The sequence below is a fragment of the Anopheles gambiae genome, chromosome 3 (genome assembly GCF_943734735.2).
Source record: "Anopheles gambiae chromosome 3, idAnoGambNW_F1_1, whole genome shotgun sequence".
NCBI classification, from domain to species: Eukaryota; Metazoa; Arthropoda; class Insecta; order Diptera; family Culicidae; genus Anopheles; species Anopheles gambiae.
In genome coordinates this window covers 12,843,344-12,987,522 of record NC_064602.1, presented here as the reverse complement: position 1 = coordinate 12,987,522, position 144,179 = coordinate 12,843,344, and the positions used below count along the sequence as shown (strand labels likewise).

At 42.0% G+C, this 144,179-nt stretch overlaps 5 protein-coding genes across 16 annotated transcripts; 1 reads left to right on the top strand and 4 right to left on the bottom strand.

Moving 5' to 3' along the window:
• Positions 1 to 40,088: 40,088 nt before the first annotated feature.
• LOC1275437 (ubiquitin-conjugating enzyme E2Q-like protein 1) lies at positions 40,089 to 79,154 on the bottom strand. 5 transcript variants are annotated; one of them, XM_061657623.1, is made up of 6 exons: positions 77,470 to 78,854; positions 45,371 to 45,411; positions 43,543 to 44,530; positions 41,892 to 42,033; positions 41,456 to 41,805; positions 40,089 to 41,297 (listed from the first exon to the last, which is right to left on the bottom strand). In XM_061657623.1, exons 3-6 carry the CDS (start codon positions 43,917 to 43,919, stop codon positions 41,213 to 41,215), a joined length of 954 nt encoding a protein of 317 aa, XP_061513607.1. In that variant the 5' UTR covers positions 43,920 to 44,530; positions 45,371 to 45,411; positions 77,470 to 78,854; the 3' UTR covers positions 40,089 to 41,212. The 5 variants fall into 5 exon arrangements, with proteins under 5 accessions (XP_061513607.1, XP_314680.4, XP_061513605.1 ...); XM_314680.5 differs by lacking the exons at positions 45,371 to 45,411; positions 77,470 to 78,854 and adding an exon at positions 78,876 to 79,154; XM_061657621.1 differs by lacking the exons at positions 45,371 to 45,411; positions 77,470 to 78,854 and adding an exon at positions 78,885 to 79,154.
• A 1,639-nt stretch (positions 79,155 to 80,793) lies between these two features.
• LOC1275436 (solute carrier family 66 member 2) lies at positions 80,794 to 113,937 on the bottom strand. Of its 8 annotated transcripts, none has more exons than XM_061653685.1 (7): positions 113,835 to 113,937; positions 111,801 to 112,774; positions 96,468 to 96,604; positions 94,660 to 94,929; positions 86,016 to 86,180; positions 85,778 to 85,932; positions 80,794 to 85,684 (listed from the first exon to the last, which is right to left on the bottom strand). In XM_061653685.1, the coding sequence occupies exons 2-7, from the start codon at positions 112,001 to 112,003 to the stop codon at positions 85,601 to 85,603; spliced, it is 1,014 nt and encodes a 337-aa protein (XP_061509669.1). In that variant the 5' UTR covers positions 112,004 to 112,774; positions 113,835 to 113,937; the 3' UTR covers positions 80,794 to 85,600. The 8 variants fall into 8 exon arrangements, with proteins under 8 accessions (XP_061509669.1, XP_061509668.1, XP_061509670.1 ...); XM_061653684.1 differs by having other exon boundaries at positions 113,565 to 113,934; XM_061653686.1 differs by having other exon boundaries at positions 113,838 to 113,906.
• A 3,095-nt stretch (positions 113,938 to 117,032) lies between these two features.
• LOC1275435 (mitochondrial import inner membrane translocase subunit Tim21) lies at positions 117,033 to 118,086 on the top strand. Its single transcript, XM_314678.5, has 2 exons — positions 117,033 to 117,216; positions 117,346 to 118,086. Exon 2 carries the CDS (start codon positions 117,347 to 117,349, stop codon positions 118,022 to 118,024), a length of 678 nt encoding a protein of 225 aa, XP_314678.2. The 5' UTR covers positions 117,033 to 117,216; position 117,346; the 3' UTR covers positions 118,025 to 118,086.
• Positions 118,073 to 119,260, bottom strand: LOC1275434 (transmembrane protein 231). Its single transcript, XM_314677.4, has 2 exons — positions 118,693 to 119,260; positions 118,073 to 118,620 (listed from the first exon to the last, which is right to left on the bottom strand). Exons 1-2 carry the CDS (start codon positions 119,155 to 119,157, stop codon positions 118,087 to 118,089), a joined length of 999 nt encoding a protein of 332 aa, XP_314677.3. The 5' UTR covers positions 119,158 to 119,260; the 3' UTR covers positions 118,073 to 118,086.
• A 68-nt stretch (positions 119,261 to 119,328) lies between these two features.
• LOC1275433 (inactive hydroxysteroid dehydrogenase-like protein 1) lies at positions 119,329 to 125,607 on the bottom strand. The gene is made up of 5 exons (XM_061657014.1): positions 124,979 to 125,607; positions 124,630 to 124,863; positions 124,162 to 124,382; positions 123,959 to 124,054; positions 119,329 to 119,919 (listed from the first exon to the last, which is right to left on the bottom strand). Exons 1-5 carry the CDS (start codon positions 125,154 to 125,156, stop codon positions 119,671 to 119,673), a joined length of 978 nt encoding a protein of 325 aa, XP_061512998.1. The 5' UTR covers positions 125,157 to 125,607; the 3' UTR covers positions 119,329 to 119,670.
• Between the last annotated feature and the right edge of the window lie 18,572 nt (positions 125,608 to 144,179).

The window sequence follows — 144,179 nt, the reverse complement described above, 5'->3', positions numbered from 1 at the left end:
TGGCTGCGGTGCGAAAGAATAATGTCAAACTATCGTAAACTTCAATAATTTGAAGGTTGGAAACAAGGAGAGCAGAAAATACATTTGCCCCGTTGCCATGTGCAGAAACCTCGTCTGTTTTTGTTGCTGTTTTTAGTTTTCATTTCAAGCATTTTTTTCTTGTCTATAGGTGAAAATTATGGATTTCAATTTATTTTTCAATTCCTTTATGCTATCGTAGTTATCGTTGGTCGTAAGCAGAAAATATTGAACCCCCAATTTGGAGCACAAATTTAATGATTTGTTTGAATAGTAAAGTTTTGACTCAAGTTTAATGCCCAAAGAAGAAACAAAATCGATTTAAAACACCACCGAAGGCATTCCTACAATCATCCCCGAGTTATACTGGCAAATCATACCAATAATGTGCTGTTTGGTCCCTTCCGTTTCAAATTAGTTTTCCCTCACCATGATCGATGACTGATTGTGTGTTCCTTCTGCGGGACCGCTGACTACGGTTTGCTGACTCACTCGCCAGCAATTGCGACTGACTGGTGGTATGTGTTTTTTCCTTCGTGTTTTCCACCAATTTCGATTTGCGGTCAGGGCAGAAAGTTGAGAAAGCAAAATCATTGCAAAGCACCCGATGATCACCGGACACGGAGGGATATGAAGAGATAAAATGATGTTTGGGCGAAACTGTAGAATGGTCGAGGAGAAAGAAAGAGAGAAAAAACAACGGTACCATTTATCAGCCTTTATCGCATCGGTCATCAATCCGGTGACTTTCGGAAACGGACTGAAAAGGGAAAAAAGGAATGAGATGTGTTTTTTTTTATCCACGCAAAACTAGGACCAGGAAAGGAAGCTTGGGAGAGAAAGATCCGATCGAGAATGCTCATAATTTGAGGAGCTTATGTTTTCTCAATTCATGTGTATGAAAACCATGAATGGAGAAGACACGAATGGTTATTTCCGCACAGCAGTGGTAGATTGTAGCAAACACTCATTTTGCGATATCATGCATTGATGATCGAACGATGTTTTGTTGATGATTTATGCAACCAGTTTGAAAATGTTCTATTTGCGATAATTATTATGGATTATAAAAGTAGATGTATAATTTTGACTCAAAAACATGTTTATGCTTTGTTATTATGATTTGTTATTTATTTTACGTTATTTACGTTATTGTTATTTATTTCTTTTGTATTTAGATTTTTGCACCATCTTTTGCTTTGATTGAAAAATAATATTTGCAAAAGTAGTGAAAAAAATCAATACGACATCTTTATTATAAGCTGAGTAATTGAAACATTCGGAATTTAGAAAAAAATGAACGACTTCTTGTAGTTCAAATCTCATTCAGAGAGTTCTCCTGTAGTAAAAAACGATTATCTTTTTGCAAAGCTACATTTAAGCTTAGTTTGTCATCACACACATGGATAATTTAAACTAAAACAAAGGTAAAAGATTCAATAAAGGTTTATAATATCGTTATCCTTCCTTGGTTTAGGCAACATACTCCTTACGGTCATCAAACACCATGCGTCTCCATTTGCGAAACAAACAACCAGGCGCCTCCATTAAACGAAAGGACATCAGCTGGTGTTAATGATCGACTCGCTAATGTACCCCATGCAACAGTGCCGCACAAGTAAACAGCCTGTTGAAACCATTTACCAAAAAAAAAACCTTCCCAGAAGGTAAAGGTGGTATAGTAAAAACCTTCCCTCTTAACGACTTGAGCGTCGTTTGGCTTGAGCGGTGGAAGTAAAATTCAAAAAGTCACCCAAATATTGCCGCTGATGGTATTAAAGAAGGTGAGCTTAGTGTCGTAACCAGGGCGCATCGTCTGTATGATTGTTCCGCAGTAAAGTCAAAGGTCCGTAGACTCAAAAATGATGCGAGCAAATGTTTATCGCCACGTTTCGTTAGGTTGTGGGACGATGAAGGTCCACTTTACAGTGTGTCGCGTTGAGAGTTCAAACTAGAGGTGACAACCGTAAAATGCGAATGGTTGCATAAAAATACGCTCACATTTATATGGCTTTTGTTCAGGCCATAATGTTCCATCAATGAAAAGGATTTATTTTTATATTAAGTCACCAACCAGGTATACCACAAATCTCGTAAAGATCACTTGCAATAATAGTAGTTTTATTTTATGATTATTCATAATAATGATACGGATCCTGGTTCAATTCATCAACCACAAACGTGGGGTTTTTTCTGGAATGATTTTAAATTATTGTCGTCCGTCAAACGGAAACATGATTATTGCAATCGATAAAACTCATTTATATTGCATATCGGTGGATCGATTATTGAACGGTGGTGGCGTGATAATAGTGTGCTATCAACATGGCAAAAAATCCACCCCGCGATGAAGCCAATTGTGACGAAACGAAAAAACGACACAACGGGCAAACGGTGAGATTGAAAATGAATTCCAAACCCATCCACCATACGCGCATCACGATGCACATCTATTATAAATGTTTCGTTGACGGCTCCGGTACAGTAGTGTGGGGAGTTTAAAACTATGGACGCAAAAAAACAGCAACCTTAATCGAAACTGACCACCAGAGGAGATTAAAATTTATATCAAATGACCCTTGTCTTCGCATGATGAAGTGTCAAAGTAATCACGCGGGACTAATGAAGAGCCCCGGTCCGAAGCCTTGTCGGTCAATGGCTTTGAAGTGTTTCGGTGTTGCATGTGGAAGGGCACAAAACATGATTGATAGCTGTTGACCTGAGCTGCCAGTCAGATTGAATTGGATTGGTGTACGGTATTTATCATCGTTTTATTTTCCGAGCGGCTGGTGTGTACGGGTCGGGCAGTGTGCTTCGGAGAGCGTGCACATTCTCACCCCCCCAGAGCGCTGTTTTATCGTGCATTATAATGTATGCAAATTTAAATCCCCAACGCAGCAAACGATGTAATTGGACGTGTAGTACGAAATTGCTACTGATTGATAGTTGAAAGGCTTATTTGCGTTTTGAATACCTAATTAAGACGAGGCAAGGAATGGTTGCATGTTGAGCAGCAGAAGCAAAAGATAAAAAAAAATAAATGCACTAAAACATTATTGTTAATGTTCTCGTGTGGATTAAAAGCAAGTGCGTGATATGCTGATTTGCATATTGCGTGCTGAGCGGCAAAATGCGTTGAATGTATTATTAGCTAAATAATGTTGAAATGGGTTTGTTTAATTGCAATTGTGTGTGGGATTTAAATAAATGTAGCAAGTATAGAGTGCCTTTGAGATATTTTCTTTATGTTTTTACAACCATAATGTAACATTTGTTAAGTTAATAAGCGTTTTATTTAAATTTGTATTTAAAATTAAAAAAAAAACACACACACACATCTTTTGATTATGATGTCAGCTTCATACGACACTAGCAAGAACTTGATCGGGTAATCCATTCTAGCTGCGGAAAGTATGCTGCAGAGTATTTTATTTAACTATATTCTCTCTAACTCGTCCCTCTGTCGTGTTAAGCCCATCCGTGACCTTGGTGTTATACTTGACAGTCGTCTTAACTTTAAACTGCAGCTTGATGAGGTTCTACTAAAAGCTAATCGAACCCTTGGGTTTATTTTACGTTTTACCTCTATTTTTAGAGATCAAAGCTTCCTAAGAAACCTCTATTGTACTCTGGTAAGGCCTATTCTTGAATATGCTAGTATTATCTGGAATCCTCCCACTATTGATGGCTGTTCGAGAATTGATAGCATTCAGCGCCTCTTTTCCAGGATTGCTTTTCGTCGTTTGTTCGGTACTGCCTCACTACCTCCCTATGAAACGCGATTGCAGTTAGTCAATCTTCACTCTCTAAGCTTCCGCCGCCAAGTGTTTCAGGCATGTTTTATTGGTGGCTTATTACTTTCTGCTAATGATGCTCCTGATTTACTCTCGTCCATCTCGCTGTATGTTCCCTCTCGTTCTCTTCGTCCACGTGATTCTCTGTCAATTGAATCACGTCATACTCTTTATACTTTCAATGATCCTCTTCTATCCTGTTTCAGGTTGTTTACTATCTTTTTTACTATCTCTTTGATTTCGGCTACTCTCTTTCCTCTTTCCGTAACCGTATTTTTTATTCTAATTCTCTTTAATAATTCTTCATAGTTATCATTTACTCTCTTTTTTCATTAAGTTCATGATAGTGTATACGCTCTATCTGTGTTTTTTTCTTTTATTTTTTGCTAAGTCAAGACTAGCTTAGTTAGGCTTAGTTTTTTATGAAGGCGAAAATTGTGTTATTGAACTGGACAGAGTAGCTTACACCATATGACGTGTGAGCAAGTGGTAGACAGCGGTGTCTATTCAAAACGACTATTGTTATAAACAAGTGGACAGTTGTTTATTATGCTGGTAAACCCTGTAATTTAACAGTTTTGTTATCAAGCATACAATTGGATACAGTCTTACAGTATTTAAGTATTTCAATTAAAGTTCCGAGCGTTTGATATTTACCGAATATATTTTTTTGGTAGCGTAACATTAAAAGAGAGTTTTTTTTCGATATTCGCTCATATTTATAGACTTCCCAAATGAGCCTAATACTTCTAACTTAACGAAAAATGTTTGTATTTCATTTCAGTGAATATCATACATATTTTTAGCCTTAAATTGTAAATCATTAAAATGAAAGCTGAGCCCAACATAACCAAAATAATATGCAGTATTGCAGAAATAGAACTGAACAAGCGGGTTAATGAGTGATACTCTTTTTTTGTTGCTCTTAGAATGCTTACCATTATTCAGAATTCAAATATATTATCTCTAAGCATATCCAATCTTTTTTGTTTGCTACTTCAACCCTTGTTAAGTATCACGAATGTGGTAGGGATAGTACCTTTCTGTGCGTGAATGTTTGCGCGCAGCAGTGACAAGGCTTATTTGCTCAGCTGGGATAATAATGTTGCGTTCGGTAAATTTTATGTCACCCAGGAGTTCCAAGTGGCCCCGAAATCGATCTTCTCACTTGTACCACCACATTCACCACCATCACCACCACCACCAGCAAGCAATCATGCGCTGCGGTTGATGTGGCCTGTGGTACTGCTAAAGCGCACGGGACACGCACAATGCCGATTGCTTACCACGAAATGCAATCGTGTCGTGCCAAAAACCGCCATGGCGTATGCTCGTTTGATCGTACACGGGCTTTTGTGTAAATGTTGCGGCTTACAAAATGGGACCATGCGGGCTTCCGGCATTTTAGCTGGCACTACCGGTAGAACGGTTGTTAACAAGGAGTAAACAGTAACAAATCAACCGGTTTTCAATAATCACAAGTGGATTTGAGCGCATGCTGGGAAAGGGGAGAAAAAGCACACAAACACACACCACACACAAAGAACCAAAAGCATTGGTGTTTGATTGTTTGCAGCCCTTTTAACTCAGCTGGTCACATTGGATCACGCAACATTTATCATACTTGGGGACGTAAATTTAGAAGCGTGTTAAAATATGCCCAGCTGCCGAACAATGCTTGGCTTCGGTCAATGTATCATACTGCGCTGTTACAACAACCTTTCAATCATTTCAGATTGGCAGATGTTTGATGGTGAAATATTACGGCTTAGTACTCAAATATTTACTACCATAAAATGGGATCGTTTATGAATTATACGTAGAGTCCTTTATTTTAACTAAACGTTTTGCGGCAATAATGATTACTTTTCTTCTACTGCCCAGCATAAGAGCTAATTTTGCGCAACAGAAAAAATCCATTCCGCGGAACATTATTAGCTCAACACAATTGTCTGTGGGGAAGCATTGAGCACAAAAGGCCATAACGCATTACCTTAACATTGTAACAAACTATCAAAACGCGCCTTGCATACACGATATTCGCAGCGTATCGTACCTACTTCAAAGCATCCCTTTTGTCCCGTCACAACTTGGTGGCCCGAGTTCACTTGCTTGGCGCACCGAGGCAAAGAGGCCAACTCGTAAAGGAAGGCCCCATAAAAGTTTATGACTTTTTAAATATTCGCTTTTACAGCCACTCGTCCCGCTTTGCCGGTGCAACCCACGGTTCGAAACGGGTCCAAGGACACCACGGTCCAAGGGAGCGGTGTGGTTGAGAGGTAAGAGGTATGGGTTTTTTTCCTCGCACGTGGAATTTTATTTAAATCACCATCTGTGTGTATGCCGCTTACGCCATTGGCACTGAGGCTTGACTTTTGCGTGCCAATCATCCACGATGCCAAAAGGCGCACCCGAAAGGAGCGAGAGTGGCAGCTTGGCACATTGTTTCGATTGCTCGTTTTGGTTCGAAAGGCAGCTTGTTGAAAAGAAACAAAATGAGAGAGAGAGAGAGAGACAGAGAGAGAAAGATACTAAGAGGGAGTGGAAGAGAACATTGAAGGAAAAGCTGCTGAATGTCTACAAAAGGCCAAAAACCGAAAAACCAATATTAACATTCACGATGGAGCGTTTCACTCGTGAGCTGCACTCGCGGCCACGCGTCTTACCCGACAACCCATTATTGTGCCGGGAGTGTGTGGGGGGAAATGAAGTGTGATGGAGGCCAGACGCACACGTGTGAATGTTCGTCCTGTCGGAGTTGTCAAGTGGTATCGCAAACGGTGGCATCAAATGGAAAAACGAAATATTGCCCGCGAGTTCACGCTTATGGCTGTAGCCTGGGTGCTAACAACAATAAACCAATGGTACGTGAAGATGCTCGTGGGGTGGTTGTATGCGAGAGTTGTATGCTTTGCTGGGGGTTTTGTATTTTTTTTTTATTTATTTTGTTGCTTGTGTTGTTTCTTTGCCAACAGTCCAATGTGTCATTAAACATATGGCGCCGGTGGGTGCGGTTGGTGTTGAAGATGGTTGGTTTGAGTGTGTTTGTATGTGGGAGACGGTGTTAGTGATTGTTTTATTACCATGAATCTAGCGGTGTAGAGATTCGGTACCTAGCGGCAATCTTCATGTAAAGGGCGTGTAAATGTTTGCATTGGCTAACTTGTTTTTATTATTTTCCATTGCATTCGTTGCGTTGTTAACAACATTATCTATGAAACAAATCAATTAAACCAATCTCAAAGTGTCATGTTCTGGCACAAAGAGCAATTGTAGAGGAACCTGGGGCAAAATCGTTAGTTGGGGCGAAATGGACTCCTGTATTGTTGCCAAATCAACACGTTTTTAATGACTGCTAATGGTTGAAAATCAAATATAATGTTTAAAGCCCACCATGAACGCTTCGAAAATAAGCTTTTGTGAGAATTTAACATAGAATTAGAGAAAAAAAGTGCATTCAGGTACATGATATTTATCTATGATTTACGTGAAACATGTAACCGTTTTAAGTTAATATTAAAACTTTAAAGTTAAAGTTTGTTAAATGTTTCGCTTGGGGCAAAATGGTCGTTCCAGCTTGGAGTAAAATGGTGGCTATGATTTGACAGGAGTATCACGGCTGTGGTATAAGCTAAGGTCACTACAAAATATTTGTTTCTCAAAAATAAAACTGTGCTGTTTGTATACTCTATCAACAAGAAAATTTGCTGACAACACGTGAATTATTCAAATATTTCAGCATATTTTCTAAATTAATCAACAAAACATTTAACCAAAAAAATACAGACCAAAATCCTTAACCGGTCCATTTTGCCCCAATTTCATCCATAAAATTATGTGATGGACTCGTTAGGTGTCATAAAAATTATCATAAATATTTTCATAACATTTAGTAGTCTGATTCCTTTACGACACTTGTTTTCATTATTAAACGTTAAGCTTGAGCATTTCAAACACACATTTGATTGATATTTTTGTCATGTTGTTTGTTTTGTTCAGATTTTTGAATATTATACGACATTGTTTGAACAATATAACAATTTAAAATGTCAAATCCTTCTATTAATTATTATTAACAAATCATAGATTTGTGTACAACATACGTATTTAAAAAATACAAATTCAGTTTCTATTTAAATGGTTTGATCGTATGTATGGTGCCTTAAAAAAAAGAGAGTAAACAGCATGAAATGATGTTTTCACTTTTTTTGTAATACATCAAGCAATTTTCTTTTTAAAAAATTTTGCATTAAATGTGAAAAAGCTATTAGATAGCTTGAGCATAAAGCTAATTTTTCTCTTATTTTCTCCGTATTGCTTGAACCGCAAATTTATTTTGTTTTGGCCCTAATTTATGCTGTTTTTAATTATTAATTGGATTGTTATTGTTCATTGAATGTGTATGGATGTAGATTGTAGTTATTTTCAACCGTTCTAATTGTTCCAATCCATCGTCAATAATAGCCTTTAAACCGTTCTTTGCGCAATATAAATCATATCTCAATGATAACTAAAATAAATACGCTAGTTGCCCTCACCAGCGATCCCTTTAAACCAATTGAACATGAAGTGAAAATGCACCTTTGTTGCCATAATTGCTAAGTATTGCAATGTAACGTTAATAAAATGCTGATAAACCGATGTTGAAGGGATCATCCTCAAAACAGATGTATAAAATTTAAGGCTAACGTTGCTTCATTAATTGCTAGACGGATTGGCCTGGGAAACACTACCGACATTCATTCTGATTGCACACATGATAGATTATACCTTTGGGAACACAGCTATAACATGATCATACGCAAGCATCTAAACAACGAATGTGTGGAGAGAAAAAGAAAGCCGAAAGAGACCAAAACCGTCCGAAATCGTCGAACAATCTGCTCGTAGCCGTACAGTTAATTATCCCATTCCAACTAATGGACGGTTCGATTTCAACATTATCAGTGCTGCCTAGCTCTCACGGGCTCCCCGATGCTTTCCTCCGTCCACTGGCCTGCTGTTCCTATCCTAAACCGAGTGGTATTGTTTGCACCGGCCAGAGAGATAATGAAGGACGGAATCCCTTTGGGAAGGGAAAGATATTCGAAAACAGACTCCGAACAGAAGCTTAATTTCGAAGGAATTGTGCTTTCGAGTTCGGCAATCGGCAATGTGCCGGCCAATGAGCTGCTGATTGATTTGCCGGATTGCTTTCTAAGCCATGGGCATCGGCATCGACAAATGTATTGTAATGTTCCCTGCTTCGGCCGGGTTTTTCTCCGGCACGACTGAGCTGTGCAGAAAAGTGGGAGCATTTATCTGAAGCACATCTTTAGCGACGGTAGACAGAATTCGACTGGGTGATTCATCGAGCAGCAATTCCCATCAGAAATCAGCACATCAGGGGGGCTGCAAGAAAATTGGACAGCAAATTGTGAGCTTCTGCTTCTGTCCTATGATTGAATGCTTTCGATCTGGCTTCTTTGCGTCGAATGCACATCATTTGCTGCATAATCAAATGCAGTACACGCACATTACCTGGGTGCTGCTGGCACGAACCATCAGCTCGAAGATCGAACGGTCATAGCTGTACCATCAGTGCCACGTATCCCACGGGCATGTTGGGTCCGCATTTCCCGCATATAAATAGAAGCAAATATTTTTCACCTTCTCAATTGACCTCTCGAGCTCGGAGGAAAGGTGCAAGGGTTAAAATCAATTCATTTGAAAAGTGCTGAAACACCTCCGGCTACCTTTGAACCGTACGGGGACATTGGGTTGAAAAATATTGCTTCCCTACCGTCACTGCACAACAACATCAATCGGTTTGCTGTTTTCCTGTAGCAGGTTGCGTGACCTGGATTGGCTTGAAATGATCAAGCAAGACAACGCTGCTCGTGTTTTTTTGTTGCTTCTACTCACACACCAACACTCACCTGCAGCCTTACTTACACAAAAAAAAAGAAGAACCGGGGGCAGTAAGAGTTGAGTAAGCGTTTCATGCAACACAACTGTAGTGGCAAGTTGCAACTATGCTGTATGATGTTGGAAAACAGCAGATGAACAGTGTGCATTTTTTTGACGTTGTTTTGGTTCTGGTTCGCTACGCCTAGAGCTATATTTGAGTTGGTCAAAGTGGCAAAGAGACGAGAAGGTATGCGACAGGAAGTGGGTAGAAAAGAAAGGTAGAAAGGAAGAGTTGAAATTGATTTCGATGAGCTGATTGACCGGATGATGTGAAAATAGATCGTTTCGATAGCTGGAAATAGGATTGGACGCTTTTGATGCTTTGCTGACGTTAGTGTTTGCTCCGCTGGTCGATGCTGGCAGGGATCGATATTGTTTTGCCGTTGAAGCTTGTAAGCTTATCAGGAATTTTGGGTGCAAAAATAATTTGCTTGGTGCTGTAGGTGTTGATATCTTGTTTTAGTTAATTTATATGAAGTCATGTGATTATAACATTGTATTTAAAGCAAGTAATATGTTGGGGAACTAATTTAACTATTTTATTAATAGTATAACTTAGCACTCCGTCTAGCCTAGTTATTGGTTTGACATTTTATCATTTTTCCCACACTTTACTTTCATCACTTTGGGCGTTACATTTTCGTTGAATTTCTTCCTTTAATTTAATTCATCAAACCTTCACAAAACACTTGTTCTTGTGGAAGTTTAAAAGCAAGGCTCTATGAAAGCTATGTTTTAAGATGCAATAGCCTCCGATCGAAGCCTCTAAGTAAGGTTAAATGTATGCAAATATCACGGTCTTCCCCCGGTGGAATTATAAATCATCTCAAGACACTCTCCACCCCAAGGGCATAACCGAGCGATGAGATGTGACAGGTAATTAATTCAATTCCCTCTGTTATTATGCAAAAACATATTTTCGCGTTACGATTTACATGCTTGTGTAGTATAAATATTTATTGATGTTCAATGATTGTGTTTGCTTTAAACTTTACCACATACACACGCTTGCGCCTGGGTAATTCCCAACTAAGGCCCTTAGGGGATGTATTTTTTTGCTCTTCCATATGCTTTAATGTGTGTGGGAACCAATTACGTCCTGGTGTGCATAAGAAATTGCTACAAGAAATGATAATATCCTACAACGCACACTACACACGGCTTTAAGTTCGAGGTGAAAGCATTTTAGGCGGCTAATAAATTCATCCCACCGGCCCATCGCAATCGCTTTAAATTCCTGCCACCGTCGCGCAACGCTCGGAGAGATGGAAAATCGAGCCATAACCTCGTGGCTGGAATGTTTGTTGATAAAAATAGTCTGACCGTACGGGATGCGAAGAATGCGGCAGAAAAGCTATCTTCCGCCACGTTCCGGGACAATCTCCGGTTTCGTTTTACGCGTGGCTTGGCTTGGGGAAACATGTCTGGCTATCGTGATGTTTTTTTTTCATTCCCATGTTCTGGAAACGACAAATATACACTCACACACATAGCACCTACACCCACAAAAATCTCGACGGCAGGCCACACCTTGGCACCGGATGGATGACCCATCATTAAGAGGTTCGTTTTAGCTACAAATTGCTAGCCATTCATCATTTTCCTCCAGCTAGTGGCCGAAAGTTCCTGCTTCTGGGTGGAGTGTGTGTGTGTGAGTGTGTGTGTGTGTGTGTGAGAAGGTTTCAAAATGTGGCGCGCCAAACATGACACACAATTCTATGTCACTGTCCCGATGTTGCTGTAAAGTTGTTCATCGAATTTCTTGGCCCAATCTTTAACCACGACAATCGGAAGTTTGTTGGTGTTTGTTTGTGGGCCAGCAAAGGGCAACGACGGCAAACGGAGTGAAGGTGTGTTGTGGTCTGTTTTGATAACACGTGTCTGCTGCGGACAGGTTTGCGGGGCTCCAAAAGGATGAGCGAGGGATTCAAAACTTTCCGAATCATTTGTCAAGGGAGTCCTTTGTGGTGAAAGGGCTTAATTGGATTGGGGACACAGAGGTTAATAGTTTGAAAGTGTGGTTGTGTGTAGAGATGTTTGGTGTTTGGACGTTGAGCTGGAATGTTAGAGGGTTAGAGAATGGAGATATCATTTCAGTAGTTTTGTAAGTTTGTAAGAAACAAACTGAGTGTACGAATAAATTCCTTTAATCAAGAAAATAAGATTAAAGGAATTTATTCGTACACTCTCATGGTTTTATAATGTTTTGATTGTCACAACCTTTAATGCTACTTCCAATGAAGATAAATGCCAACGAAAATGAAACCGCATAATCGGTCTATAAACACAGTACATATTTAGGTAAGACCAAAGGCTCTAAAAAACATGGGATTTCCCATTTCCCTCGTATCATGGGAAACATCATATTTCGCAATAGAAAACAGCTACGCAATTCGTTAATTAAGCATCTAGACAACGCACACAATCCACATAGAGAAGCACAGAGATAGTTGTTACCTTAGGGTGCTACGGCACCAAAAAACTATACCGGTTATGCCAGTCCCGCCTCTCATATGCACGGTTAGGTGGGTGTATTACCTCGATAAACCATGATTACGAAGTTTGTTAAGCCTGGTTGAAGCAAGAACAGGTAGCACGTGTACGTTTATGTTTATGTTTAGAGATGTTTTTGCTCATTCTTAGAGCGAATGAAATGTAAAAGACAAACTTTGGCAAAGACTTTTTTTGTTGGTGAAATGCTCAATTGAGAAGATTATCATTCAATTAGTGTAAACGAAAACTTTCACCTTAGGGAAAGGCACAAAGCTTGTAGACGTAAAATACTTGTGAAGCTTATTGTAAGGGTTTATTTTTTATGTTTACAGTGTGGAATTGAAATTGATTTACATCATGTTTTCTATGTAAAATGTAAGGGCATACAGTGGAGTGCCTATTATTCGGGTTCTCGGGACTAGACCTCGCACGGATAGTCGAATAACACGGATAATAAGTGTTTATTTTATCACAAATTCCTATTTTTTTTGTTGAAATTTATATAATGTTTTGGTGAAACCTAGCCAGTTTTCATAAACTTCAAGTTTTGTTCCGATGAGAATATTTGAAATGTGCCATGAATTATAGCGTTTTTTGTTATGAAAATGTGCTCTGATAACCGTTTTTTCAAATATCCTCTTCAGACCGCAATGTCATCTTTGTATTGAACTGTCATTTTTCAACAGCACGGATAAACGAACAACCGGATAAAAGGTACCCGGATGAACGGCGCTTCACTGTACTTTAGATGTACTGCACATATGAAATAATGCTAATAATTAAATAATACTAATCAATCTCAGCTCATTGCAAGAATATGTAAATTAGTCTTAGCTTTAAAGAGATTTAAATTAATTTGAAATTGTTAAATTGTAGCTACCATATCGTATTGCTTTTTTGATCACTTCAAAACATAAGAACGCAGAGTCTTCAGAAGCTAAATCTGACTGAAACAGACAGTAAATAAGAGAATGTTTTTGAAACAAATGAAAAACAAATGAAACAAATAAACAAAATCAAATAAGAAAATGGGTAAAAAAACAGATTAAGGGCAGCTATCATTTTAATATTTTAACGTATCTTTTTAAGGGTTTACTGTTTACAATTTTATCCGATCTCAATCATTTAAGTGTAAAATAGATTTGTTGATGGTATCATTATGATATTTAAAAGACGAATAAACAATGTGATTCATTAATGTCCTAGAACATGTGTTGATTCGCTATTTAATTCCCATTTTCTTGAATTAATGTTTGCGTTATTTTTTATAACCATAGATAAGATGAAGTTGTAAATTTTATTTACATATAATTACCCTTAATATCAAATAAACATGTGAGCATTTCCGTAGCACCTTTTTGTACCATCGCTCCTTAGGTTGCGAAACATTTGTTGCACATTTGCAATTTGCCTGAAAGCAATTCCCAACATCTGATGCTGATGGGGAAAAATACCCCTCAAACGGCGCTGTTGAAAGCTTCTCCCAGTGCTTTCAATACCATTGTATACTTCCTCGCCGTACTGGAGCAACATTAAACCCATTCGCCTTGCTTACATTAGAAATTGCGTCGTGAAATGTAGGTCACTTGTGCGGCACTCAGCGCAGGAATGGTGAGGCAGAAGAAATGGCAATAAAGATGTCGTTCCGCCGTCGCGACTGCATTGCATCATGATGGCAGCCGTTCCGCTGCCGCCCCACCCCTGGGGCCTGCTTATGCATGAGGTCGAGTCGTCAAGATGCACTGTGACGCTGAATAATGGATACAGTCCACGCCCTGCCAATGACGTAGGTCGTTTCGCATTCCGCGAAGAGTTGCATTCATAATCAGAGCAGGCCAGACGGTTCCTTAGACGGTTTTGCTGCGGCGCAAGGGTGGCGCGTAACAAATGACTGCGTCGCAGATGTATGGAAATTAAGCTCGAAACGATCCGGGGTTTCTCTTGATTATCGCTAACTAACGCTATAATAATTGCAACACATAACATGCTAATTAATGAGTTGCGTTTCACAACGTGTGACAGTTTTCATTGGATGTTATGGGACTGATTTAGAGCCGAAGGACGGCAGGCTTGGCACCTTGCCAATGGCGCATATTGTTTGGGTTTCAATCAGGTTAGCTAAGATTTGTAGCACTAAAGTAAATTTCCCTTATCTATGATTTTGTGCTATGGTGGATCTTTTTTCTTCCGGGAAATGTGTTAATCAAAAGACACACTAGTAGAAAATAAAGTGGTATATGAATATATTCAAAACAATGCGACCCTTTTCAATTCGAACCCTCGAGTAGTGGACGGTACCTTTACGCCCGTGTACCGTTTATATATTCCTGCCAATCCATCAGCACCACACAAGATCTTCACACTGCTTGTGCTGTTACTGGTGACAATTTGATGGAGAAGTGAGCTATCCCTGTAGTGTCGTTCCATTCTCCAGCCAGTGTATTTGTATCATTTTTTATCGCATTCAATGTCTCCCACTGTCCCACGCTTTTGGAAGTTCTATCCCTGCGAGTTAAGACCGTGTGCTACGTGATTTATTTGGGGAACGTGTCTTGAATTTATTTGCTTTGTGGCAGTGAGTGTGACTGTTTGTGTGTGTGTGTGTGTGTTTTCACTGTGTCTTGAAGTCTTGAAGTTTAGGGTTCTGTTGGTAAAATAAAGGTTACGCTGGAGTAGAAAACCCCCACTGCACAATCAGAGTGAAGTTGTCAGCCATCAACATCATCCACGACTCCTGGGGAAAGACTTTGTCCACCTTTGTTTTGGGCCAGCTCGAGTGGAGACAATGGAACGTGCCGTTTCGTGCGTACATTATCTTTCAATATAACCTTTGTGTGTAGTGTTTTCATCTTAAGAGCGGTGCTAAGTGAGATGGTTGAGATAGTTGAGAAACAGATGATTTTCTTACCGAATGTTTGCATACTTGGGGTGTGCCGGGATGAAAAATGCCTATTCAGCATTGATCTTTGATGGAGTTCATTTAAAATTCGACTTTAAGAGGCTATGAAGGACAACCATTCGTAAAGTGTTTTGTTACGGGTAATGTATGGTTTAAGTTGAGATTACAAGATTTATTATGTGATAGATGGGATATAGTATAAACTACAATTATCTATTATAAGAATATGTATATAAACCAATCTAAATGTATGGTTTGATTTTCATAAAAAATGTATCTGTACAACTTAAGAGAAGAAAGTAACTCAAAAACGTAGCTAATATTTTAATTAATTAATATGTCACTTCTGGTCACGCCCAACAAGACGAGCAACACTTTTTAAAGTAAATTGTGTTGATTTGTTATGTTTAACTTTACAATTTATCAGTTAAAGAATAAATGTTTAATAAAAACGTCATGATTTTTTTTATTTTGCAGTTGCATCTCGAAATGAATTGTTTAAAGGGTTTTCCAAGAGATTTAAAGGATTTATAAAAAAAATTAAATCGTATAACATAGGTGGAAGATTGGTTCAGATGGTAGGATTGGTAAAGATGATATCAACTTTTCCACCCAAGTATTATTCAATAGTTCGTCTATGTAAATACTAAAATGGGGAGCGAATTTTATTTTGTAAGTCACAGATCGATCTAATATTTGAAGCAGCTAGCAAATAAATTCAATCGAGAATTCACAGCATCCATATTGATCTAGAGACTGGAGAGCATTATTTCCGACCACCAGTCATCGACTGAGTGGACTAAAAAATGGCTCTGCCCCTCAACTTAGAATAACTGTTTTTTTTACTAAAAATTGAAGCAAAATAAGTAAATATAGAACTATAGAGAAAAAAACTATAAATTACAGTGAAATCTCTCTAAGGCGAACCTTCAAGGGACCATCAGCTTAGATATATATTCATGTTGAAGAAAACTCATGAAGGTGTAACTATGAAGTATCCAAGAAACCGCGGGGCCTCCTTTGATCAATTTTTTTTAAATCTAACATCCAAAAAATCATCTGAGAGATTTTCGGCTGCCAAATCGCATATGCAGCTTACAGAATATTCGCTTAAAGGAAATATTTATCTTGCAGAAACTGAAAATGTATGAAATATGAAGGGACCGTCAAAATGTTCATCTTAAAAAAAACAATTCATCTAGATGAGACTTCGTCTTAGAAAGGATTACACTATTTTAATAAATAATTATTGTTTAACGGAGCGTGGCCACGGAGGAGACAAAATTATGAAAATATTTTTAACTTTGTTAAAATTTCTTGTCAACTGGAAAAGTGAGATTTTTTCGTGGCCACACCAAAAATATACACAAGAACGACAAAAAGCTCAATCATATGAATCTGAACTTTATTTCCTGGCTGCTCCTGGTTACGAAATATTGAAAAAAAACCAGAAAAAGTGACAAAAGCTCACGTTTTTAAAAAAAAAATATCGGCATTTTGTCACTCCCGTGGCCTTGCACCTTAAGAATGGAAGTATTTGTTGTAGCTTTGTGTTGGAAAATAAGTTCAATTATTATTTCCATTTTTTTAAATCATTAGATAGACGGCACACGGCAACATCATAACACGAACAAGAAAACAGATAAAAAAGTCTGATTTAGCCTCTATGTAAAACTAAGCTGATTGTGTTAATTAAAAGTTGTTGCATTACGCTTTGAAAGATAAAGAAGCCTGCATTACTAATATTACTGCTGTATTAGTGCAAAGGCAAAATATACAGAAAATCATTCATAATCGAAATATGCACCAGTTTATTTTTAGCTCTTTTCGAAAGGTTTTGTACAAAAACTATTCTTCCTCCATTCAAAAACATAAACCATAAATACACTACAAACCAGCCTGTGCTGGCTTTTCCACAGAAACAAACAGTTGTTCGAGCATGCATGTGGCAAGATAAACATATGTGCTCAACAAACGTATCGTGCTCAGAAAAAGAAAATACACACTACCACCGCCCGTGCTCCGTTTGTTTACTGACGAGTAATAAAGGAATAAAAAAAACAATAGTAGCAAAGAAAAACAGCCCTGGCCTGGCTTTTGCACTGATGGCGATCTGGAAAAAAACGAGCTTCTCCACGGCACCCTCTATGCTCGTGGGAATTGGACCCAAAAATGGAACAGAACAACAGCAGCAAGCCACCAGACACGGTGGCAAAATGTTACGATTGTTGACCGCTGTTGACTAGCGAATGTGAAACGGGCCGGCCATATACGGCCGTCACACACACACACACTGCAGATACGCGTTCACATGGAGGCGCCTGGTCCGGCACAACGCAGTACGTTTCGTCCACCAGGTCCGGCGTGGTTGCCGACAGTTCAAATAAAACTGGCGACACACCACATCGCAGCCCGATCTTCAAGAAAGCACCAACACTGCACGGTGCCAACCCCTGCAAATGACCCTGGCGCGGGTACGAATGACGAAGCTAATAAAACATACCGGGGGCACGTAGTAGCGCATCGGCGACCCTTGCGTGGAGCGAAACGCTCCAGTGCACTGCATCCCATATGGTGGTAAGACGCATCGCTAACGGGCCGGTGCCGGTCGGTCACAAACCTTCATTAGGTCCGGTCCGATCCGGTATCCCAGGGCAGGGTGTATTTACTTTCTTGGCCAGCAAGCTTTTCGTTCTCTTTTCGCTGCTCGCTAAGGGACGCACTTCTGGGACAGTTGGTAGAGTTTTGTTTTGCAGAGAAAAGAAATATCGTTTCTTCGTTTTTCTTACACTCTTCCAACAGCAAGCACTTTTGTTTCACAACATGCCGCAACAGGCAAGGCTATATTTCGTGAAAACAAGCACCGAAAAGCGTTCGTTTCAAGCAGAAACGCTTCCAGCCATATCATTGGACGACAACAACAGAAGAAATAAAAAAACTGCGAATATATCAAACGGGTTTCTACTCCACCAACGAATCAGGATTGCTAATGATCGCTTATATTTGTGCGACGTCAACAGTGTGCCTTCTGGGAACTGGGAATCGCGCTCCGGTTGATGCTGAAATTGAATAACTTGCTCGCTTACGGGGCTTTTCGATCGAGGTGCTTGGATAGATTTCATTGGAAAAATTAATGTGCCGCTGGCTTCTGCCGAATCACTCACGACATTGACGTCTTTAAAGCTTCTCCTGACAGCCTGTAAAAGAAACCGTTGACACTGATCGTTGCTGCGTCGCAGTAGAAAGTTTTCCAAGAAAATCAAGCCATTTTACCTCTTCGTAGTGCGTGCGCTGGGAGGGTTTCACGATGCGTGCACGGGCATACATATTGGCTGCTAGGATAAGGATCTGAAAATGGGGAGAAAGATGAAATCGAAGCAAAATATGTGCACATATTTGCCAAGAGAAAAGAAAAGAGAACGAAATAGCGAAAGAAAGAGAAAATCAAGGGGATATAGGGGTTTTGTTTTTCATCGAAACGCCTCAGGTGAAGTCGTGCGAGCGTACGAGTGATGCGAATTAAGGATCAGACAGGACACGTATCACACCATTGACGTCAGCCAGTGCCAGTCGGGTGGAAGTTTGTTAATATACAAACACGACAATCAGTGTTCGTTGTGGCAGGAAACATCCCACACACCGTCACACAACGCGATGTCGTTTGCTCGGATCTAGGCGACTCTGCTGTGAGTGGTGTTTATCGAGAAACGGAAGGTTGCTGTTTGACACTTGCCTTTGGAACACGTGCGAGGCGAAAGGAAATTGGAAAATAATGTTAAAGAAAGTGGTTTGAAATGTAAAACGCGTGGAGAGTCTTTTGACAGCTTAGAAAATTATGGAGTTTTTGCTATTCATTGTAAATGATGGCTGTTTCGTTGGTTCAGATTATATTTTTTAGCTTTTACGATTTTTGTGTAGATATGTATGGAAAGTCTTCCAAGATTATTCAAGTATGTGAACGTAAAATAACATCTTAATTTATGTTTGAATTATTGTTCAAAGTCTTCTTTTTATTATTTTGTACATTAACCGTTGGTCTAGGTTAGCCCCAGTATCTCTTTTCGACCCGATGGAGAACTGAATCCATACTGAAGATCCGTGTTTTCATTTAGTTTAAGGAATTGAATCATTTAAACCATCTTAGCAATGTCTCCTGGTATCGCCATTTCCTCTAGCAATGAAATTTTGTACAACTTTTCTTAGAATTACTAAAGTGATAAAGTAACATATAATTACCATTCGTTATATTATTTTGCATTATTATTGAGAACAATCGGACAGCAACTTGTTGTAATGAATGCCAATACAGCTGCGGATGTTTTGAAGTAAATCACAAAATACGACAGTTTTATGGCACCAACTTAACCTGTAAAGCATATTTGTCGTAACAATGTAAAGCATATTCTGTCATAAAATAATATATTCATTAGGCTATTCTAAAAACTGGAATTAGCTTTAATAGCTACGATAATCTCTAGTTTAAGTCATCATCCTCGTCTTCTTTGAGCAAAGCTTTGAAGGAAGGATCGAAGTTATCTTCTTGGGCTTTTCCGTGATACAGTCGTCAACTCGCACGACTCAAGAACATTCCCGTCATGGGTTCAAACATAGAATGGACCGTCTCCCTGTAGCAAGGATTGACTATCCGGCTGTGTTGTGGGGTAATGAATTAAGTCTCAAAAGCCTGTATAGCCCGACATGTCCGCGTAGGACGTTATGCCAAATAGAAGAATAACTAATCAGTTGAAGCAATATCCTCGCGGGTGATCTGACAGGTAGTTCCTTGTATACTGGGGAGATTTCACTGGTTTAATTTGCACACACTTTAAGCTTTATTGCCGACTGTAGTGGTAATGAAGGTTTCTCCCTCGGTTAAAGCGTGAAGGTATATTCTTATTACGTTACCGAGGTATGTAACAAACAAATTTTAAACCTGCATATTTTTGTGGTTGATTGGATATCCCGTAGCAGGATAATCCATGTCAACCATGTACAATTGACATGAAAGTATACATACATAAAAGAGAATATATTACATACATAAAAACATACAAAATTGAGGGCTGTATCAAGAGACCAAACATCAGAAGTAAAGAGTGAAGATATTTTAGAAAATTACTCTTCTTCTTCTTCTTCTTTGGCACAACAACCGCTGTCGGTCAAGGCCTGCCTTATGCCCACTAGTGAAGTGAGCTTGGCTTTCAGTGACTTATTGTTTCCATATCAGGATAGTCAGTCCTATGTATGGGGACACGGTCTATTCGGGACTTTAACCCATGACGGGCATGTTGTTACGTCGTACGAGTTGACGACTGTACCACCAGACCGGCCAATTAGAAAATTACTCAGCTGCACAATTAAAATGAGATATTTATGAGATTCAAACTTGACAACGACAGTTTTATACTTTACAACATCAGAATAGAGTTGACTGCGTCCAGTTGAGGGTTTACGATGTTAAAGTCACACTTGACGAAAACCGATAACTAGTTTACAATATCGAAATGGCTATGAAAACCCTAAAACATGGTGCTTCAAATCTTTTCTTACCAGATTCTGAGACAATGATTCCGTAATAAGAAATAATTGTTCTTTTGATGTATCTATCCGTAGCGTTATAAATTCAAACATATAAAAGCTTAAGTTTTATTCCAACCGAGGCGAAGAGTATTGAAGTACGTGGTAATGCACGGCAAGGTACACACGCAAAATAAACCCATTGCGGAACCTCTCGTTAGGGTGTTACAGGTAAAGTAATTTTCAATTCAATTTCATCCCTATTTGTCACCTGCGCTTGCATAAGCTTACCAGCGAAGAGGAAAGTTAATTACGGTGGGTTTTCACAGCCCGAAACCCTTAATTGGTTTATTTACCTTTTGACGGAGTGGAGCCGGTAGAGCGGAGCGAGTCTTAATCTTGATCTTCGCTCATTTACACTCAATCCAGCGTACGTGCTGGGTGTTGCTAATACGAACTTTGATTGATATTCCAGCTAATCTCTCCCTCACTTCACGCACATAGATTTCACACGCGCACACACACTCACACAACTAACTTCACAGGGGTACAGGGGAAGGCTCTTGGAAATGTTGTTCTACGGTTTGTCGGGTAAATCCCGGCTAAGGCAGAAAGTAAGAGCACCTTCGTTAGCATTCAAATGAAGTGCTATCAATTAAATTTTGAGATTCTTCCGGACATGCCGGTCCCATGGTACACATTTTAATGGGTTTCCTATGAATTCTGTTATCCGAGGACGGAACTAGATGAAATGACGATTAGCAAAACGTTTGAAGAAGATTATTTGAGGCTCATGTTGGGTAAGAGCTGATTCGAAGAATTGAAAGAGTTTCAGCTTTGATGACTGCTAAAATGTTTCGTGGAATCTTGTGCGGTCCACGCGGGTGTGATAGTGTAGGGGGGGGGGGGGGGGGGGGGGAATTGTTTTGTTTTGTTTGTATTTGCTACTATAAACTTATTTTATTGTAAACATAGATTATAAACATTGCAAACACTGATTATGCATCCCTAAAAATAATCATAACAACACATTGCATATCTTTAGGCGTTCTACAAAGAGAAGAAAGATATATTTTTGCTGAACCAGAACTTCTTTGCTTCTTTAATTACTTGAAAATAAATTATATGGTTTATAGTATAAAGTGAGATACATATTTGTCACATAAAGTTCACTTCCCGGAAGAAAGAATTAAGAAAGTGTAAATGTTTAATATGACAACCCTTCTGAAAAACCGTATATGTTACCCTATTTGAATGTTTTAATAAAAGAAAATCAAAACCTTGCTCGAGTAGTGGACACCTCAACATTTGGTGATAGAATTTTGCATTTGCAGTTTGGCATTTGAGGTGTGAAAGAATAAAGCATTTTACTCACCTCACAATTGACTGCCAGTTTCACCACAAACCTAACCTAACGACACCCTTTTTCTCAAATATTCACCCAAATAATACCTGATGAATAATGTAACTTCCTTTGCAATCATCGCCAGCGCCAGCGATTGTAAAGCACGGCTTCACCACGAAAGCCACAAGCTCTGCCCAAGCCAAAGCGTAAGACCAAAAAGAAAAAAAAAGAAAAACATTTAACTTTGCCACTCCGTGGCAAATGCCAATAGCAAAGCCACACCAACACAACACGCCTTGCCACCAACTTCCAACACACGACATCAGCAGCAGCTGCCGCCCCCTACCCCGTTCCGCCGACCCGCTGCACCCGGTGCGGAATCGTGCGGAATCACGTTTGATCTGGTGGGCAAATATTATTCCTTCTCGAAGCTTACATTTTCCCTTCATTTCGCCTCTTTTAGCGAAAACCCCTTTTGCGTACCCTCACGAGCGCGTAAGAGGGGTTTAGGAAACGAGCCAAGCTTACCCGTCACTCGTTTCATGTCCCTTCTGAGCGCGCCCGGCTGTACGCGTACGGCTGCTGTGTTTGTGGTGCTACGGTAATGACGGAGAAAATGGTTCGCTGCCCTTTTTCCGTCGCCGTGCTGCTGCTGTTGCGACAAAGGTGGAAAACGCGAATGGCAAATCAAACAAATGTCGCTGCGTGCTGAAGCTGTGTTTGTATCGGATTTTGTGTTTTTGAAGTGCGATCAAACGAACCGTAAGTGGGTTGTTTTCGGGGAAATTCACTTTTGGAGTGAAGGCTGTGCTGAATTGTCTGCGCAGTACAGTGCAAGAAAATAGAATAACTTTAGCTTAATGATTTTATTACATTTTTTATGTACAATTTATGCTGCGTCATTATTCAAAACTGTACGATGACTCAGCACACACTTATTCTAATTCACCTCCGAGATCCAACACTCACTTCATTCGCTGCCCGTTCATTCAAATGAGGCTTACGACAATCATTTTCCAGGTTCAACAGCATTTAAGAGCAATTATCTGCTCCGTTCGTCTAATCTTATCGGACCTCACCCATCTCAATTTAGATGAGCTTGTTGTGTGCTATTCCCAGCCACACTGTATTAGCTCAAGCTGGACACCTTTGCCCGTCTGTCTAGGGGTTGCTGGAAAGGACGAAACAGCGCCGATGATTCCCGAACCGCAGCAACCGCACCCAGCTAACGAACGTGCAATTATTGCTGAGTTAATGTTTCTGCTCAAGCCACGGCATTCAGCCACATCTCGCTTCCTGGGGGTGGATTATATCGCCCGGCTTTTCTACCACAACCGACCCTAAAGCTCGAGCGCTCTCGTTTTACCGCAATATCGACAAAGTCAGACGACAACCGCTCTTGCCTAGGAACAGTCGTCGCCTAGAACATACTGGTAGCTAGCTGTCTCTGGGAAGGTTTCAGTGTGAGCTCACACTAATTGAGATCAAACAATATTCCTTGCGTATGGTTGCGATGTACGGGATGGGTTGTTGAAACTGCAGGGTTCATTTAATTGTGCATAGGAAAGGAGGAAACATCGCGGGTTTGTGTGGCAGCCGGTTAGATCATATTTACTGTGGGTCGTTCGCTAGACACCATTAGGAATGTGCAGAGTCAATTTGAGTAAGCAGATAGTAAACGCTTAATCGTGTTTCTTGTGGATGAAACGCAGTAAAGTAATTGCAGCACCTCGGGTGTCATTATTTATATGAATACATTGTTATTTAAAAACATTCATATACAGTTACCATACATTATATTGAAATATAGAATTGTGTAGTAAGCGAAAGAGTTACTTCAGCTACTGCGCTCACCTGAATGAGCGTGCAGAGAACGCTCTGCGGGCACAATCAAAAGGCTTCATACTCAACGCTGAGCGAAATAGCGATGTGACAAATCTGCTTAATTGAGCAGGATGAGCGGTGCGCAAGTTTCGTTTAGTGTGTGTGATTTTCGCTCAAATGAGCAGGATTGTATTGCGACGGTAGTGTGCGATGAGTACAACAGAGTGGCCTACGTTATACACTGTAGTATGGATATGAGCTCCATGAAAGTATTTGGAAGTTCACAAATAATTATGTGATAATTTTTTTAAGAAATTATAATGAAAAATATATATCGTATCATTATGTTGCTTCACTTGTGGTGTATACTAGCTGAAATGCTCTGGATTTCATTTTATTGTAGATCTCTCACTGCTGTGGATCAAGGAGTGCACATTGACGCCAAGGCCACGTTTTTATCGTAAATTTACCGTTTACCAGCAGAAAAATCCATAAACAATGTTTCAATTACTCTATCCACAAAAAATCTACCAAAAAATACAAATCAAAGTCATATAACAAAAAAATAGAAAGAATTAAAAGAAGAGAATAATAAAATTTTTGAGAAATTCAAAAGCCAAAAGCCAAAATTCAATAGTAGAACGCTTTTGAGTTCAAAATCTAGTTCTGTATGCAACGGTAAAGCTGTCAATGTACTCCATGATTGTGTTATGTAAAGTTTCAATAGCCTTGATTCCACGGAACGATTGCTGCTTGAAAATTCTTGTAAAAATCACCGTTTTCCATGACAAATCCGGAAAATCGGTTAGAGTTTGGCGAATTTTTTTCGAGCAATTTTGCCATCTGATGTAGGCTAGATGGCACGAATCTTTGGTTGCAATCTTATGACAGGTATCAATGTGCATGAGATTACATTACAAAACCAAGTGTTAATGTGTATACGTTAATCAAAATGCCATTAAATCCACAAAAAAAATCGTTTCATGAACAAGCAAACGTAAACCAACTCAAACACATAACCTTGCTGAACGATGTTGACTTGGTCCACATCTGTCCAGACATATCCGCGCTTTTTCTGCTCATATCCGCGCTACATTCATGACGTGACCTCGGTACTGGCCGACTCCAACTGCCTATTATACGCAGATGATGCAAAATTTACCTTGTGATCGGGAATCCCGAAGACCATCAGCGACTTCAAGCATCCTTAATTGAATTTGACTCCGCAAGCGATATGCTTGAACTGTCAGCATTGAAAAGTGTGCTGCTATCACCTTTAGTAGAACGCGTACGCCTGTACATTTCACCTATATGCTAAACGGACAAAGTCTTGAAAGAGTGTCTTGTGCCAAGAACGTAGGCTTGTGCTCACTTAAATAATTTGAAATATCAGTCAAGTATACTTATGCAAGACACACATTTTAAGTTAAACAAACGTAATATTATTGCTGCGCCGTAACACAACCGCAACAAAAACATGAACACAACGGCTGCCGGTCAAGAAGGCCAACTTCATACACTAACTAATCAAGATGAAGAGTTATAATGACGGCAAACGAATCAGTGAGAGTGCTCGTTTTTTTCTTCCTCTGCAACCAGCTTAACCTTCCCACTCATACACTCCCGTTTCGCAGTTTCAACCGACTTTCCTGAAGTGCCTTCAAAAACTGAAGCAAACAAGCAGCGGCAGCAGCAAAGAGCAAACTTTCCTCAAGGGTTCATTAATTAACATTCGTGGTTGTGGTGTGCCTACGAAGCTTTTTCGCCAGTTGTTGGCCGCGTCCGAACCCAGCCCGAAGCGCCGAAACCGGATGTACTGGCGTGTTTTGTGATGACTCGCTCATTGTGCTGTGCGGACACTCGAGTGAAATGAGGGGGTGGGGAGAGAGGGAGCAACGCAAGTACACAATCAGCCTGCAGGGGGGCGATGAAGAGACCAGCCGGATACGGCATGAACCGTGTGATTAAAGTGCTGCTCCAAAGTTTTCCCATCTCAAGGAGGTCACTGGGCGCCATCGTTCAGAGAGATGCTGCTGATGGGGCGGGGAAACACAATCACGCCTCTCCTTGGGCGGAAGGGAAAAAGCAATACCGATGACGACTGAAGCGGTTTTCCTTCGTCACTTGCGGTAATTTGTCTCGCAGTAATTATTATCGATCGGCTCAAGTCCGGGAGCGTAGGCTCGGGCGGAGCATACCAAACAACACGGCAAGGAGATACTCTTTCGCCACACAAGCGCCACAGCAATGCAGCATCGTCATCATGATCGCATGGCAGCATGTTTCTCCTTTGCTGCACAAAATGTGCTTTATTTTTAATGATGGTAATTTACGAGCCCGATCTACCGAAAGCACGGAGACGAGCGTTCGAATCTCGATGTGCTGTACGGTACTGTGTGTGTGCCTTTGTTTGGACAAGGGGAGACACATTTTCACCAGCTTTTTCCTGGGAGAATCTGCTGTATCGTTGCCACAGTGACGCCATCTTTCGTGCGATTAAGGCGACTGAGGGATGAGCCGGGACCGAGGCGGATGCCGATCGTTTGTCGCAAGAGATGGAAAGTAATCAAATATTGGTTTTTCCACAGACTTCCTCGTGGGGAGGGGGATGGGTAAAGCCACCCGTCCACCGAGGTCGGTAAGTGAAACAGAAGCGAAAATTAATTGAACTTGTATTTATGTGCCTCCGTGGGTGGATGTGTATCGTCGCCATCGTTGTCGTCATCGTCGTATTCGTTGCGGTCGCTGTCGGGTGAAAGTGTACTCTTTTTGTGCTTCCCGCGTTGGTGTGTGTGTGTGTGTGTGTGTTGCCTATGTTTGTGAGTGTATATTTATGTGTCCATTTGTTTCAATCACCGTCCGTACGTATTATGGCGGATGATAAACGGGTACAAATCGAGCGGAAAATTAAACAAATGGTGTTTCCGAAAGAAAGCGAGCGAGTGAGAATGGCAGCAGGGAAAGCTAGAAAAGCGATAATGTCCACCATCAGCCGTGTGATTGGGTGGGAGCGGGTTGGGAGAGTGAAACGATACAGCGGTATGGTACCGAAAGACCCTGGTTGATGTTGATGTGTTTCTAATGCCATTGCTCTGTGCGCGCCATGTCCCTCGGGTGGTTGAAGTTTACCACAAAGCCGCATCGAATGGACCGCTTTTGGCGTTCGGTAGTCGCCAAAACGGTGCAAAAGGTGGCCTGGTGCCGTTGAAGGTGACCTTTGGTCTCAATTTATAGGCGGGGATTTTGATTTCGTCCGACTGCACGTTTGGGCTGCAGTTGAAGTTTGTAATTTGTAAATGTCGATTAATTTTCTGCCGCTGATGGCTCGCTTCTCACGGGTGGTGGGGGAATGGGTATATTAATCAATTTTGCGCTGTGTACGGTGCACACTTTTATGGTGAATTATTAATGATTTATTTGTGGTGAAAGGACGCCCGTCAGCAGCTGATATGGAGATTTGCATCGCATTGATGAATCGATTTCAATGAACAATTGGTAGAAGAAAAAAAAATCCAATTACAGTGTCAGATGAAGTGCATGTGAAAAGAATTCCAGAACGGTTGTGTGTCTTTATTGAAAGGTATTTGTTTTTACAGACTAATGATTTTGAGCGAAATTGATTTTACACACTGTGGTATGAAATCAACAAGCGGAAAAATGTTAAAAATTGCTTCGAGCAAGGGATACTATGAAAATTTGTGTTGTGCTTTAACTTATTCTTATTTTGAATTTTTAATATAAAGCTTCACAAAAATATAAATTGAAACGTAGTATTTAAGTGCATATATTTGAGTATATGTTATCTAATTATAGATTTAAATATATTTTGATTTAAAGATACAGACACGCGAAGAACTGTGATGAAATGCAATTAAACTAACTTATGGGAAGTCTCAACTCAACAATTTGCAGGTTTATGTACTATTCAAATAGTGTTTAAAAAACTAACATTACTTAATATTAGTAATATTAATAAATTGAACCATCCTTATATATGTAGTTTCATAGTGATTTCAATAGTCAGGTTGCTTAATTTTTTGCCGTTTCTGTCGTTTTAAAAAATATCGTCGATACTTTATACAAAATAAAATCTTACTTTACTGTGTAATTTCAAGAAGCCTTGTAGTTGTCAAGATATAAACATTTTTGTTACATTTATGGTTATATTTCTTCAACTTCTTCTTTTTAGGCACAACAATCGCTGTCGGTCAAGGCCAGCCTGTACCCACTAGTGAAGAGAGCTGGGCTTCCGGTGACTTATTGATAAACTTTATTGATAGTCAGTCCTACGTATGGCGGCACGGTCCGTTTGGGGATTGAATCCATGACGGGCATGTTGTTAAGTCGTACGAGTTGACGACTGTACTACGAGACCTGGCGTACTAGGGCGTTCTTTATTTCGACTGGTAGGACGTTATTAAAAGCCTACAAGTGGTACAGGCAGGCCTTGACCGACAACGGTTGTTGGGCAAAAGAAGAAGAAGAAGAAGAAGTACGCCAGATCGTACATCTCATCCTATACAAATATGAACGTAAACCGTATGACCAGGACACTCACGAAAAGAACGACATATCCGTCGAAATAAGAAACGTCCTACAAAGCCAGGTCGTTCATCTCATCTAATACAAATATGAACGTGTACCGTATGACCATATCGTTCATAAAAAGAACGTCCTTCCCGTCGAATTGAAGATGGTCCTGGTCTGTCTAATAATTGTAATTAAAGATGAAATAAAGTGATTCTTTTTGCGAAATGTAACCGTTTACCATGTGTTCGAAATCGAACGAATGAATCGCGATTCACATTAAGTTCATGTAAATGAACCGAATTGCCCAAGTTTAAAGAGGACACGGTCTATTCGGGGCTTGAACCCATGACGGGTATGTTGTTAAGTCGTACAAGTTGACGACTGTACCACTAGACCGGCTCCAAAAAGTTAATGAATTCTTTACAGGGTTTCCCACGATTTATTGGTCAGTTCCCATGATTTTTTGGTGTGTTCCCACGATTTTTTGGTCGTATCCCATAAATTTTTGGTTCGTTCCCATAATTTATTGGTATTTTCCGATTGGATATCAATACAATTGGACCAAAAAATTCTGGGAAACGACCAAAAAATCGTGGGAACGCACCAAAAAAATATGGGAACCCACCAAAAATTGATGAGAACCAACCAATAAATCGTGGGAAACCCTGTATCTCCAAAATTACCATATTCTAACTACTGTTGTAGATGCTGGATTTAAGATACGTGGGGCTCCTCATCGACGGGCTCCTCGCAATTGCTAACTTTGCTTACCGTTCAAATCGCCACCGCGTAAACGTTCCTTCATCACTATAATGTTTTAGTAAAATGTAAAATAGTTATATATTTTTTTGTTTTATTTCCTTAGTTCAGTTCCAGATCAGCTGCTCATGAGGGATGCTAGAAATACAAACAAAACCTAGAATTAATTTTCCGAGTTCCCTGTGCTGCAAAGCACTGTGATTAAGATAAAATAAATGTTATTAAAATGGTTGTCTTCTGTTATTAACCACCAATCATAATCTTTAAAACATTTAAATATTTCACTTTTCGACGAAAGATCGTTTAAAAAAAATTGCCCACTCAAAGTTGCCACAACCCGAGCATCTTCCTTAGCCATGCTTCACTGCTCTAATATATGCTAATGTGCGTTGGCACCGATTTCATTCCTGAGTTTATACACTGCCATAAACACACACACACACACCCAACGCACACACCATATGGGTTAACCGGCGAAGGGAATCAAAGCTGACAAGTTTGCCGAAGAACTTATTGCTTCTCATTTTCTCCCCCCTCTACTCTACTGGTGTGCTGGTGTGATAGATAGTCAAAGAAAGTAATAAAGGCGTACGGTTCCTCTTGTATCCGAGTCACGTTTTCATCGCTTTCATGCATTAAAATTTCATCGCAATTTTATTGCAGTGGGCTGATTTTGAAGGGACGTTTTGCTGTGAACATGTGTCTGTGTATTGGAATTTTAGGCATGCTGTTAATCGCTGTCTGATGAGCGAGTGTTTGTAGATGAATAATTTCCCTAAAACGGAGCTGAATGCTTACATTTAGCTGGTAAAGGAAGGAAAAATGCTAAATGCTTAATGAAACAGTGTGAAAAAGGGTTGAAAATGTAAAGGGGTTTATTATTTTTTTTGGAGAAAGTTGATTTTAACTGTTTTGTATTTTTGTGAAGAGAACTAAGTAAATGGAAACAACACATTTTAAAAAGGGTACCTTTGTAAAGCACATGTTTAACAAATTGAGCCTCCACTAAAGCACATATATTATGGTAAAATTTAAAAGACATTTAAAACTCGCTGAAAACGCGCGTTTCATATTCTTTTCAGCCTTCATAATTATAATTCTCTTATATTTTTGTGCTCCCACTATAAAGTAAAACAAAAGGGCACCCGCCCAACCGGTACGCCCCACTGGGACGGAAATGTGATCCGACAGAAATTGGAAAGGATTTTGCGATAATCATGCCCGAAAGTCATTCAGGAAAATGAATCCATTTATCAAGCGCAACTTGACGGATCATAAATCCAGCCCAAATAGGGGGGGGAAAAATTGGGAATGAAAGAGTGCTATTGAGAGGATATCTGTTTCCGTTATTTTCGATGCTGGGAAGGAATATGATATTTTTCGCGCACAAATATATTGTGTGGCATGGCCATTTTTAACATAAAAAAAGCTTTCCCTTGTAGTTGAGAACAGTGGTGAGCACAGTGTGGTTTATTGTGGTAAATGATTTTTAGGCTATAAATATATTTTTTTAATTTACGTTCATTTGATTTCTGTTGTGGAAAGATAAAAAGATAATTATCAGAAATTTATTTAAAAAATGTGATAACAAATAAAAAAAAAAATGATATATTTTGCTGCAAAGAGCAACATTCTGCAACGGGCAAAAACAGACGCTACAACACGCCATGATTATAATTCTTTGCAACTGCATTCCGATTGCTGATAGGCTCCCGCCGCACTGGCCGTGTCGATTTTCGTTTCGTTACCCACGTTTCATGCACCCGGGTTTGGGTGGATTCTTTTGTGGCCATTGATAAATCTGTCCAGCGCTTCGTTGCTGTTGGCCTCATAACATCAAAGTATCAATGCCGTCCGATCAAAGTGACAGCTCATTGATGCCGGCGGTACCAGTTCGTTGGTGCGCTGTTTAAATGCACCCCAAATGGCCGAACCCCGCTCAGCACAGCACGTGTACTGCCGGGGTGAGGTTGCTGTTGCAGGGAACGGGAAACAGGCGAACAATTCGCTGAATAATTTGCAAATAAAAACGTCCATAAATGTCGCCATCAGTGGTCGGTGTGGGCGTCTGGTAGCAGCAAATGATGTGTGTGAAAATGGTGAATGGTGGATGGACGTGAGCGATTTCAAAAACCCCCCAAAAAAAGGTATCTTATTTTCGATACATGCAGTGGAATGGTAAAAATGAAATGCTACTGAAAAAGCACATATACGCCAGAACCTCGTGGGAAATGATACACCATTAGCTGTTTCGCAACGTGGAGCAGAATTGATTGAAGTTTGTGAACGGGTTGAATTGGCATTTCACTGCCACCAGGCATATCGATTAGCGGGACGCTATTTCCGTCAGAATGATATGTCTTCCGTAGTAGTACAGGAAAAATGTACGATATAGCAGTTGGGTTGATAAGAACTGATAGTTGATAAGAAAATATTGCTAAAATTAATGTTGCTATTTACTTTTTAATCCATTTGGTGTTTCATTGACGCTTTTCAATACTAGTTTTATCTAGAATGCATTGACTGCTTGGAATTACGGACAATTAAGGCATTTTTGGCATGTAATAATTTCTCACCAATTCATATTTCATTCTTCATACCCCAGCGTAACTCACTGTACTACAGCAAACCTTCTTCAATTGAGAAAAAAAAGATTTCCAATAATTTTACTCAAAACACTGCAAAAATTTATGAAACTGCAACGATATTTTGATTCATATTCCAGACAGTTTTGAGCTCATGTTTCAAATTAAAAACGTTTTGATTCATATTCCGGACAGGCTCAAAATTTTATTTATAATCTTCATATTAACACACACACCCACTACACCTTTTTTGTTTTTTATCTTCCGAACATCTCAACGCCCAACGTTCCCGAACAGTTCAATATCTAGCTGAAAGAGTCAATTATATGCTCAAACGAATCAACAATTCAAAACACGTCAATAATATCATCGAAAACCCTGTAAGGCATTGGGCATGTCTATCTTCAAATATTGTTGTTTTCACCTGAATCTTTGTACTTGTTATTATCACTGTAAAAAACGCATTTTTATGCAATTAATAACCATTACTTTGCCTGTACGGAATTAAAAGCAAGATAAGCAATATTGCTCAAAATTCCGGACAGTATTAAATACGTGTTTAAATGAAAGTCAGAGCACAATATGATAAAACACTTAAATAAACGCTGACAGCAACTTCCACAATGGATTCGAACGTGCACGTAGACGCGATTAATAGGAATTATCGAAGAAATAACACTGGTGTGGGTTTGAAGTAAAACTGCTAAATAAGAACCTCTGGTGGTGAACTGACCGACAGAAAATATTCATTAGTCATCAGGGCCTACTAAGGGGTCAGAAAAAAAATATTCTAGTACATCATGGCATACATCTAAAATATAAAAAACAGCCAGGGTCCAGGATGTAAATATAAAAAAATTAAATAAAAGCATAATGAATGTCCGAAATTAGATACATAGCGGTATTTAATAAATCAGTAGAAATTCATCGGGGAGCGTCAACTCAAACGACTCATTAACATGCCCGTTATGGGTTGAAGCCTAGAATGGACCGTCAACCCGTAGCAAGGATTTGACTATCCGGCTGCGTGGTAATGAATTGAGTCTCGAAAGCTTGTATAGGCCAGCCTGTCCGTGAAGGACGTAACGCCAAATTGAAGAATAAATTCATGAACCGGATTTCTTTTTTAAAATCCGCCAAGAGTAAATAGCAGAGACTCGGATTTCTGTCAAATGGCAGTATAACACCCAGTTTGCCTTTTATTTATTTATATCTATTTGCTGCTATCAAAGATCCCGGAAAATGAGTTTAGTTATAGTCTCATGGTAGGCAGGACGACAAGTATCGATCACACGAAGATGTAGTCAACGATTAGAACCCAAGTCTTAAGAACATTTTAAACGACCTCAGGATACTGCCAAAATCAAGCAAGAGATTCACTTCAATAAAGTCTATTTTACGAACAAACCAAATCCTGTCACTTTCATCGTGACGACCATATCAAAAATCAAACTTACTACATGGCCACCGTAACTATCTTCGAACATACTACAATATAATATTTAACAAATGCTGGGTCCTTGAATTCATGTAGAATACAGAAGCAGTCGATTAAACCCGGCAATCAACTCATTTGTTTTCCACTCAAAATTAAACTTGGTATCGAGTATGAGTCCGAGAATGACTTTAGATGAAGAATAGAAGAGGAGCATAACATCCAAGCCATTTCAGCAGACGTTATATGCGATGCTACGATGACCCCACAAATATCAAAGTCTACAAGTAACTTAGGCCGACCTAAGGAGAGAAAAAAGACAACAGGCTTAATTACAACTCAGCAACAGAACAAAAATCTGATAATTTGCCTTGTTTTCATCAGAAAAACGTACAAAAGATTACATTTGAGATATGTATAAAATCTCACCCAGGTCTCTGTTTATCATCATAATCTTTGAGTGCTAGTGACAGATGACTCATCAAGATTTGAGGATGCTAGCTTATTGCCACGACGACAGTAGTTTTTACTCAAAACGCAATGAAACCTTACACAGAACAAACATAACTTTCAAAAGCAAAACGCAAATACGGTTTATTTTATTCTTAAATAAATCTCACAGTGGCACAGTATCTTTCATGGTGATGCTTGATGTACAAGAAAGCGACAACGGTGATAATAATTTTCCAAAACCCAAGCTTTCATTAGTGCTTACATCGTTTAGCTCATCCAGCAGTATTTAGTGGGAGGAGCGGCACAACCATCACACGTCGTCAATTATCATACCGGTGCAGCACGGGGCTAGAAAATGCTTACCTTGCCTGCTTACCCTACCATGTCGCTAATTAAAGCACCGCAACGCTAATGACTATTCCCTTTGCGTACCAACAACAACAAAATAAAAATGACTAAAAATCTTGCCTGAAAAAGCTGGCCAGCTTTTTACAGCTAAACGACAGCAAGCATTTAGCGCTGCGATGCGCTGCGATCCGCTTCTTGGCAGTTAAAGGACGGTGGATCGTCCCATTTAGCACGGGTAGGTGCAAAACGGTGCCACAGCATATCCTTACCGGGATGATGTAGTAAAGAGAGCATAAAAAAAAGTTTAAAAAAGGTAAAATTTAGAGAAAGGAATCTCCGGTCGGTTGTAAAAAATGTACCTTCAAGGTACCGAAATCCCTCCCCATTCCCTCCCAGCGCTCCCAGCCGAAGAAAAAGTAATTAATCTTTCAGTCAGTTAATGCAAGATGGTGGCTGAGGGTGCGAAATAAAAATAGAAAATGAAAATTCTTTCCATTGTGCCGAATTTATAAGAATAAAAGCTCACAACAACCAAACAAAAAAAAGGAAAGGGAAAGCATCGTAAATTGGTCAGCAGAGAATGAGGCAAACGGTAGGAAAAAAGGCTGTCATCCAATTTCATTATTTATGGGAAAGGTAATGTAGCAAACCACGGAAGGATGTGCGCCATAAGCCGAAACCGTGTCAGGGTCTGCGAAAAGGGATGTCATTATTACTTTTTTAAATATTTTTTTGTTTTAACTTTTTACCGATTTTAATTTGATCGTGTTTTTTTTTTTTGGGCTGCCAAAGAAAAAGTGAGTTTGCTTAAAATGACCCAGAAGAAGATATGTTTTAAATAATAAATGAGCTTTCGGTGCGGATGAGTTTTTAAGTTTACAAACCTCCATTTATCACTCACCTGCAAGAGGTGATTATCATAATGCATAATCGGAAGCAAAGCATGACTATTAATTAAAGGATAAAGACACAATAAACATGGTAAAATATTTCTCAGCTCTAAATCTCATTTTTGAATTGTAAAAAATCAGTGTTTAGCATGCATTTTAATGATAGGTCAAATGGTCATAAAAGACATTTATTTATTTACGTACATTTTCTATTTCAAACTAACGCCGAAACTGCTCCCCTTTCTGAGCAACACATTCAAACAAATCCATACACACACACACACAAACTTACACCAACATGGCTGCTACCATGGCTTGATGCAATTAAGTGCACTACAAAGTGAACATAACACAACACAGCAGCGCGCTGTGCATGAAATAACAAATTTCCCAACAATTAACCAATTCATTACCATCAAGCACCGCTTAAGCCGCTTCACCTGTGTGTTGTTGTGCAAGCTGCATACCGGAGCCCGTTGGTTCCGGTTGCTTTTGTAAACCGGGTGCGCCTTTGCACACTTTCGGGAAACTTTCAGCATAAGCTTTTACTCCTCCCCGCCATCATAGCAACAGGTTACAGGTGCTCGCTTACAAAAATTTCCTTTGCCCAAAAGTAGGCTAGGCTAGCTGGCCCGGAAGGAGAGGGAAGCGACTCATTACGGGTAAGCTTTTTCTTCGAAAAACCTTCCGACCTTTGGCATTGTGATTTGTTTGCTGGAATGAACCCTACGGACAAAAAAATAATCCTCTTGCGTGCCGCTACCATGAGACTGATTACATCTAATTGCATGTTTTTGGTATGGAGGTTTTTTTTTTACTCATGTTTTATTTTGCAAACGAGCAACCTCACACGAGTGCAGCCCTTCGGAAAGGGAAACACGCGGATGATTTATTCAAGCGACCGTGCACACGGAGCTTTTACCGTTGGTGGTGTTGATGCAGCGCTGCTGCACGCGAGAATGCAAGTGTGGGGAAAGAATCCGGTACTATTAGTTGGTTGGGTAGGCTTATAAAATATTACTGGTTGAAGTGTGCAGTTCTTCGTAAGGCTGAATCCATTGGAAGCGTTCCACGTTCGATGGGTGCAGTGTAGGTGTGATAATAGGAAGTAAGTAATAATAATTTAAGAGCTAACCATTGTATGAACGGGCTGCAGCGTGATTAAGGGCACATTAGGGAGTGTCTGAATCGTACGCTTTGCATTCGAATGCAAAGTACAACTGAAATGGACGATAAAATCGCACCTTGGGTTTGACCTTGGTGGTTTCATCATTGAATTATCATTAAAAACTTATATACGGTTATACAATGCATTGATGAGTACATGTGCCTAGGATTGTGCCTAAGATGTTCTAATAGTGAAATAACTTAAAGGGTTCGAAACGTTTATCGGTCCTGTTTTGACAGGATTTGACGGTAAACTAAAGCAAGAAACCCAAATGATAAGCGATGAAATGTTTCAAATGCTTGATGTTAGAATTTGTAAAGGTTTGCATCGCATAATGTTTACATTCTGATGTTGTCCAATTATCATCAATACTATTTGATCTCATTTTAATGAGTTTTGGGGAACTCTTATCGACCAAAATAAATTTTATTCTTAAATTATATGTATAAATGAGCATTATAAAAGCCAAAAAACGAGTCTGGAAAAGGTTTCACGTTATCATAGGTGCATCATTGTTTCCGCTACAATATCTTTATATTACAACTATTTGTGTAATTTGTCAATTTCTTATTTGTGTTGTTGCAAATGTTTAACCTGGTTTGATTGCAATGCTTTTACTGTTGTTACCATACCATTTAATTACAATTCATTTTAATTCCAATTTAATCAGATCATGTTGCTACCAGGTCTTGTGACGTAGGAATGGATGTTACTACACCACTGATGTTTTACCATTTTCCGCACAATTGTTCCGCAGACTTGTCCCGGGAGTGGTTTAACTGGTTTACGCGCAAAATACGTAGAATCGATTCATAAATGTTTTCTCAAATAACATAGGAAAGCCCAGCAGGCAGAATATGTGATGTGTTATTGATAAACCAGAAACATACCATTACACACAGAGACATACTGTGTTACATGCATTTCTCTCACACAATTTGAAACAACACAATGTAGCATATCTAATAATCATAACGTTGAAGAACACTTGTAACCCAAAACATTATTAGTTTATGCATTGTGACCCAGAGCAGAAACAAAGTGCCAGCAGTATGGTGGAATTTTATAAAAGGTGGAGTTTTATTTGCCACATAATCTTCCCACTAGTGATGTGCGCTCTGGAGCGCACCCACGACTCCGATCCGACTCCTACTATTGTTAGTCCGATTCCAACTCCGGCAAAATGGAACCACTAGATCCGCCCAGAGTCGGAGTCGCCCGGAGGCGTCCGGAGCCTTCCGGAGTCGTTCGGAGTCGTTCGGAGTCGGAGTTGGTTGGAGTCAACAGGAGCCTTTGTGCCTTTCGTTGTGTTTTTTGTCTTTCACTTTGCGCGTGCACTTTTTATACAACCCTTTGTTTCGAAGGCTGACCTCGGCCGATTCCAGACGACTCTTGATGACTCCGTCGGTAGACGATTTCGGATGAATTCAGCCGACTCCAGACGATTCCGAACGACTTCGAAACATTCCGAACGACTCCGACCAACTCCGGACGACTCCGACTCCGAACGACTCCAATCGACTCCGGGGGACTCCGAACGACTCGGAACGACTCCGAACGACTCCGGAAGGCTCCGACTCCGGACGACTCCGAACGACTCCGGATGACTCCGAACGATTCGGAACGACTCCGAACGACTCCGGACGGCTCCGACTCCGAACGACTCCGAACGACTCCGAACGACTTGGACTCCGAACGACTCCGGACGGCTCCGGACGACTCCGGGGGATTCCAGGCGATTCCGAACGACTCCGGATGATGAAGGGCGGACCTACCTTCCGGAGTCGACTCCGGATTTATGCCAACTTTACCCATCACTACTTTCCACCCAGCCTACCCAACACCGCTCAATTGCAGACCGCGAGAATATTTTCAACTGTAATCCGGTCCGCGACCCTAAACGAGTTTGACATCACTGGTCTAGTTGATAATTAGAAAAAAGATAATTGTATTGGATTAGAGCTGCAGTATCCAAGTTCAACTGGGACCTGGGAAAAAGACAATTTTCTTTTGTGGGTTAACTATTTGTATTTGTACCTTTATTATTACCTTGTTCTCATTTACATTATCATAACAAAACATTATCAAGTTCGTTTTCTTTGAGGATTAAGTGGTAAAAGGGTTGTTAAGCCTACCTTACAAGTTCCATGATTGGATGCATACCAACAGTGTAACCTAGGATTTAAACCCACTTTTCAGGACACAGTAATATCAAGTCGTTTAAGGAAAGATGTTATTTATTTATAATATAGGATAGTTAAAGAATAGTTGTCAAAATGTGTTTGTCAAAAGACGGAACGCCCTTTTTAGTTTTATTCCAGCATGCACACATGTTTAATGTTCAGTACACTAGTTGATGGTTGAACGTATGAAACAAAGGATCGTTGCTTAAATATAATTATCTATGAAACGAAAGAGCAATTCAAACATTTATATACAACATCATGGAACGTGAACATTTCTCTCAACAGTTAAGCGTAGTTAAGCACATTGCAAGGAAGCATACTTTGCATTGAAAATGTTACCATGCACATTGTGTCCGATTTACGCTCGTTATACAAAAAAACGCTCCAAAGAAAAAAAGACAGCAAAGTAAAATTACCTTTTTCCATTCCATTCACCGGAAGTGCTCAGGTAATTCGACAAAATTAGGCATTCATTAAAGGATGCTCCTGGTACAACGGGGACGTGTGTATGCACACATACATCCCTTGCGGCCCATATTTTCCACCGAACAGCGCACAAAACGCCACTTCCCAACGGTAGATAGTGCTGCCGACACATTATGTGCCAACGGCAGCCGTGCCGGGAGAATTATGCCAAGGGTGGGCGTTAAAACCTCTCCCGTTCCAGGGAATACATATACGCGCACCTGGCCCTGTGAAACAGCCCGCCCCGGGAACGCCCCGGTATTGAGTGCTAGTTTTCCCCTGTGCAACCTGAGCGGCAATTGAACGTTGGTTGGGGGTGGTTCAGGCAGCAAGCGATTCGTTGCCAGCTGGTTGAAAAACATAAAAAAGCCCTAAGAAAAGAAAAAGCAGCTTGCACTGTGCAAAAGGATTTACCGACAAGCTTGTCGGATTGTGGACTTTCCCTTTTTTTTGGTTCGTTTTCTGCTGACGCTACGTATCTAAATAGGTAAATTGGACAAATCTTGTGAGTTACAGCGTCTAAAGGGGAGCGAATTGAGGGGAAGAAAAAAAACCCGGCAGAAGTAGCAAGAAAATTCATCCTGAATTGCTACTTACGTGGGGCAGGATGTATGTGGCAAGATTGTTGGAGACAAATTTATGCTCGTAACATATGACGCTGTCTTGTGGGGGGGGCGCAGTGGGTGAGCTGTATAAAAGAAGTCCACCCCAACCCGGTTAGTACCACAGAAATGGGGTAAAAAAAAGGGAAGGTTTCCGGTAAAAATCTATTGCACTTGGTACCGTTTGGTCGCTTAGTTCCTTTACTCGATGCTCTCCATGTGCACCGTGAAAAGGGGATTATTTTCGCAATCGACGGAACAGTACGACGCGGGACGGTTAAGGGCACTGAACACAGCAGTGAACGGGGGCTTTTCTTTCTTCCGACCGAACGAGTAATCCTTTCTTCACAACTTATTACGTTCGACAAGCGTTATTGCAAGTGGTTGGTGCAAGTTGGGCTGCACAAAGTGTGCACCATTTTGTGATGTTTTGCAGTATGTGCATGGTGCTGTGCTTGCCGAATCGAATTATGCACGAACAAATGCCACGATGCAGGGTTTTGCAGGAGTGGCTCATAGCTGTGGTACACTTTTTTGACTCTTTCTTCCTTGAAATGAACTTAATGCAATGGGAATCGGACTCTATAGCAACCGTATTGGACAAATCCAATAGGAATTTCCAAGGAAGGGTGCCATGGAATCCTTCTTCCATCATATGAAATTCACTTCCCATAAGATAGAGTCAAGGAAGTGTTCCACAACTATAAGAACCCCCTGGAAAACCCTGTAATGTGGGAAAATACCATTAAAAAGCGCCTCCCAAGTAAGGTGTAGCTACACATTTCTTTCCGTTCTAAATTAAAACCACTCAAACACAACCAAACTCGCTTCGATTTGTTGGAATACATCTCTTATACCATTAAAATATGCGGGCTGCTTTTTTTATTTACAAAAATCTTTTATCCTTATACACGGCGATGAACAATTTCATAAACAAAGCCACATTGCCTTTCTCTCTCTCTCTGTGTCTCTCTGTTTTATCCTTGCTTTTGTCTGTCCACCCCCCTTTTCGGCCAGCCGTAACACGCAATACTAATAACTCGCACCACAATCACAAGCGAAGCGAGGAGCTCGTCCTGCCCACCAAAACAAACAAATCATCAGCATATGTATAATACTTTTTGAGCACACGGTTAGTTGGTTTTGGTTTGGTTTGGGTTGGTTCACAATGTTCCTTTCCTTTCCGGCTCGACTCACCAACCTGAATCAGTTTACGTTTGCGTATTTAATCACACCCAATGTTTGTGTGCTTGACCTGCTCTACGGTTCTGCTTGCTTTGTAGTTATATCTAGATCTCGGTACGCATCAATCGATGCAGCTAAATACATTTCATTTTTTCTTCCTATCTGATTTTCGCTCTATTTATGCGTTTCTTTTTGTCGTTTTTTGTTTTGCGCATTATCCTGGTGCTTTTGTACATTGCTTAGGGAGAGGGTCCTTGCTAGTGGTGGTTTGTATGGGTGGATTGCTTCACCTGCCTGTCCTGTGTTATCAAAGCTCTCGAAACTTAACGATTTTACATACGATTCCTTCAAATTTACGAACCACCTACGAGGAGTTTATAATCGCAAAAATATCACGCGGGTTTTTCGGTTATTCAGGGACAGATCGGTTCGTTTGCTTACTGTATTTTTTTCTATTAGTTGTGGTTCCGGCAGACAACGGTGGCGAATTTTACGGGCAAGTTTTGCCCGCACTGCTTCAAAGGTGAGATCTTCTCAAATAGGACATTTTGATAGAGTGGTGTAAAATTCCGAATGAAGCGTTGAGTTCAAGTTTGAGTTAAACGTATATGATATATATTTTACTAGCTAGAGAAGGTGTGTAGCTTTTGTGGGACGAAAAATGAAACGAAATACTCACAACACCTATCCTGCGCATCGCTTCTCAATGCTTTTACGAGCTTAAGGTGCATTGCACTAGTGTGTACAAAAATGAACAATCTAACCTTCTAACCATCGTTCAGGGCGGGCGTCACCCAGCCATACTTTTCGTGCGTTTTCACCAGCGATCGGAAGGCTTCCTCGGCGGAGCGTCTGTGTGGTGGGAAGAAAATTGCCAAAAATTCAACAACAACAATTATAGGAGGTGTGTTTATAAATATGTCTCATTTCATGTTAAGATTATTGCACAAATTGGCACACAAAAGAGGAAAAATACTACACAACGAACAAAAAGATCTCCCCTTACTTACCGGCTAAAGTCCTTCGCCGACTTTGGCTTGCGCGACACACGGCCCTGCCCCTTCACCAGGCTCGCGGCAAACTGCATCAGTATCGCCTCGACCGTGTAGGCACTGGCCCAGCCGCGAGGCGTCAGCAACTCCATGCAGATAGCTCCACCCTCCATCACGAACCCCTTCTCAATCCGCGGCTCAACGACACGCATAAACGGTGGTGCAAACGGGAAGTTCTCCGGGAACACTAGGTGCAGCAGGATGAAGGGTATGTTCAGCTCGACCAAATCTTCGGCCAGCGGTGAATCGGGATCGATCCGGAACAGCCGTGCGTGCCACTCGTACAGATTATCGTTAATCAGCTCCACCTGCACGGGGAAAGGACGATGGAAACGCGCGTTGAGTTCGCGCACGGGTACATGGTAGATGGTAGGCGTTTGAGTTCGCGACTTACCGTAAAGCATGGATCCGTCCGGGAGTGCTGTAACCGCTCGATTTCCTTCAGCTCCTTCATTAGCCGCCTCGACCGAATGGTGGTGTCGAGCGGTTTCGAGACAGGAACGTGCACCATAGTGGTGGTGGTGGGTGCCACAACGCTGGACAAAGGTAAAAGAATAATAAGGGAAACATAGATCAAATTCATATAACATTCCAAATAATATTGAATGTTTTATAATGAGAAATCGTAAATCGTAAAATGTGCGGTAACAAAAGACGTTTAAGGTTTAGTTGCATCTTCAGACAATAATAGTTCTTTTATCTAGTAAATTGGATCCTTTTACAACCATAAGATGTCGTAGACTAAATATGCCAATACAATACTAATATGAATGTATGCTAAGAGAACATCACCAACAGGTTCGATCATTTTTGTTCGTTGAGAAATAAATTTGCCAGCTTAAAATACATTTTTTCTCTCTCAATCATCTTATTTTTCATCTGATCTAATCAATAATAATTTAACAACAAAAACGAGATTTTTACAAAGGATTTTTTCCTTAGGTCGTGAAAGGTTTCAACATAATATGAAGACGCGTATAAACCCAAACCGCAATGAAAATAACCAAACAATATTACAGGGTTTTCTAGGAGTTCTCATAGCTGTGGGACACTTTATAAACACTTTCTTACGCGAAATGAACTTAATGTAATGGGAATTGGACTCTCTAGCACTCTTGTTGGACAAATCCAATAGGAATTTCCAAGGAGCCTATCCAAAAAGGGTGCCATAGAGTTCAATTTCCAACGTATGAAGTTCCAATAGGAAGTGCCCCACAACTATGAGAACCCCTGGAAAACCCTCTAAAGCTTTGCGCCTGAATGTATGCAATCCATGGTTCATTGAAATACTGTATACTAGGCACTTACGACTGTGTTTAAACAAAATAAACTAAAAAATAAGGTAAATAAAAACACAAAATAATAAGCATATAAAATAATAAACAGCAAACAATAATAAATATAATGAACAAACAACGACGCAACGATCCACCTGAGTGTATGCAATCCATATTTCATTCAAAGATTAATTTGGTTGTCTAGTATGCTAGTGAAATAAATATTTAAAATCGTCGTACCTTTTGAATAAAAATTGTATCTCAACGAAGTGATCAAAAACAAAACTAACACTGAATACTTTTCACATAAAAACATCAAAACAAATATTTCAAAATGGTTAAGGGATTCTAGTGTCACATTTAAAGAATTAATTGATTAAGAAAACACAAAAAAAAAACGAAACTAAAATAAAGATGACTTAATAAATCAGTTAAACACTTCAGAAAAAAAGCTAAAATTCTTCAATTTCAGCACCAAGTGAAAAACTAAATCAAGAGAGCATTTAAAATAAGCTGCAACATACATTTGTAAGACATTGAACAATGATTCAAAGATTTCAAAGTTTTCAAAGAACAACCAAACTTAATTAAAAAAAAAAAAACGTTACATGATTGCAAGGATGCTACTTCAAATTAAACCGAAATGTGTTGATGTTCAGCGTTCTTTTTCTCTGCTCAAGTAACTAGAGCAAAAAAAAACACGTGCACACGGCCATGAAACACTGCAACATGATATACACGAGCATCCTTAAGCCAACACAAACTCACCATCGTAATCGCCGCATGGGGCTGTCGGTGGTGGCTTTGCTGTTGCTGCTACTGCTATTACTGTTGCCACCGGTGCCATTCGACACTGGGGCACCGCCGTTCGCCATCCCACTGCCGGCGACTGCTGCCGTCGGTCCGCCCGACCCACTACCGCCCATCCCGCTCGCACCCGGCCCGGCCGGATGGGCTACGGACGCCGCGGACGGATGGTGATGGTGGGCGGGAAGATGCAGGTGGCTCGAATCGGCGCCCTCGGTCGGGGCGGCCGTGTGGGTGCCGTTGCCGTCCTTGTCTTTACTTTCCTTGCTCTTGCTTTCCGAGCTTTTGAAGAACTTCCTAATGGCGGCCGTTACTTTCTCCTTTGATCTGGACGACATTTTGTGCGGGAGCGTTCGGTACGGTGGAACCGGTAGTTCTTTTCCCAGGACCGGCTGTCGGTTGTAATGCTATACCGCGCCAACCGTTCGACGCTTGGGCGTGATGTTTGGACAGGGTGTGCTTTTTGGGGAGGAGAGGGACGAACCGAAAATCCGTCTGTCCGGGACGGTTTGGGCTCTCGGCAGGCGGCGCTAGATGTGGGCAAAAGTCACCTCAAGACAAGCTTTACAGCTTTTTCCTGCCAGTGTTTCGTCGGCGTTTCTTTTTCTGTGCCTCCTCTCGTTCAAACAAACCGACCCCAAGCCAGCACAGTTAAACGGTCGCTCGTGTAATGTGTGTTTGCGTTCGGTGCAGGCAAAATATTAGTGTAAACTTTCGCGCTTGCCTTTCGTCCGGGTGAAACGTTTCTGTACGCGCCAACTGCACCGCACAACGGTTGACGGATCGAACTGAAGAAAGTTCACTGCTGCTGCTGCTGCTATTGCTTCCTTCCTTCGACTTTCGAACTGTTTGTGATTTGGTTATCTTTATTTCAACATTTCCAACTCGGTTCCGTTGCGAGGTTTTACGTCACGGGGCCTGCAGCCGCTTTGCTCGGTTGCCGGTTGCCCTGGAGAGTAAGAAAAACAAAAAAGAAAGGCAAGGAAGATACCATAAAGTTCTACTGTCATGGATATTGATTTCGCTTCACTCCCAGGCCCTGGTACATTTGCTTCTGCATAACAACGGAAAAGGTTCCATTTGGAACGTGGTTTGGGGAAAAAATGGAAAACATTCACCGTAACGTTGCAAGATAAACAGAAACACGCTTGAGTCGATGTTTTCCCCTTAACATGTGTGTATGTTTTTCCGTTTTCCTTGTGCGTCAGACATGAGGTGGTTTTTCGTTTGGTTTGTATTTTAAAGCTTACCGGTATTTTCACAATAAAAAGCAACGTTTTTAAAATGAACTGTTTTGGGATAAATGCCTATTATCGTACTTCATTGCTGTTCGTATTCTTTTATCCAAATAGCTCTTTGTTTAAAATATATTATTTTGAATAGCAATCCACAACCGATTTTGACTTGAGAGCAAATTTAAGATGGTAGGATAAATTAGCAACAAACATTTTTAATAAATATTGCTCAATTACGAAAAGAAGATTATTTCTAACAAAACTAAAATAAATGTAATAGATAGTTTGAAACAATTGTTTTTAATTACATCAAACCATGTTAAAAATATTACCAAATTGCTTTGAAAATCTTAACAACAAATGCTCTTAATGAAATAAAATCACACTTGAAAGTTTCAAAGAAGAAACAATCTTTTAGTAAGTAATCTTTGCTGATAATCAGTAAATGTTCAGTTTGGCTTGTGTATAAAAACTCTTTCATTATAACACATGACATAACGAGATCAACACTAATTCACATTCAGACTATAAAAGCGCTTGAAACGAGACCGAACCATCGCCATTCCTTCCATCGAATCCAGCTCTGGGAACATTCCTGTAACGAAACAAAACGAGAGAGAGAGAGAGAGAGAGAGAAGGAGAAACAAAACGTTATTACATGTTTATTAAAAATAGTTGCAAACTAACATAAATTAATCTACCAAGACAACACAATAAGAGCTGCCCATTCATTCGGGTACAACTCTATCCATCCAGCTAGCTTTCGAGGCTCGAGCATTCTTCCCATTAAATCATTCATAATCACATCGTCCTGCGCCAGCTCTGTGCCAGCGCGCATAACGAGCACTGCAACCTGCAGCGGCAGATGGACAGTTTACCAGTATTTGCCGTTGCACAGAGGGCACCGACACGTTCCGTTCGGTCGTAAATTACGATTCCAATTAAGGCTTAATTCAATACATCCACCGGTAGTAAATGTTGCAATCATAAGAGCAACGACGAGCAAATCGGGTGCAGTTGGCCAGCCAAGAATGTATTATTCAAAAGGACGACTGACCTAGTTTGGGCCGATGTGCCAGAGTGAAGGAGCAGGACACGGGGCCGGTACCAGAGAGATAGCTTAAACAGCAATTTAATCGCTTTTTGATTTAAATGAATAGTTGTACAGATATCGTGGCGGATTAGGCTCGAGGCGCATAAGCACGGTTTAATGGAGAGAATGATGATGAGATTGTGATAGGCTTAGCGTGCGTATATTTATTGCCGATAGGGTGTCGTTCAGTGTGGGATTGTTTTACATTCATTTGGACGAGCAGACAGTGACTGTAGCATGCACCGTTTTTGCTCCAATAGCAATGACAGAAAAGGTCGTGTTGCGAAGTTGAGAGTTTTATAACATCAGTCACCGAAATTGCAATGATTTATTTGTCAACGCGCAAACTAGTTTAAAATGGCTCAACCTACAACTCAACCTTCAGGCAAGTAAAACATTTTCTAACTCTCATTTGCAGTGACAATGTTAAACTTTTTGTTCCCCTTTTTCTGCTGTCTGCAAAGTATCATGATCTCACATTCATCACTCATCAGATTGACGTAGACAAATACTGGCAAACTTTATCCTGCACTGGCATGGCATGGCGGGATCGGCAAACGCAAACCTAGTTGCAATGTTTCACCGTTTACCCTTCAAACAAGCGAAAGGGAGTAGCGAAAGCGAAAGAAAAACAGCCCGCAAGCATCGGGACAGCTCGACAGGAGAGCAAAACCAACCCAGCGATCCTAGCAACCAACCAGCAGGACAGTTGACGATGAATGTCATGTGACGTTGACTGCTGCTGCTGCTGCTGCCATTGCAGCTGGTAAGCTGTGGGATGCAGCTAGAATAAAGCTATTTATGCAAAAACTAATAAACTACAGGTGAGGCTTGAGATGCACCGAGAGCCCAACGACGAAGCGGAGGGGGAAAATGCGGAAAAGCGTTCAACACACATAAACTTAACCGGGCAGAGGGCATAAGGAGCATACACAACGGATAACGGGCGGCGAGGGATGGTTGTCGTTCCTGTTTCATATCAAATTAGTGAACCACCAGGCAAAGGACGAGGTTAACGAATGCGGTCAACCTTCCCGGTCGCCTAAAGTGTAGACATTTTGTGGATCGTTCTATTTGCACTGTGTGTGGAGAGCAAAAACAGTGCGGGAGGGGTGAAAAAAAAACGAATCTAAAGTTATTCCATTGCCAAATGTGCTTTAGCGTGGGAGGATTGGTTTTGGGTTGGCCCAGCGCCTGATGTTATGCAAAGTGGTTTTATGTTTATTTATTTTCCTATTTCAAATGCAAAATGTTGCTAAAACAGTCAACAACCAACGCTGCGAATGCTGTTTCTGTAACACTAGCAGTTGCAAAACATTGCATACTTTTAGGCGTTTTAATCTTCATGCTTAGTGGGAAATCTAGTTATCGATCTCTTTTTCCTATTGGAAACTGCCATTAAAGCTTTCGTTGTTCTGTGAAACAGACTAGATTTGAGATTTTGAGATTATGTCCGTTTAAAAAAATGCCGCTTTTTTAATGACCCAACCACATCGCTTCGAAGGACACGACCTTTACCATCACGTACATAAAATAAATAAAACGATTATGCTTTCCTCACTCCCTCCCCAGCACCCAACGAACGGGTCGTCCCCAAAACAAACAAAATGTCAGCTCATTATGCTTTTAATGGGACTGGTTCTAAAAATCCAATTCGCAAAGCAGATGCTCGATGGCCCGGAATGATAATGTAAAAACTATTTTCTAACCATCAAGCACGCACCACGAACCACGAGGCAGAGGGTAGGTAACCGGTGACATGATGTTTATCTTCTGTTCACCGGCACAACAGCAGACGCACCCGTCAGTTGGTTTAGCAGCCGAAGTGTGCTGTAAGAGGGAGCCCGGGAGCCAAGCGAACAAAGATCCAAGATCGGTATCAGTAGTGAAACGGGGATCGCTTTACGGGTTTGAAAATTGCCATTTTTATTGCTCAATTTAGTGTTCGGCCATCGAGCATAGCGTTGGACGAAGGTTGTCTCCTTCCCGGTATGGCCCGGCAGCAGGAGAACGTTACCAGCCTCATGAAAATAAATAGTCCCCGTCGGCCCGGTTCGTTGCGCATGGGGATGGTTGGGGGCTTTTGTTTGTTTGTTTCCGGCATCAGTCATATGCCGCCTGACGGGGAGCGTATCGTTGAAGCGTTTTTAAAGTTTAGTTTTTGATTTTTGTGAGCTTTACAAGAAATGGAATTTTAAGGAAGAAAAAAGTGTAAATGAATTAGATTTGAAAGACTTTTCAAAGAATTTTTTGAGTTATAAGGTAAGCTTAACAAAAACATAAAAAATAAATAAACTCATAACGGATATATAACTTCCAAGAATATATAACATCTGTAAAACTTTATTGCAGTATTATCGAAACCGATAAAGCCTATAAGCAGCTTTGTGCAGCTTTGTAAATGTACACCATGAAACTGTCCAATAAGATAGAAAAGTAACATTGTGTAAGGATTAATCTCCATTCTTTTTTTTTTTTTAAATCAAACTTATTTCTCAACTTCCTCTCACACATAAAACCATACATCCCAATTCCCCTCCTGAATGATGGGCAGCAGTGTAAGGTTCAATCCTGTGACATTTGCAGCTGCTTGGTGCGTTGTTTTATGCAGCAAGAGAGAAAGAGAGCGAGAGATAGTACTCGTAAATTGCACATGCACTCACGAGTTTTTTTTCCATTATGGCAAAAGAGTGCTTGTTACTAGTCAGTTTTTGCATTACGCCGTCGATTGCTTTCCCCAGTACACCAGTTTGGTTTTATGGGCTTGATTTCCGTTTCACCTAGTTTGCAAAAAAATGGGATTGCGCAAAAAAAAGTTCAGGTAGAACAAAAAAAAAAAACAATAGGCAAAATTGACAGTGCAAACGGGGGCAACAGAAAAAAGGACACTCGAGAAACTAGACACTCGACAGCTAATGGAAACCATCCATCATGGAATGCATACCCCGTTGCGCATCGACGAGTAGACTTATGCGGGCAACAGGAACAGGACGCGCACACGCAACGCAAACAGCGCGCATACACGTGCGGCGGAAAGGAAGCGAACGCAGCATGGCGAAAGGTCACCGCGCTAGTCTAATATCGCACTGGCTGATGTATGTATGTGTGTGAGTGTGTGCACAGTTTTTTGAACAAACAAAGCATGATTGCAGTAGAAAGCAAATGGGGGGAAAAAAGGTAAAAAATGAAGGAAAAACTCCAAGTTGATCCTTTCCCCGAGCGCGAGTGCAACATTGGTGCACATGGTGAGCGGTGATTCTTTTCCTCGTTTTTATCGCTGTTCGAGATCTGGCTCAATTGAATGTGTGTATGTAGGTAGTGTGTATGGGCTGTACGCTCGAAAAGGGAACGAACACGCTGAAACCATTCAGTGTCCGATCGATGACGAGAAGAATAATGGGAGTGTTTCAACGACGACGACACCGACGACGGGTTTTATTGTGTGTATCGTGTGCCAAGCAAGGGGAAGGAATTGCCTAGTTCCACCCAGAAGGAAATGGGCTCGGATGGGTTTGAAAAGCTTTGTCAACGACCTCTCTCTGCCTCTGCTTCATTCATACGAGAATGTCAATTTTGATGTAATAAATATTTAGATTAATGATTGGCATTCAAAGTTGTAGCAAAGGCTGTTACGCATGAAGCAGCATATCGCCGTAAAAATTGTGTGCCTGTGCTTTGGTGCTGCGTGATGACATAAATCATCGTGTCATGCGGTACACACTTGCAACTGTCACTTATAGAAACACGCCTATTGTTGTACTGCTGGTTTTACAGAAACATATTTTTTCGGCTGAATGTACTTAGCAAATGCTATTAGTGTGATAAAAAAACAAGCATATCGAGCTGTATCAGTACTAAACCATAGCAGAGCTGGAACCAATTAATTATTCTTTGCTCGATTGTGGTGTAGGCTGTGGTTTTCTCTTGCATTTTTTATGTCGACAAATTGATAACCCTGGTAGTGGTTGTTATTGTGGTCTTGCGTTCATTTGATCGAATAGACAATGTTTTTTTCTGTGATTTACCAGCTGATCAAACATGTTTTTTATTGAAATGTTCTGTGTAGACGAGCAGAAAATTCTCTTTTGCTGTACACATTAATATATTCTCAAAATACAATATTTTAAATCATTTTCAGTGTTCATTTCTATCATCAAATTGTTAATTGATTGTTTTTCAATTGAAATATTTTATTTATATTACTTTTTTACTAGGTACAAAGTTTCGCATCGTCTCAGCTTTTATTTATTGGACAAGGTTATAAGCTCATTTTTTAAATTTTACGATACATCCTATATTTATACATTATTAATAATATTATTTTCGCTCAATAAACAAGATAAATTAAAAGAATTAATCCAGTGTTTAGAATGTTTTTACCTGTATAAACAAAACGGTTTAGAAGCCCATGTAAAATGCATTTTTATGTTTTATGCTTATTGTATAGTGCTTATTGTATTGTCTTATTGTGAACAAAATGTAATTCAAAATGCTTCGAACACCACGCAAATGTAAATCAAACGATTCCAACTAAAATTGATAAATATAGCAAAAATGTGTACAAAACCACTCCATTAAACAAAAAGAATTATTTTTTACAAGCAATTACATCTTCCTTCATAATACAAATTGGACTCAAAAGTTACTTTACTTAACGTTATTTTACAAATAAAGATATTTAATAAATTTCATTGAGAGTAAAAGGAAAAAACAACTCAATCAGATAGTACAATTTACCTTCTAAAACATGATGAATATCTAAATTATCTAAAATATCATGAATATCTATATTTTAAATTAGATGAACATGAATTTAGGAATCAAATTCGATGGAGACGCCAGGTTGCTTTTAACATGTTGTTATTTTCAACAATCCTGGTAAGCCTCTGAATATGAAAACGGCACGGTGGGTCTATTCATAGGAGGATATATCCCAAAGATCGTATACGTAGAAGAAGAAGAATCTATTTTCCACAAATCAGAATGTACGTAAATATTATAACCAGATTTGAACCATATTTCAGTTATTTGTGAACCAGTTCTCATTAATTGATAAAGCTACTGGCTGAAAATCCTACTCGGAATTAGTTTGAATCATAACCTGCTACCTCTAAGCAATACGGCAAAGCCGTCCCTACTGAATAAAAAAAAACCTGCTACCTCAAAATTTTAATATTCTAATCCGCAAAATGTTAATACCTACTGTATTGCAATTGTTTGATCATCTACCATATGTACCCAATAAGTGTCCTTCTGCTGAATTTGCGATGTCAATTGTGTTCAAATGACTGTCACGAAACTGCCACAAATATTTCGAAACGTACCCTAAAGGGTGTCCTTAACTTTATCCATACAAAACATCTGCTAAACTCTACAAGAAAGCGACAGAACGCATAAAGTCATTTTACAACCCTTTCCTACGCTTACGCACACGTTTCCGGCACACACTTAATCATTGTCATCGTGTCTATCTACGACAGGCGTCTATCAAAGAAAATCTATCATTCCACCCCACCGGGTGTGCTTCCTTCCTTATCATCCGCCCCGGATCGATGGGGTTGAACGATTTCGGAGCGTATTTTACGCCCAGTTTCGCGTCGTGCGCCCGTTCCCGCCACGGCAGCAGGCCGCTGACCCATTTATCGTACGCATCGAAGGGTGCCCTTTTTTCGCAGCCAGCCGGTGTTGTCCCGCATCTACTTATGATCTGTCAAGGCCGTGTAACGTGATTTATTTCTGGAAACATTTCATGAATTCATGTATAAAGCCAACGCACGCGCTATCAGCCGCCACGTACGCTCATCACCCACACACGCCTGTCCTTTTGCTTTGGATTTCGGTAAACTAAATGCGCCTACGAATTCCACGCTTTTCTGCCACGATTGCTTCTTCTTTTAGCGTTCCACTCACACACACACACAGCGTGTGCAGGGAGCGTCATGGTTGGAGTTGGACCGCTGAAAGCAATGGTAGCAATGTTTGTTTTCTGTTCTTTTCTTTTTGCTTCTTTTTATAGTCACACTGCCATGGGTGTACCATTTAGATGGGACGCTTTTTCCCTCCCCAAAAACGCCTCCTCCTTCCGAACGATCCATCAACGATCAATGAATTCAGAACGCACACCACCACACACTGCAATGCTAGAGCGTGTGTGAGTATGCTTGTGTGTGTGTGGGTTGGATATTTCGGGATGAGCTCGTTTTACAAGGACGGCCGAAAAGAATCGTCCGGAGCGAAAAACTAGAGCGAAAGAAACACGATCGATTCCTAACCTCTCACCTGCTGCGAGGTGGAAGTTTTCACCCCACACCCCCCCAAGGTAGCTATCCAAACCCTCGGGTAATGGGATGGGAAGCCGGCGTGAGACAGGGAGAAGCTCGTCGATGGATTACGACAAGCCTATATTGATTGGATTTTCAAATCGAAATGAAATTCTTTTGAAAACACCACTCACTCGGTGGTGGAGGCGTTTTTTTTCCTCTCCACCCAGCTCAACGGTTAGCCCTCGTCAGGATGTTTGTTTGTTTGCTCGAGTGAATCCAATAAAACTGACGACCGCACACCAATGCGCACAAACACACACACACACACACATACACAGACGAAAACGTTTCCTTCTCCCTTTGGAATGCCATTTCCTGCCGATGCTTCGCTTTTAAGCTCGTAGGTTTGATTACACCGAACCCCAGCGAAGAAACACAGAACATGGGCTTTACGGCCACAATAAAGCACGGCTCGAAGGTACGTGCTTCGGCGGTACAAATCGAGTGGAACGCTTAAGCCCTAGCTTTGCATTTTATTTAAATCGCTCTCCCACAACCGTAAGCTACGTAGTAGTAGTAGTGGTCATCGAGACTGGTTGTAATTGAGGCTGGGGCGGTGCGGCCGCCGAGACGAGCTGGCTAAGGGAACGAGAACATCGATGCCCAATTTATGCACCATTTAAATCCTCGTACCGAATCGATCGATCTTCGATAGAGGGTAGCGTGTGTGTGAGTGCATTTTTTTTTGTTTTTAATTTGTGAAAGAACAAAAACATGGTAGGAAAGCACAGTGTTCCACCCTCCGTATGGTTGTAAACCTTCGGCTTGGTGCAGCTTACCACTTAAACAATTCATTTTTCACTTCTTACACAGCAGAGCCGCTTGTCCGCCGTTCCGTAGGTTGAGCCTGTCGAAAGTTTAATGCCTCGCTTCAATCGGTGCATGATTTATGGTAAAAGTTTCCTCTAAATCTACCTTCCTGCTGTATGCCTGTGAGCTGCATACAGATGTGGTGGTGGTGGTCGGCTTCAAAAGAGCGCAAACGAGATGAATAGGGATGAGAATGTGAAAAATGTTATCGAGAAACTCGAGAATCACGAAAAAAAGCAGCACGGACCGAAATTTGCATTACCAAAGTGCATGTGCCCATGTCGGAGCTAGCACAGGCGAACTTTGCGCTGTAACAAGCATGCATAAGAGATTCGGCACGTTGCGCTTGTCGAGGCGTTGAGGGTTTTTTTTTTAAGTTTTACTTTTCGGAATGGGGTGTTCGGTAGAAGATTTAGGATGGTGTTACAAGCTCGAAATCGAAAATGTTTCTAGGATTAGCTTTTATGGTGGAAGGTGGAAGAGCAAAAAAAAGTACAGGTTTACGTAAGCTTACATCACATTTGCATGTAGATGAGCGATTTTTTATAAAGTGGGGGGATTTTTGTTTCTGGTTAAGTATGCGATTTTGGATTGCTGTAATTTGCAGTAAAATCAAAGTTTCAAAGAATGTTAATTTAATAAGGATTGGACGACTTGAATTTGCGATGTAATCGTGAAAATACATCAGTTTAAAAAAACCACAAAAAAGGGTTTTTTTCAGTATTGCGAAGACACATGAGCATTGCGAGTAAAATAATCTCTCGATTTCAATATTTAGACAAATGGTCTTGATGTTAACAGTTCTTCAAACAAATTCATGCTTTTTTCAAGGATGAAAAACCACATCTGGCTGGTCTATCATGATAAATGATAATAATATTTGTTTAAATTATTTCTACATTTGAAACAAAGCACAGACATTGCACGTGATGCCACCGATCTATTAAATCGCAGTTTATTTCATTTTATTTCAAAAGTTCAGTGAGCAAACAGCCGACATTTTGCATATGACCCTACAAATGTAGTAATAATTGATGTTGTATTGTTGTTTTATTTTGTTGTTTTACTCTGTTTTATTAAACAGGTCGCCAATGATAGCCTAATTAGAAGTATAACCAGTGCTGCAAAATGTCATGAGTATAACGGGATTTTCACCAACGCAAACAATGAACATATTTGTGGTAGCTTATTGCTCATTGCTGATAGTCAATAAAAGTGCGTCATGACATGCTGAACACGACATGTGAATTCTTGACTCATCAACACTCATGACTGAACAAAGCTCAAATCAGGTCACGTACACAACTGAGATGATCAGTGACGATACTCAAACTGTTGAAGAATCAATCACATGATTGGTGACATTTTGATTAGCACCCAACTCTTGGTTTCTCACTTGATCACGACATTTTTGTCACGATATATACTTGGCGCGTGGGCTCTAACAACAAAATGAGCATGCTTTCTCGCTCTATCGGTTTTGATTATCTGTCGGGTCAAAGAGAGCGAGAAAACATGCTCATTTCATTTCTTGGAAACATTCGCACGCACCGCATATCTCCCATGACCTTCGCGATGATCACCGACTGAAAATGTCGCGACCAAGTGACTGATGTTCAGCATGTGATGGTCGCACCAACTGTTTGAGGTTCGCCTCTGATCATCACAGTAGAGCTCGTGACGCTGACATGATTTTGTTTCAGCCGTAGTTTGTCAGTGACATTTTGCAAAACTGATCACAGCAAAAAAAAAAAGGCGTGGCATAGTGACTGACCAAGCGATGGTCGCAAACATGTCTTGAGCATGTATTGGTCACACCAATCGTTTTGAGTATCACCTCTGATTATCACAATTGAGTACGTGACGCTGATATGGATTGTGTTTCAGTCAGATTGTTTTGTAACATTGACAGTGACATTTTGCAGCACTGAGTATAACACGAATATTATAGATACATTGTACAGTATTGCAGCTAAGAATCTTTGCGGTGTTTTTCAGCTAATTTTATGTTTGTCTAAAAATAAAAAATAGTGAGTTTTAGAAGTTTTATTAAACTTTAAATTGCAAATATATGCTTAAAGAGACAACAGAACCATACCAGGAAAGTAATGAGTATTGTTCAACAAGAACATAATTATTATCTAAAATCGAAAGTGAGTGAGAAAAAGCAAGTTAGCAATGATTAGGCGTCATTTTAGATCATCACATAGTGCCGATTCCATTTTTAGGAGTTTAAATTGACCACTCAAATAATTATTTGCAAATTTTCATCAATAGATGGTTTTAGCAATTCAATACTTCCACTTCACACACGCAAAAGGATCGGTTCGACACATTTGGTTCGGTCTCAAGTCGATCCCAAAGTTACACCCTTGCAAACCAAAATTAAAACTTGTTTTATGCCAATTACGCATTACACTAATGGAAAGAAGCTCTTTTGGGAGTTTTAGTTTAAAGTGCTCACGGGAAGCACGATAAGTTAAAGGTATAGCAGCATCAAAAACTACTCAAATAATTTATGGAACAAGAATAGTGAACCATCGTTAGTGTTTGAATAAGAAATGAAATGATTTACATTAACATTTCATAACTAGTGGAGTAAAATGTTAAATTAAAACCATAACTTAAAACAATGTTCGATACAAGGTTCGCTTGCTGATCTATTATGTAAAACAATATTATAAATGCACCCTACAATCACAATCTTTGCTATTGCTGGCGCTTTAACAAATGCTATTTTTTTCTTGCTATAATTTATAATACAAGGCTATATTCCCCACCAAAACAATGCCTTCTCGAATGAGCTTGTACATAGCTGGTACGATAAAGCTATCGCACAGTTGCTTCGTAGCATCGTCCAGTCTTCCCTAGACCCTCAAGTCTGCTAGCAAGGAGGGCAATATTTGTTCACCACGAACCATAGCGTTTGAGCGTCCACAGTGCAGCATACCGTCTGGTGCAGCTGGATCGTCCGGGCGTGCAGATGAAAACTATAAATTTGAAAAACCCGGGAAGCAGCGTTTTCGCCATCGGGAGGGTTGAAATATTTTAAATTCTTTCTCGTTTGTGTTTATCGACATCAGGCGATGGATTGTTCAAGTGGAATTTTCTGACTTTATTCCTTTATGCTCTTTAAACATCTTTCTTTTAAAATGAATTTCGAAAGGTAATTCAACCAACGGTGCTGTTATTTCTGTACGTAAAGGATGTTTTTAAATATTGTCAGGAAGGGCTTGTTTTATTGGGTATAAAATAACAACAGTAAACAGGAAGAATTCCTTTAAACGAATATTACGACCCACTTTGAAGATACTCCTTGGTATGGCATATTTTGCTTGAAGCTTTACACTTTCAATCGCTTTATCAACAACATTCCATGCCCGTTACGTGCTCCCATTTTTTATTGTCGGATAATGTTGCCCTCTTTTCAATTGCACGTTCACAGCTAAATCAGCTGCACTTTTCGCTCCTTCCCAGCACGGTACGGGCTACTCCTTAAAGATACACAGTACGGTGCTACTTTTCGAACGCTCCCACAATTGCTCTGCCGTAGCACACTCAGCGAAAGTGGACGAACGGTTTTGGAAGACGCTTTTCAGTAGCAAAAGCAAAACTTTTCCTATTCCGTTTTCCCCATTGTGCCGTTGTGCATTCCGCGCTACGGCAGGGAAGTTGTGCAAGCAGCAGCGTGCACTTATTTTCAATAGTGATGCATCTCAAAGAAACGCGTTACGACTGGTGCTTTGGCGAAGGGATAAAGCTTTTCTTGCTCTGACAGGGTTATGTCTGTATGTGTGTGTGTGAGTTGAAAGAGGAAGAACCAGGCGGGGATGTTTATTTGGAATTGCATCCCCGTTTAGATAAGACGTTTGGGCAGCGCGGGCAACAAGCAATAGAGGAGCGAATGCAGCACTCTTTGCTCCATCCTCCATTGAATGTAGGGTGTGTGTGTGTGTGTGTGTGTATAGGAAAAGAAATGGAAAGACATGCTCGGCATGATGATGATGATGTGTTAGGAGCAGATAATTTCAGTCAATTATTGGCCCTATCTGTTTACTCGGAGCGGTGTGCGGTGTGGGTCAAGTTTTGGGCAAGAGGAAGTTTGTTTTTCCACCACCACCAGCACGGAACGCTATGTCAAGCGGTCAATAGCAAAGCAATAAAACGGACAGTATATCCGGTTTAAAGCGGATCGCAGGGCGTGTTATTATGCCAGAGAGTAGTATTTTAATCTTAAAAGAATGTAAATTGCAGGGTCTTGAGAAGTGTGCAATTATATTCTCAATTCTGCAATAATCATACACCAAGGAGGTTCCATTTCAAAGATGTTGAGTTAATTAGTGTTGTTATTTAAAACGTATTGCAAAAGTTTTTAGCAGGTAATGCGGTCTTCTCAAAGTTTTTCACATGAATCAATTCTTTGTTAATGAATACATTTTTTTTACATAAAAACACTTGGACCTGCTAGTTTAATGAAAAAAGATGCAAATCGCGTGAAATGATTGTATAAATATTTGTACAGGAGCTATCGAAATCAAATATGGTGTAGGGCCACTGCCAATAAATTACTATATTAATGATACAACATGCTACCAAACATTTGTTAAATTTTTGACAGGTAGGATTGGACAGGTTGGACTGCAACAACTACAGGGATATTACGGTGTTGAATACCGCCTATAAAATCCTCGAAAGAGATAGTCGGAAGCTATCAAAGAGGATTCCGAAACGGAAAATCAACCACTGATCAGATCTTCACCATGCGGCAGATCTTGGAGAAGATGGCTGAATACAGAAACGACACATACCATCTCTTCATTGACTTCTAAGCTGCATATGGTAGCAAAGCCAGGGTAAAACTATACGACGCTATGAGCTCTTTTGTAATTCCGGCCAAACTGATAAGGTTAGTAAGAATAACTATGACCCACGTCACTTGCCAGGTGAAGGTAGATGGAAAATCCTCAGTGCATTTTGCTACCACCATATGTCTACGGCTGGGGGGCGAGCTTGCCTGTCCCCTATTCAACTTGGTACTAGAGAGGGCCACCAGGGAGTCGAATGTGGAGACTTCGGGAACCATCTTCTATAAGTCAACCCTGATCCTGACATACGCTGATGATATAGACATCGTTGGTCTGCGGCGCTCCTATCAGAAGCCTATCAAGAGGTTGAGTAGGCGGCAGAGAACCTCAGATTGCAGATAAACGAGGCAAAGACCAAACTGATGGTGGCAACATCGATCCGCTGATGTACCAATAAATAATACCAAACCTACGTAGGCGTGACGTACAGATAGGTGAACGCACTTTTGAAGTCGTCCCAGAATTCACCTATCTTGGGTCAAAGGTCAGCAACGACAATAGCATGGTAGCCAAAAAAATCAGTCCCTTTCAAGGAACCTGTCGCGACGGACGAAGCTGGGACTATATAGCTGCTATATAGTACCGGTACTCACATACGCCTCTGAGACATGGACACTGTCCAAATCTTACAAAACCCTCTTAGCCACGTTCGAGAGAAAGATGCTCAGAAGGATACTTGGTCCAGTATGTGTGGAAGGACAATGGAGGAGCCGCTAAAACGACGAGCTATACGAGATGTACGGCGATCTCACTGTCGTACAGCGTATAAAGCTCGCCAGGCTCCGATGTGCTGGCCATGTTGTACGCATGGAAACGGTCGACCCAGCCCGTAAAGTCTTTTCAGGCCGTCCACAAGGACAGAGGAGGCGTGGTAGGCCCAGATTGAGGTGGCAAGATGGCTTGAAGGCATCCGGCATTAAGGCCGGGATAACGGATTGGCAGACGAAGGCGCGAGATAATAGAGATTTAAGGCTAAACATATGAAGTAAGCTGAATATAATGATTTTTTAGTCAAAATATAATTGATAAATGGTTTTTTGAAATTACATCTAGTACTTTTATGCGTTTTATTACTTATTCAACAAGATTCGTTTATAAAATTCGAATACTTATGTACTTTTTAGCAATTTAAAATCTATAGAAAATTGAAATTTGTTGGAGAAAATTGTACCGATTTGTTATAACACGAATCAATTATTGATCTACAAAATCAAATTCTATACGTGCTACATCTTTTGCCAAATGCGGGTATATGATTATTGAAGTTTTGATTTAAAATAATTTCTGTTATTCCAACAATATATTTTTAAAGTATGTCCCTCTCCTTTGTAACTGAACCTAATCCTTAATCTTTTATTTAAAAACACACACACATACACAAACACTTCTCATTTGCCCTGACGGAAAATAAACCACACAATGCTATTTTTACTTATGCATGAAAACATAACAACAAATGCATCCCCACCACATCTACAATCTACAAGCTGAACAGGTGTGGTAGATAATCCACACGCTCGAATCACTCGAATCGGGCCATTCCTGTTCAAGCCGTTGTTCGCCATCAAATATGCAAAAGACCGGGAAGCACAACTTCTACGGAATCTCACAATTATCATACTTATTGTGAAGCGCCCGGCAGCCCTAAATGGCTCACAATAATCGACTGCCCAACGGAACGGCACTTCCGTAATCCAATTTACGGCCAAACCTCGACCAGCAGACCAAACACTGAACCTTTGGCCGTTTTCCTTTCGCCCGTAAGACACAGCACAGCACAGGGCAGTATGGGCAGCAGAACCCATTGTCATTTACTGCTCCCGTACCAAGAAGGATCCTCGGGGGAGTTGGGCTGGGTTACGTTTGGTGGTGGTGGTGGTACTATTTCGTCTTTCTCGTTGGTTCAATATTGCATACTTACTTCATAAATTATGCAACACATGAAACATATCCTTTTTGGCCCGTGTTTTTGCGCCGTCGGAATGGATGGATCGCCTTGGAGCCGCCGAAAAGCTTGCACCGAAAGCTACGAAATGCTACGAGTCCGGCAGCAGTTTGGCACAGGTAGGTACAGGTAGCTATCTGGGTAATGGCATTGTCTGAAGTGCTTTTTTGCGTTCGCTTCTTACCTTGGTTTGCCGGGTGCCGGGTGATAAAGGATCGGTTTGCAATGAACTGCTCCAGCAAACATCGGTCCACCTTGGCTTGTTTGTACAAGGCTCGGAGTACTTTAATTTATCCCAACGATGTCAGTTTGTTTTACACCCAAGCCTCGTGTGCCGTGTTATTAAAGGGACCGATTCCCGGGAGAAATCGAAGCGAAAGCAAACCTTGACACGGCACAACGCTAACCTTGAACGTGCCCCCCAGTGGTTGCAATATACTTGTGGCAAAGCCGTGCTGCTCAAATTATCTCTCCAGAGGGCGCAAGATCAAATGGTACCACACGCGGGAAGTACGCGTTAATAATAGTCCTGAAATGTCCTGTTGCTCCAGCACTTGTATGTAAATTAAGCTCGTACGCTCTGCTTCGCGCATGCAACTGTGGTGTTTTGTTCTTACGCTCCCTATGACGTCAGCGGAATGAATGTTTTACCACACTCTCCGACGTCAGAGCACGTACGCAGGGTACACGGTTTACCCTTTTGTACAATCATTGTTGTTGGCAGGGTATTATTACATTAAATAAAACAGCAGCAGTTAGAGCAGCAACAGCAGTAAAAAATGGCACTAATTTGCATTGATACGGATCGTGCTGGTACACGCGATTGTTTTATTTGACGTTAGGAGACGTAGCAAAAAAAAAAAGAATTCTATTTTATGTAATCGTGAAATTCTATTCTTATACTTCCCACATAAGAAAGCTTGCTTCTTTTACGCAGGACGGCCTGGTTCGATGAACCGGAGTTAAAATTAATTTCAGCTTTTATCGACCCACCCGCGTCGAAATAATTTCACGTACCTACTACCTACGATAATGTATTTCACAGGAAGGAATTCATCATCAACCTGAGACCTGCCAGCAACGGTCCTGTACGCTTCACTCACTGCGATTGGGTGTTGACTGGGTGGCAAGTTAAACACTGTGACGGAGCCAAAAAAAAACAAGAAACAAACTGGCTACCAGAGCAAACGAAATTACCCTCTATATATAGCTGCTTTATTGATCAGTTAAGTTTCTTGGAGTTCTACCTATGACTATCGTTGCTCCAACGCAAAGGTTCTAAAAACAAAACGGAAAACAAAACACGAACCATCTAGCCGTGGTATTATTTACCGCTTTCGAATTACTTTCAAACGCATGGTGAAGGTGAAATGGGCGTGCAGGGTGAGCGTATCGACGAACAGGAGGTAATGTGTTTAAATACGCTGAATTAGTAAATTGGTATTGATCGTTTTTATTCTGTTCAGTTCTGAAGACTGTGGAAACCTAATCAAATAAAGGTGAGCTTTGTAAATATACAGGATATATGTTTAATTGCATGTGTGGTGAAAAGGTCATGAGAGCTTTTACATGTAGCATGTTGGTATTGTATTCAGAACTAACCTATCCAAAGAACAAATTTTAGCTAACAAATGAAACTAATTTTAGAATAACATAAATAATGATCACGAAAAAAAATGTTTTGTAATAATTTGTTAAATTCTTACAGGATTTCTCAAGAAAGCTCAACATCATAACACTATTTTTCGAACACGTTAAACGATTGTCAACATCGTAGATACAATTTGAATCCGTTGAAACTCTTTTCAATGTGGTAACACTAGGTTTTAGACTAGTAAAATCCCAACTCGAAACTGTATATTGGCTGTCATGTCACCCATTATACATTTTCCAGATTCTAGTTGGGATTTTATGCAATTCTGTCTATATTCCAATATAAATATAAATAAATATTCCATGATTAATAGAAATGCCAAAAATATACATAAATAAAATCCTTTTTTAACACAAACCATTAATGTAAGCATCATTTTTTAATATCCAATTGGAAAAGGTTCTAGGTTCGTTCCGTTCCTTTATGGAAAGTAACTAGTTCTGTTAGGTTAGGATTGACATAGAGTTTCACTATCACTACTCTTTTGATAAACGGGTAAAGATATAAAAATAGAGCATTAAAATCAGCTTCTGGCTCCATTTTATTAAATAAATAAAAACATCGTCATCTAAAAAAATAACTTATAGCTACAGATTGTTGGTAAAATAAATCCTAACGAAAACAACACCCTAAGATAGCACAAACCTTTGCAGAAAGTGTCCCGCTACTCCCTCGACAGCACAAACGAAGCGTAAAGTAAATTTATCTACACTCGAAAAACAAAACCCCGGCATCCGGGTAAATGAGTTAGATCCTGCAATCGCTCGGTTATTCCCATCGGGAATCATAAATTATACTTTATCCTTCTCAATTTGATTATCTCGGGCCGAGAGAGCCGAGACGGCCGAGATTTGTTTCATTGCTGTAGGGAATTGTAGCGAAAGTAAAGACACACCGAGCAATCGGGTTAAAAAAAAAGTGTGGGTGATTGTTGGTGTGCCGGTGTGTGTGTGTCCATAGAAAACGACAACGAAAAAGCGCACCGGCTGCGGGCGGTATGGCGAAATTGAATCGGCTTTTCTTCTTCTTCGAGTGATAAGTTTCCGAGAAAATTGTGAAACCGGATTCTAACTAACAGCACCGGGAAAGCGTACCGGTAAAACGGACAACAATTCAAAAGATAGCAAAGAATAGTGCGGAAAGTCGGAAATGCCATCTCTTTTGCCACCCCTCACCCGTTCGTAGGCGACTGCCACCGTTTGGTCAGGGTTTTGAAGGACACCGAAGGATGCGAAATGGGGTCTCTCCGCCCGAGAAGGGGAAAGTGAAATGGGGCCACACAACCGTCCACACACCGATAAGACACCGTGACACTGGAAAGATATGTTTGCTCTTCACTTTTGCTTACTGGCAACATAAAAAAAAAAACCCGGAACAACAACGAACCCGGTGTGCGGCAGCACATCGCGTATGCAGAGACCTTGCCACCCTTGCAAGGACATCTCGACCGAGCTAGCGCACGAGCGAGTCGAAGGGGGGCCGACGATTGCTTCGCTGGTCTACTTATGCCGGGCACGGTACGGTGAAGCACCCGTTGTGTCCCGGTTGTAGCATTAATTCTAATGCTCAACCACCGTAATGCAAGCGCTTCACATTCTATATACCTTGTTCAGAAACCTCACCCCTCACTGGTGTGTGTGCTTGCGGAGCAGTGGTGATGCTTGCGTATTGATGCGAGAAACCGTGCCAGAAGTGGTTAGGACTTGGGCTTTTCATACTCAACTCACATAATCCTTTCCACTTTAAGTGCGAACTTTTGTTTTAATTTTGCATGTATGAGGAGAAGCGAAGATACATTCCAAGGTAAAAGTGTGTGTGTGTGTATGTGTCGAACTAGGAAAATGCAATGAAAAGAACTTTTTTCTTTACTGTGTACCACAGAAAAACAGTTTGCACTTTTTATACGAGCATATGTTATGAAATTAACAAAGAATTGAGGTTGTAAGAAATGATGAATTAGGTATTAAGTATGTGAGTAATGTTTTTTGACAACTTGAAAACTCCTTCAAATAGGAAACGAAAAAATCTGGATAAAGAATACAAAGTAAACAAAAAATTAACACTAAATGAATAAACAATTAAATAAAGTTATTAACAATAATTTGAAAAAAAAAACACAACTGAAATGGATAGCAACTTTTGCAAATATTAAACGAGACATCAAACAGAACAAACAGAAGAATGTCAAAACTAAACAAGTACATGCATGAATAAATCGATCCAACATAAATTGAATACATAAAAAATGAAGTTTTTGCACATAACAAAGTATAAGTGAATATATGTATAAATGATTAACAACATAAATAAATGTTAAAATATGAAACAAAGAGGACAATAAAGTTGATGAAATATAAAATACAAAGAAAAATTACAATTGTAAACCGTTCCACTTGTTAAAAGATAGTTTAAACGTAACGATCAAATAGCATGTTATAATGGCGATGTTTTAGGTAGCAAAATTACTACAACAAATACTTCCTAATCACCATTTCCTCAACTCTTACACAACAACGTACAAGTTTTATTGCATCCTTCTATCCAGTAAGTGCTCATAAATCTTCTTCGCACAAGACAAATTTATGTAGCTCTTCCCAAGCACAAGAACAGCTCATAGCACATGCTTCACAGATGAGTATCAGTCTGCCGGGACGATGGTATGCGCTCATCACACATCACACCGACACCAACACAACCCGTGCAGCCCCGAACCCATGGCGCCGTGTGCAACAATGAAACCAGCCTCTTATCGTTCAACTTTAAACCGATAACGAGGCCACTAGCGACGCATTCAGGGCACACTATCTCTCTCGTCCATGCTCCACAATGCACAATGCACCGCACTCGATGCGTTAGGTGCCGCCTGTCGGTTGCAGCGATCAACAGTGCCACTCATGGAATGCGCACGGTTTTCGCCTGGATTTCGAAAGGATGGGATCCGCGAGCCACCACACGCACACACACCCACACGGTGGGTTGGAAAATGTACTATATCTCCTCGGGCAACGCGCTTCGCTATGTGTAATTAAATCCATCAACGTAACCGCGTACGGGAGCTCCCAATTCGTTCCGGGCGGAGAGAAGATCCTGCTGCTTGGTGCCTTCGAGCAGTTTGGTCCCTCACAGTTCCTGCCCCACTGCCTCCTGTTTTGTGAAGGAAATACACACACATGCACGATTTCATCTCGTGTTACAGTAATCGAAACCGTACGACTACTACGACCACTACCACCATTGCCACATTGTATCCGATGCGCTAATGAAAAGCTAACTTTAATTAGGATCATATTCATTACCCACTTATTACCGCACACTCGTCATCGGGCGTGGGTTTGTCAAAGCGGGATGAGCTGGTGACGGGATCGGGAGCAAGAATGGCCCACCCGATTGTGCGGGTCCCAGCGGGAGCAATAAAGTGCTTAATTATTATGGCGGCAGGAAGAGTAAATCATTCCCAGGTGTCCCAGGCGGGTGTGAAATCTGTATCGGCTTGAATGTGCCCGAAGATGCAAACGATTGTACGTGGGCGCGTGTTGCGAGATGATTATCTCTATTTTAGGATCAAATTAATGTGTTGCATACATTAAGATGCTTTATTGCGCTATTTCAGCTGTAATTAGTATTAGCAATGAGTGCTTTTATTAGTTTGCCTTAATTTAGTAGTAAAGACGATTTGTGGTATCAAAAGGATGAAATGTTCGTTTGTATGAAAGATTAAAGCCATAGTTATGCAAAGCTGATCAAATAAATATTACGCAACATACTATGGATAAATTCATCAATTCTTTTGGCTTAAAGCTGTATCATAAGTGGTTGTCTAAGCGCTTTTCTTTATATTAAACATGGATGAAATATAAAATTGTTAAAAAGATAGATACAATTCATATTGGGATACTATTCTCCAAGAATATAATTATCCATTTCTTGATTTTTAAGAAAGGAAGGAGCTTAAGTCTTTGGATTGTCAGTAAGAATAGTTCTAATAATGGCGCTCTTTCTGTTTTAAGTTGGTGGGTTGAAATTTCAGTCTGTCAGCTGTTTGCATTGTCTAGCAGTTTTCGAGTAGCTGTCGAAGTGGGTATAATATGAAGGTGGGCTTATCCCAAGGTGTATGAATTCAGAAGACTGATTTTTATCGCTTCTTTTTCTGAATGAATATTTTAAGAGTGTTTTGAGTATTCGTCAAGCCTCCAAAAAGCTTTTTTGAACAAAAGTTTTCACCCATCCTGTCAAAAAGTTACGTTCGAATTTGGTTATGAAAAACATGCTATGAGACCACCTAGACTACATACACTTTGATTCTGGATTTCATCACCAGATGTCTTTAATGCACCTGGGGATAAATGTAAACACCATCTTGTTTTGCCATGTTTTCGAGCAGGTACTCGAATCTTATTCTAGCTTTGAGGCTAGAATAATCTAGACTGAAAATCACTGGCTAGTTTTGTGTGTGGTTTTGTATGGAGTGTTAACATGACTTCAGCCTCCAAACGTTAAACTCCATATAAAAAGGCTGACTAGAATCGTGAAGGGCCCCAATATTTCATTTAGTCGAGTTTGTTGCTTAGGTTCCATTATCATGATTCCGCATTTATCTCTTGAGCCTTTTGATTTTTTGTGGCTTTTTTCCTATACTAACATTTACGACTAAAGCGAAAACTTACGAGGAAGCAACAACTATGAGAACTCAAACATGTTTTGCTGCAGACAACAAATCTCCGGAATTATGGAAAAGGAAAAGGTCTGACTCACAACAGAGTATATGAAGCTTTTGAACATGAATCTGCTTTTGAATTGTTATCCATGGCGCAAGGAACATGAGTAATCTAAACCAGTGCTTTAAAAACTAATTACAAGGTTTGCTTAAACTTGTGTTATCTCTGTAAAAATACATATCTGCCGATGTATATTGGATAGTATATGCATGAAAGATCGTTTCAGCTCAAGCATCATCAATGCCTTTTGACAGTTCAAAATATGCGGATGTGAACTCCAAATGTCAACATTTTATAACCCATTTCGCTCCTTATAACTGTTTCTTGGGCTTCAACAAATACTAGCCATATTCAAGTCTTATTGTCGTAGGTCTGTGATTGTTCCACCTTCCGTGTTAATCGTTACAAAGCACAAGTTAAATATTCGCCTATTAAAACTTCCTCCTTTCACGCGTGATCAAAACAACTAAAGACCTTTGAAAAGGCCATCTGACAATGACCCCATCTACCCATGACTCATCTAATAATTAATGGTAGCGTTAGAAGCATTAAAAATAACACACAAAACAATTAAGTCAATCACATTTTTAAGAAGCATCAACTAAAGATATTACAAATTCAATAACAGAAAAACCATTTTAGATTCATGTCTTTAACCCCCGTAGTTAGCCATGAACTTAGTGTGGTACAGTTATTTTTTTCCATAAATTGCATCCAAAATCCACCCACTTTATTAGCCATCTGTTCAATCGTGAGCGTAATCGATGCACAAAAGAGTACAAAAATAGCAACGAACAAAGATCGATTGAAGGTAAAATGAAACGGTGCAAACCTCACAGGGCGACACCATCGGGTGCACGGGCGGAACACAAAAATGAAAGTCTTAACAGGCAGCAACAAAAGCCGCGTCCATACGCGCCCAGCGCCACAACGTCCAGCACGAGACGCGAGCAATTAATGCAATCACGCGCGCGCGCGCCATACGTTACGCTTCGCGCGTCCAGTCGAGCGGTTCAGCAGTGTCGTAAATGGTTTTATTCCCCACAACCCCAGCTACCCGGACCAGTGCCGCCAGCTACCATTACGCAGCGTGGTGCGTAAGTTTTTTTTTATTTTTTACTACCGTGCGATTTAACAGCAAAACGCACCACACAGCAACGCGTTGGAAGCTCTTTTGACGTGCGGTCACTTACGCGTTACGTTCACCATTTGGCGGCCAGGCCTGTGCCGGGCGGGTGTCGGGCAACCATTCCAGACGCGTTCTAGACACACGCTGCGCGCATAGTAACCAATCGATCGTCTATCCCGGAACGGATTATCCGATTAGCCGTTTATCGACTTCGCGTTGTAGCGCGTCCCTTGTTGTTGATTGTTCCTCGTGGTTTGGCCGAACAAAAGCCAACGAACAGACTGTGAAGCGCATGAGAATAGCGCAACGCAGTGTGAAGTAAAGCGTCTGCGGTGGAATAGAGTAGAGGCAAAAAGGCGAAACGACGATGACGACGACGGCGTGCTGAAGGTACAACACATAAAAAAGCTCACTCACCGCAAGATGAATGCTGCTGCGGGTTCGGAAATGGTAGCGCGTTGAACGCGACCGGCGACCGCAAATGGCATTCGCCGTGCTCAAGGACGCGCCGATGGCAAAGAACTTGAAAACGGTTTAGGCGCTGCCGTGCCCGGAACTTGTGCGATTTCTTGCGCAGCTAACCCTTCGCTGCATGGGTAGGAATCATTCTTGGTGGAGGAGTTTGACTTCGATTGCTGCTCGATACATTGAGCTAAATTTGTCGAATGTTGTGTACGGAATGGGCTGGCTGATTAGGTTATGTGCGACGATAGTTTTGTTCGATTGTTTCCTCTGCTAACGCTTGCTAGCTGCCTAACTAGTGCCGCTGGTAAATGGATTTCATGCCTAGTTTTGATATTTATCCCATTTTATTGTGATTGTAGTAGAATGAGGAAATGAATGCGCCAACAGAACAGCTTTCAAATTTCATTCAACTATCTGGTCGCAAAAAAGCACAATTATTTTCACGCTTAATCCTGATCAATTATAAATAATAATCTTACTTATTAATCATTTGATGTTGTAATGTCCAGTGTTTCTCTCTATCTGAACTATATCAATTTTGCTGCAGGAAAATAATGAAAAATATGAATTGTATTTGAAACATTTTGCTTATTTAGTTTAATTGTCTAGTTTTTTTTTGTAGTTTCAATTAACATTACAGAAAAGTTAATAAAAAACAATTGTAATTATAAATGAAATCGAAACAAAATAAATTAATATTTTGTTCACAAGTACTAATGCTGCAGTTTTTATGAACTTATAGTTTAACAGAAATAGCAACAACAAAGGAACAGAGTGTTATAATCAGGAATGTAAACGACTTTTTGTAGCAATTCAGCCGATGTAATCAATCTGTCACACAATACAAGCAGGCAGTTGAACATTCATGTAATTCACGGACGCGGTTGATTATTCTTGCAATTTCTAGCTACATTTCTAACCAGTAAAACAATAACATTCATTACGCAATTCGCAACAGGGTTGTAGGCTGTTATCTACACTCATTTTCAAATTAGTCAAACATGATATTTTAGTAATTGTTAATCAAGAATTAAGATAAGTGTGCTTTGTTGAACAAACATATCGTTTCGGTTGTACTGCTAGATTAAAGGTTTAATGGATGAACTTATGTAATCTGTACTGGTAAACTAATGTGAATAATAAAGTTAAATAACGAATGAATCAATAAAACTTACTTATACGGCGCTACGACGGCTTTGCTGTCTTGGAATCAATTAAACAGGATATATTTTTACTCTTTAAGAATATAATATACTAATAAATGAGTAATAGCAATTCATATACATTTTCGTTTAATAGCAAATATATATTAAATATATTATATCAAATAATATAATCTATCATATCAGGTACAAATCGTATCTTAACGATCCAGCTCTTGTATTTGAATGGATTAAAGCCGAATCCAACATGAAACAAAATACAGTCGTTGCCACCTAATTTTGCCTCGAAGGCATACATTTTTGACGGTGTTCATAAATGTTTGCCTTTAAGGCATCAATTTTTTACAGTGGGCATCAATTTTTGAATGTTTCAATGTATGTCTGTTAGTCATCAATTTTTGACACGTGTAGCAATCATAGTAATTTTACAAGATACAGTCGTTGCCACCTAATTTTGGCTCTAAGACATCAATTTTAGACTCTTGTAAGAACCATGATAATTTTACAAGGTCTTTGAGCATATTTTTAACAATTATAATTTTAAATCACATAATTTTTTGAGAAAAATAATGTAATTTAATAATTTTTATAGCCGTAGTATATACTTACAAATACATGTCAAAATATTTTACCTTCATTAAAACTTCTAAAGAACGTATTAAAGAAATTACGTAAAATTTTGTAAATAAAGCGATTGACTCACAGTTAAAAATTGATGCTCTACAGACAAAAATTGATACGCACTGTCAAAAATTGGTGCTATCGAGACAAAAATAGGTGAGTAAGAGTCAAAATTTTGCGAAAAGGACTCTATTTGAGCAGACAATTGTAATTTTAAATTACAAACAAACAAAAAATACAAAACCGTGTAATTTGATTGTTTTTTTTTTTAGAAAACCTTTTCAAGAAGTTGTATGAATTCTGAATCCTCTGTTTACACCTACAAATACATGCCACTTTTACTCAATTAAAATTTCCGAAATTGGCAGAACAGCTGTTATATTTTGAATTCTATCAATCAAATTAGTAGCTACTTAACTTAATTTCAATAATTTTGGAACAAACAGTTTGGAATTTTGTAAACATTTGAAATGTACCACAGTCAAAAATGTTTGCCTTAGAGACAAAAATTGAGGCGCACTGTCAAAGCCGGATGCCTTCGAGGCAAAAATTACGTCACGCAGTCCAAAATTGGTGCCTTAGAGACAAAAAGAGGTGAGTTACAGTCAAAATTAGAGCGGCAACCACTGTAAAATGAAACAGCATAAAATGAAAATGTATGATAAAAAATAACAATTGATGAAAATTAAATAAAATTAACGATAATGTAAGCTACTTTTTACACAACTTCCTAGAAACTCCTCACAATTACTGACCAAACCAACAAACGAATGAAATACACGACAAAAACTGTACGAAATACAAATCGCCAACTGTAAAACCTTTTAATTAAAACCACATTTATTGAGCGAAAGTAAAATAAAGAGGCCATTCCTTTCGCCCGATGTAAAAGAGAGGTTTTCAAAAGCAGTCATGATTGTTCGTCGAGCACTCATTAACCAACTTGAACATTTCATTACTTTGCTCAGCGAAACAGGAACTGCTTGCATTAGCATTTCAGCTCATCTTTGTGCCCCTTTCCGCTTAGCAGCCCGCATCAACACCGCACCGAGTTGCTACAAGAGGATTCGCTCGCTCTTACACCACCAGCCCAGCGTGTCCCAGGCTTTTTATTGAAAGTACGAGTGCATCCTTCGGGAGAAGACACTTGCTCGTTTCATTACTCATTTAAAACGACTTGCCTGCTTCTCCCGCGGTCTGACTGCGCTTGCATTCCTTCGACCTCTTCGCCGAACCACTAAAGCTCGTTAAAAAGGATCCCCCCCTCCCCCTTTAGCACACACTGTTCGAACCAGGGGACTATTCGCATTGCTCCCGAGCACACAACAGCCCGTCAATCCGGTGTGTCTCTCGTTACCTCCTGATGCTGCCTTCGTGTGCGCGTAGTTCATTTACCGATCGGTGCAACCCTGACGTACAGCGACGGAGTGCGTATATATCCTCCAGTGCACAATTTCTCGTGGTTCAAGGTTCTAGCTTATACGCAGCGCCAAACTCGCCTCCGCCTCCGTGCGAGACCCTGCCTTACAAAGCGGTGACTAACGCTCCTGTCCCCTCCTCAAGTCGGCTCAAGTTCTTGTCTCTCTCTCTCTCTCCCGGAGGATTTTTTGTTGTAACCCTTCCCGTGGATATTGGTTTTAAAACGCGGAACCAAACCCCATTCAACCGTCGTGCTCGATGCAGAATTACGATGTACCGTGTGCGAGGGCGTCTAAGTGTGTGTGTGTCTGTGTGCGTCAGATGTGGTGCATGAAAAACCAGTTTCACAAAACCAGCAAGGACAGGTTGGGCGTGCAAATGCGAGTGCATTCTCTCTCTCTCACTGGCCCTCCGACCGGTCGCTGTCTTGTCGCTGAACGGACAAAGAAAACAGACGATGGGTGCAGTTGCAACTCCCCTTTCCAACGCGTTTGAAGCGGCAGGGCCGCCGTATTTCACTGCGAGTTCTTTGACTTGCGTCCGTTGCGTTGCGCGAGGTTTTTGGGGACGGAGGAGTTTGGTGCAGTGCCTGTGCCCGTCCCGTTCAGCTGTTTTGATGAAGGTGATGAAGCGAACGAATCCATTCGCTCGCAGCATTTGCATGCGAACCATGGGTGCTTTATGGGTGACACCGAAAACAACACAGCAGCTGGGCTGCGCGTTGTGTGACAGACGGCAACGACCGAAAACCCGATAAAGCCGTACCAAGGCGACGACTCCGGGATGCCTCACGGAGGGCGTATGCATTGATAAGTTCACGGAACTAGCCAGGAAAGCGGTCCGGTTGCCCCGGAAAGCGATAAACGCCACCATCAGCCGCACCAGGGGCAAGCGTAATGTGTGGCGTTGATAGTGTGTTAAGAATTCATTTCCTCTAAACAAGTGCCATTATCGGTGAAAAGGATAATATTATGACTAACAGCATAAAAAATAACTACCCACCCTTCGCCAAAATCAATCACCCTCCCTCGGGTGAGTTTCTTATCCACCGATCCGATCGAATGGGCAAATAAAACGTAATAAAAACACTCGCGATAATGAGATGGCACGCGAGCGCCATCTGGACACGCCGTCGTGCAGGCGCCTGCACGGCCGGCAATCTGTGTGTCATCATCAGCAGCCTCCCTCCGACCGTCATTATCATAAACCAATACAATCATCTTGCTAAAAACGGCTGCCGCTGTTTACTGATGCTGTGATGAAAAATCGAACCAAGTGGATGTAAATCCGGTGGAGTTCTGCATGGGTTTTTTTCTGCTCGCTTTTCCACCTCGTCGGACCGCAAAACCATTCGGGTGGCACCACTCAACCAGAACAGAAGGCAAACTCGAACGGAAGAAAAACGCCCACCGTTCGCACCGTTGCTGCTTAAGTAATCTAATCTTTTCTTTCTGCCTGCTGCTTTCCACTGGAACCACTTCCGGGGCGTGGGACCGTGGAACCGTCCGAAAAGGGAGGGGAGGTCTTTGTTGGAAAGGCTTTTTCGGGTTTGGAAAGTTTCAGTGCGTAACAGTGCGAGATTTCCTTGCGCACTTTTGTTGGAAAGGCTTTTTCGGGTTTGGAAAGTTTCAGTGCGTAACAGTGCGAGATTTCCTTGCGCACTTTTGTGTTAGTGTGAAGTGGAATCCTTTTTTGGGTTTTTTTGCTCTTTCCTTGGGCTGCTTAGCAACGTTGCAAAGTCGTTTTAGGAAGCTCTGTCGCATCAACGGCACTATTGCGAATCTCGTCCCCTAAACACCTAAATCCCACACACACTCACACACACTAACCCAACCTACGGTGAGGAAACTTAGACACCAGTCCATGCCGGGAAAAGACACGGAAGCAGGAAATGGGAAACTTTTAATGAAGGAAGAGAGAGAGAGAACAAGGCAAAACTAAAGCTGAACAAAAAAGGCACGAAACACTATTAAACGCTTCTGTCCAACCATCGGCCTGAAGGACAAGCAAAGCGCACCGGGAGATATACATTCTCACACACACACAGCCAGTAGGCAGAACATCTCTCTCTCTCCGTGTGAGTGCGAGCATGGTGGTGGTGACGTTGTCATCTTGTTCTGCTATTCCCTTTACGCCATTTCCCTTTTTTCCGGCCAAAGGTTTTCTTGGCGGTGGATGCTTCTTCAGTAATCCAGTGATAATGACCGGATGGTGGTGATAATGTTGGGGTTTGGTTTAAGCGCACCAGTCCCTGCTTTCCTCACACCAATCTCGGTGGCCCGCCAAGGATGGCAAGTTTTTACGCTCTGCTAAGCATTGAGATTTTTTCTTTTGGAATAACGACGAAGTATACAGAAGGCCCAGTGGTAGTAAAGTACGTAAGAAGTGGTGTTTGCTGGGTGCTATAAATTTATTATTTAATTAATATCTTATAACATTATTGCGGCCAACAGTTCGTTTAATCAATTCAGCTAACTGGAGTTGGAGTTGGGACGCTGTTGCGCTTGGTTATGTCAATTTGGCATCATTGTTGCAGGCTTGTATAATATAGAGATTGCGTACAGTAAATTGTGTTTTTTAGTTCGATATGAAGATTATGTCTCACTTGTTCGTTTTAGTGAGTAAACAATGAGGTTTCACTGTTCAAAGACCGCTTCAGAGTCCCTGGTTAGTTTCAGCAGTATCTTGTATCCGTCATGATACTGGGTGGCAATCTCCAACACTTAAAAGATAAATCTGAATCCAGGTAGATTGATTTGCGTATGCATACTACCTAATAGGCACCATGTTCTGAACCGTCTGGAGACTTCGTGTCAGTTATATCGTGCTCCAAACACCAATCGAACAAGACTCAATCAGACTCAAACAATCAGTCAAACAATCAATCAGACTCAAACAAACGTATGTAGTTATATGGAGCTGCACCGTCAGACATCTCGAACAAATAAGGCAAGCATCTTCTCGATCCTGTCAAATTCTATACATTTTCCATGTTAAAAGTCTTGTTCGACAACAACCAGAACGCGGTATTACTTGTGACCTCACAGGAGCTCCAGGAGAAATTGTATCCTAGAAGACACAATTGGCGATATTTATCATACAATTAATTGTCCTCTACTTATTGAGTAAAATTTAAGTGCCTAAGGGCTAAAACGAAGAATTATAGACGATGGTTTTCTAATTCTGAAAAAAAGATAAACTAATGTTTTCATTTCAAAGTCTTTTTAGGCCGTCCACTAGGACAGAGGACCGCGTGATAGGCCCAAATTGAGGTGGCAAAATGGCTTGAAGGCATCCGTCATTAAGGCCGGGATAACGGATTAGCAGACGAAGGCGCGAGACCGTGAGCGATTTCGGACACTCATGAGGCAGGCCAAGACCGCAAAGCGGCAGTAGCGATGGATAATTAAGTAAATAAGTAATGTTTGCATTTAGAACATGGAGGGTTTTCCAAAACCCAAAGAAACATTATCAGCATTGTTCTATAACAGGGTTTTCCAACTCACTTTCGAATGAGCACATAATTATTCACCGCCTCCAACATGTTTTTCAACAGCAGTCATATAGTAAATTTGCTGCAAAATGAAATTTCAGTTTTTCAACACATCACAAACAAACTGTCATACTCAATGCAGCTTGAGACGTGTTGAAAATCATGCTGAAGAAGTTAAAAAATATTATGATGGAAATGAAATATCAGAGTGATGTGGAATAACATTTTACACGCGTTGAAAAACAATGTTTACATTTGCAAGTGACTTAGAAAACTCTGTAAGATCAGGACGGTATCGACTGGTAAGGACTGAAGTGTACATAAATATAAATTCTAGGACTAACGTCACTTTGGAGTTCATTTGGACATCAGGATGGTACAAGTATTTATGTCGTCAGGTGAACTCAAGGGACGAACAAGTCCAATAAAAGCTAAAGTCTCTAGGAACACAAAAAAGATAGTTGAAGTATAGTCTATTCTCTGGGACGGGCTATTCAGGTAAGAAAGTTTACCACTAATACTCCTCTTTGCACATTACATTGCTGTTCAACTAATAAGGTTATTAATACTGGATAGTACTGGTACCTTGTCTAAGTATTAGATGAAGAGAAAAGGATCTTCAATTTCTTGCAGTAAGTTCGTACTACGTCCAGCGCCTCTCTTTTCTAGCTATCTGTGACCAAGACTCCCTCAAGCATACGCCTTAGTAATTGGACACTATCTAAAAAGTGTCCTTAAACGATGTATTTGTCAGAACTTTTCTGACTTCAAATTTGAGAATATAACGGGAGCTACGTATGACATAATTAGTCCCACATGTTTCATTATTGCATCTTTCAACCAATTCTCGCTAGCTAGAATGGAAAATCGATTTCAAATCTTTTTCAAGCACGCCAACAATTAGCATTGTTTTGAACCACCTTTCCTCACCATTGCATGAGTACGTTTAATTCAGTTTAAAAAAGTTAACGCTCACACTTATACATCGTCGTCTAAACGGTGGCGGCCAATTTCACGGTACGTGTGATGCAACACGATTTTCTTATTTGCGCGCGTTCAATATCAAAGCAAGTAAATCGAAACCAATTGCTGGCCGATTGATTGTCGGCTCTCCCACCGGGGGGGGGCCGTACCGTGCTGAGCAGCAAACCATCGTCCAATAAATGTGCGTGCGCCGCTCACCGGGTGCGATGTGATGGTCATTAACGCTTCGAGGGTCACCATATGTACCACGGTTCGGTGGTCCAAAGTGGTCGCGCGCCCGCGCTCACGACTCCCACTTTGTGTTCAGTGAACTCGAACACGCAACACCCGGCCACTTGTCCGGTAGCAGCAGCAGCAGTTGGTATCTCCCACCCTCGCATCACTTATCAACTTGTGCCCCAGTGACAGCCCGTCTCGCTTGCGCGCCCGTTTGAGGGTGGCCACCCATAGTTTGCTGCACAGTGCTGCGGCGCTGGTCGTTCCAAAATATGCAACATAAGGGGCCGAGGCGCGTTAAAGTTCAAACGAGCTTCGGCCGCAAGCTGACAGGCAACTTCATCTTCACGACCTTGTTGCGAGCGGTGTGTTGCTGACCTGTGGCGTGCTCGCGCAAAGGAAATGGCTACGAAAGGTGGCGCTCTCGCTGGTCGTTCCACCGGCTCAAGATTTCCATACACACAGACACAGCTAAAACAAGTGATCAACAACAACAACTGTAGCAAAAAGTATGGGTAGCATCACCCACCACCCGGTCCGTGCTGTATTGCGTTGCTTTATAAATGCCGGAAATTAATGCTTTGTGTTGCGAAGGCTCCGGTCTCCGGCAGTTAGCAGAGCGCGGTGGCCGTTCAGCAGCCAATTGGCAGCCGCAGCGAGAGCTGTGGTAGATCATTCTGTTTACAAAAACCGAACCGAAAAATATTGTTTTGCCGCTCTACAACGGCTGATGCGCTTTTATGTCTTTTTTTTCTCGCTCTCTCTTTCGCTCTCTCTCGCTGTTTATCTCTTTCAACGTTACAACCGGAAGAAAGACGATGGTTGATGTTTAATTTATTAAAGCTAATATTAATCCACCCGGCCAAATGAGAGACGAGCTGGAGGCGAACCAAACGAAGTTAGCGGAAATATAAATCGCACCGGGTGAGCTTAATGGGTTGAGCGATTTTTTGTGTTATTCAGGAGGAACAGTCCGAAAAGACCGTATTGCTATATAGCTTGAGCGATTTATTCACCAAAAAAAGGTCGGATTGATTAATTTTTAATTTCAGTTTTAAAGCGACAAACAACCATTTAATTGCAACGCCATCCATCACGCTCTGTGATTTGGTTTGATAACATCTCGGAAGGGGGGGGGGGGGGTTCTTTTAAAGAAAAAAGCTTTATCTTATCTCTGTTTATTTGGTTTGCTTTTCTTATAAATATTTACAAACGTCTTTCATCCTTATTTTTACCAATTTCAACATCAATTGTCCGTCAATGATAACGTTAAAAAAATCAGGCAAACACGATTCACCCCAGGCCTTGCAGTGGGAATGTTATGGGGGATAACACCGCGACATCGCTGACCTTTTTTGAATGATCCACTTCTGCCTGTAGCAGCACCACCACCACCATCTTCATAAATCAATTGCATTCCCTCCTCTCTAGTCCAGCCAATTGACCAGCGCTCAATCAATACGGATGACCCTGGGTTGCACCAGTGGCCCCATCATCGTCAGCAGACCCGATAGGTCATAAAATGAGTCCACAATCACACACATACACACGCGCCCATAATAAAGGGTCTCTTATTGATCAGTTTTATTAATCACTTGACTGCACTTGCACTGGAAGGAAAACTTTCATCACCATCATCATCATCATCATCATTATAAGGAGGTCAGCTGCATCATGGCAAACATTCTAACGGTAGATTTCTGCCCTCCCCTTTTTCACCAATACCATCACCACCAGATAAACGTATGCAAATCTTACCTTTTCCTGCCTCACTGCCGCCCACTGCCGCTGGTCGGATGGAAGAAAACGGTCCGCGGACCGGTCTCGATGCAAACTGATCCTCCCGACAACAACAACAACAACCACAACAACAAACACCGTTGGATGCAAGAGGAAGGCTTGAGAATTATTGCAGCTGCTTATTATCCGGTCCAGTCGCCGGCGGGTGCTGCTTAACCGGGTTCAACTTCCGGCACCAATTCCGCACCCGGCGTCTCTGATAAGCAGCAATGCACCGAAGGCGCGCACTCACACACACACACATAGCCACACAGTGCCGTTGGTCTGGCTTTCCAACGTTTAGTGGGATTTTGTATTTTATTCTATTTGCATTCGGCTCAGAGATGCACTCTTGGCTCAGGCTGGCTGCTGCATCTTCCAGCCAGCGAGAATGGCCGGCCGGATTTAGTACTGTTTACACTACTTTGGGGGGGGGGGGGGGGGAAGTACCAGATCCAGTGGGGGTGTTTTTTTTCGGCAACACAACACCGAGCTTGCCTGCACACACACACACACACACACGCCCGACGGAAGAGACGGAAACCATTTTAGGTCACTGAACGATACATTGTAGCGCTGTACAAAGAAGAACTTTTGTGCATAACATCGCGGGCGCGCGATTGCTTCAGCGTGTGACCTTGTGCACTTTTTCGCTCCGATTTCACTCTGACAGCATAAATTAGCACACACTTAAACACACGCGCGCGCGGGCACAGTCACTCACTCACAGCTTCTTGTGCACGGGGTGGCAAAAAAAAGAAGGAAAAAAAAACACACACACACGCACACGAACTAATCCTTCACCTTGCGCCATCCGGGCAGGGTGCCCTCAACGCGAAAACAGCTGTCCGATAACTTTCGCGACAAATAAAAACAAAAAACCCCCCGAAAACACTACAACGGTGACCTTCTGTCGTGCTGGTTTTGGCAGACTTTAAGCTTGTCCCAGACGCACCCGTCAAAGTCGCATCAAAGGCGGCGATAATTGTGAATTGAAGCGTCCGCGCGTTGTCGTGGCGACCGTGGCGAAATCAATAAAGCCTAAAAACGGACGCCCTAAAATTCGCATAAAGCTAACCTCCCTGAAAAATAGGGTTCATTATTGATGAAGCTTGTGCGTGTGCTTCCGTTTTTTAGTGTTGGAATTTTCCAACAATAATTCGCTTCATTTTCATTGATATATTTGTCTACAAATAAACACGTTCAAAATCAAACTGCTTTCCACGACACAAAACCAAAAAGCAAATCGTTTTGCACCGAACGCTGCACATAAACTCCACTCCAGTGGCTTCGAAAACAAAAACCGGTACACAATTTCGCATTACAACCTGATTCTTCCCTACCCACACACAAACATACACACATACACACCCATACACACTCACCCAACTCACTTTGCTGTTATTGTACGCCGTATTCTTGCTTCTCCGGTTCTTGGGTTCGCCCTTCACTTATGCGCCAGAAGCCAGCGTACGAAGCCACGCGTTCAATAACGTTTTGCTAGCTCTGCTCTGGTAGCCTCTGCGTGTGATCTGATCCGCGGCAGCACGCGACGATCCATACACGACCACAGTTCGACACAAACTTGTGCGTGCGACGGAGTTTCGCGCTGGCCGTACCCGCGGCGCGTGCTTCGAGCATGGGTGCACAACCCGAAACCCGAGCGGCCGCATGGTCCGACCCGAGCGGGGGCCGATAGTTTATCGATCCGCTTTGTTTACGGCTCGGGGCACAGCGGGCACGATGAAGTGGCGCTGTGGCAAACATATATTTATTTCTGTCTGAAAAATTAAACAAAATTCTTTAATTAAAATGTAATATTGGTCGCTAGCTTAAAATAGATAAATTGGAAAATGATATTAAAAAAAATTTAAGATATTAGGATAAAATTAAAAAAAGGTTTTATCGTGTAAGATTTGTTTCTAATTCTTATTGAATTGTTGTTGCATTGAATGTTTGAAAACTAGCATAAAAACATTTATTTATATGTTTTACCAAATTTGTATAAGAAATTTGGGTTTCTTATTATTTGGCCCTACAAACGTATCATAAACACAAACGTACCGTACCACTAAAAGGGCTCGGGATCGTTATACCCATAGCAGGAGAGTGATGTTCACTTATAACTTAGTATATTCCCACGATTTTTTGATCGTATACCATAGATTTTTGGTGCGTTCCCATAATTTATTGGTATTTTCCGATTGGATATCAATACAATTGGACCAAAAAATTCTGGGAAACGTCCAGAATATCGTAGGAACGCACCAAAAAAATATGGGAACCCACCAAAACTTGATGGGAACCAACCAATAAATCGTGCGAAATCCTGTATTGACTCTTTCATATGTGAAATGAAGGTAATGTAATGGAAATTGGACTCTATAGCACCCTTGTTGGACTATCCAATAGGAATTTGCAAGGAGCCTGTCCGTAAAGCGTGCTTTAGAGTCCCATTTTCCAACATATGAAGTTCACTTCCAATACGAAAGAGTCAAGAAAGTGTCCGACAACTATGAGAACCCCTGAAAAACCCTGTAACGATAATTTCATAACAATGATAAAACATATACAGGGTTGCCCACGATTTATTGGTTGGTTCCCATATTTTTTTATGCGTTCCCACGATTTTTTGGTCGCTTCCCAGAATTTTTTGGTTGAATTGTATTGATATCCAATCGCAAAATACCAATAAATTATGGGAACGAACCAAAAATTTATGAGATACAACCAAAAAATCGTGGGAACGCACCAAAAAATTATGGGAACTGACCAATAAATCGTGGGAAACCCTGTAAAGCTCAATGAATTACAAGTATCTCTCTGTACCTACTCTCAGTACATATAACTACGCTGTAGCAAGAAACATCTGAAAGCTATAGCCATAACGCCGGGAAAGCTTTTGTTTATAGCACAGAATAGCATACGGGAGCTTTCAAGCTCCGTTCGACCAACAACACCAGGCGACTCCATCGGGACTAAAGCTTTTATCAATATCAAGAAGCAGTTAGAAGCTGTAAGTATCTGAATGTAATAAACATTCAACAATAAAATGAGCATAATTGACAAATTGGGTCAACAGAAGCCCTAATTTTAAATTTAAATGTAAATGGTAGGGCGGTAGACAAACAATTGGAATATTCATACTTCTATACATTTTGAGGGTTTTTGGTAATAACCTTCAAAACATCATGCAAATTAAGGAGTGTTCCCAAAAAATCCTTCGGGATCTTGAAGTATTTAACGAATTAAAAAATAATATTAGCGATAGTTTCTTTCAATCGTTTCAAATGTTTTACCTTATTTCTCGATTATATTAATCCATTTTCTGTTTATTTACCATGTTTGTTTCCAACCGTATTTCGGCTTCATCTTTATGCTCCTCGGTTTCATTCCTTCCTCTCTAGTATCTTCTTCTACTATCACTATGCTTTCTTGGGTATGTGCATTCATGAGGTTACGAGGGAGAAACAATAAACAGATTGAACGTCCGATAGACGCCAAACCAATTCACGCGATGTTATCCTTTGGCTTTAAATTTATTTTTACAGCCAAACAAAAGTGGGAAAACTTGGAAAAAGAAAGAAATCAAAAGTCAAATATTTTACAAAAATACACACTTACAGATACAGGGAAGAACAACCGTCGTTCGAAAACGTATTGCAAATCATACCGTAACAAAATTAAAGTAGATCCAAAATGCATTTCAACCGGACGCAACACATCCGACGCATTGTGTACACGGTGTTTCCCATTTCTTTTTAGGATATATGTTTACTCTTCCCTCACACAGAGCGATAGGATTGATTGGTAGTGATTACTCATAGTTTGTAGATAGGTTAGTTGGTTTTCTTGTGTTTGTTTCTAAATTGCATCACACTCAAGTCTCTTCTAGTATCGTTTCGTTTTAAAAGGCAATAGAATGTAATTCAGTTACATTGCAGTGATTTTAAGTGTATTGGTTTCCTTCCATTAGCTTGCACTTCTCGTGCCCATCCGATCGTACTACATGTTTTCCCCCTCTGATATACGTTTTGCTAAGCTCAGCTTTAGTTACGCTGGAACTTGCACCCAACATTTGGACCACAGTGTTCTGAAAACATATATTCCGCGCACACGTAAGGTAGTGTGACATGATTTGGGCAAATTTAAATTGATGGCACTTGGCTGGTTTATACTTGCTTTTGCTACTCTCTCCTATCGATTATGTTGATAGTACAGTTGTGTTTTGCTGTTTTTTCCCGTTTCTTCTCTCTCTCTCTCTCTCTCTCTCTCTCTCTCTCTCTCTCGCTGTCTCTCGCGTTTGATTGATGATATTACAATTAAATGACAGTGCTTCGTCCCTAAAAAAAATGATTGCTTATTACGAATACGTCCAGTACTGCGATTGCAGTTGATTGAATGATACACATTGCTTCCATTAAATACAGCGTGTTGGTGTGGAGTTAGCATACTATTCTGCTTCCGCTTCAGCTCCTTCTCTTGCGTGACGTACCACCCTTTGCGCCGGTAGAGTTTAAGAATTTAATTTAAAAAACATAATTGTGTGGAAATTTCCGTACGTTGGTATCTGTTACGTTTCGTACAGTAAGGGAAGATTATAGATTACATGTCCCATTTCGCGTCCGTTTGCTAACACTACCAACACACTCTCTTCATTTCGATGCCATCGCGTACCCGTGTGCAGTATATGTATGTTGAAAGTGCTTTGTATTATTTCGACTTTTAAACTACAAATGTCTTCTTTTATTGCCCATCGTATGGAAGTAGCGCGTTAAGTATACCGCATAGAACTGATTAACAGTGCAACTGTGAGGGTGGGGGCGCGTCATCGCGCAGCATGGTCTTTTGCTTGATTTAGTCATCTCTCTCTACCTGGCTGCTAGTGGTTTTGTAGGTTCTTTCTTTGCTTAACAAAATAAATACATTCAAAAAAGAAAGTACAGATACACACACTCAAACACAAACACAAATGGGTTACACAATGAAACACATGAAAACTCCTAGACCTCGTCAATATTAACTGGCTTTAGAAAAGAAAATTCGAAAAAATGCAGGACAACTAAAACAAAACGGAAATATAAAAGAACACAAACAGGATGTAAATTCATTGCAACAAGAATTCCATTTCTAAACCACACACTTATGTACGGATTTTAATTTTAAATAACTAAAGCGAGAAATGCTTCTCATTTGCTAGCTCACGCCACCTGATTGCAGCGAATGTTTGCGCTGCGATTGCGTCCGAGTTGGTGGTGCTTTTGAAGTTACTTCCTATAGTAATTTGTAGATCGATGTTTTACATCCTTATACCGCCCTTTACGGTAAACACCGGAAACAGTACTCCACTGTCACCTGAACCACCCTCTCTCTCTCTCTCTCTATCTCTCCTTTGTGATGCCACCATGGAAAGAACACGTTTTGTTTTGTCATATGCGGGGAAGCAATGAGGATTCTTTGCTGATTGTTGGAGTTAATGGTGTTGGTGTTGGTAAGGAAACAGGGTAAAACTCATCATTTTACACCACGCTCGCTCGCGCTTTATCCCCCCCCTGTGCCCAAGAGACACGCCCGACGCAAACGTTAAACCTAATGACTTACAATTTTGCCGACGCAAAACCAAACAGCTATCGCTACAAAAATAAAGTCTCTGTCTTTGCTACCGCGTATGTTACACTCGATCTCGTAGTCGTCAGCGTTGCCCTACCCCACTATTACTATACAATTTTCGATAAATAAAGGCCTGCCGCACACCACCACAGCCGAGTTTCAGCTGCATCCCTCGTGAAAGGATGGAATGAACTCAGCCTGGTGCAGGCCTGGCTGGCTTTAGCGGGTTTTAGTGTTCTGCTGTGTTTTTTTTCTTCTTAAAAACCCCCCAAAAATATTATTCTATTCAAGTGCAATGTGTTTGTTACGATGTTTTGGTTGTTTCACACACACACACACACACACACACACACCCACACATACATATCGTCCTCGTTCCTGTGTGTGTGTTTTTTTCGTACTTTTTCGCAAGAAAGCATCCATTATTACCGTTTTGCTTTTTTCTCTCTCTCTGTCGCTCTGATTTCTTTGGTCTCGCTCCTCATAAGGCCATCGAAGTTAAACGAGGAAGGATCAGTGCCGACCACTGCTATAAAATCACTTCCGGACTTTCCTGGATGAAATAGGCGTCCAGGGAGTCGAGGCGCGTGGCCAGCCCTTTCATACCCGCCGGTGGTGGTACCGTCGTTCCCGCCTCACCATCGCGCTGCTTCAGCTGCTCGTTCGCACTGGCCGCGGCAGCGAACGCGTCATCCACCGCGACAGTCGCCTCGTGCTCGCAAAGGTTGCGATTGCTGTCGCTGATGCTGGCGCACCCGCCCGAGGACGAGCGGAGCAGCACCGGGACGGTGATGTTGGCGCGCTGACTGCCTCCTTCGCTGCTGCCGCTCGCCGAACAGGACCGTTCGTTCAGTATTTCCAGCTTGTTGAAGTTGAACATGTTGTTGGCTGCCACCAGCCGGACGCGGCGCGACCGTTCCACCGCTTCCTCGTCGTCCTGCTCTTCATCGTCCTCCTCGTGATCGCTGTTTAGCTCCACTGCCGTTGCGTTCAGCTCGGGCTCACAACGCATCGGTACGGATTCCTGCGATCGCGCATCGCCATTCATCGTCACACCTCGACCATCGATCTGAAAGACTTCTTCCTCACCGTGCTGCGAGCAGCTTTCCACCTCGCCAGCAGCAGCAGCAGCACGGCCCTTCCTCCCGAGCATGAACGGTTTGTCTTCCTCCTCGTCGTCGTGTCCCAGCTCAGGCACCAGGGCGGACACGCTGGCCGCATCGTCTCCGCTGCAGCAGCACGGACTAACCCCTTCGAGCCGATCGGTTTGCGTTTCAACCGAACGCATCGGGCGAGATTCACGCTCGGTGGCGGGTATGGTCGATACCGCCGCTGCTCCTGGCGATGGCTGCCACCGGCTGTGATGCTGCTCGAGCCGTCGAATCTGTTCTACACTCATCACTGGCCAGAAGGCCAGTGATGCGTGCCGTCATAAGATGTCCTCGAGCGATTTCGCGTTAGTCGGGTAGTGGTGTGTTTTCGGCTGCACGGTTGCGATCTTCTCCTCGTCGGCTTCGGTGGTTTCGTTCCGGCCGGCATCGCGCTCCGCGTTTGGCTGTCCCTTGCGATCGCCACCGAGCTCCACCATGGCCAGCGCATCGTCGCCGGTGTCGTCCTTGCGAGGCCTCTCGACCACACAACCACCACCGGCCAGCAGCGCATCGTAGTGCTTCAGATTGCTACGATAGTGGCCACAGCCGAGTATGTACTGCTCTTTGTAGCTGTTGCTGTTCAGCGTGCAGCTTGAGTCGAGCGTCTGCAGCGGACCACCACCGCCCAGCCCGGACGTAGCCGTATCGAACGAACAGTTTTCACCGGCTTGGAACGTTTCCTCCGCTGGCAGATTGGTACGCGATGACGGCCGCTCCTCATTACCGTTCTCCTCCACGCCGGTAGCGTTGTTGGACGTATCGGGCACGTTTAAACTCAGCTGCCGCCGCTTCGGCAGTGGTAGCGAGGCCGTCTTTTGCCGGTCGCTAAATTTCTCCGACCCGCCCCGCACACCTATGACGAGCGAGTTGCGCACGGGCGTGGTTTCGCGCGGCGACGACGCAATCGAGTGCGATTTGGAGTGCTGAAAGCGGGTCGCCAGGCGGGTGGTGGTCGCCTGGCTGCTCCGGCCGGGCGTTAGCGAGCTGCGGTCGCGCGAACGCAGCGAGACGGAACACTCCGCCCCCAGCATGCTGCTGTAGAAGGAAGACGCGGCCGACGAGGAGCAGGCCGTTGCGAGCGGTGCCAGCCCGAGCAGCCGGTTGCAGCCGACGCCCACGTCCCGCCGGCCGGGAAGCATCGGCGCCGTGTCGTGCGCATCGGGCGAGGCGGCGAGCAGCGCACTGCAGCCGTTCCCGGGGGCCGGCGGCGACTGGGCCGACGGATCGATCGTCGCCCTACCGCAGGCGCTACGAATTGACGAATGATTACGGTGCGAATGGATTCTGTTCTTGCTGCTGTTGTTGTTGTTCACGTTGCCTTGAATAGTTATACTTTGGGGGGCAAACTGCTAATCGCCACGGTGCGCATTGCGTGGCGCGGGATTCTTACGATAAAGGTAGACCTGCAGCAGGATGGCGAGATCCAGGCTGACCTGGAGAAATGAAGGGAAAAAGGCAACACACGTGTTAACTGCTGTGCTCTGTATCCGAAGCCGGATCCGGACAAAATTGCACACAATGCTTACCTGCAGCGTGCCGCAGATCCAGAACTGGGTCGGCGCGTGTCTTAAAACAAAGTAACCAGTCTTAAACATATCACCAGCGGTCCACATGATCACCATGCAGATGCTCATCCCGTGGGTGGACTTATTTTTATAGTTCCTTACAAACTGTGGAAGGCCTGCCGGTGGATAGCAGAGTAAAGAAGTGGATGAAATCATTGGTAAAATGTCTAGACTGCACCGGGCGCTCTCGTACACTTACCCAACATTGCCTCGGTGAAGACGGCCAGGAAGCCAATCGTTTCCATGAACCAGGTAACGGAAAGCATCAGATAGGTAATGGCAGCGCCGATGGCCCACACGAGGAGCATAAAGTCGACGTACGACTGGAAGTCCGTCCACTGCCAGAAGTAGCGCGAATCGAAATCTGTTCCATTGGATGATTATCCGAAGAAGAAAAAGATAAACATATAAATTAAAAGTGTTAATACAGTCTATAAAGCAAATGTACAGTTCTAGTATCTAGTCTAGCTCGCACAAATGGTATCTGGTGGTTCATGAAGGGGGACGAACAGGACACAGATGAGGGTTTTATTGCTGTTTCGCAACGCAACAGGGAATGGAAGCGAAGTAGAATGTACAGAGTTAGAACATGATCCTTGCCAAACGTATAAAGCTAAGTCGTTAAGGTAATCATAAACTTTACTTAAAATGATTGAAGACGCACACACACACACACACTGGCCATAAAAGTTCCCTATCGAACAGTTTTTGTTAGCATAATGAAGCCAAACATGCAAATTGTTAAAAATAAAATCCATTTCCCAAGGATGGGCACGCGCCGGTCAATCTTTTTCTTTTTTTACAACCGACACCAAGAGGGTGTAGGCTAATGTTTAATCACAGCAAAAGCACGTCGTCAACGAACGGAATGTGGTCGATTTTTTCTTCTCCTTTTCCATTTACTGAAACGCAAGGGAAAGGCACTGTGTTGCACCCTGGGAGGGGGGATGGAAGGAACTGCCTGGGTGTAAATGAGATTATTTTTCCTATGACAAGTGCTTTTTGCCCCGTTTGGCGAACGAAAACCATCGGTCATAATTTTACTGCCATCGTGTAGGATCGTACGCTTGTGGCAACTTGCAGGTGTGGCCGTTACTGCGTTACCTTTACGGGCAACAAAAGGATATCCTGAAACGACGACCACTCCCTGGGCTGCCGGTTTCGTGCTCTATTTTACGGCGAGTTTGCTGAGTGAGTTTGCCGGCGTCATGTGGTGGTACGAATGGCTGGAAGCTCTGAAGTATTTGAAGTGAAGCAAAATATAGAACCTCAGGGACTATTTTCTTCTCTGACATTGAAAGCGTTCAATTTAAACTCGTGCCACGTGCCGTTTTCTGTTTCTGATACACAGTAATGCTTTCTTTTTTTCTGCTGTCCAAGAAAACTGACAACACGTGGGACAAACCGAACGATGCAACGGACACTCCATCGTTCTCAACAGGCGAAACTAATTCCACTCCAATGGATTGGAGGAGAAAGATTCACAATCTATAAATAACGCTCCCACAGCAAAGCGACACAAACGAGCATAAAGCTTGGAATTTCAATCTACCATCGCTAATCGGACCTGATCGCTAAGAAGATCATAAAATTGCAATCCAAGTGAGAAGGTGACACGGCTCTGTCCCTGCTGCACCCCACAGTCCGACACAGTCTGGCCTTGGCTGATAACCTCCTAGGGAACGCTCCTCGCAAAACCCACACTGTCCTTTTCCTTGCTGTCCAATAAAGCTTGGCAAATGGGATTGACTTTTGTAGCAGTTTTCCCTGGTTTGGGCCAATCCCAAATCCAACGCCACTATTAATTTTATCAACCTGTCAATATGTTTTATGCCGGCGAATAGGAAAGTGGAACGCATTAAGGCCTTACGGCGACGACGACCATTTTGTCCGCTGAGGGGGGGTTTGGTTCTCGTTTCAATCCCCATTCTTGGCTCATCATTTGGATAGAGACTTTCCCCTGCTTGCTAGCAACAGGACACCATGGTCGGTGCTGCTGGTGACATCATTAAACGAACGCTTGATTGATGACGGTAAGTACCAGGCGCACACACACACCCACCAGTTCGTTTATCTGTTCTGCTGGTGGTGGCAGTTTTTGGTTGTAAACGAAATCCTTCACCACTCCGGGCCGAGCCCGACACACTAAAACCACATCAATTCAATAAAACCTACACGCAACGGATTTCGGTTTTATGGGGCAGCAGTCAGTGCCTGTTGTAGCGCGAAAAGCTCCACTTCCTGTGTGTTTTTTTTGCTTCTACTATGTCAAACGATCCGAACCGCTGATTGACGTGGTCGGTGAATAATCCCTCAGCTAAAAAGCTTTGCTCCACCAACGGGGTTGAGGCGGGCGGTGAGACAAAAGCAGGGAAATGCACAACCACCCAACAACAGGCGGACATCGTTAAAGCGTGCTGCTGTTGTTCGGCAACAACCTGTCGAGCTGTAAAGGGATGACTTTGATTGAAGCACTGAGCGACGCAAGCAAACGCGCAGCACAAACGCTTATCCCATCGCGCTCTATAGAAAGGCACCGTGGCGTGACCGATGCCACGCGGCAAAAGCTTCAAACTTCTGTAGGCGCGGATTAGCAAAACAAATTCAAATAATGATTTACTTTGCCGCGCCCAGACGGAAATGCGCACAATGCGCGAAGAGAGATCCTTTTTGCTCAGTGTACCAACGCAGCAACGACTTGCTACGATATTTACGACATTAGAGCTTGACTTTATTGAAAATCGATTTACGGCAAGTTTTGTTGTATCAGCGGATGGATTGAAATTTCCGGCTGCACCGTATACTACCGGCAAAACATTGTAACATAAACAAAAAAACATACACACACAAACACATTTTCAACGAAGAGTTCGGAAAGCTTTTCTGCGACCTTTTACGTGGTTCCGATTTGTACCGGAGAGTTGTTGCGGGCTACTGCCAAAGTTGATGGGAGTTTTTTTTTGTTTCTTTTTTCGAAGGTTACCACATCCGTTTCATTGTTCGGGACACATTGTTCCGGTCCATTTGACGACTTCTTCGCCCTCTCCCCCACTGAAAAAGGATGTATGGTTTTCGATTACTTTAGCTCGTCCTTCATTGGACGATTGGTGCCTTGAAGCCTTGGAAAGGGAGTGTTGCGGGTGCAGTAGCTACATATCGATCCTCATTATATAGAAAAACAGTGACCTTTTATTGCTAATGCAATGGAGTGGAGTAAGGGAAACTGCAACCAGTTCATGTTTGGGGTTCCTCAATAAAGAACAAGTTTATCTAATACTTTCTCGAGCATACTGGGCACACATGTCCATGGCAACTATTTATTTTGGATATGAGTTTTGAGCGTCCTTTGGGTTGAAGTTTTCCCTATGAACTATCCCTATTCTAGGATAGTTGATCAAAATGATACTCAACCTTGAGTAAAAATCCTTTAAGGACTAATGGAGTTTAATAACCATTGTTCTATATGTGGAATTGTGCAATTAAATGTGGCATATTTTTTGTTGCCCCAATTACAAGATCATTTCCAAAACAATTAGACCATTGTTAGAGATATGTTTAACAAATATTTCTTCTTCTTCTTTGGCTCAACAACTGTTGTTGATTAAGGCCTACCAGTACCACTAGTGGGCTTTAGCATTCAGTGACTTATTGATTACACATAGGAGGATAGTCAGTCCGTAGGACGTGGGGGCACGGTCGATTCGGAGCTTGAAGTCATGACAGGCATGATGTTAAGTCGTACGAGTTAACGACTGTAACACCAGACCGGCCAAATGTTTAGAAGATATATAAAGATATATACATCCATGTAGAACGGCTTTGTTTACTTTGTCCATAGGCATAAGGATCTTAACATAAAAAAGGTATAAAAAACCCCGTTACATGGAAACCAGCATGATCCGAAATCGTCCGAAGTCATCCGGAATCGAAGTCCTTCGGAGTCGCAGTGGGAGTCATCCGAGGTTGGAATCGACCGGAGTTAACTATACTCGGAGTTGGCCGGGATCAAGAAGTGTTGAGGCCTGAGACAGCAGGCGACTCCGACTTCAGTATGATTATGACTTTAGGCGACTCTGGACGGCTCCTGCCAACTCCAAAATTGGACGTTTCCGACTTCGGACGACTACAACTCCGAACCCGGGCGGAATTAGTGATTCCGATTTTGCCGAAGTGGGAATCGCACTAACAATAACCGGATCGGAGTCGTGCGTACGCTCCACAGCGTATTTCACTAGATACTGAACTTGCGTCATGGGAAGTATTTTTCGAATATTGTGAACTTGTTGAAAACTCGTCGAAAACATTTGAAGAGCCAGTGTTGTAACAAGGCAAGATACTCCTAAATTACTATTTTTATAATAAAACAAACTAAACCATAGATCCAAAGATCCGTCTCGCCTGTGTTGAGCTTTTACGGGAAAGAGTGGATACAAGTTTTTCCCTTCACCACGTACGAGATTATTTCCGGTCATTCTGGTTGGCTACTTGCCAGACTACATCACATCTGTGACACTCTCAAAAAAAGCCAATCAGTTAGTATTGAATAAAAAATCAGTCCAATTTAGGGTGAAAAACACAACTGTTACAACTTTGCAGCTTTCTCCCTTTGTGTCTTTTAAAATTGCGCAATACTCGAACCACGCCATTCATATATACTTGCTCCTTCAACAACAACACAATAAACCGACTGGGTATAGTGGTAACCATTGTGCTTCCGCTTATCTCGAACCCTCCGCCCCCATCTACAAATCCCAATGCCACTACATTGCTGTTAGGTCGTGACTTTGTTGCGAAGCAACTAAGAGAACAAACAGCCAAACACAGCGGCACGGGGAAAAGCTGTTTTCTAAATTCTATGGTGAATTTATGTATGGTAGCGTCTGTCTCTCTGTGTGTCCTCTTTATATTGCACAAAGCCTTAGAAAACGTTTGAAACAACAAAAAAAAAAACGCTTCTATTTATTCGCTCACCGGCTCACCCATACAGAAATACGTTGTTGCACAGCCCGCACAGCCTTCCAGTGGATGACCATATCAACGCAGTGAAAGCATGCAAAGGTTCTACACCCTTCAGCCAGCAGTGCGATGAAGACTCGCTTTCATGGAGAAAAGGTTGCGCCTTACACCGGCAAGAAGCGGGCGCCGTTGGCCACACAAACCAGCACACTACACTATTCAAACTGTTGATATTCACTTAGTGCATGAAAAGGGGTTGCTGTTGTTTCTTTGCTGCATAGTGAATCGCTTCCCCGTGGGGATCTAGTAGCTGCTGTTGATTGTTCAAGAAGTCGCCTGCAAGAAATTGGCGCGCACACGCTGGCTTATGGGCACTGGTGTACGTCTTACGACACAGCGATGTTCTTGTGGGGGTAGCGGAAGGTTGTGTAATAGTGATGGGAAATATGAAGAATTTCGTTGGAATCGATTCCGGCTAGCTCCGCAGTTTTTTGGGATCGATTCCGAATAGTAGGTCCGGAATCAGTTTGCGGAATCGATTCCGGAATCGGCTCCGGAATTAGTTCCGAAATCGGCTCCAGAATCGGAATTGACTCCGGAATCGGCTCCGGATTCGGATTTGGCTCCGGAATCGGAATCGGTTCCGGAATTGGCTTTGGAATCAAAATCGGCTCCGACATCGGAATAGACTACGAAATCAGAATTGGTTTCGAAACGGAGTCGGTTTCGGCATCTTCATAGGAATAGGCGTTTGGGTCCAATGATGCTACGTGTTTAAAGTGGAAAAGAATCAAAATTTACTTGTAAATGATCTATTCACATGGGGATTCCCGGACTTATTTCGCTTCCCACACTTCTTATTTCAATTCAAACCATTCCAATTCTGGAAGCCTCAAGCCTGATTCCGTTACCGGAGCAAATTGCGATTCCTAGGTCGATTCCGATTTCGGAGACGATTCTATTTCCAGAACCGAATCCGATTCTGGAATCGATTCCGGAGCCGATCCTGGAATCGACTCCAGAATCGGCCCCGGGATCAACTCCGGAATCGGCTCCGGAACCAGCTCCAGAATCGGCTCCGGATTCAACTCCGGATTTGGCTCTGGAACCAACTCCGGAATCGACTCCGGAATCGGAATCGATTTCAGCATCGGAATCGGCTCCGGAATTGATTCCAGTCACGGAATCGGAATCGGGTGGGTCCGATTCCGAGATCCCATCACTATTGTGTACCTTGCTGGATAATAAATTTACGCCAATCTGCCCACAGTACTTTGGCTTTCGTTGGACCATTCGAATATGTTTTAGTCTCGAAACTGTTTGTGGTTCGAAAAGTTCTGAGCCAAAGGGAGTAAAACACACACACACAAACACACACTGTATGCTAATAATACCAGTTGGTAATTATTTCGTTGGAGGAGAGCGTTCCTACGCGACATTTTCCATACCGACCGAAATTATGTCCGTGGCACAGGAATGGCGAAAAATAGAAACGCTTTAGCAGCATTACCACCCGCCCATCAGGGGGGGGGGGGGGGGGGGCAATGCAAAACAAAACCAGGTACATAACTCTTTGATATTTATGTGCCAGCTGCTCCCGGCCGGCAGGACACAAACGTAGCGGGGCAAAGCAAAATAAAAGCCCTGAAATAGCGACCGAGGACACGGATGACTTCTTCGGTTCCGAAATGTCAGCAAATATCATTCACACGGACGGGCGAATGTCAACCTGATTATGGTGCGATTTCAGGTCGTCCCATGGCTACGCAAATATTAAAACGAGCTATTTCTTTCGGCAAGCTTTGAGCTGCGTTCGACCGTGATGAGACCAGGGAAAGTTTTAAGCTCTTTTACAAGCAACGTATTCAAACTACCCACGCAGCAGAAGCAGCAGGTCCTAGCCAGTGGGTTTGTAAAGCTCGCACAGCCCTGCAGCCTTGGACGGTTGCCAGCAGCGATGGAAAAGGATGATGCGGCCACAGCTTTAATAGCCACAGGGTGCACGCGTTTTAAAGGTTGCACACTTCACACCTTTAAAGGTAAGCGGATGCATGCGCACGTGTGTGTGAAGCAATAAATATCATCCCCGAGCAAACCGGAGCAGCACGTACCCGTGAAAAGTTCATCATGACCTTCAACCTGTACATCCATCTACCCCTGGAAGCTTTTGGGATGGCGGGAGTACCCCCACGCCCGTGAGCGGTAGGGATGGAAGTTAACAGAACGCAGAACAGTGTGAATAAAGCGTAATTAAATAATCTCTCGTCTGGAAACTGCATCGTACCGAAGGGGCGGTGTACGTGAGCCTTGTTGCCAGGGAGCGCTAACAACAGCCATCCAAATGCCGCCGCTAACCGGGCAGCTAGGAAACTAGAAACGATAATTAATCAACATGTTAGACGAAGGGAATGCATTGAATTGGCTTCCGGAGCTCGGGGGGAGAACAATTTTGGTGAGTGTTGTTGGTACGATAACCACTCTTCCCCGCTCAACTCGCTCCCGTATATTTTTAGCACAAAAGCACGTACTTGCGTTTGTTGACGTCAATTTATATTTGTTGATTATAGTTTCTTTTTTTTCGCTTTTGCAAGAATTCGACCAAAAGCTTCTTCGACCCACACACACACGCACACACGGGACTCGGGTTAGTGTGCACACGCTCCACAAGTCTGAAATATGCCCGACGGTATGGTGGTCGGTCCGCCGAGAATTAATATTCCCATTGTACACGCAACGCAACAATGCGTCAAACAGTGCTCTACACAGCAACCCTCGTGGGGAAACCGATGCTTGCTTGTGTGTGAGTGCGATGTAAAAGGACCCATCGTTACGTGTGGAAGGTCACCCGGTGTAAGAATAGTAAGCTTCCGAAAAGGCAGGATATCTCGTGCTAACTGACTATTCCACGTCCTTGAGAGCCGCCCGAAAACACTTAAATTAGTGAAAGCAACTCGATTTGGAGCATTCTTTTCAACAATCGCTCCCTGCGCGCTCGAGTCCTCCGTTGCCGAGTCACACCTCTTGACGTGATGTCGTTCGCTAGGGCGGAACATTCCTAACGCAGGTGGTCGGTGTGCGTCTGTGTGTAAGGATAAGGCAACGGAGGTAGCCGCGAGTTGATTGGAAATCTTTTGGTAATCTTTGGCACCGTATTGGTGGCAAACACAGCTGAAAGAAGCCTGAAAGCTTCCGAGTCTATGCTACTACGGGTTTGAGGGTGCTCGAACTCAAGGACAAGGATAGATTGATGGAACAGCCCGTTGGGAGTTAATTTTCCTTTTCTTCGTTTCGTTTTTTGGGGTCGTGGAATCTCACCACAACAGCTGGCTCGTCGGCTAGCTTTTTTGTGGTTTCAACACACCGCACACACAAATAACATGTGAATATGAGTTCTAAAATTAAAAAAAAAAGTATTTTAGGTTACAGGCGTAGAAACGTTCAAGGACACATAACAAAACACGACGAAATTGTTTAGTGAAAGGGTTGTGATGAAGTCATTAGTATTAATTCTATGATTTATAAGCAAAAACCGGGATGGCGTGCACAGCAGTCCAGTAACACGTGCGCTACCGAACTGAACTGAACATCGCCACTTTCCTCTCCAAACATTATCGACATAGAAACACGTGTGCGCCGAGCCAGCATATAGATATCCTTTTCGTGAACGGATGGATGATTAGCCAGTGGGAGATGAAGCGAATGTTATCTGTTGTATCTACTGTCGTACGGTTAGCGTTGATGTGAAAGGAATGATGTGCACCGGGGATGATTTACACACGTCGAAATGAGAGCGCAGGGACAAATAACAACAAGCCGTGGTATGTTTTTTGTTTTTGTTTTGATGTTGCCATGCTTTCCACCCTCTCTCCTTTTTCTCTCGGACGTACCCAGAATGTAGTGGCGCGATCGCGATTTCTTCAGCGTGCCCGGATGATGTCCGCCACCAGCGTCCGGCGGTGGTTGCGTTACCAGGGCCGATCCTATACCGATGCTGGTGGTGTTGTTGGCATTGGCCGTGACCGTTGTCGTGGCGGTTGCGCTGGCGCTGCCCGTCGCCGTGAGATTGGTGCTTGACGGTCGGCGAATGTTAAGCACGTAACCGTCCCCGTTCTTGCCGTGCTGTGCCTCGGTCACGATCCCGTCCGCTCCTGTCGCTTCTGTGCACGTTGGTGTTCGTGGTGGTAAATGCAATGCGAGGTGGGGAGCGAGGGAGGAAAGGGTAGTAAAAAATGTATATCATCGATTTGAGAACACTTTGGCGAGGTCGGCCCCCATTCGCGCGCGCACACTAACGATTGTTTGCGATAGAAAAAAAAGGACCGAAAAGGAGAAATGGCACAAAAGCGTCAAGTGCCCCAACGCTAAGAGGAACCAGATTGTGGCCGGGAATGCTGAGAACACACACTTCGGAAATGCGAACTGTTGGCATTTTTTTTTTTCAAGTAAAAGCGAACACTACTCCTCCTAACAAAGTGGTCGAGCGATAAAACGGTGGAGCGAAACGAGGCTAAACAAAAGCGCTGATTGATGAGATTTTTGCGCAGAGTAAGTGCGTGCAGACGGATGGCTAGATAAATTGTGCAGCGCGCGAGTGTGCACAACACGCTTCCCCTGCTCTCCGCTATCCTCTCAAGCACCTATTGAAGCCAACCGGGGGGGGGGGGAAATGCCACTTGAGGGTATTTGTTGAGTGGTGCAGCCGGTTGTTATCCTTGGTGAGATAGATATCGTTTGGAGATGATAGCATGGTAATGCTTCCCTGCAACGCAATTTGCTTGCGGTACTGACGATGGGATAGAACAACAATTTTAGCTCCAATTTGGGAGTAGAAGAAAAAAAATAGACACCAATAATCTCGTTAAATCGAATTGAAAAGGTTCTACATGAAGCACATGAACCACGAACCTGCACTGATCGTGAAAAACAAACTTTATCGCGCTTCGGGAGGTAAGTGTAGCCCAGAAACGAAAACGTAGAAAATATGGCAAACTCTCCCCTCATTCCCTTCTGCTAGGATTCGTTTTCTCATTTCCATACGAACGCGTTTCTGTGCAGCCCAAAGCGGTGCAGAATTATGCTGGCTGATGCAAATGTGCTACTGTATATTTCCTACAGTGACCTGCAACCTTGACGATAGGGGGAAGGACGACGACACAAACGAGTGCTTTCGAATTGAAAACCGTTCCTACCCAAAAGCTGTTCTCCAGCCGAATCTACACCCGAATGAAATATGGAACGACTTCTAAAGCGCGCCCGTATGTGTGCCGGTTAGTGTGCGCTATGCGATTTGCCTTTTCTAACAAGGTTTTCCACCGGAACGGACGAAGACGACGATGATGATGGTGAACGCTAAGCTCCTGCGCTCGTCAGGGATCGCAGTGGGTAGAGTCTTTAATGCCGCGATATAGGGCACGATGTGTGCACACGGTTGCATGTAATGGTGTGCCGGGCGAAGCGCAAAGCCCACCTTTAAACGCAAAGCCACCCACGGCCGCCGCACACGCCGTGGAATGCGGAACGGAACTAAGCGGAAAGGAGTCGGAACTATCCGAAACGGGGAACGAGGGGGTTGAAAACGGGGGGAGTAGTAAAACCAGAAGCATTGTTGCCTGCACTCGAAGTGCCCTTGCGGCGATGCGGCGGCAGAAGAAGGGTGCGACGACGATGCATCGAATAATCGCTCTGCACTACTGACCTGAAAAGACGCGCTCCCGCATACGCATGATCGCATTGTTCCGGCGCACCTTCACGCACAGGTGTATCATCAGGAACATGGTTAGGTTCATCACCACGCTCTGCACCAGCAGCGGCAGCTCGTAGCGGCTGGAAAACCTGGGCGGGAGAGAAAAAGGGAGAAGAGAAAAGGAAAACACATGATTAGTGATCAATCAATGTGGGCGCTGGTAGGATTGTTTCGGTGAAAGAATTAATGCAATTAACTTAAAATAAAATAAAGGGATACCCACTTGTGTGGGTGTTACCAAGGTAATAAAATAAAAGTGTTTAAAGACGTTTGGAAGTAATTTTAATTAAAAATGTAAGCATATACGGATTGATTCGAATTAAACATTCGGCCTGTACTTTTGACCAGCTCTGCACGATAATTCTGATTCAGCGGAGTTCTGATTTATATTTGCTATCGACCCTCATGCTACAGACAACTAGTCTTTGCTATGGGAGGACATTCCGGATATTAAACGAATCACATTTTGCCTATCCAAGCGAAATTGATTGACCATTCTTTGATAATTTTAGGGAAAATTGGCAAATTATAATAATTTTGAATACTTCTCTAATTCTTTCTTCGCTGGTTGGGGGTGTACATAGAGTTCAAGAAGATGACATTAGGCATAATAATCTCATTGAAATAAGCATGACGGCTGAAGTTTAGTAACATTTTGAGAAACTCATACTATCTCAAAATGCTGTTAATTTTTAAGAGTTGGGTATGACATTTCATATTCATCATGCATTAAAGATTCTAAAAACGATGTTATCGTTTGGACATAAATGAAGACACACTGCAAGGATACCGGAACGAGTAAGTGATGTATTAGCGAATTAGCATTAGCATAACGTGTACATCTCGCTTAGGTGCTCTAAACTGAATAATCTTCAAAAGATTTGGGCAATGCTCAAATCCCATATAAAGTAAGTATTCTTTATTGTCTCCATATTCAACTAACCTAGAATAACTTCCTCTCTATAGTTTATAACTCCTAAATTCGTCCAAATTCTCTTACAATTCATGGATTTTGAAAGCTACAACAGATAGAAACCAAAATTTATAAATAGTATAAACAATACAATTAAGTCAAATTAAAAGCAAGGTAATACTTTTTTTATTCAGGAGGGACGTGAAAGTTAATGCTTAACGCAATTAGAATTCACAGATTCATATAGCCCAGTAACACAAGTCGTTTTTTTCCGACCATTTATCGCATTGTAAATATTTAGCAATCCTATGGAATAAATTCAAAATTTAATTCTTTATTTGTCATGAATCACTCTAGTGAAATCATATATGTATTAAATTGAATAAATCATGATGCATACACTGTTTTCTGACTCAGTTTTCAATGAGAACAACATTATTCAAATCTTGCAAGATGTTTTTCAACAGCTGTCATAATTTGTGCTAAAAAATGTCTTTATATTGATGAATAATCCCGTTCACGGCAGAAACTAACCCGGAAAACAGTGTAACATTTGGGTAAATAGCAGCAATTTGATGTTTTAATAAACAAAACTTGTCAATTAGCGAGTTTAAAATAGCAACCTTATTTACAGGAGAGAATAGAGCTGGATTGTAAAACATCGCTAAAGTAAATTTGGCACACTTTTTCCTCAACCACGTGTGCATGTCAAACAATATGTAGGTCATCATGCAGCAAAAGTGCATTTTGCTAAACAATGCATTGTCTTTCGACTCGAGCAAAACTACGTTCGAAATGCATCTGCATCTTACTTTGCACGTACATACAAAATGCATTAACGCTAGTTACATTGATAGACAGAAAATTTGCAACGTCCGCACAACCAAGGTTACTAATTTGACAGCTAACAATATGCCCGCTCGGCACAGCAGCGAACGATTCAATTTCCTTCCCATTTTCAGCACATTCACCACTTGCGCGTCCAGGTCAAACAAACAAAGTGCATTCTCTGGATGGGGGACGACACTTGCCCGCTGCCGGTAACCGAAACGGAGCGCAAATTTAATGACTCTCCTGTCGCTTGGTTCTGGCGGCAGCAAGATCGGCCATCCCAGCCACAAGTCCATACGATTATGATTTGCAGATGTTTTATTTTTAGATCGTGCCGGCGCGGCCAAACACAACGCAAAGGTACGGCCGCGTCGGGGTGGATCGTCGTCATCTCCGCTCACCAGGGGTCCATTGCTGTTGGAGGATGAAAATTCACTGCAAAGTAGAAGTCAAACACTGAAAACACTTCGTACATTTTGCACATGCTTTTGCTTCCGTCGTTTTTTTCTCTAGTACCGGGGCAGGTGCAGGTTTTCTTAGTGACACACATATATACTACTCTGCTGTACTTTTATTTTGGCGACGGCGATGATGATACACCTGCAAATGGTGTATCGCTTCGCAAAGGATGCTAGACACTTTTGGTCACACGGTGAACTGTGAATTCTAACCTTGTTTTTCTTGGACGACTTGTGCGCTTTGCTCCATATTGGTTTTGGTTGATTTTTAGCTGAGTTATTTATATCGATTTTCCACCTACCCCACACTACGGTCTCCCGATACACTCGTATGCCGCGTTTTTTCAAGCGCCTTGTCATGTGAGATCATTCTGTCAGCCTCATTGTAGAATACATTACAATGTTGATGCAATTCAAGTTACACTATGATTTTAAAATAGTCTTAATGACGTGATTGCTGTACAAAGCACCATTTTAAGTCACACGTGAAAAGGATGTGATATTGATTTCACTCTGAATTTAGTGCTAGTTCATTGCAATAACCGACAATAAATATTGTTTACCAACTGCTATACCTGCTGACTTTAATGGGAGAAGTGTTGGCTGTGAATTTTCCATTTTTACGACCCTTCGAACATTTGTGAGATCAATAGATTCGCTTTCCAACTGTTTACATTCACATTTCATAAACAATTTTAATAGCTTGCAGTTTTGATATGGAGCAGGAATGGGTCGTACAACGCCCGAACTATAGTACCTAAGAGAGTGTCTACACTTAAGCGGTCGCACTGTAGTGTATGTAGGTGAGGAACTTTACGCTTTTGCCTTAAATTTGTTGGATCGATGAATTCAAGAACGGTACCAAAGTGCACACATTCTGATGAAGTGCTGATGCGAGTGTGACGGTTGAACCTCGTGTATACACACATTGCACGACCGAGGAAGTTCATAATCGTATCAATGATGCTGTGAGAATACCAACTTTTCAATCCTTAAAATGAAGAGAGTTGCAGCATAATTTGATGGTCTAGCGAAAATTAACATGTTTATCCAAACACGAAGTAAGTTATTAGATAAATGAATCATGTTGTTTAGATTGCCTTGAGTAAACTAGGCAAAATGGCCCATAGCTCATTCGATTAAGAGTGTAAATAGATGTAAATAGATAATTATAGGCCGTGTTAAAACAGTCCTCAAACACTTTTTTGTACTGGGAATATTCCCAGGAAGGAAGCTCATACAAAGGGATTTTCCATACGAATTTGACTATGAAAGTTGAAGTTGTAGTTTGATAAGTAAATATTTGAGTTCAAATATATTGCTGGATTAATGCAAATATAGCTCAAGATTAAAACATTGACGCTTAAATGACTCAGAACTTCGAATGCAAACACTGAACAATAATTGGAAACTAAATTGGTGTTAGTGAATTCTAGTAAAACTGCGACGTGACTGTGACATTTACATGACTAAGATAAGTTAATGTAAACTAACAAATAGATAAATCATTAAAAACCTCTATTTACAGTTGATTTATAGCTAAATATGATTCAACGCACCAATAGTAGTGCAATTTGTAATGGTACAGTGAGTGGAAATAAATTCATCACGTAGATATGCTTCCAGAAGCTACCCCAACAAATAGCTATACTAGTGCCCGTGAGGCAAACACGCACGCTCGCCATAATGCGCCCGCAATCAGCTGTACGGCCGACCGCCAGCAGCTGGTGGTGCTGAACGGATCCTCCCAAATCCCCGCACGAAAAGGGTCTGTTTGTAAGCGCTTATCAGTGACAACGACGAGTCCGTGGCCTGCACAAACGGACCAGGCGTGCTCATTCGAGGTTGAGCAAACAATCAATAATAAATCTTGATGACTTGAGCAAATCAGTGCCTGTGAGAGGAGGAGGATGACGACTGTGACTAGACGATAAGCTGGTCGGAGGTCATCCGAAGATGTAGTGAACGAGCGAGCGCGTGCTTCAGGTTTTAACCCTCATGAATTTTGCTTCCTTCTTGTTTGTCATTTTACGAGCAAGATTATACGGAGTAGTAACAATTTATTCCTGGGGAGGTGACAAAACCAAACCACATCACACAGATTGTAGTGTCTGCCGGCGAAATATGGAATATGGATTTCAGGGTTTGGTTTCTTCTTCCAATTTCTTTGTAGGTCAAGTTCATCACCCAGACTTTATCAGCACTGTGGTTGGCACAAGTTATTCAGACATTCAGGAGATAACTTCCACTGGGAATAATTCCAGCCGCAAGAACAAGAGTGCCGATAATTTCAATAAAGCCATCTACCAGCCAGTTCACCAAACTGTCAAGAAAGTTCATTAGAAATAAGCCTATTTGAATTTCACATCCTCTCCCTCTGCTCTCGCCACTTGACAGTTTAAGCCGATCAAAAGTTTCCTCAAAATCCAGATGAAGATATTCCAGATGAACTTCTACCAACTCCAAACGAAAACTCTACCCTGCCTCCTACAAACTTCCTGATCGCACAATATTTCCCCCTCCTTGGCCTTATATCCACTTTAGCATCCACTTTATCGACCACCAGTCGTTTCCAGTTCTAAACTGCCCCAAGGAGGAGTAGAAAAAAGCGTCAAGCACACGATGAGCGAGCATCGTCTCTCGGGCAGCATTCTTAAATGAGGTGCTCCTGTTATCCAATTGAGCTGAATTACTGGAAGGCCATGTTATGTTTTTATGATTTAATTCCGTGACATACCCATCCCATTCCCTTCAGCTGCCGTCCCCATGCGCCTGGTAGTGTTAGAGTGGATTATCATAAGCCCCGCTTGTTCAAACCAAGCGGCACTAACGGATAAGCGACTGGAGAATAGAAGCGTACCAAGACGAACGCGTACAAGCAAGTCGATAGACAGACATACTACACCCTTTGCCAGGCAGTAATGATATGTAAGGATTCCTCCTAGACGTGCCACACGGCGTACCAAACGAGATGCAGTAGCAGTAGCAGCAAGTACGAATGCACGCACTCGAAAACAAGTTGTTGATTCGCGGTCAATGTCACGCGCTGGGTGTAACAGGGTGAATATTGCCAGTTTGTGGGGCATCGGGCAACCTACGTGCTGAAGCGAAATGGTGTTTTTTCTCGCAAACTTGTGTTTGGCAGGGTTATAACACAATCTGTGGAGCAATATGTACTTGATGACAGAGTTGGCAGCATCTAGCTGGATGCAAACAAGAACCATACGTAAGCCTAGAGTCTAGAGAAGGAGCAAAGAGGATTACACTCAGTTTTGTATGCTATTTGATGTGCAATGTGGTTGGTGTTATAAGGATTTTTGTTTCCAAAAGATTGATATTGATGTCTGATATTGGATCACTGCTAAAGATACAATACCACACACTTTAAAATCGATTTTTCATTCTGAAATCAAACATGTTTTCCTAATCTTAAGACAATATAATTGCAAATAAAGCAAAATTATGACGATATCGCAACCCTTCAGTTCGGTTCAATGCGAATTAATAATTCATGCATACGAATCACCATCCTTCATTCGCACATCTCAGTCACGTTGTATAAATCGTAACCAGTCATCATCATCATCATTCGATGCAACAGGTGCTGATTTCGCACGAGCGATATCTTCTTTACCAAAATAGACGATTTACGCTTCTGAATCATAAACACACCAACACGCTTACACACATTCCATTGATTCATACCCAGTTCATACCCCCACACACACGAAGCAGCGACGGTATAGATTGCTCAATTTTGCAACCACCGATCCATCCATCCCAGCGATAAAAAACGATTCGATTCAATTTGAAAATTTCATTAGAATTTCGCAGAACTTCAAAGCGAGCACGACATGCGCACCGGGACGACTCAGGCCGGTTTTATTAACAACGTTAGGAGCTATTATCATATCAAGCAGCCATAAAAGCAAACGGAGTTAATCATTCTTAAACGGTTCCCGGGGCCGAGCGTTTTGCTGCAAGAGTGCCCCCGCTTCTGAATTGCCAAACAGTTGCTGAGTTCAGAGAAATTGTAAGAATTCAAGCATGCCTAGCGCAATCTAGACGACCCAAACAGGGAGATAATGAATAATGAAATAAGACGTGTACTATTTTTTGTGAAGGATTTACGTTCAAGGTGTGGTTAAGGTGGGATGAGTGATAGTAGTATTACCGTTTGAGACTGACACCTGCACCCACTGCGAGTACGATAGGGCCCCCCTGTTAGTCTCCACGGTTTGACTTGGTGTGATATATCTCCCATGATAAGTAAGACTGTTTTGAACGATTTATGAGCTTGGAAGAACTCACCGACGATGAGACACAGGTATGCCTATCAGCTAGTATCTAAACAGCGGCCGCAGCAGTGGGCAAATGAATGGGAAAATGTATTTATACCCATACTCAACAGAAACGTATTCCTATGACACGTACTATGCGAAAACGGAAATTAAGGAATTTGCTGGCGTACGGTGGGAAAAAGTTTACACGTGTTATTCGACTTTACCGGTATTAACTCATCAACCGAGCCAGCAATACGGTAAGTCCTCCATTTTAGCCAACCCCGTAACTTCGGTAGATTCTACAGCATTCTAATAGCGGAAGTTGTCTCAAACCAGATTCCTACGTATTTCGTACGTTTCGGCAAATGTCAACTCGTGTTCACCTGTAATTGGCACCCGACGTGTACTGAACTGACTGTAACCCGTCACACCACACTCCGTCCTTCTTTCCAAGTCACGAAACCTTTCCACCAACACTTTCCAACTCGCCCAGCCCAGCAGCACGACGATGCAACAGCTTCTAATTGGTTCATCTGTTCAGTCTACTGGCCACTTTATGCATCTCGTGCCTGCTCGTGCATCGTGTCCGCCTGTAAACGTTGGGCTGCTAACCTCCCCAACAGCGTCTATCGACATCCTCTCATGTTGACGCTAAACTGTAGCACACGCTCCAATAAACTGTTTGGGGGTGGTTTGCATTCGTTGCTTTTTTTGTTTTATTCAAACCCCTCCGCTTTTCCGTAATACACAAATCATCTAAACGACAAATTGCGTTGGCTGCATTCGGGGCACGCTAGCGAAGGGATTCAGAGTGACCCCGGTGCTGAACGATGGTGGTCAGCAGCTGTGTGATGCTGTCGAGTGTTGGGTTCCATTTTTTTCCAATTTGCACCAGCCAGCCTCCCTTGACATGTCTCGCACGTCGACGGGGGGAGGAGGGCTGTGAGTGTGGTGTGCGGTTTGGAACTGAAATTAAATTTACTTGCCGAGCGGTCTCTCGGCAGTGGGTAAATTCAATTTAGGGCGATACTATGTAAATCACTAATGAACCTGGGGCGTCATCGGACTAGTTTAGAATTTTTTCAGCCAGAAATGGAACGATCAAGAGTGCACATTTTGCCTGCCATACTGCCATACATTATCGCAAATTGACCAGTACACGATGTTGTTTTCCACTGTTTGCCATAAATATGTAAACAATTATCCTAATTTTAATGCATTGATTTCTATTTACGGCCAGGCGGGGCAAAGCAAATATAAATAACATACTACAAACACTACTTGTGTGATGTTTTGGTATTGCAAATTGCAACGACCCTGTTTGATTTACGACTGAATCATCAATTTGAAAATATTTAATCTATGTTTATCGGCGCAAAAGTGCGTATCAATTCGATGAATTTTGGGTAGTAATTTATAAAAAACATATACTTTGCAATATTCTTAAAAATAGAATTGATAGAATTATTGTTTCTAGGTTTATTTATTAAAACCCACATATTCTTACTCTGAGAACATTGGTTGTTAATTCTGAATTGTTAATCTGATAACTTGAGCTTCAAAATTGTGCAACTATAAAAGATACATTAGGTTCTCCTGCTGCGCAGTACCCTGGAATCACTTGTTGGTACCAGTGGAACTATACATATGTATGTATGTCGCAGTTGTGTCCTGATAAGCGGTAAACCAGATTCATTAGCTGGGGTTTGGCGAGCTTTGTAGAGGATGGTAGGGAATACAATTGTAATCGATGGAGTTAGACCCGTTTTTCCTTAATGGAACTGTTTATGTTGGTTATTTTGGAGGTGTGTCCGGGTGACCCGGTGGATTCCGCAGAATAATATCTAATGCCATCAACCCAACCAACCAATTGCACAAACCATAAGAGTAATGTCATTTTCAATATACATCCGTCCTTCTCAAACCTGTATTGCGGTAAGAGGTGGAACATATCATCATCAACTATGAAGCATAAGTTTTTAGAATAAGCTTCAACATTCTGATACAACCAAATGAAGCGATCGATTGGTTGATCTTGACGAATAGGCTGTGAGATGTGTTGGGATATTACAGTTGAGAGATGTAGCCTGTAACAGTGCACAAGGTCAAAGGTCCCTGCAACACTACATTGAACGACAAATTACTTTTGAACAACAAGCTGTTTGTGTAAATTTTGTTTGCTCCTCTGTCCCAATTTATCGCATCTTTTGCTTTTCACACGATTAATACATCTTCAATCATTCCAAAGCAGATTTGATTCCATGTCAAGCTTGTCGTCCACCGACGTGCTAGTAATTCTACTACCATGGAACACACCCCGGCAAACTGCAACCGTTACTGCAGTCAGAATAGAGCAACCAATGCGATAGCTTAATTAGAAGCTTAAATTTATGTGCACAAACAACCATTAGCGCTCTTAACACACCCAGTTGCGCTGGCAGCTACACGAGTGCGACCGAGCTTCGGACAACTTCGCTATCGAGATGCCTGCCAATTATTGCATCGTGTCGTAAGCTCCCGTCAGCACAGCTAACAGGAGTTTGCGTTAATTATGACAACTGCAGCTGCGACGCTACGATGCTGGCAACAGCTGGTTGGTAGCGATGTAAAGAAATGTTGAAGAAAAAATAACACAATAATGCTCACGACTTTAAAAGGCGACTTACGGGTGCGGGTTGCCATCACGTAAGAGTTCATCACAGTCGTCTTGACTCTGACCATGAATTCTCCTGCATGCAAGAGACGGTTGATGAGATCACGAAAACTGGTTTGACTAGAAAAGTTGCTAGTAAAGGTTGTGTGTACAGTCTCAACCCACCTTAGTCCCACACTCGTTCGACCGATCGGGACGTAGAGAACGTGCAGTTTTGCACCGATAGTGCAGGTCATTGTTCTCCCGATTGGAGTGGGTAATCTTCCAGCAAACTCGGTAGAAAGAGGGAATAGAATTTCTTATCAAACGACACCAGCTGGAGCTGCTGCAATAGCGCAAAACACAGTGAACATTGCTGCTTCATCGCCAATGGAAGTTTATATCGATTATAGGTAAAGCTGTACAAACAGCTGACACATCGGGGATACATATAAGTATTCGAGAGCTTTGTATATCCCACTGTGAAAATTATGAGTGTTGGAACATGTGTTAACTTAAATATCACTGGTGACAACATGAATGATGAAAGAAAACCTGACAACACATCCAACAAACACGCCAACAATCAACCTTTCCCCTAACGATATGGGTACAATTACCGTGCGATAAAGTAACTGGCAAACATTATCTTCTATTCCCTGTGCGTACGTTACTTCTTATCACCTGTCAGCTGCAATCGCCGTGGGTAAAGGGAAAGAAATAACACTTGAACATGCATTGATCTTTTCAATTAACACACGCAACGTCCTCGGGCATACGTTGAGTTAGAAGACGACACGTTACACCAAAAAAAAAGCGAGATCCTATCCTAATTGGAATCTGTGAAGTTCCCTTTAGCAGCTTCTTTCAACGATTCAATGCTCAATGCAGTTGTTGTTATAACATATTCGACCAATCTCATCAATGGTGACAGTTGCGAATAATTCAACTGGTAGCTGTCACATACTCACACACAAACGGTTTTTGAGAAAATCACTTAAACTTGCCAAAGGTAGGAGCACTTTTTCCCGACCCGAAACGATACTCTGGTGTAAACCCGTTCGACCTCAAACAGTCCCACAGCCCTCAACTTCTAATGCCATTAGCGTAGAGGTACGCTCTGCAAAGCACAAAACGTGTCCATTCCCGACCTGCTCAACTGGAAAAAAGGGACACAAAGTTTACCCCGTCATTGTCGCAGGCACCTTGAAAGGTACCAGCCGATGGTGTGCGGCTTTCGCCCATCCATGACGCTTCTGTCGGAACAACAACGTTGCAAACTTTCAGGTAACTCACCATCGTTTGACGGCCCAGGAAGGTCACACACAGTAGTAGTGACCAAGAATAGGCAAAAATAAATCAATACATATTAAAGAAAGACGACGAGTGACTTGTAGAAAACTAAACCACGGGAAACAAGTCCCCCACGGCAGGAGGAAGAAGCAATAAAATAGAAGGAGGAATGTTCGAGTTTTGCACAACCACAACAACCGAGCAAGAAGCTCTAAGAAAACACAGAACCGCCAAGGGAAGCGGTGGAGGGACAGGTATTAGCATAGGCCCATCCGGTAGCACATTAGACATTCACGCACTAGCACGTGCTATGCAGCGCTCGCTCGGGCTTCGCAAATCTGTACGGTCGTTATGCCGCCTCCAGTGCTGGAGAAGCGTTTTCAAAACCTACAACGAACCAAGAACCTCTGAAGAAAACCTCGGTCTGACTTTTCTTATTCTTGTGGTGTGCATAAATACACCAAACCGATACCAGGCTCTAGCTCGTTGCACATTTTATCACGTTTCCAGCACGTCCAAAAAATCAACTATTCACCATGTCGGATCTTTGGACGACGAACAAAACGGGGAGTTGAGTTGAGTTTGCCTCTCTGGGCACCTCATTGCTATTCGAGGCCAGACTCGCGAAGGGAAGCGCGATCAAAAATCAAACCCATCCGGAACGCCTGTGTGCATGGATGGATATATGTGTGTGTGTGTGTGTGTGTATGTTTTAGTATTATCGATTTGGCCAAACTCGTTTACCTCCTCTACGGCTATGCGCATTTGGCGGTGGCAAAAATTCGATCAGCTGTTGCCGTGCTGGTAAAATACGCTATCGTGGAAATATTATATCCACAATAATGCAATAAGCACGGGGGAGGGAGAAGGTGCTGCTGCTGCTTGCAGTTGATGCAATTCATTACGGGTTATCATCAACGTCAGTGATTTGTCAGTGCAATTAAAAGGGGTATTTTGTTCCGCCGGAACTAATATCGGAGCAGTTAAGGGGAGAAAGAGAAGAGATAGAAAAACGTTCCAATAAAGGGATCATTGTTTTGGTTTTAGAGTTTAAAATAGTCCTTCTTTAACAAATAACTCCGAAGAGTCGTAAGTTAAAAATAAAGGGTTATTGAAAAAGATGAAATTTAATTTAAAAAGAGAATCAAAGCAATTACCATTTGGTAGTAGAATGAGCAATTAACAATTAAATTCTTGTTTCCATCCAATCTGAAGATTCATACATCATAAATAATCAATTTTTATTTTAAAAAAAATTGCAAAATACACTATTGAAAAACGTGTTTTATAGTATAATGCATTTCTAAAACAGATATTTTGATTAAATGTGAACAACATAGTGTAAAAATACGGTCATTAATTTAAATAACATTGCATCTTTGTGATACAACAAATAATTCAAAATAATTACATATATTCAAAAATAATTCTTGGTGTGCACTTTCAATCAATATTACCAAATAGGGGAAAGCGGAGCAAAATTGGCATGTTAGGCTGTTCAATGAATATTCCTTTTGAATTTGCCACGAAACACAATTATTCTTACATTATTATATACCTCCACCATTTATCTATTTAAAATTTAACTAAATAAAAGATAATGTTTTACGAGATGCTATTTTAACACGCGGGGCAAAAAATGTGCATATGTAAACAAAACGTGAAACGTCAAAATACTGGGACAATACGAGCCACAACAACAGCGCGGTAATGGACAAAGCGTTTGCAAAGCGTTTCGTAAAATGTTTTCTCTTCCTATCTGTTGTTGTGCTGTTCAGGAAAGCTCTTATTTAATTTTATTTTCAAAAATACATTATTAAAATTAAAACACTTTTTACACGTATCATTCGACGACAAAGAATATATTGAAGCTGTTGCTGTAAGCATGATTGTGTGGACGAATACAACATCATAGCCTCACCAAGCGCCATATGTCAAAAACATCTGCCCATTTTGCCCTAAACATGAGTGGCCATTTTGCCCCACGTGAATTTGTTTTAATATTTTTGGTTATATTAATGAAAATACGTATTTAATTGCTTTGCATTCTTCAGACAAACTCTATAGAAGTATCATATTTTAACAATATACCATGTACATCTTCCACGCATCCCTGTAACATCACTTGAAGGTTATTTTCTAAGGGGTAAACATTACATCAATATGCTACTAAACCTTATTATGTGTTTTTTTTTAAGTTTTTTGTTAATTACGGGTTATAAAACATACATGCTGTTCATAGAACACTCCAATTACTACATTTTGAGTGTTGAAATATATCTTAGCCGAGAAATAATCATTACATAGAGGGTGTCCATTTTACCCCGCATGCTCATTTTGCCCCGTTTGCCCCTAAAAAACTTTATTTTGTGAAAATTTATTCAACGTCCTCGATTAAACGTTGCACTTCCATGACGAAAAATTCTCGTAATGCAAAATGGACTTACACGTTCCCAATTATTTGCAGATGTTTAATATCATTGTATACAAAAACAAAAAATTTAAAAAAACAATTGATACATTTTTATAATACAACAATTAAATTAAAAAAAAAACGCATAATTGAGGGCACATCAAACGTAATGCAACTCATTGAGTTCAATTTGAAACGTGTCGTTTCCATTTTGTTATGAAATTTGCTTACGCACGTGTTATGAAATTTCTTAATTTCCAATCTATCCAAAATCAAACATGTTCATTCTGTTTAATTGTAGATATAGAACAGAGAAATTGGCCATTAAAATTAATATTGAAATTGAACTGATTTTCAACATTTTTTCTCTGCTGGAACTTGTTTCATAAAAAAAGCTCCCCAATTTCTCTCCCACTAAAACGATTCGCCCGTTATTAACGTCATTCACTCTACGCGGCCAAACTCCCCACGCCGCACGCGCATCGATCGCCAGGTTATCGGCCCAACTTTCGGCCCAACAATCGAAGCGCCCCTCGGTCCGGTCGTGGGGCAACACTCTCAGCTCTAACCATACCGAACAACCGGCCCCCGCCGGTATGCAAATGGTTCTCGCTCGCACGTTTTGCACGTTGCAGCCACTACCAACCTTCCATTATTTGCATCTTCCCGCGAAGGCATCCGCATCCGCAACTTACATCGCGCCCACACACAATCCCCCCGCCCGTAAAAGGGGTCGTAATTTGCGTCCAATGCGGATTGGATGTTGATGTGCGCGCAATTGCGCTTGCTATTGCGTTTGTTGCCATTTGTTTTAACACCTCGTACCGCGCGCGCCAAACACCTTTGCGTGTATATCGCTAACTACTGTGCTGGGGGTGACGATCGTCTATCATCAAGAGGAGGAGGGCAAAGAGACTAATGAGTATTTTCTTTTGCATGCATTTCATCCGCCCACTTTAAAACTGGGGGCTCGAGAGAGAGAGAGATTTGCGGAAGCAAATGTTTCATATATTTTCTATCCCGCTTCTCTATCGGTAGAGCCTCTATCGGTCGGCGGCCGATGGCTAGAGTTGCGCTAGTTTTTGCGTGCGCTTATCTTATCGCACCAGTGCCTTCCACCACCCAGCCACACCCTCACTATCCGTTCGTTCAACGCGGGGCTATTTATCGCGAGGTGTGGTGTGGGGCTTTTGCAATCGAGTGCCCATCGGAATAGGTAGTGCGATAAGTGTGTGAGTAAGCATAATTTTGTGGAACTCGGGTACAAGTAATGCTACTACAATTTAGGTATTTACTAACCAAACTTGTAAATTACAACAGTTTTTAGACATTTGAAATAAAAAAAACGCAAACTTGTTGTATGGAATTATGAATTGAGTCATTTTTTCCCTCCCGATCTCTTCTGAACAATGAAATTGAATGATTTCCAGTTCAAATGGGCTTTGTGGACCTTGCAAACATCAAACACAATGCTCTTTGTTACGCCAATACAACAGAAGATTGTTGCCATTCTGATTCAACACAGTTTTGTCGCCCTGTTAGAATGATTCACCGTTTAGAAAACCCTCTAAATATAAAATTCCATACTGCGACTGCCTTTTTAACAGTACAGTATGGTGTTTTCACTCCACTTATTCACGCATTAACTCAAGCGATAAACAGTCGAATCGCTTACCACAATCGCCACAATGTACCGGCACCAAAAAAGCGCTACCATTCCATCATCTACTGCCCTTGCCTTGGGGCCCGGTCACTGCTACCGATAAGACACGCCGTCCCGCCCTAGGTCAGCCAGAATCCAAGGCCTCGCGTTAGAAGACGATAGAGCTGGCGAAGAAATTGTGAATGCCGTTTTTTGCCCCGGACCCACACTACATTGTGTGATTGTTATCTGATTTTATGTTTTCAGGCTTCTCAGCTTTCACATTTCGTTTAACCTAATCGTATTCTACAACTACAACCAAGTGCCTTGTGCCCGGGACCGGACATCCGGGTCGTTTTGGGTTTGTTTCTCTCTTCCAAGAATCGGAAGAATGCTACCTTTTTGCCTAATTTCTATACAAAACAGCAAAAAATGGGCTGAACTCGGGCTGGATGATACGGTCTCGCACGGAAAGGTCACAGACATTCTCATCGCCGGGTTGGATAAAAATGGCCCTTCGGAAAAATGTCCTTGCAAAAGGTTGGAGAAATATTACTTCCTCCCTTCCCCCTCCGCTGACGCGATCGATTGGAATGTTTTTGAGAATATTTTACGCTCCCTGCGCCCGCACGCTAATCCTTGCACCACGAGGGAGGGTGGGGATGAATGTGCTTAAGTATCCGCTTTTATATCATCCGGCGAATTTTTCGGGTGCGAGATGGCCCCCAGAGTTCCAAGTACACCATCTCCTACAATTTGCTACGAAGAAAAAGGGATTAAACGGCCGCGAGTTCGGCGAAAGGCCGGTCGACACACTTACCAGAACAGTATTCGCAGCGTGTTGGCCACCAGCAGGGCAAGGCAGACGTGCAGCGAGAAGCCTTCCGGGTCCTGCGTCTGCTTGATCTGCCGGTACTGGGGGATGTACGGCAGGACGCCGCCGACGACCATGAACGAGGCCGACGTCCAGCCCACCAGATGGCCCACCGTCAGCCCGAGCTCATCGTTGATAATCCAATCCATCTTGGGGGTCTGTCTGTGTCCCTCCTTCCTGCCTGTTCCTTCTTTCTGGTGTGTGAGCTTGGCTGGTGTCTTGTCTGTGTCTTATTAAATGTGATTCACTCCCCTTTTCGGAGTGGTTGCTTCTCGCTTTTTTTGGAAGGTAAGCGACTCTATTATACCATCGCACCGGTTCCGGGCTCCGTGCGCTGCAGTTGTCTCGTGCCGCACGGGTTCAGCTGCTGCTGCTGCTGCGGGAAGGGATGCTGCACCGTGGCAAGAGCGTCGTTTGCCCCGCGCATTTGCATCGTCTGCTCGGTTTGCCGCCTGCCGGATGGGATGGGTGGCGGGTAGATTCAACTATTTTTGATCACGGATAAATAATCTTTTTCTAGCAGCTTGGTGCAGTTTGCCGGATGAAAATGGACATGGCTTCTGGAGAGCTTGAAGTGAACACACCAGCGACTACTTTGTTCGGCTCGCTGACGGTCGCTTGTCCATCAACGAGGAGAGTGGTCACGGAGACCGCCTTGACACGGGTTGCTTGACGACACGCTCTATCGGCCTTTGTGTGGCTGTTGGGAGGCTGTGAACACCAAGATCTGGCCACAAACGAACACACACAGACACACTACTATACGGCGGGGTTTGTATTGCGTTCAAAACTACAAGATTACGTAGCACAGGGCGTTGATTTTGGTTTTGTTTTTTTCTTGTTCCAGCTTATTCACATACACTCGGGTTCAAGCTCCCGGAAACACTGATAACACACGTGAGTTTAGACGAGAATGAAGACTGTAGACAACAAAACGAAGGAAATAAAATATGAAAAACACACACAAGAGTAATTTCCACGCCGCCTCGGTGCTTCAAAGGACGCGTCGTTTGATGCCTAAACAACCCCTTTGCTTCTGACGCGCGATATCAAACAGTTTTCCCACCATCACCGCCTCCTATGCGTTGCTGACACCGCCGCTGGACGCGTTCCCGAATGTGTGGAAATTGTGCACACAAACACACACTGAGACACACACACAATGGCACCTTCAAAAGTGTTTGATTTCGTTCGCCAATCTCGTCTCGTCGGCGGGAGGAGTCGCCGGAATCTGGCCCAGCTTTTCCGCTCACTCAGCCAACGATGTGTGTGTGACTTTCTTTGGCCTCGTTTTTCTTTCCTTCTTTCTCCTCCTTTGGCCGATTTGCGATTTGCAAACGCTTTTAATGGTGTTGGTGGTGTTAGGTTTGTTTCGTGCGGCGGGTGCAACGATTGGAAGGAAAAGCGTCCGTCCGTCATAGGCGGCTTTCACGGAGTGGAAAATGTACGCGCAATGAAAGCCAAAAAAACTCACACACACAATTTTTTTTTCTTTTTGGTGAGGTGGAAGAAAGGGAACGTATTTTTAGCGCGCACACACACACACACACGGTGACGAGATGACTTTTCCGAGGCCGTGTTTTGCTGCAGCACAAACGTTTGCGCTGCAGAATTACCACCCCCTGCGGGCTTGCAAACTTTCTTCACTTCAGCAAGGGGGAGAGGAAGGAAAATTTGGGCGAAAAACGGTGGCCTAACAAATGCAATTACACTAAACGCTCCGAGCGGCTCGTCGTTCCTCGCACGGCGCACGGCGATGATCGGCGGAATGAGTCGAATCTGTCGCAGCCGCACTTGTGAAATTCTATCAACGGCCCACAAACGGAGCTGCAAGCCCGCACTTGTACCGCACCAACTGATGCGATGCAGAACAAAGCGCTCGCTCTCCTTCGCTGGTGATAACGAACTGTGTGTAGCGCCCGTACGGATAGACAGTACACGCGCGACCGACTGCGTGCGTTTTTTCTTTATTATTATTACTGCCTTTGCTTCTTCCGCAGACGGACCGACGGACCCGTGCACGTACGATTCGCTCGCTACTTTCCCTACTTCTGCTTGCTCTTTCTGCGCTCGCCTGCCGCACTATGACAACAGACAGTGGGCTGCGGTCAGAGTGGCCAGATTATTTTGGCGGTTTTCGGTAGGTGCAAAAAACCAGTAGGTAGCATCAAGAAGCTAATCTGCCCAACGAAGGTTCAGCAGCACGAGAAAATACATTCTTTATCTATTTGAAGGAGATAGTTTAAATTTGGTTCATAGCAATCACATAAAGCCTTTCTGAAGTGTCGATCTGAAAATTGTACTTGGGAATCTAACTCAACGAATGATTGCGATGCACATTTGCTTCGCGTTGAGCGTTGAGGACTCCCTTTTCGGGGCTCCACGCGGCCGCTTAGGACAGTGCAAATCGAATATGCTGTCAGCAGCTATTTCGATTATTTGGATGAATTAGTAAGTTTAATGATAACACAACATAAATTAGAGATTGTTTCTAAAAATCCTGTATAAAAGACTCCTTAATTGATTCCATCGTATGACAAAATCGCACGTCATAGGCAGCACTCTAGCAGTAATCGAACATGGCATCGAACCAAGGTGTGTTTATTAAGGAGGTGAATTGTTAGCCCGTTTTCCGGGCGCCATCATTGAGTATTGTTATGTCAAATCGCATACAATTTTCTATACCCCCCCTCCAGCCCTCCCCGATTTTAATACCGGAGCCCCCAGTATTGTTATGTCAAGTCGTGAAATGTCAATTTGCTCTGAAGCACTTCACCTCCTAATATCCATACACCTTGGCATCGAACATAAAAAATGTATGGGATTTGACATGTCCGATTCGATAACCAACAAATCAAACATGTCAAATCCCATGCATTTTTCATGTTCGGTGTCGTGATTGCTGCTAGAGCGCCGGGTTACATTATTTGTCAAATCACATATAAAATATTACCAGTGCGTCCAATTTCATCGCATCTCACGAAATACAGACACGGGCTTTAGTTGTCTCTGTTGAACTTCTGGTTGAGGTTGCTAGTGATTTCCATATGGAGTTTGATTATTTAAATTACTTGGGTAATGGTTTTATGACTTTTCGATCAGTTTTATGAAAAAATCTGTAATTTTCGGTAGGTTAAATGAAAAATCGGTAGTTTTAGGAGGCTTATCTGTGAATCGGTAGGCATATAAAAAATCGGTAGGCATATAAAAAATCGGTAGGAATACAGATAAATCGGTATTTCTGGTCACTCTAGCTGCGGTTGTGATTTTGTATTTACTGACAACCGAACTGTCAACGGGCGTTTAATTTTGACCAGCGTGAAATTCCACTGTGAACCGTTTTGGTTGTTGTTTTGTTCTCGAAAAGATGAAAGAAAATCAAACGCAAAAGGGTAGCATCGTGCACAATATTAGTCCAAAATAACAGAATTGACACATTTGTGCGCAAAACAAGTAATGTGTTGGCTGATTTTGAGTTTATAAGTGATTATCGACAAAAAGTGATTCAAAATCCCACAGTGATGAGCGCATAGGGCGCGGTTACACTGCTTCTATAGATGACCCAAAGAGCTCTTTCACACCAGACGAATGTGCAAATACACGACGCGTGTTCGACGAATGTAGCTCAGTCCGGCTGTAGCTCAATAGAACGATATCTTGAACACTGCTTCAGGATAACCCAAAAATGTTTCGCAACTATTTTTGGTGACACTTTCCATCTGTCAAACCGTTCGAATGTCATTTCATTTCTATGGCTGGGTTGTTATACGCGTTTCCGCGCCCGTGATGAATCGGGAAATGTCTCCAAAGCCGCGTAAGTCGAGAACCGCGTAACTCGGGAACAGACTGCAGGTAGACTGGGCGAAATTGGAGTTTAGTATTTAAGCAAACGAATTGCCGCTTTATTTCTAGCGATGCATAACTTCAATGCGAAACCATTCAATAGTACAGAGGGAAGGAGAAAGCTCCCAAAGCGAGGAAAATTCCACTGGCTGCGTATCTCACCCACAGATGGCAACACCAGCTTTTTTGTTATTTTAAGAATGCATCAGTCGTTCACCGTCTGCTAAACGAAGTCTTTCTATATTCCGTTTCGTTTTTGGCTACCTCGTGGGTAGACCACTTTTTTATTTGGATTCCCAAGATGTCACAAAATACAATCTCTTACAATGTCTTTATCACGCGTTACGTAGTTACGGGAGCACGTCCACTAGCGGATGAGAACGAAAAGAGAAGAGAACGCGTGGTGGGAACGACGGCTTTTATAATCTTTTAACGGGACATAGTTTAGTCTGGCTAAGTTGGTAACTATTGCTCGAATTAGGGTGCTCGAATAAGGTTGCTCGAATTAGGGTGCTTGAATTAGGGTGTTCGAATTAGAGTGCCCGATATTTTGAATTGACGGTTGACATCAGCTTCGGACTGTGGTGAGGCTATAACGTGGTCGCCACACGTTAGAGAGCTTGAGTCGTTTAGAACCCGTTTAGTGGTCGTTTAGTGGATTTGTGGCACTTGGGAGGGCTCGCAGAAAATTCGTTAGGATACAAAAGTTGATCGTATAGAAGTACAGGCGGTCCCTGAGTTACACGGTTAATAGGAACCGAAAACGATCACAAAATTTCCACGTAAGTTGAATTTCACGGTTTCCCGCCAAAATATGACTTATGTTTGTGTAATTTTTTTTGAAATTTGCACCTTGTTTATAACAGTTGTACTACAATTGAGCTGTCAAATCTTCTGCGCCTTCAAAGCAGCCTGCTGTTTCGCAGAGATACCCAGCTTCGTTATTCGTGAGATTTTCGTGGTAGTGCGAACCGATTATTTTTACTTTTTTACGATAAAATCTCGAGCGAAAAAGCAATGACACAGGCCTGATTGAAACGTTATTTATTTTGCTTGATCAGTAGCACAGCTGTAGAACAGTTCGTTATGCTGACCAAGGTGTGTTTATTAAGGAGGTGAATTGTTAGCGCGTTTTCCGGGCGCCATCATTGAGTATTGTTATGTCAAATCGCATACAATTTTCTATACCCCCCTCCAGCCCTCCCCGATTTTAATACCGGAGCCCCCAGTATTGTTATGTCAAGTCGTGAAATGTCAATTTGCTCTGAAGCACTTCACCTCCTAATATCCATACACCTTGATGCTGACATCCGTGCCGTCAAAAAATGTTGTTTGGGAATCGTACCTTGTTGTGGTATCAAAATACGTAAACACAGCTGACAGCCAAAATACTGCCGGCTTTGCAGAATTTTAATAATTGTTGTATTTATCTAATTTAGTAAAGGGTTCGACCCAATCAATAGCATTCAATTGCGCTAAAAGTGTAGTAAAACAGAAGTTTCCAGCATTTTGCCACAAGGTGAGCTAGCTGCCATGTGTAGGAGCAGTACATTGCCCCTCCTAAACCATGGATGTTTACATAATTATTCCACACGGTATCGTAATTCCTCGTTGTCCAAGCAAACTACAGCTCTCAACTGCATTACAGCATGTCCCTCCTGGCACTGCGTCCACTACTAGTCAGACAGCGCAACCTTTCCCTGTCGCTGCTACGATACACCCGACCGCTTCCCTCCCTGGTGTGCCGATACTCTACCGGAAATGCTCCCAACCACAGCTCGAAATCCCTCTCGGCCGGCAGCGACCGAACCGACGTATCGACCGATGTACGTCCAATTGGGGAGCGGGTCAAGGAAAACACGAAAACCGCCAGCTACATGGGCGTAATACTGCTCGGTGTCGGCGTCACCGGCATGCTGTTTTACGTCATCTTTTGGGAGCTGTTTTCCTCGGACAGCCCGAACAACATCTACTCGGAAGCGCTGGAGCGGGTGAAGGAAGAGCCCCGGGTAAAGGACGCACTCGGGGCACCGATCAAGGGCTACGGTGAGGAAACGCGCCGCGGACGGAGAACTCGTGTCGCCCACACGCAGTACGTGAAGGACGGGGTGGAGCACATTCGGATGCAGTTTCACGTGCAGGGCTTCCGGAACCGGGGCACGGTGCATCTGGAGAAGCGCAAAACAGACGCCGGTGGGTACGAGTATCGGTATCTGTTCGTGCAGCTAGACTACAACCCGCACAGTCCGATCATACTGGAGGACAACCGGCTACAGCAGGACGCGATGCGTTCGGCCGGCAGTCCGATGCCGCAGCCTTTCCTCTGAAATCTGTCTCGGAACGAAATACATCCAACCATTGTGTGATACGAAGCGTTCGCGTGACTGCACTAGTTGTATTTATTCTTCCACGGCACCACTTCAACCGCACGTAGAAAGAAGCGTTCGAACAGATACTGCTTGCTCTTCTCCGCCAACCACAGGGAAACGATCAGCAGGGGGAAATAGCTGCCCCAGAACTGGCACAGCTTCCACCACAGGGACGTTTTGTAGAGTAAGGCAACGGATGTACTTTCGTTCCCTCCAATTGCGACATCGACTTGCACACGTACCGTTCCCGAACCGTCCATCGTCCAGTCGATATGTTGGGGTCGATATTCATAGTACGCCGGATTGGCTGCTTCTATCTGCGCTCGTATTACACGCGGTTGGAATCCATCCAGGGTGGTATTTTCGTTCGGATAGTACCGATCACTAAAGTGTGATTGTTGATGCCGCATAAAGAACGGACACTGCAGGGCGACCGTTTGCCTGGTGGCCATCAATCCACTGTGCACGATCGTGCCGGACAGGAACGTTCGTGCGGCAGGTGGTGGGACTTTTTCCAACGAAACAAATGCGGGAATAACGAACCGACACTGTGACTGCGAGGAGTGAGAAAGAAAACGTATAGGATATTAAGCAAATGATTTAAAAAAATCGTTTCATGATCTTACCGATACGGTTGCTTCCAGGAAAAAGTAAAACGTGTAAAACGACAACCGACTGGCCCGGTCGGGTGGGTTGAAGCTGACGCTGACGGAAAGATGGTCGAGTGTGTGGTCGTGATTCGTATCGGTGGGAATCACCTGTACGTCACTGCACGGATGTAGCTGTTCGGTGAGCGTGTTGTACGAAGGGAAGGAACTGCACGTTACAACCGAGGCGCTGGTAGCACGTCCCTCTTCGGAATCTTCCATTTCCGCCAGGAATAGATACGAGTACTGAAACGACATCTTGGGCTGTTCGTACACGGTGCGCTGTTGGTCCCACAGTTCGCCCTGCCTGATGGAAGACAGCAAGTAGTACGGCACAGCGAACGCAGCTAGGGTTAGCGCACACACGACGACCGTTGTTGTGGAGCAGAGTTGATTGCGGTATTGAATGTAAACGGATTTATTGTAAAAATTGAACAGCTTCATGATGCCTTTGTAGTTTTTCCCTGCAGAAGATGTTTATCCGGTACTTCTTTAGGATGTTTTGCTGCTGGTGTAACCATAGTAACGGTTTGAAAGCAAATCGCTCAAACGCTTGTGGCGACATCTGTGATATTTCGGTGGAACTATGCGTTTGAAAATGGTTAAAATCCGTTGTTCCGTGTTGTCTTATCTACGCTTTATTTTACAATTAATTGCACCAAGTAACATTTTTAGCAAACTTAACACAACACAATCTACAGAGTTTTATAGAAAATCTGAAAAAAAAACACAAAACCCAACAGTTTCTTGGGCACCGTTGGGTACTTCAGTCTGTTTCGCGAGTGGACAACAACGACAGATTAATACTTACTTAAGCGTGTTGGGGCTTACAGCTAGCAAAGAACAAGAACAAGCACATCTCGGCAGTCTAATGCCACTCCCCTCAACAAACTACAAATGCATCAACACATCGTCCATCAACTCGGACGGCCAGGTAAAATAGCCCCTTTCCCCCGCTTAACTGGCCTGAGCTGGCTTCTGCTGCTGGTCGTAGTACTCCTTTCGGAACTGCTTGTTCATCATGCCCCCGATCATGGTGCGGATCCACTCCGGGACCAGCTTCATCACGCCGTACTGTATGCCGTGCGACCAGTAGCCGGTAGTTTGCTTCGTTTTACCGAGCGTAAATGTGGCAAACTTGGCGTACATTTCTGCGTTTGGTATGAACAGTCCACCCTCCATAATCGTCGTAGAGAAGTTGTTCATCTGGAAGCAGGAAGGGAGAGAGAGAGAGGGGGGAAATTGGTGGTTAGTGAACGTATTGGCACTAAAAATGAAGGAGAGACAGGACAATATGTATGAACCGTCACTCAAATAACCATTGGAAAAGTATGGAAAAAAGTAAAATTAATTCGCAATTACTTCAGTCAAGTTACTCCGAGGGAAGGAATGAATTCTCGTAAAGATGTTCAAAGAGCTCAACATCGACTTTATGCCACCGTTCTGTAGTGTGTTGCACTACACGAAGAACGGTGCTTGCTGCATAATAATCGTCGTGTCGATCGAACGGAGCAGAATTCGCCACGAACGTTTAAGGTAAACTACTTCTCCTAGTGACGGGAGGCCATGTCGCGTGTAAGATACTATGGTTTGTATAGCCTGAAGATGTTATTCAAGCTGTCGCTTGCAGTGGTTGGCCTGTGGGCATGCCAGTATTTTTAAACCAGAAGGCATACCTTATGGTTGGTTGTTTACTGCCGTTTCTAGAGTTTCTACAGTCATGCTTCCAGACACCTGGTAAACCTGTTTTGCGATCGTGGAAGCATACAAATTATCACAAGAACTCGTCGTCTAGCAGAAAACGTTAAAATGTTTGGTATCCCGTTTTAGGTGGAGCGTGGAAAAACCAACATAGGTTCCGCTATTTCGAATGGGTTTGACCCAAATACAATCAAATAATACCATTTAGTAATAAGAAACTGCAGAAACATTTACATGACTGTAGGAAACTTAATCCAAGCTACATTGATTTCTAGTTCATTCTAATACGTGTTTAATAAATTCGAATTTCCAAACGAAATTCTAAACACATCTGAAATTTCTCATATTTTTGTTCTATGAACTTTCATAACCGTCTCAATTTTCAAAAACAACAGTCTGCAAAAGTATTATCAAGCTTTGAAAAGCCATGAAATTCTCATAAACAATAAAACATCTAGGAATATATTCTTACTATATAAGAACAATTAAAACAAAAACCGGAGAAGCTTAATAAAGCTTAACAAGACTTGCAATTTAATAGGAATAAGTACTAACCATCGATCAGTACAACTTCGTATGCTCACATAGTAATCCAAAATATCTCTCACCTCTGTGTTAGCAAAAACCCTGCAAATCGCACCTAAAAGTTGAGCAGCAATTATGCCCACTTATCGATCGGAGCGAAATTGAAATGGATGATGGCAGCATAAGAGCTCGAACCACCTTGTCTATGATCAAAACCATTCAACACTCCAGCCGGACGGGCCAGCTGCTGCAACGTAAACTACAGCTACACATTCCCCGCTTGGATGATGCAACGGTTTCGAGCGTCACGGCCACCAACCGGCCACCGTTTTTGACCTCCCGACGAATGGACGGGGGCGCGGGCGTAAGACGATTCGTTTGCATTAAAAATTACCACTACCGTGGCAAATATTTGTGAAATATTGGACGAGCATTGGTGGTGGTGGTTTGGGGTGTGAAAAAAAATGAATTAAAAAAAACCAAAAACAAAAACCAGTCGCCCTTCACCGCGTAGCTTCAGTGGAAGCCGAAAAGCTCTGGCGAAGCTGAAATATTATCTAAATGGTGGCTGAAGGCAAAGCTCGTACATCAGCGGGGAGTTTGGTGGCGTTGGATCAGGTTTTACATTCCGACAAGACGGGAGAGCAACTGCAGCAACTGATATAGTGTCTATGGAAATGGTTTCAAGTGCTCAGGGAGAAAGATTGCAGATTTAGAATCTAGTTTAGATTTCTAATTCCACATCAAAATACTTAATTAAAATTAATTAAAGGTAAAAGTTAATTGAAACTACTAGAATTGATAAAAGAAGTTAAACAATAACAAATGAAACATTCTCTTCTTGAAGCACTTTAACATGTGAGTAGTGAAATTATAGGTATAAATCAGCAAATCGTAAATTGATAAAACAAATATTTTAGTAAGTTTTAATTTATTTAAAAGAATAATCAACCGGTAATAAAAAAGAGATAATACAGCATATATTAGAAAATGTAACAAAACAAATGAAAAAAGGCAATGTAGCAGTGTAAAAAAAAAGAACAATGAAAAATGATAGAGTAACATAACAAAATAAACAAACACAAACATTGAAAAAGAAACAAAAAAAAAAGAGCTTAAAGCGAAGTGTTGCCTTTGTCTCAAACAAACATCATAAGATCGCTATCAATCATATGAAAAAAAGAGATCCATTTTCAAGGCTTAACTACATATTACTCATGCACGTTAGCGACGATCGACCTCAATCGACGTTGCAACTTGCTCAGTGTGAAGCATCCAAACGAAGGTATGGCAGGCTACGTAAGATTGTACACGATCATCTGAACTGCATGCGACGATCATTATGTACACGATCTCCCACTATCATTTCCTAGAGATCGATACCGATCAACAAACTATTGTAGAGTTCAGAACCATCGAAGATTTCACATTTGCAGGCAAGTGTGCGGTATCAGCTGCTTCGTAATGATCGCCGAAGTGATCCTCACCAATGCACGAAGCCAATTGTTCATTCAATCATTATTAACGCAAAAAAGCGCTTTCCGCATCACTGCGTTTTAATGTTGGCTGGTCAATCGGTCAAACGACGCTAAACTAAATTGCGCACATTGTTTACACCGTTACGAACACACTTTTACGACCCTTTTCATTGCTATTTTATTACTATCGCAAGGTGAATTGCAGCAGGAAAAATGCCGGTCACGTTTAACTTATGGCATCCTTTCAGCAAGGCCGGGTTGGCAATTTTTCGTACATTAAAACGCATCGCCAGCAATGCATCTGCCTTACGATTTTCACAAATTGTTACGACTGCAAAACGCGGCATCGTCTGATTGCTGCCTTGCACTACCAGTATTTTGACGAGCCGCTTGTGGCCTCCGGATGGTGTTTCTCCCAGGCCCAGAACTTGTATTACTTCATCCGCTTCTTGAGGTTTGCGTCGTGGCATAGCGTCTCACGAACTGGCACCTGGTTGGCCTTGAGTGGGCCGCCGTCGTGCGATTCGAACGGGATTCGAGTGTGTGCTTGTGGAAATGTGGGGAAAAACTGGGTAAAGTGGTCCGGTTTAATACCGGACCTACCTCAAGAGACGACACGAGCTCTTGTTTGTTGAAGTTGCTGGAGAGATGGGTTTTGAATCATTCATACAATGAACTCGATTGAACGGATTATTCCGGTGTAAGATCATTTCTAAATGATCTTTTGAAAAGACCTTCAAAGTTCTCTCTTTCTGGAACTTGGGACATCGAACACTCAAAAAGGGCATCACTGAACACTTTAATTTCAAGACAGCAGAAAACAAATTGCTGGACAAGCGGCTTCAGGAGCCTGTTGTTATCTTCTGCAAATGATCGCCGCACTGCCTCGAATGAGTCTTGCATTGTGTGTCTTTGCCTGTCACAAACACAATCCATCGGTTGTTGGTTGTTGAAGCAGGGCCACAACTGTTAGCACACTATTAACGCGGCCACTGTTTGCCCTCCTTTCATTGCTAATATTGAAAAAAACACACATTAGGGCAGCGTCGAAGGCGAACATCGCTACTCTCCTCTTGCGCACTTTGCATATTCCGTGTGCTTGCTGAAGCCAATTTCCTATAACACCACACACATACTTTGTGCAATTTGCTATCCTCACTGACACTGTGCTGAGCGATCACCGGATGGGCAAAGTGTTGCTCTTATGCTTTTGCTTGCAAAACTTTTAATCATATGCCTCATGTGAGGGGTTTAGTCACCCAGGTGATCAGATATTGCGGTTCACTGCACTCACTCGCTCAATCACTAATCAATGCCTTTACCGTTCATACACACACACTGAGTCTAATGTTGCAGCATCGAGGGCGACTTGCCGGCAAAAGTTCACGACTGTTTGGAAAAAAGCGGTTCCACTTGACACTTCAAGCCCTATCGCTTCAGGCGAGTCTCTCTAGCCGCACGCCGTCTGCGTGATCAGAACTTGACACTCGAGATCGCACGGAGGACACTCACTAGACGTGTGAGACCCGTGATCAGCTTACCTTGGTCGTTACAAACATGGGGCTCACTAGCTGGCAGGTGATACCGAACGGTTCCAGCTCTTGCTGCATCGCGAGGGTGAAGTTGTGGATGTAAGCCTACGTAAGCCAGCGACCGATAAAAGAGAAGTTGTCCAAGCAAAAGAAAGCATTAGGCAATGACATTTCGATGCCCCGTGGTGGGCAGGATGCCGTCCGACAGTTACCTTGGTTGCCGCATAAACCGTCATATACGGTAATGGTTGAAGCTCGCTACCGGACGAGATGTTAACGATCGCACCCTGGCCGCGTTTCTTCATGCCCGGGAGGACCGTGCGCGTCAGCATCGTTACCGCACCGACGTTGATGTTAATCAGCTGCCACAGCTTGTCCTCGGGAATGTGATCAAGATCGTCCGGGTAGTCCACGTTCGCGCCAACGTTGTTTACTGTACGGACGGGGCAAAACAAAAACAAAAACGAAGTTAGCTAGTCGCCCAGAACCAGTCACTTCAAGTGTGCGCCGGTTTGCGCCAATGCGGCAAACGTTCTAACGCCATTAAAATGTAGACTGTACGCCGGGAGTAGAAGGCGCGATGTGGATGCAGATTTGCATTTTGCACATTTAGCATTCGAACCATTCTAAACGCTGCCCACCTTGGGGTGCATTAGTGACGGAGTGCGCCAGCTGCTTACCTAGAATGCCAACCGGCACCGATTCGAGCTCCCTGCGCAGGTGATCGTAGATCTCGCGCCCGCTGCTAAAGTCGACCGCGATCCATTTGGTCTTCACCGAGTACTTGGACTCGATTTCGGCCGCCACCGCGACCAGCTTGTCGGTGGAGCGTGAGACTAGCACGACGTTGAGGCCACGGCTCGCCAGTTGGAAAGCGTACTGCTTGCCGATGCCATCGGTCGAGCCGGTAATGACTGTGTGCGTGTTTGGAAAGTAAAATGGAGAAAAAGGATGGAAATTAAATTTAAAATGCAATGCACTGGCGGGTCATGGCGCTCACTGGAACTTCCAGCACCGCACGACACATACCGGCCCATTTTCCATACCGCTCGGTAAGCGTTTTGTGTTCCGCCGGGGCGAAGTAGGGAGCCAGCAGGGCGACACCAATTTGTGCCAACGATTTTAGATTATCGTACATCCACCAGGCCAATGCCCACACGCCTATCAACGCCAGCCCCCACAGGGCAAGTTGGGACGCTATCAGCATGATTATCGAGTCTGCTCGATGTTACGACGGTTTGATAAGAGTACCGCTGGCACTGCACTTAGCCGGCCACTAAAGCTGCCCGTTGATTGAGTTCACTTAAACCGTGACACTGTTAACGACGCACGCAATGGGCGCCGAGGTCGAGGGTCGTACGCGCGCACCAAACTGTCCGCCGGAACGTCATGGACGCACGAACTGTACCGGCCACAAACGATTTGCTCCACAAAGATATCACGCACTGAATGTAATGCCCCACTGCTTTTAGGCAAACCGTGGGGGCACCTAGGCTCACTGCTGAGGGAAGTCGGCACCGTTTTAACACTTGGAGGATCTCACACACACACAGCACCGTCCGCGGCCCGTTGGTTCCGACCCGTTCGAAGTTCAGCGTAGAACTGAAGCGTCGCTAGCTGTTGGAGCAGTCGTGCGATCGTGCTTGGGGTGGATTCGGCTTGTGCGGCCTTTGTGGCGATTGCGGTTCGGCTACAGCACACTCCGTTCGTCGCTTTGCGCGCGTGACCTTTTACTAGGTTTCGGGGTTGGTTTCGAGTGTAATCAGAGAAGGGTTTTTTTCGGTGCCCGAACGGAGCACGTAAAGTTGTGTGTGTTTTGGTGTACTTGTATGGATTCCACCAAAGAAATGTTTGTTGTTCGAGATGCTTGTGATGAGATCACTTCACATAGATCATCGAAATTATAGCTGGAAGGTCTTGGTAAACAAAAATCTATCGAGCTCTGTCGAGCTATTAATCATGTGGCATGTGTTGGTTATATCCGTACCGTCTTCGTGAAAGGATGATTCTCCGTAGATTGATTGGCAATGGGCTACAGATTCTGATAAATGTATAGTTTTATGTTTTAAATACTAACATTATGCGTTTGTAGTAGACATTAATTTACAAACATTGTTTGTCGCTGTGTATGGATTAAACAATAGACAAGAGCCCTAAATAATTCATTCCTTACAAAAAATACCAAATGTATAAAAATCTATTAAAAGGTAACATAGAAGAATGAAAATGACTTTTTAATAAATGATGTGAATTTTAGAAAAAAAAAAAAATACGCTAAAGGAAAGTATAAGAAAGAGTTACTAGTAAAAACAAAGAAAAACAGCAATGGCAAAACTAAATAAAACCATTATGAACCAAAGGAATAATTAAAACATATTACAAAAATTAAAATTAACCAAAATATGATACATTTCAATCAAATTAATGAACTCGAGAATATGAGATAAATGTACAGGATTCTAGCGTCATAAATCTAGCTTATCTTTAATATATGTGTCCATTTACCATTTTTTATATCAATTAATTATACGATTTATTACTATTGTAACAGGAAATCAATAGTGAAATGATTATGAACATAGGAAAAAACATTAAATTTTACTGTTGCTTCATATTTTTACTCTTGTAGGCCTAAACAATATAAAAATGATTTTGAATCTTCCAGGCCACTTTTACGAATATGAACATCAAGAATATTGAAAAAAATATTTTAATTTTTATAAAAATTTTAAAATAAATATTTTAACTCCAAAATATTAAGCAATAATAAAAAATAAATTTAAAATTATCAGATTTGAGCTAGTATCAATAATATCGTAAATGAAAGATTTGAAGCTCTTGTCGCTTGCCAGAACGAAATCATACGAGCTTATGTTTATGCTGAAACAGGAAAATATAACTAAAAGTCTGGTGTAAAATGTAATAAACATAGGTATAATCTTAATAGTTAAGCTAAATGCATTCGACAAGATAGCCAAAATATTGGTCTTGAATAGATTTATTGGACTAGTAGTAGTATGACTACTACTGAGTCATATTATTGAATGGATTTATAGGACTTTAGAAGATATTAAAACATTCACTAGAAAATGGTTGCAAAGGACATAAATATATAAAAAAAGAAATAAAATGATGTTTACAAAATCGATGCAAGTCTTTTATCTCTTTTCTAGCCTATTCGTATTTTGCGTAAACATTACTAAACTTTCCTTTCACCTTATCCAAACCGGCCTTGGACTATCATCGCCTAGCCAAACTACGAGCGCACCGGCTTAACACATCAAGCGCAGCTCAAGATGTTTGGTTCGCACCGTGTGATGTCACACACTGCCGCATGGTCAGCTTCATGTTTCGGGGCGCTTTTGACAAAACGGTGTCACAATCACGGTGCATTTGTTGTCCCTCAGCGAAGAGGAAAGGCGGTAGCTTACCCGTCAAACTGGAAGAAACGACCGAAAGCTTTTGTAACCATTTTCTGGCAGCTAAATAGCTGAAATGGTTTCGCATTCATCCGCCCGCTGCATTTGCAGTTGGGTTCGGGTCGTTGGGCCGTTCGAGGCTTGTGCAGAATCTGTCCTTCGCTTTCCCACCTCAAAGAAGTTGATTGTATTTATATCATACCTAATCGAGCGTAAGGACTGCACGCGGTGGGGTAGAAGGGAAAATTTTAATTAAAATTCGGTTACATAAAGCATCGATTGGCGTTGAAAGTTAATCAACTCAAATGCAACAACACGTAGCTGTAGTGTCGTGGTTTAGCACGTCTGGATCCTTCCTCGGTCTCCACACAACTGACTCTTTATTCTTCTCTAGTCCATCATTCCCAACTGACATACCAAGGTTGCTTAACTAAGATATCCCTCAAAGGTTGCTACACTACATTCACTTTTTCCTTTTATAAATGTTTGTATAATACATCTTATTCTAAATATTAGCCTACTACAGCCGTCATACGAAGTCTTTTAAGTAACCTGGCTTTTGTGTAATTCGTTTACTTCTTTGAAGCTCCTGATCTTTTGATTCGAATGAATTGTTCCTTGAGGTGGTCGCAGGTAATGGGGTGTTATTTTCACTTGCAGATTCATTGCTCCCAACCGGGCAAGTGTTTTTAGGAGCAGCAATTTTCAATAAGTGAGAAACATGCCTACGATACTTTACTCCTGTTTCTTTGCAAGCCACTATCACATCACCTCCTTTTTAAGGTGGTTGAAAGGAAAGGAGGAGATGTGTTAATAGCATCAAAAGAATCCGGTTTGAAATACCGGAGGCACGTTTCTCATTTGCTTAAAGTTCCTACAGAAGAAGGTAACCCCCTTGCACCAGAATCAGTAGACAACGGAATGGTAGATCCAAATAACAAAGAAAAGAATGTTACTTGCAAAGATACCACAAGCAAATTAACTGATAGAAGTCTTAGCTATAAGCCAAGTAATGAGACCACAAGATCTAAAAGAACTATTCAAAAACCAAATTACTTAAACGACTATATTAGCAGTTAGAAATCCATTAGTTAGTAAGCAATACATTATCTATAAAAAAAGGAAAGTGAATGTAGTATAGCAACCTTATAGATACGTTGTATATATAAACCTTGTTATGTTACTTGACAGATGAAAGATGGAAAAACAATAAAGAGCAATCGCATGTGGAACTACGAGGAGTCAAGACGTGCATTATCACGATACTACATTTATGTAGTGTCGTGGTTTAGCACGTCTGGATCCTTCCTCGGTCTCCACACAACTGACTCTTTATTCTTCTCTAGTCCATCATTCCCAACTGACATACCAAGGTTGCTTAACTAAGATATCCCCCAAAGGTTGCTACACTACAGTAGCTATTTATAATCTTCTACATGGCTGTCGTATTATTAGTTTCTGCTCGAAGCGTGCAGCTTAGGTCTTCTTAAGTGGCCTTCAATTTAGAGGTCTTTAGGTTAAAATAACGGGGTTGCATTGTAGCTAAAGCTGCCAACTGTTTTCCATTAGCAGATAATTTCTTTCAATTTAGCAAAATGCCAAAAACGACACTCGTGAGAGCATTGCAAAGGTGGCAGCATCACAATGATAATTATCTAAATCTCATGTGAGTTTGACACAATAGAATTATGCAGTACCGGGCATGGTGAATGCACAACTTTTCGATGGACAATTCATCCAGCCGAGTGCTAGCTTGATGTTGCAGCACGTCCGGCTAGTGTTGAGGAAGTGTGTTTACTATTCCTGCAGTTGCCGGCTAGATGCAGCGAATTATAGCGTGCTTCACGATAAAGGTCAGGTTGGTGCATGCTAATTAATTAATTATATTTTTCCCACGCGATTGTGAAGCTGTAGAGGAAACGATTGGAGAAGTGTGGTCAGAGGAGGGGGGAAGGAGTTAAGTTTATTATTATATAAGTAATTCATCAATATGTAGCAATAAGCTGCCGAGTGACGTGAGAACAGTGGACAATTTTGGACAAAACTATGCAAAAATTAACAATGGTTTGAAGTAAAACAAAGGGAATAATATTTATGAATTTTTTATGTTGTTTAAAAATGACATTTCATAATATAGTGTACTAAACATGGATATTTGATATATTAAAAATAAAACAAAATGAGTTCTACATCAGAGTTTGTTACGAATTACCTGTGGCAAATCATAAATTACACTTCTTCAGCACATGTACATCAACCGAACCTCGCCAATATAAAGACAAAAAACATAACAGTTCATCCATGTGAAGCTGCAGCAATCTGAAGCAGTTGAGTTGAAGCTCGGAAAATCAATTATGCCTGATTGCGGCCCAAGGCTTACGTTAGCTTGCAACCAATCGAACCTCGAGCAACGCTAAGAGCTGCCGCAGGATGTTGCAATCCATGCCTAGACACTATGGTTCTCTTGAACACTGTGGACATACAAAAAAAAAACGTTACAAAAGCAATCGATGCAAGATGATCTTCTCCCGTGCCCAGGTATGTCTCCCCTCTACGCTAGATCGTTGTGTGTATGTGCGCTCTATGGATAACAGATGCAAACAGCGTTTCTTCAGCATCATCGGTGGTGGTTTACGTCGAGCACTATAATCTGTTTAATTGCCATCTGCTGCATGCACGCTTGGGGTGAAGGTTAGGCGAACTGGAACTGTTGATCGTGTTGGAAGGCATAGATAGAGAGCAGAAAAACAAATTTTCGAGCTGCAGCTGAACGTGGGGCTGCGGTGGAGTGAGCATTAACCGGGGAAACCGAACACACCGTTGCCTTTTCCCTATCTTGAGGTGTAGATTGTTACAACCTGATCGTCATGGTACGATCACAGCATTGGTGGACTGTCACACGCCTTACTTTGTTGCTTTAGGTTTTCCCTCGCAAGGCGTTGAAGGTCGATCGTGTGGAGAAAAAGCCTGGTAGCTACTGGCTGTATAAGAACAATTTGTGACGCTTTCGTTCAAAACATGAAACACGAAACACCCCGCCCAGAGATTCATATCAACCCAGTGTCATCATAATTAAATATGATTTAACCTCGTTTCGGTTCGCAAGAACATGATCGGGCAAGATCTTTGCGATAGGTCTTCGCGTGGTCTAAATCTAAATCTGAAGCTTTCGATTCTCGCAACCTTGAAGTAGCTGCAGATGATCCATGTTAATAGGAGAGGATTTTCGAGTCTTCCGATTGATATGAAATTATCATTAATTAGATGATGATGCGGTTGTTTCATTAATGTACACTTTAATGGAAAGACTCCTGCCGGTGCACTGACGTCAGTGAAGCGTGTTGCATAACATTAGTTCATTCAGCAGGGTTTCACTTTCTGGACGCTTTGCGCAATCTTCTTTTTCATTGTTATAAGATATTATTAGATTATGCCAGAAAGAGTTCAGAACGCATGCCAACAGCATCGCAGAGTAGCCCTGTTGTTGGATATTTCGCACCTGTTTTTTCTCCATTAAAAAAGCGACGTGCTTGAATTACTTGGATCGCGTAAACATGCAGATCAAACAGCGGAGGAGTAAGAAACCAAAAAGGACGGCATGATGCATCTGTGTGCAGAACAAGTGTGAGTAAGTGGACTTAAAAATGAGTGGACGAAAAAATTCCAAAAACACTACCATTAGGTAATTTTTTGTTGTGTTAGGTTCCTTTATTAATCTACAACAAGAACAGTTAAAGACAAGCAATTCAAGACTTGCAGTCGAATATATACTCAACAACATACAGCTTTCAAAAACACTGGATCAGGTTACCTATTATACATCACTAAGCTGACGCTTATTTCAATAAGTGAGTGTGCGTAGGTTTTAGTAAGGAGAAACCATTACTCAAAATAGATTCCAGTACGATGTCTATCATCTTAGTCGTCTAGGATGTTTATACTAAGAAAGGATCCGCGCTGAGTGAATGCTCGATTATATTGTTTTTCTGTTTTCTCAACTCGAATAGTCTTAAAGACAAGATGTATAAGGTTATTTGTCAAGTTGATATTGATGACATTTTGAGGAAAGGACAATTAAGAGGGACGTTCATGGGAAAGAATGCAACAGATGAAAGTTGCCGAACAGCACCAAATACCTAGGGACCATCAACGTAATAATTATTATATTTCGATCCACAATCCACAGACATATAAAAGACTCATTCTTGATCTTATTCCTTATATAATGCGGTCATGCCGAGCTGTACTGGCTTTTACACTTAAATGGGCGTCTTCTGGAGGCCACAACCATCTATAGCGTTAGATTCACTGCCTAATTTCAGGAGGCGATTTGGAAGCAAATTGAACCTGCCTAGGTCTAAAGGAGTCGGTGAGTCTTTAAAGTAGGCCATCCGACTGTCTTTTCAACTATGCTTTAACAAGATCTACATTAGCAGTGCATTTGGTTCGCGTGTCTTTATAAAAACATAACAATAACAACATCCCTTCATTTATCACTTCCTTCCTTGGTGTGCACTCTACTATCCTTCCTGATGGTTCTAGCGGTATGATAAAACATTTAAAGAATGTACACGGTAGAACGATCACGAATAAACACTACTTCTAATGAGTATAAAAAAAGTTAAAATATAACCCATGCGTAATGGTCTATTGAACGCGCTTTGCTTATGCAGCACGGAGCTCTCATCGTATGTGCGTACATGGCATCAGCTCCAGCCACGGAAGAAGTGTGCAATGGATCCCCCCAGCGAACGACTGCATACGCCCAGGGTCAAGTTCGTGTGTCTTTGGTAAGGGGCTTTAACTTCAGTTCCGCATGTGTCTTCTTTGCTTTGTACCTGGTGCGGTCTTCTCCATGATGTGTAAGAAATCAGGAACCCCACTACAGAGCTTTGCGAATTAAGCGCTTCTCTCATTCACATCTTCAACGGCTGTGCGAAACTCAAATCCGCGACTAGGAACAGCAGCAAATAGCAAAAATGGGGTAATAAATTGCTTGTTTATTAAGCATAAGGTCTAAGGTCCAAGCGTTTGGAAGTGATCGTGTGGAACTAATGGCGCCACAGTGCTGCCATGACAGTGAAGCCAGAGAGGGTCACCAGCGCCCTGGGCAGTTGGCAGGTTTTGTTCCACAGCCAGGCGGAATGTTTACACTGTAAAAGGCACACGCTACCAGCGGCCAACAGTTCGTAGCAGCGCGGTTCCCCGCTTGTTCGTGAACACCCTTGAGAAATGAACCATCCATACGGTGAAGCCGATCGGACGCTCACACAATGCAAACGCTCGTTTGTTGTATTGTTTGCTGTGTAGTAAGCTATTACGTGAATGCATTTTCACTCTCGTTTGCCATTGCCATTGATCTTCAAAATACGTTCATAAAGCGGTGCCGGTATAAAACGACCCTCAAGACGGAACAGCACACGCACACCGATTGCCGGGCTACCGGATTGAAGAGCAGCAATGCTGTCGATGACTACAAGGCCATCCCTAGGTGGGGATCCGTCCTTGGCTGGAGTCAGTGTGTCACGAGTAATTAAGGGCGGGCGAGTGTGCGTGTGAGTGTGTAGATGCAATTTTTCTGCTTTGGTTGTGGAGTGGAGCATGTTGTGCTTCCTAAAATGATGCACGGTCGGCTATCGCGTTGAAAGAACGATGATGATTGACGCAGCATGACGCACAGACGCAAGTGGAGCAAATAAGGGCGTAGAGTGCTTTGATTGCCTTTTTTTTCTAAAACCCCTAGTGATCGCGATCGTAGGAATGCTGCAGTGGTGTCGCTAAAGGAATGTATGGTATCGATCACGATGTGGTCTGAAACAGGGGTTTGTAATTATTGGCGATAATTGGAATGATGAGTGAATGGTTTTTGCTAGTTTATGTTTTATTTATTATCGTTTAAAGATAGCATATTTAGATTTTTCCGTAAAATAGAATTGTTTTACTTTTCGTGTTTGTTTGTTTTCTTGACTTGGCCTTTTTAAACTCATGTTTTTTCTAAAGTTTTTTGTTTACAAGTTTTGGAGAAAATGTGGAAAAGGTGCTATTTTATGCGTGCATTTGTATTTTGTAATAAATAAAAAAAACATTTTGATTTTTTTTCTAAAAAATAATAAACTAAAATACACGGATTTGCTATGCTATAGAGTTGGAAACTAACTATTTTTTTGTAACTCTTCGCATCTTCAAGGCGATGATCGTTTTACAGTTATAAATTATTTGTAACGCACAGCATAATCTTTAAAACATAGCCTTTAAATGTACATAATTTTTAGTCATACATTTATTGAACATTAAAATCATAGGAAATTTTATTAATAATATATGTCTACTAACCTTAAATGTTATTTAAGTATAAAATTAAATCGAAGTAAAATATATAATTTGTCATTTAGCATCCCATAGTGCTATGAGGAATAGTTCATAACGTCTAATTTGAAATTTGTTGAAATATTTCAGTGTGATGAAATGTGTTGAAATACTTCAGAAACATTTCAGAAAGCGTTACAAAGTTTGGGACAAGATGATTTGAAAGCACCGCTTAAAAAGAAAACGACCGTTACATGACTTTTTCTAGTTTCTACGCGTAACTATTCATGTTGTCTATAATTTAGCGCGCAAGACAACAAATTGAGTCATTGTAAACTTAATAGTGATATTGAAGAACTTAATTTAAATTTCATTGCCAGAATACAACTGCGCATTTGTTATTGAAGAAGACTGGCAGATTATAAAATGTAAAGTGACAACCACATCAAACAAATGATCTTTCAAAGTGTATCTTCGTAAATGCTAATTCAATAAATCCACAAAACAAATCCATCAATGGAATAGCTAATGCGAAACAATAACAAGTTAAGCAGCTTCCAACCATCCGCCTGCACCATACTCGAAGGGGAGAGAAAATGTTTCCACATAAACAGATTTTCTTTTTGCACGAAGGTTCGATTTTTCAGGATGGCCAATGTTTTCCCTCCACCAACACCCACGAATTTGTTTTGCCAACTCATCTATCGGCATTGGGATCGGCAAACCAACCCGAGCCAGGGCATCCCAAAAATTTGCTGGACACGGCACAATTTATGCATACATTATTGGCATAAATGTTTTATCTTCGGATTTTCGGTTTCGTTTTAGGATTTTTTTGTGGGCTGGGACATTTTGAATCTCGTACTGGACGGAGTAAAAGACGGAAAGATTACCACAGGAAGTAGGAATGGCTGCCCCCTGTACCCACCATACCCAAATAAAGGTGAATGATGATGAAGAAGATATCGGATCGTTTAGAGATTCGGTGATGCTGTTGGTGTACAGTTGGTTTTTGTTTTGTCATACCACACCAGCATTACCATCCCACTCTCCCACTTTTTGTGAATGTTTTTATTTATTTATTTACGAGAAAAGGGTTTCCGCAGGAGAACCGTCCGTCCATGCATGGAACTGTTGGATATTTTTGCAAATTAAGCTGGACATTCTTAAGTTTTCCACGATTGGTGCTGCAACGAGAATGGGGAGAGGGCGGGTTGCTTTATCCTTTTCCTCGTCGTTACCATCTCTTTCGGCAATTTCGATGCTGGGATGTTTTTATTCATATATCATTGGGTTCATTTTTTTTCTCTCACTGTATTTTGGGGTTATGTGATCCGAACGAAACAGAGAGAACGCCAGTGGTCCCGTTTTCAGGGATAGACCGAACCTGTCGGACTGTCGCATACCATTGACCATCGCAATCAGGACGATGAAAAATGCGATTAGACTTGTAAAATTTATGCTAATATTGTTAAGCGGTATGGTGGTCTGAAGTTTGGTCATCGGGGACCAAATACTCGTTGAAACATGCTGAGTAAGCAATATCCGAGCTTGATATGGGTTTTGTAAAAATAACTGATAGAAGAACAAAAAAACGCAATAGCAACGGAATAGAAACAGGACACAAGTTTGTGGGGTTTGTGCTTTGTTGTTCCGTTGTATCTGGCTTACAGACAATAGAAATGAGAAGGATAATAAATGAATCCGTTGTTATCTGTCATAACGGTTGGATGGGGCAGGGGATGTGAATTTTTTATCAAATTTATTTATAACAAAGATGGATTACCATATGAAATCATGAATATGAAACGCAGTCAGCTTTTCCCTCTCTTTGGCTTTTCTCTCTATGAAGGCTTCCGATGGGGTTGAGATAATTTGTAGGATCAGGCGGAAGGATCAATCTCAACAAGTGCAGAATAATGATGATACAGTCGGTGGATTCTTTATTGATTAATTCAAAGCTATATTCATTTTTGAGGAAGAACATAGTATTTTTGAATGATGACAGGTCCATAATTTAAAATTATTTCTGTTTAAATCATTAAAATTTCATTTTAATTTTATATGACATCCTCAGCGCGTTAGGATGAATGAAATCCATTCGTCACTCACGGTTTGCGTTGCTGAAGCTACAAAAATCCTGTAAAACATATTTTTTCTTGCAAGAATAAAGGGTTCTTTTTTTGACAGTTTAGTCTAAGAGCTGCTTGTCCGTCAGTTCACTTAGCTCTGCCCATGTTCGAAGTAAATCGAATAACTGCAGTACCAAAACCTTGTGAACACGCAAAAAGCTTCCCTATTTCATTTTCTCCAGGCGTACGATTATGCAACAAATAACTACATTCATAATAGTTGGATTGCATTGACAGCGAGAAAGTGATACCAAAAATATGTTTAAATATAAAAATTATGATAGAAATGATTGTCCCTGTAATCAAAATCTTCCAAAATCTAGTAGGATCTATATCTATACCTACTATGACCGGGGAATATGAATGTCGTGGCGTACGAATTTTCCTCGTTTGTTCTAACGTGCTGAGGACCGTTCACCAATTATTTCGTCTCGTCTGTGTTGTCTCGTTAGATCATCTATAAATTATATGTATTTGATCATGAGCAATACGCATGACGCTTATTCTTTGTATTTTCGAGTGTAAATTAATTTCAATTCTAAATACCGACATTCAAGAGCTCTCGATCATAAGCTTACAAGGCTGAATTGAAAGAGAGTTGAATGAAAATTAAAAAAAAATAATAATATTCTGACAATTAAAAAGAAGTATGCAGATTGCAGTCCTATTTTGAATAAAATTCCATATTATTCAATATGGTTTTGATTCAAATTCCGAAGTCTATTCATCAATCATTCATTCTTCTGCCCCGCCGGTTTCCTATTGGATTGACAGGACGGCGAGCTTATCGGCATCAGGATTTGAATACTACTAATAACGTATTCAACGTAGTGTGTCTGTTCGATTCCGATGTACTCCATTTGGCCCAGATCGCTGAAATGGGAATTTATGATAAAATTGCGCTGGAGTCGGTTTGTATCAAAACTGCTAAGCATACAGGTACAGGGATGAACAGATATTCGTATTTTCTTTCGATTTAAAGTAATTTTTTTTTTAATTCTAATTTAAAATTAGTTAAAAGCAGGGTATGGAACAATGCAACTTATCAATTTATTCACATTTCTCATTTTAATCGTTTATCAACTTTATTAATATATCTCTTAATGAAAGCTAAACTGAAGCTAAAACACAGAGCTGCAAACAAAGATATTGTTTCATTATTTCTACATTTTAATACGTATCATCTATCCCACAAACTACATCACAATGGATAATAAAAATCACTACAAAGAGCGCAATGCATTTTGAATAAGCAGCCGGATTTAATTTGCTTTCCATTTGCTTTACCTGTCCCTCGAAAAGCTAGGTCAAAGCTAGTTTACCTATAAAAAACAATTCCAAAGAGCTTACGAGATGCATCCCAAGCGACCTCACCGGAACCATTCTTCTACTTAAGAGCGAAAATTGATGCATTTTCCCAGTGGAATAATCGCCGGAACATCGGTCCGGTGCGTGTTTTCCTAAAAAATGGCTTCTTGTGGCGCGTTCCCTGGAGCGTGGTTCACGCATTGTTCCCATTCTCTCGCGACGTGGAACTGGAGAGCAAGCGATCAAACGACAGATCCCGGCTGAACCAGTGGCGTGATGGTCTGCAACCACATCAGCCCACCCTTACCGTGGTTGGAGCGGAGGAGCCAAACTTAAAGATGGAGACGCCAAACCGTTTGTGCGTATCGTCGTCGGTCGTGCGGTGAAGCGGGCAACGGCGGGGACAGTCCGAATGGACGCTTTTATGATGATTGGAGTTGCGTTCACAAGCCACAGCCGGCCACCAATCGGTACATTTGTTTGGCAAGTACTTTTTGCTTTATTTTATTTACCTCTCGGTCGTTTGTGGCAAAGCCGTTGTTGTTGTTTGGCCGTGCGTCGAAGTCGCTCATAATGTAGAAAGACTCCCCCATGCGTGCGCAACGCAACGCAACGAAAATGGGGCAAAAAGGAGGCAGGTAGTGTGCGTGTGTGTTTGTTTCTTTGCGACCGGAAAGAGGGAAGAAATTATCGAATTAATTCGCTTGATGAAATTGTTCCGAAGCGTAAAAGAAACCGTCCGCCATTGAGCTCGAACGTTTCGGTGCGTGTCATTTCGAGGGAAAATTACTGTGTGCCGGTGGGTTGCGGTGGAGTATCTTTTGTTGCGGTTTTTGCGTGTATGTTTGTATTTTTTCCCATTTCTTCTATTCCTCTTTAAAAGGTTCTATTTTGATTATCAAGTCTATTTGGCAAGGTCTATTTCATTAACTCGGTCACTGGAGAGGCACTCTTTCCGGTCCACGCAGGGGGAGCCGTTCGTTCCAATCAAAAAGGACCCGTTGGGGATTATTGGCAGTGGGGTTGTGCTCCGGTTGAGACCACCCGGGACGAGTCGAGTTGGGCACAAAAGCCAGACAAAAAAAAAGAGCGCCGGAAACCGAGCTTGGTGGCGCCGAGCAGCTCGAAGGCTCAACGGTAAACAACCCCGTGCCGGGACTAACGACACCCAGAGGCGCTAATTTTAGAGCTTTTCGGGGCACGCGGAGCAATCGCTAATGATATGTATGCGATTGCGCTTCAGTCGTTTTGCAGCCGGACAAGCATTGACTGATCATTAGCATATGGGTGTATGCATACCTTTTTCTGCCGGCGTGCAAGTGGGGGGGTTTTTTTCCTCCTTCCAAAACCGCCTTCAGGGCTGGCGTGCAGGCGGTTTCGCATGCGGTGTAAATTAAAAGCGTAGCAACTGGAGCAAAAGCGGACAAAGGAAGCTGACAAAGGTAGCAAAAAGAACACGGGAGAAGGACACTTGGTTGTTAAAATTATTAAGCTTGTGTGTAGCTGTGCCGCGTTCCAGTGCTGCCATCTGGGGAGCGTGCGTTGTAAAGTGGAATATAAAAAAGGCGACCAACTTAACACGGATGTGCAAGCGTGTGAGTGATTTTTGCACATCCCAACGAAGTACATACAATTTCTGGCGTGTGACAGAGTGTAAGATAAGATGGGGAAAAATAAATAATTATAATTATTAACGGAAACTGCATTCAATTACGGTTAAAAAGGTGCGCTTGTTTGTGTTTATGGGGTAAAAACCACGCTCCTCCACGCATGGATCGCATGTTGGGCACTTTTTGGTTGCTGTCGATGCCACCGCATTCAACATTCAATTGCTCGGTTCGGCTTAATCAATAACCGGTGTCTCGAATGGGACGCCAGCGACAACAGGTGACAACTGATAGTCACAGTGCTGATTGTCCCGAGGGATGGAAGGGTGTCTTAACGGTTTGCGGTTTGGTCCTTAAATTAAATGTGTAACTGGGTGCGTCTGCTTACATTGAAGCTGCGTTCGTGTCACTTGATTGGGCTGTTAATGTACGAATAAGTGTTTTTGAAAGGAAAACATATGGAGTATGGTGATGCAGTTTAGACTTTCTTTTGAAAAACAATTTCAATATGCTTGAAGCAAGGAATTAATTTTAATCGAAATAAAATTGCTTACATATTGCCTTTGAGCATGTTTTGTTCGAACTCGGTTTCATAGTTATTTAATTAGCGAAACATACAATGTTATGCAAAAGAAAGTTGCATTTCAAATTGCGGAAAATAAATAATTATTACCTTTATTGAAAAATAAATAAATTTATATTAATGCTATACTGAAAAAACAATCATTTTATAGGTCATCTCAGTATTGGGTTAAATTGAGCACTTGAAATGAAATGAATTCATCTGTGTTTCTATTGGTTCTATTGGACCAATGCTTTCTTCAAACTGTTTTCCGATCCTTGAAGCATCTCATTTTCCCCAAACTCGATCGAAGAGGAACGATAGTCGCAGTTGCCTAGATACAACGGTTGTTTTATTTTAATTCATGCGTATCCTGCTCAATTACGCGGACAATATGGCAAAATGTTCAAAAAACATCCAAGGACTCATCCATGTCATGTCATCTTGATAATCACTACGATCGTTCCAGAATTCGATCGAGTTTGGGAAAGTGGCTGATAGTCTCACATTGAGTCATGGTCAATATTTTGACCAATAAGTTGCATTAAAACATTGTCGAACCAATATCCCTACGTGATTGCTCCCTTCACAATGAATGACCTAATCACATATTTTTTTATAACTTAATGGGTATAGTTCATAGAAGTTATTAGTTACTAATCTTACTGGATTTTGGACCTGCATTCGTACCGTAATTCACTTGGTTGGATGTGATCAATATAACAAGTTCACAATTTCTAATAAAGAGCCGCAATATCTTATTTTTGAGTTTGAAGTTATATAGATTCTCTGAATAAATAGCGAAGGATTTTTAATTGCTTGTTTCGGAAATCATAGCCAAATAAAGCTACTCTAATTCATCGTTTGATTGTTTATAACAAGGATGATAGTTTGCTTGCCCTTTAAGATCACAGTTAGGACACATAAAACATAAAACTATAGCATGCTGTTTAATTGATTGGTGAGTTGTATTTAGAAATATTAATTGTTTGATCTCTTTCTGATTTCTTTACAAAAAAGTTTGAACTCCTGTTGAAGATATCAATAATACTCCTTGGAAAATATTTGTCTTTACATTTAATTTTCCAACAATACAGTTAATGTTAACCATTACATATTGAAAATGTGTTATTTCTTTAAAATAGTTTTTGATATTTACATACAATTATTTTGCATAACCTACTTCATGTTCATGTTTAAATTGATAAAGTTGATGTTCGCATTTCGAAGACTTTCAGCGCCAAACAATGCGATGTTAGTGTTTCTTGAGTTGAAAAGCATAGTAATTATGTACAAATCGTAACACTTTTTCTTAATTTTTTTTCTCTTCAGTTACTTACTTCACATTTTCAGGGACAATGATTTGATTTTGGTCTATTCAGTAACTGACTACGTACAAAAAAGTGTATGCCAAAAAGGTCACTAATAATAGAGGCACCTGAAAAAGAATTTGATGTTTATTCGCACTGTCTTGCCTCTTTTAAACAACAGGAAACTTGATGAAACAATATCCACTTATCTTATTGTACAGTCAAATTTGATTCAGACAGTTAGACTATAGTATGAGTAGGATGGGAAATGATCAATTTCACGGGTCATAGTAACCATAATATCCTATAGGAAATATCCTGTAGGAGCTGCAATTTGTCACCATGTTTTCTTTCTAGTTGGCTAAATCTAATATTAAGGTTAATGCTTTTAACAGAATAAATGAATCTACTTTGGTGTGTTTCAGTTCTATAGAAATAAGAAGTGTTTTGGTTTTGTTTAAACAAGTGATAACAACAACCTGTACTTGTACCTATATCAATACAACCTATACAAACCGATCTACTTTCAACGGATTCTACTTTCACTAACGATCGCTTCGCAAGTCGATTTAGCAAACGAACCCAAAGCGAACCCCGATCTCACCCAAAATGGCCCATTTGTCCAGAAGCGCATCGTTACAGCCACCGGTCGCAACATCGCGTGTCCAATTACGTGCACCGAAACGTGGTAATTGAGCTGTAACCTCTGTGCTCCCGCCTGGAACCCGATCCGCTCATCCTCATCCCCTTAACCCCGAATTTAGCTTATCCGGCTGTCGTTTCTGTCCGCTTCTTACTTTTTTTTGTTGGTGCGAACCAGTTGCGCGATATTCTAATTCGGCTGCTCGGGCGAGCTACGAAGCCGAACCCGACAGCCCCCTCAGAAAGGTGGCTCATTTGAGACAGCGGGGCCAAACAAACAAAAATCGCCATTCAGAAAACAGCCGCAGTGCCGGCTTAATTTGCTATCGTAAATTAATACCCTCAGTTTGCCGACAAAAGCAGACCAAATTGGGCGATGGATTTGTTGGGCATTAGTCAATTGAACAACTGTTGCATCGGCTTTCGCTTTTATGTTGCGCATTTGCATCCCGATCGGCGATCGGAAGTGAGGTTGCACTGGTAGCTGATCGCTACCAAGGAGTGCGGGCCGACTTAAAGATGTTCCGGCCAGCAGTGCATAAGGTGCGAGGTCGCAGTCGACGTTTGCTAAATAGCTGCCACTTAGCGGCCACAAGTTCCTCGTTCCATGCTTTCCTTCCTGCTTTCGGAGCAGCTCGGATTAACAATATGCGCACAAAGTGTACAAGTGGAGCGTATTTTGTATTCGGAGGCTTTTTTCTGTTTTATTGTTTTGTTGTTTCCCGTTTCCTGTTATCCTAATTCTCTCACGCTACGGCCGGTTCGGGCACACCGATGGCAGGATGCAAAGATGTGTACCAGATGTGCATCAGCGCTGGAAGCGATAGAATTATTGCCAACCGGGATCAGGTTGGACATGGATCCTGCAAATATACCACACCATCAGACGGGGCAGCATAGTTTTGGGAGCCATTTAGCCAAGGCAGCAGCGGCGTTGTTTCGTTTCTTTAGCGGACAGAAAAATAAAAAAAGGCTGCTCCAACCAGGCGGTGCAAATAACGCAAAACGTGCGAAAGATAAGAGCGCACCGGGCTCGCGTATAAACGCGCGCAGGCGCAAAGCCGACGCGCGGTCCCCGTGGGCCGGCTTGTAATAAAGGAGAAATCCATCTTGATAATGAGGGTAATCAGCGTTTCGCAAACCTACCATTAGCCCCGGGTCCTGAGCCTGGCCATTGCGTCGGTCAGCTCAAAGGGAATCGAGCGCGAGCGAAAAATCCACTGAAAGGTGGTGCCGGTTCGGGCGTTCGATGGCGTTCTGGTGTAGTTTTTCCGCGACTCCGCAAGGGCGGAGAAAGAATAAGGATCGATTGGGAATCGAACGCGGTCGTTTGGGGTTGGACTGGACTGGACTGGGGTGGGGGGGACTGCTGATGCAGGAAGGGAAACGCCAAACGTTTGAATCGATCTCGGGTGGTCGAATGTGAGGTGTCCTTTATAGCGGGTCTCTCACACTACTGCACAGGTTGGTACAGGTTGTGACATAAAAAAATAATGTTGTATGCAACGAGCAACAAACCAAGGAATATTTATTTCGTTCTTTCGAAAGTATAAATAACAAAAACGGTATTAGTCATACGCTAATGTGATAAATCATCTTCAAAAAGACACAAAAATATTCATAATGAAGTAGATATTTCAAAAATATAAAATTAAGAAAAGAAAAAAGAAATGAAATGAAGAAAAGAAAAGAAAATAAAGGAAATAAAAGAAGAAAAAAAAAAACAAAAATAAAAGGAATAAAAGAAACGAAATGAAACGAAACGAAAATATAAGAAAATAAAATAGAAAGAAAAGCAAATGAAGGAATGTAAAATAAAAGAAACTGGCAAAAATAAAATAAATAAAAAATTAAATGAAACTACAGAAAACGAAAAAAATTAAAGAAAAGAAAAGGAACAATGAGGTTTTATATATGTATCCAGTATTTACCAAAAATAATGGTGTAAAAATGGACCATAAATGACACCATCAAAATGGTTTTAGTTTTTTTACAATTTTTTTCCGATTGGTTGACTACTGAAAGTTATCGCTAAGCAGCACATTATAACAAGTGTTTAAAGTCGAGTCGAGTTCAGCACATCGCGAAACTCTACTGATTCGTGCAAAAAAAAATGCAATCAATACAAAAAAAAACAATACAGTTTTTTAGTTACTCCAGTTTATTTCAATTCCAGCTAGCATTTCAATTTTGCCACAAGAACCACGAATATAATTAGCACATTGGGGTTGCATCAACACATGACACCTCATTCCTGCAGCGCACTGTTTCGCGCTGCTCCGACTGTCTCCAGTGTCAACGTGTTGCTCCGTTACAACGATGGGCGATGGCACGAAAGCCGATCTCTTCGCCCCTACGAAGACCCACCACCAACGATCGATGCAGCGCGATTGATTTATTGTTTCGTGAGAAGTGCTAATTAAATTATAAAACCTAAAACCAACCCAGCCACAGTTGGGCGAACAGGGAAAGGATGGTGGATGGTGAAAACAACCAGCCTTTCAGGCCACCATTCAGGAATGGGACAAAATCACAGCCCAATGCGTCGCAACCACAAGTCGCATAAATAAAACATAAGCCAAAAAGCTCCCAGTCGGACGAGCTTGGACCAGGGGGGTTGGCACGCGGTCGGACGATTGCTGATTGCTGTCGCACCGTCGCCAACACCGGAGCGCGAAGATTGTTCTCTGTTTAGCAAGGCGCGATCATAATTCGATCATGGGACGATCGTGGCCCACAAAACGGGTTCTCGCTGGATGCCTCTACCTTCTCCCCGTCCAACCCATCTGCACACACACACACATAGCTTTTGCAAGTGTTAAGTAAATAACTGCCCGGAGACGTAGTGTTTTTCTTGGCCCCGGGGCTCGTGATCGCGATCGTATCCGGTGACCAATCATAATACCTTTGCCAGTATGTTTTATCTGTTTTACGCTCGTACGCG

Coding starts and splice junctions, on each gene's coding strand:
- LOC1275435 (XM_314678.5), top strand. CDS start 117,347: ATGTCCCTCCTGGCACTGCGTCCACTACTAGTCAGACAGCGCAACCTT.
- LOC1275433 (XM_061657014.1), bottom strand. CDS start 125,156: ATGCTGATAGCGTCCCAACTTGCCCTGTGGGGGCTGGCGTTGATAGGC. Junction 124,055..124,161: donor CGGTTTATGCGGCAACCAAG/GTAACTGTCGGA, acceptor TGGCTTACGTAG/GCTTACATCCACAACTTCAC. Junction 119,920..123,958: donor CCATGTTTGTAACGACCAAG/GTAAGCTGATCA, acceptor TCCTGCTTCCAG/ATGAACAACTTCTCTACGAC.
- LOC1275437 (XM_314680.5), bottom strand. CDS start 43,919: ATGTCGTCCAGATCAAAGGAGAAAGTAACGGCCGCCATTAGGAAGTTC. Junction 42,034..43,542: donor CCCATGCGGCGATTACGATG/GTGAGTTTGTGT, acceptor ACCTTTGTCCAG/CGTTGTGGCACCCACCACCA. Junction 41,806..41,891: donor GGACGGATCCATGCTTTACG/GTAAGTCGCGAA, acceptor TTCCCCGTGCAG/GTGGAGCTGATTAACGATAA.
- LOC1275434 (XM_314677.4), bottom strand. CDS start 119,157: ATGAAGCTGTTCAATTTTTACAATAAATCCGTTTACATTCAATACCGC. Junction 118,621..118,692: donor TCCTGGAAGCAACCGTATCG/GTAAGATCATGA, acceptor CACTCCTCGCAG/TCACAGTGTCGGTTCGTTAT.
- LOC1275436 (XM_061653685.1), bottom strand. CDS start 112,003: ATGGATTGGATTATCAACGATGAGCTCGGGCTGACGGTGGGCCATCTG. Junction 86,181..94,659: donor ATCGCGCCACTACATTCTGG/GTACGTCCGAGA, acceptor CCAATGGAACAG/ATTTCGATTCGCGCTACTTC. Junction 85,933..86,015: donor CTTCACCGAGGCAATGTTGG/GTAAGTGTACGA, acceptor ATCCACCGGCAG/GCCTTCCACAGTTTGTAAGG.